This window comes from Somniosus microcephalus, chromosome 4 (assembly GCF_052327205.1).
Source record: "Somniosus microcephalus isolate GS21.2 chromosome 4, FLI_Smic_1.0, whole genome shotgun sequence".
Classification (NCBI taxonomy): domain Eukaryota; kingdom Metazoa; phylum Chordata; class Chondrichthyes; order Squaliformes; family Somniosidae; genus Somniosus; species Somniosus microcephalus.
This window is the reverse complement of record NC_140990.1, coordinates 181,328,124-181,472,302: the sequence shown is the minus strand read 5'-3', so window position 1 is coordinate 181,472,302 and position 144,179 is coordinate 181,328,124. Positions and strand designations below refer to the sequence as shown.

The 144,179-nt window shown below is 47.2% G+C and overlaps 2 protein-coding genes across 6 annotated transcripts; both read right to left on the bottom strand.

The window, feature by feature from the left end:
• Positions 1 to 28,873: 28,873 nt before the first annotated feature.
• Positions 28,874 to 33,293, bottom strand: gbx2 (gastrulation brain homeobox 2). The gene is made up of 2 exons (XM_085985566.1): positions 32,059 to 33,293; positions 28,874 to 31,320 (listed from the first exon to the last, which is right to left on the bottom strand). The coding sequence occupies exons 1-2, from the start codon at positions 32,579 to 32,581 to the stop codon at positions 30,794 to 30,796; spliced, it is 1,050 nt and encodes a 349-aa protein (XP_085841692.1). The 5' UTR covers positions 32,582 to 33,293; the 3' UTR covers positions 28,874 to 30,793.
• A 7,662-nt stretch (positions 33,294 to 40,955) lies between these two features.
• Positions 40,956 to 121,400, bottom strand: asb18 (ankyrin repeat and SOCS box containing 18). 5 transcript variants are annotated; one of them, XM_085985561.1, is made up of 5 exons: positions 121,055 to 121,396; positions 58,374 to 58,641; positions 49,520 to 50,024; positions 47,107 to 47,220; positions 40,956 to 44,606 (listed from the first exon to the last, which is right to left on the bottom strand). In XM_085985561.1, exons 1-5 carry the CDS (start codon positions 121,359 to 121,361, stop codon positions 44,421 to 44,423), a joined length of 1,380 nt encoding a protein of 459 aa, XP_085841687.1. In that variant the 5' UTR covers positions 121,362 to 121,396; the 3' UTR covers positions 40,956 to 44,420. The 5 variants fall into 5 exon arrangements, 4 of the variants coding, with proteins under 4 accessions (XP_085841687.1, XP_085841689.1, XP_085841690.1 ...); XM_085985563.1 differs by having other exon boundaries at positions 121,091 to 121,396; XM_085985564.1 differs by lacking the exon at positions 121,055 to 121,396 and adding an exon at positions 69,897 to 73,883.
• Between the last annotated feature and the right edge of the window lie 22,779 nt (positions 121,401 to 144,179).

Sequence of the window (144,179 nt, the reverse complement as noted above, 5' to 3'; positions counted from 1 at the left end):
TTTAGATTTATGATGCTTTGTATAAAGTTAAAGTTTTCCCTCCCTCCTCTGTATTATTTTTGATGTGTATTCATTTGTTTTGGGGATTTTCATATGTATTTAATTTTATTATCGAAGTTTAATTAGATGTGATGTCATTATTAGAAGGTAATGTGTATGCACTAGGTGATGTAGGGGTATAAGGACCCCCTCCACGCCTGGGAGTAAGTTGTTAGATTTTTAACTCCAAGGTATTGCCATCTATAGATGCTTAATGTACATTAGATTTTTCTGAAATGGGAAATGCATGTGTCATGGGGTCATAGATAGGTAAATACTGGGGATGGTTAGATTGTGGGAGGACAGAAAATTTTGCTCACCCAGAATTATGATACTCTAAGCAAGTTACAGTATCATCAGGGGGGAGTGTAGGATTCGCAAAATTGGATTTCATATTAATAAGGGTTAAATGGCAGAAGAGGCCGTGATTCTAAGACTGTTTTAAAAGAAGCCCAGAAAAAGGGGCATACAAAATGACCGCCATACCATGTGACCAACTTATTGGGACACTTTAAAATGGTTCCTGCGCAACCTCAGCCAGTTTTGTGGATTCAATCCACAGTAAGTTCTGGAAGCCGTTCCTGAGAGAACGAAACCAGACCCACAGGTATGCATATGGATTAGATGCAGATCCACTCAAGATCGGCCTGGAGACAGAGGCCATCAAGATGCTGCCCCAGACAAAAGGGGACAATTTCATATTCATGAGAACAGCACCCAGGACTAGATAACGAGATCAGCAGGACATTCAAAACAATGAAAGCCATTTCCAACCAGAGATGGGCCCGTTACCAGCCGCTTAAAATGATTTTAAATATAATAACTGCCCCGCTGTGCTCAAAGCCCGCCAAAGTTAAAACAAAGACTAACCTGATTTTGGGCGGGAAGTGAAGCCTCGGGAAGAAAGGTATAACTGAAGAGACCTTTCAGCAGTTGAAGCACGGAGCGCAGCACCCCGGACACGCAGCTTGAGGAGGAAGAAACAGCTTGGAAGAAGACGCTGGAGGAAGCTTGAATCAACAAGCTCGGACAGTCACAAAGAGAGCCGAGAAAATGGACAGTTTAAAATCGGACAGTCGTTGCAGCCCCAGCAGCCTGTCCAGCTTTTGAGCTGGGCAAAGAGGAGCTGGCTTGGGGAAAGATCAGCGGACTCTGCTCCACCGTTGGAGAAATCAGAAGGACAATTCTGACTGTATAAAGAGTAATTTCGGAACCAGCGTCCCGCCCCGGGGAAGACTATCGGGAGATCATCGACCATCCCCGGGCCGTAGCTGAAGGTAGAAGGGGCCACACCAGCCCAAAGCTCCTCTAACCAGGGTCGAGCCGACGATCCTCAACCCCGCCAACATCCAGGCCCGCCGGTGTCCAGCCGCCCCCGACCCCCACCTCAGGAGAGAGGTGTGGCGCAGTTCGCAGGGGCTCCATGATCCACATGGAGACGAGACGCCTGAAAGGACCAAACACAGACTCGTTTTCAAAACCTTGCACTTCCTAATGGGATTGGTGAGCATGTTTCTGGCCCTTCACAATCAGATCTAGATAGGTTTAATAAGGGGGTGTATTTAAGGGTACAATTAACATGAGTTGTTGTCCCTCGATGTTCCGTGTGTTTCCTTATTTCATGATGATCTTTGTAGAATATAAGATGCCTGTATTTGCCTTAGTTAGTATAATGTCGTTATGATTTGTTTGTGTTTGTTTTTCCCTCCCATGTACCGTACTCTTATCTGTGTTGCATTTGATTTGATATTTTTCCATTTGCAATAAAATTTCATTTTGTTTCATCAAACTTGGTCTACATGAGTTTTCTCTACATTGTAGTTCCTGCGCCTAAGTCCAGAGTACAGAGTCTAAGGGGCGAGTGGGTCGAACCACTCAAGGTTTACTGTGCAAGAGAGAGAGGCCTCTAGAGAGAGAAACCTCAAGGAAACCTCTCGAGGAAAACCCCTTACACGCTGACCCTTGCTCCTTGTTTCTTCTCTCTCTGGGACAATGGCGCATCTGCACCTATCTTACTCCCTTCTGGCATCTTTGTCTCCCCGCTCCCGTCCTGCTGCCCCTTTAAGGCTCCTGCCTCTTGCACCCTCTCCTTGTCTTGCCCCCCTCCTGCTCCCCGAGATGTCCGATTCCCTGTCTTTCTTTGGAGTACTTACACTTACTCCACACCCCACACCTGCCACCTCACCCACACGGACACCACATTCTTTAGGGAGAGCCGAGCCTTATTATGCTTCGACTCTGCCCTCAACCCGTGCTGCCTGCACCTGTCTTTGTCCTTTTCCACCATACTTGGTGTGTTTTCTACTATCTCCATCCTCTTCGCTGCTCCGCAATTCTCTGCCGCTTCCTGCGCTCTTTTCTCCTTCCATTCACCAGCTGTGTCCTCCGCCTGCTCCGCTCCTTCAGCCACTCCACTCACACCTCCTGCTCCTTCTCCTGCTCCCATCTCCTTGTCACTCACAGTGGGTGGGGCCTTTGTAACACACCCCAAAGTTCTCCGCCTTGCAGCTCCGAGTGATGTGTCCAGACTTGCTGCAGTTACAACTGTGCAAGTCTGGAGAGCTTCTTACAAGGTGGTCATGTTCAAGACAATAATAACAAACCTTCACCTGGTTATCATGCAGGAGCCGGAAGTACTGCACTCCTTCCATTGTCTCGAATTTCATGCTATACGGCAATGACTTCACCCCTTCTGGGAACCGCACCTTTACATAACAGGTTCCATCTGCTACACATGTTCCTGGATAGTATCTCCTCTTTATTGCCGAGCAAATTTTAATGTCCCATGACTCCAACTTTTTTATTAGCACATCGTCCTCAATATAAACTGGCAGGTTTAAGAATGAAACCACCACCTCTTCCGAATATAGCAGAGATACCTCCAAGAACTTACCTCCAACCTTCAAACTCAGTAAAAGTCTTTCCACCTCCTCTCGGCCACTGACCGTCACCTCGAACCCAACATTCGGCTTTGGTCAGCAGGCAGCGCTGCTTCCCTCCCCACAGTCCTCATGTATTGTCTGGATAATATATCAAGCTCGTATCTCCTTATCCTCACACTGAACCACCACCGTGTTTTCTTTTCCAAAGCTCCTGGGGTCCTGGCCCAAATTTTTGGACCTTTTTTTCTCCCTTCCCTCAACATTTTCTCCCCTGATTAAATTCATCCATTGTCCTCTGAGGGGCCCCTCAGCAGCCACCTGGCTGCTGTTTAAGGACCAAAAAGGCCCTAAAACCTGAAAAAATCCTCCAAAAACCCACCACCAACTTTTTACAAACTCACTCCAACTCCCTGCAGCAATCAAGCATCCAGCAGCACCTGCTCAGTCCTAGTCCCTCCCACCTAGAGAGTGCTACAGAGCCACGGCTGACACCTCAAAGACTCAGCCTTACCTGCAGCTGGCTCTAAGTAGCAGAGCTGGCAGTGGGCAGTGCCAGTAGCAGCCATTTTCACCTGTGCCTTTGATGGTGTCTGTTAAATCTGTGAGTTGTTCAAGTAATTAATACTCAGACTTAATCAGTAACAATAAAACAGGTCTTTACTGGTTGGAGGTAGGGACTATACGTAGGTCTTTACTTCATGCCCACAGGCGGGAACTGAGGGGAGATCAGTACCCACAGTACTATTTATACCCCTATGGCCAGGAGTGGTACTGCGTATCACTACGCCCAACAAGTAGTGCAGTCCTGTCCATAGGTTCAAAGTAGCACACATATTACATACACAACATTCCTCCCTTCCTAGCTTTACAGTCATCTCCCCATTTAACATAACGTAATAACATATATACATATATAACTTCAGGTTTACATAACAGAATAACATAGATACATAGATAACTTCATGTCAAAACAGATCACAGATTCAGTCTCTGCGGAAAACAGTTCACAGATTCAATCTCTGTGGTGGAGTCGGTTCACGTTGCTGGAGTGACTCATTCAATAGTCCTTCCATGGATTTAACAGTTTGAACTTCCGAACTGAATTGGCTCCGTTCGGAGGGACCACGTGTGTGATCTGGTAGAGGTAATAATGGTTCAGATGGGTCATCTTCTGTTTCGACTTTTCCTTTTCTGCTTCTTGGAGACTCTCTGGGCTCCACTGTCAGCTGCCAGCTGCATGCGCAGTTCCTCCTTCTCTCCCTCCTTTTTCCGTAGTAGAGCCACCTTCTCCCGATGTTCCGTAGACTTTCGGTGCTCCTCCATGATTTCTGTATGGTGGGAGTCGAAGTTACAAGTTGGGCAGGACAGGACATAGTAATATTCGGTGTCGTCCTGATCTAGGCCAGCGAGAGGGTCTTCTATTTCCTCCATACCCAGCTGGGCGTTAGCCAGCTTTTGTTCCAAGTCCAGACATCTTTCCTGAAGAGACCTCTTCATGCGTACCTCTTCATCCAGCTTTTTCTGGGCTTTCAGCAAGTCGTTTACTAATGACCTCATTTGAGATTTTACTACTTCAACTTCTTTTGGAGATTGATTGATCGGACTATTCAATCCCTCTACCGGAGCAGCTGTTTCAGCGGTCTGTTGTTCTACGTTGACGTGAGTCAGCGTACTTTTGGCATCCAAGGGCTGCTCTGTTGCAGTCATCTCAGTCTGTGTTGCCACCTCAGCTCTTCCAATAACCTTTGAGAGCTCCGAACCCCTTTCGTTTGAATATTGAAGCTCGTGTTCAAGTTTTTCCCATTTCAGAGTCCTGTCCTTCAGCATATGCAGGAGTTGGCTGACCGTTAACTCCTCTGACATCAGACGTTTTGTGTGCTCCTGCTCCATTTTCTCCATCAGCTGCTTCTGTTGTCTTTCCAGATTCTCCAACTCTATATCAAAGAACTCTTTCGTTGCATTCAACTCTTGCTCACAACGGCGAAGCATTTGTTCTAATTGCTGTTGTAGTTTGAAATGGAGTTGAGTTCGAGCCCGGTGTCCCTCAGAAATGGGCACATCAGTAGACTTGCCAGACTCAGAATCCACAGTTAAACTATGTTGTTGTTGCTCAGTGGAATTCTGTGCTGAAACTTTGTCTTTTGCACCTGAGTTGGGCTTACCATCATCCGTTCCAGAGTCTGGGCCGACTATCTTCACCGAGTTCTCACTCGTTATTGTTTGTAGGAAATGCCAGTCCATATTCATTTTCCTAATCCACTCCCGTCCTAGTAGTGGAGGACCTCCTTCAGATATCACATATAAGTCCATTATTTGACTGTCTTCGCCCTTGTGGACCACTGCAACCTCTATTTTCCCGATGGGGTACACTCTTTGCCCCGTGTATGTTTTCAATATAATCCCCGTATCCTGTAGGGGAATATGTTGGAATAACTTTCCGTAATCTTTCTTATTTATGACCGTCAATGCCGATCCAGTGTCCAATTCCAGTTTTACTTGGACTCCTTCTATCTGAAGAGTGACCCAAATTGTCTGGAGGTCTGCACCCTTACCAGCGTTGAGTACTCTTAAGCTAGCCAGTTCATTACAGCTTAAGCTAGCCAGTTCATTACTGCTAGCGTCTGAATCGGACTCCTGTTCGGTCACCTTGTGTACCTTTGCGTATTTTCCTTGCGGTGACTTCTTGTTGCTGGTCTTCTTCCCTGACCTGCATACTCTAGCTATATGTCCAAGCCTACCACAAGTTCTACATTCTTGGTTTTTAAACCAACACTGGTTCTGATCATGCGTTGTCTTTCCACAACGATAACATTTGCCAGAACTCACACCCAATTTGTGTGCACTGAGCTCCGGTGACCGTAGCTGCATTACTGCCGTGCCTCTCGCTGCGGCTTCGTATGCTGCTGCCATAGTGACCGCCTTCTCAAGCGTCAGCTCATTCTCCTCGAGCAGTCGCTTTTGTGTATCCTGTTTAAATAAACCACACACAAATTTGTCTCGAAGTGCCTCTGTCAGTCCCGTTCCAAACTGGCAATATTTCGCTAATTTACGCAATTCCAGCAAATAATCAGCATTGCTTTCATGCTGTAGCTGCCTTCTGTCATAAAATTTAAATCGTTCCGCTAGCATCAGCGGCGTGGGGTTTAGATGATCTTTCAGGACAGTAACAATCTCATCGAACGTCTTATCCGCCGGTTGATCTGGTGATAACAGGTGTTTCAATTGCCCATATGTCTTCGCACCCATTAAATTTAATAATGTTAGAGCTTTATCTTGGTCACGAATTTTATTGGCCTTACAATAATTTTTTACTCTTTCAACATATATGGCCCAATCTTCGAGGTCACTATCAAAGGTGCTAATATTCCCGTGTTTAGGCATTGTAGATTTGCAATTTCTCAGATTTTTTTTTTTTACTGCTATCCAAGATGGCGGCTTCCCGCTCTTGCCGTCGTCCTCCGCCCACAAAATGGCGGTTTTCCCGCGCTTGGCGGTCTTCACCCGTCCCCCAACGCCGTCTCCCTTCAGCCCCCGAGTGCGGCCCTTATCTTCGCCGCGATCGCCCGAGTGCGGCCCTTATCAGCGGATGCGATCGCTGGATCGCGAAGCGGCTCTCGGCTCTTATCAGGAGATGCGATCGCTCTGTTGAAACGCCTCCCGCTCGAAGCGGCTCTCGCGCCCTATTCCTCCAGCTCCCCCAGCCCCGTTCGTGCGGCCAACGCGGTCGACTGCCTGTCGCGTCGCTGCCCGGCTCAGACAACGGCTTACCCACCACCAAGCTGGAGAAGAAACTGACGGTCGCCGATGGAGGCTCCGAGGTCAGGATGTCTTCCAGTGGGGTGGAGAGGGTGGAAACCTCTCTGCAACGTCCTGGCTGTGGACGAAGCTGCCGTGGAGTGACTGCCGCAGGGTCCGAATCAGACTCGTCGCCAGTGTTAAATCTGTGAGTTGTTCAAGTAATTAATACTCAGACTTAATCAGTAACAATAAAACAGGTCTTTACTGGTTGGAGGTAGGGACTATACGTAGGTCTTTACTTCATGCCCACAGGTGGGAACTGAGGGGAGATCAGTACCCACAGTACTATTTATACCCCTATGGCCAGGAGTGGTACTGCGTATCACTACGCCCAACAAGTAGTGCAGTCCTGTCCATAGGTTCAAAGTAGCACACATATTACATACACAACAGTGTCTTGCCTCCATGAGCATGTTGGCCCTTTTGTCGGAGCTCTGTGCTTATCCTGGAATAGTCACTGATTTTTGATGATGGTGTGGGGAGCTACTTATTCCAGGGACACAAGTGTAAAAAGCACAAACTTAGCTATGAGTGGTCAACTGGGCTCACTTACTGAATTAAGTATAAGAGTAAAGACGTCTTACTGCAATTATATAGGGCCCTGGTGAGACCACACCTGGAGTATTATGTACAGTTTTGGTCTCCTTACATAAGGAAGGATATACTTGTCTTAGAGGGAGTGCAACGAAGGTTCACCAGACTGATTCCTGGGATGGGGGGATTGTCCTATGAGGAGAGATTGAGTAAACTAGGCCTTTCTAGGCCTTTTTTTTCTCGAGTTTAGAAGAATGAGGGGTGATCTCATTGAAACATACAAAATTCTTACAGGGCTTGACAGGGTAGATGCAGGGAGAATGTTTTTCTTTCCCTGGCTGGGGAGTCTAGAACCAGAGGCCACCGTCTCAGAATAAGGGGTCGGCCATTTAGGACTGAGATGAGGAGAAATTTCTTCTCTCAGAGGGTGGTGAATCTTTGGAATTCTCTACCCTAGAGGGCTGTGGAGGCTCAGTTATTGAGTATATTCAAGATGGAGATCAATAGATTTTTTGATATTAATGGAATCAAGGGCTATGGGGATAGTGCAGGAAAGTGGAGATGAGGTAGAAGATCTTATTGAATGGCGGAGCAGGCTCGGCGGGCTGAATGGCCTACTCCTGCTCCTATTTCTCATGTTCTTAATTGGTACCGACACAGATTGGGGAAATCCCACCTCAATACTGTGTGGGGAAACTTCCTGTGTGAGAATGAAACCAGAGCTTGCAGGGTTAAATTATGAGGACGGGTTGTATAAGCTTTGTTTGTGTTCACTTGAGTTGAGAGATAATCTAATCGAGGTGTTTAAAATGATTCGATTGGGTAGATGCTATTTCCTCTGGTGGCAGAATTGAAAACAAGGGGACATAATCTATAAAAGGCCCCAGAGACCAGGTAAGGCCTCACAGTGTCGGCGGGAATCTCGAGTGGCAGAGCGGGGCTATAAAAGGCCCCAGAGACCAGGTAAGGCCTCACAGTGTCGGCGGGAATCTCGAGTGGCAGAGCGGGGCTATAAAAGGCCCCACAGACCAGGTAAGGCCTCACAGTGTCGGCAGGAAACTCGAGTGGCAGAGCAGGGCTATAAAAGGCCCCAGAGACCAGGTAAGAATATAAGAACATAAGAAATAGGAGCAGGAGTAGGCCAATCAGCCCCTCGAGCCTGCTCCGCCATTCAATAAGATCATGGCTGATCTGATCCTAACCGCCAATCCACTATCACAGAACCATCTCCTGAATCTAACAGAATTAGACACAATAATAGGAGCAGGATCAGGCTACACGGCCCCTGGGCCCGCTCTGCTACCCACAAGGCCATGACCATTCCAAAACTAGACTCATGTCCAAATTCCTGCCCGCTCCCCGTAACCCTTAATTCCCTTTACTTCTAGGAAACTGTCTATTTCTGTTTTAAACTTATTGAATGATGTAGCTTCTACAGCTTTTTGGGGCAGCATATTCCATGGACCTACCACCCTCTGAGTGAAGTAGTTCCTCCTCATCTCAGTTTTGAAAGAGCAGCCCCTTATTCTAAGACTATGCCCCCTAGTTCTAGATTCACCCATCATCGGGAACATCTTCCCCGCATCCACCCGATCCAACCCCTTCACAATCTTATATGTTTCAATAAGATCGCCTCTCATTCTTCTGAACTCCAATGAGTAGAGTCCCAATCTACTCAACCTCTCCTCATATGTCCATCCCCTCATCCCCGGGATTAACCGAGTGAACCTTCTTTGTACTGACTCGAGAGCAAGTATGTCTTTTCTTAAGTATGGACACCAAAACTGTACGCAGTATTCCAGGTGCGGTCTCACCAATACCTTGTACAACTGAAGCAATACCTCCCTATTTTTATATTCTATCCCCCTAGCAATGAAAGCCAACATTCCATTGGCCTTCTTAATCACTTGCTGCACCTGCATACTAACCTTTTGAGTTTCGTGCACCAGGACCCCCAGATCCCTTTGTACTTCAGTACTTTCCAGCTTCTTGCCATTAAGATAATAACTTGCTCTACGATTTTTCCTGCCAAAGTGCATAACCTCACACTTTCCAGTATTGTATTCCATCTGCCAAATCTCTGCCCACTTACTTAGCCTGTCTATGTCCCCTTGCAGGTTTTTTATGTCCTCCTCACTCACTACTTTCCCTCCTATCTAAGTATCATCTGCAAACTTTGATATGTTACACTCGGTCCCCTCCTCCAAATCGTTAATATAGATTGTAAAGAGTTGGGGACCCAGCACTGACCCCTGCGGAACACCACTAGTTACTGATTGCCAGTCTGAGAATGAACCATTTATCCCGACTCTCTGCCTTCTGTTAGATAGCCAATCCTCTACCCATGCCAGAATATTACCCCCAATCCCGTGATTTTTTATCTTAAGCAATAATCTTTTGTGTGGCACCCTGTCAAATGCCTTTTGGAAGTCTAAATACAATACGTCCACTGGTTCCCCTTTATCCACCCTATATGTTACTTCCTCAAAGAACTCCAGCAAATTTGTCAAACATGACTTCCCCTTCATAAAACCATGCTGACTTTGTCCTATTAAATTATGATTATCCAAATGTCCTGTTACTGTCTCCTTAATAATGGACTCCAAAATTTTACCTACCACAGATGTTAGGCTAACCGATCTATCGTTTCCAGCCTTCTGTCTACTGCCCTTTTTAAATAAGGGTGTTACATTAGCAGTTTTCCAGTCTGCCGGGACCTTTGCCGAGTCCAGGGAGTTTTGGAAAATTATTACCAATGCATCCACAATCCCTACCGCCACTTTCCTCAAGACCCTAGGATGTAAGCCATCAGGTCCAGGTGATTTATCCACCTTGAGTCCCATTATTTTACCGAGTACCACTTCCTTAGTGATTTTGATCGTGTTTAGCTCCTCCCCCCCCTATAGCCCCCTGTTTGTCCAGTGTTGGGATATTCTTAGTGTCTTCTACTGTAAAGACTGATATAAAATATTCATTCAGTGTTTTTGCCATCTCCATATTTCCCACCATTAATTTCCCAGTCTCATCCTCTAAGGGACCAACATTTACTTTAGCCACCCTTTTTCTTTTTATATAACTATAAAAACTCTTACTATCTGTTTTTATATTTTTTGCTAATTTACTTTCATAATCTATTTCCCTTTCTTAATCAATCTTTTTGTTATTTTTTGCTGTCTTTTAAAGTTTTCCCAATCCTCTATCCTCCCACTAGATTTGGCTACCTTATATGCCCTTGTTTTTAGTCGAATGCTATCCTTAATTTCTTTACTTAGCCACGGATGGCTGTCTTTTCTTTTACACCCCTTTCTTCGCAGTGGAATATATATTTTTTGGAAGTTGTAAAATAACTCCTTAAATGTACACCACTGATCATGTATCGTCTTACCCTTTAATCTATTTTCCCAATCCACTCTACTCAATTCCGCTCTCATATCTTCATAGTCTCCTTTATTCAAGCTTAGCACGCTTGTTTGAGATCCAACCTTCTCACCCTCTAATTGAATATGGAATTCAACCATGTTATGGTCACTCATTCCAAGGGGATCCTTTACTAGGACATTTTTAATTAATCCTGTCTCGTTACACAGGACCAGATCTAAGGTTGCTTGCCCCCTGGTCGGTTCAGTTACAAACTGCTCAAGAAACCCATCCCTAATACACTCAATGAACTCATCCTCAAGGCAGCCCTGCCCAATTTGATTTGTCCAATTAATATGATAATTAAAATCCCCCATAATTATAGATGTTCCCTTATTACAAGCCTCAACTATTTCCTGATTGATACTCCGTCCAACAGAGTTGCCACTGTTCGGAGGCCTATAGACTACGCCCACTAGTGTTTTTTTCCCCTTATTATTCCTTACCTCCACCCAAACTGTTTCATTATCCTGATCTTTTGACCCAATATCTTTTCTCTGTATTACAGTGATTCCTTCCTTTATTAACATAGCCACCCCACTTCCCCTTCCTACCTGCCTGTCCTTCCTGATCATTAAATAACCTGGTATGTTTAATTCCCAGGCATTGTCACCCTGCAGCCATGTTTCTGTAATGGCCACCATTGATGCTCACAGTGATCACATTTGCAGTAAGTGTTGGCTGCTCGAGGAATTCCGGCTCCACGTTGAAGAGCTGGAGTCCGAGCTTCAAACACTGAGACACAACAGGGAGGGGGAGAGTTACCTGGACTCTGTGTATCAGGAGGTAGTCACACCAATTAGATTAATTAATTCAGATGTAGTCCGTGGCCAGGGTCAGAATGGTGTGACTAGAAGTGAAGCAGGTACAGGGATCCAGGAGGTAGTGTTGGAGGAGCAGCAGCCCTTGCTCTTGTCCAACAGGTTTGAGGCTCTTACTCCCTGTGAGGATGGGAACAGGGACTGCGGGGAGGATGAGCAACCTGGCCACAGTACCGTGGAGCGGGGGGCCATTCAAGTGCGGGGAGTTAAAAGAAATGTTGTAGTGGTAGGGGATAGTATCGTTAGGGGGATAGATAGAGTTCTTTGCAGCCGAGAGCGAGAGTCCCGATGGCTGTGTTGCCTGCCCGGTGCCAGGGTTAAGGACATCTCCTCTGGGCTGGAGAGAAACTTGGAGTGGGAGGGGGAGGATCCAGTTGTCGTGGTCCATGCTGGTACGAACGACATAGATAGGACAAGGAAGGAGGTTCTGCTGAGGGAGTTTGAGCAGCTAGGGGCCAAATTAAAAAGCAGAACCACAAGGGTAATAATCTCTGGATTACTACCTGAGCCACGTGCAAATTTGGCTAGGGTAAATAAAATTAGAGAGTTAAATGCGTGGCTCAAAGACTGGTGTGGGAGAAATGGGTTTTGCTTCCTGGGACACTGGCATCAGTACTGGGACAGGAGAGAGCTGTTCCGTTGGGACGGACTTCACTTGGCCAGTGCTGGGACTAGAATCCTGGCGAATCGAATAACTAGGGCTGTAGAGAGGGCTTTAAACTAATTAGTGGGGGGGAGGTTTTAAGAGAGCGAAAAATAAAAATGACAGTGGAGAAGGCAATAGAGCAAGGTAGCAGTGGGGGAATTAAAAACCAGAGCGTGTCAGGAAGGGACAGAATGTATAATGATAAAGGTAAAGTAGTAAAAGGGGTAAAAGCAAGAATAAATTGTCAGAAAACATATTTGAAAGTTCTTTATCTGAATGCACGCAGTATTCATAACAAAATAGACGAGTTGACGGTACAAATAACTACACATGGGTATGATCTGGTGGCCATTATGGAAACATGGCTGCAAGATAATCATGACTGGGAACTAAACATACAAGGGTATTTGACAATTAGGAAGGACAGACAGGAAGGAAAGGGAGGTGGGGTTGCTATGTTAATCAAGGATGGAATCACTGCAAAGGATCAGGATAGTGAAACAGTTTGGGTGGAGATGAGAAATAATAAGGGGAAAAAGTCACTAGTGGGCGTAGTCTATAGGCCTCCTAACAGTTGCAACTCTGTTGGTTGGAGTATAAATCAGGAAATAGTTGGGGCTTGTAATAAGGGAACAGCTATAATCATGGGGGATTTTAACTTTCATATTGACTGGACTAATCAAATTGGGCATGGCAGCATTGAGGAAGAGTTCATAGAGTGTATTAGGGACGGGTTCCTTGAGCAGTATGTAACTGAACCAACCAGGGGGCAGGCAATCTTAGATCTGGTCCTGTGTAATGAGACAGGATTAATAAAAAATGTCCTAGTAAAGGATCCCCTTGGAATGAGTGACCATAATATGGTTGAATTCCAAATTCAGTTTGAGGGTGAGAGAGTTGGATCTCAAACCAGCGTACTAAGCTTAAATAAAGGAGACTATGAAGGTATGAGAGTAGAATTGACTAAAGTGGACTGGGAAAACAGATTAAAGTGTAAGACGGTACAAGAGCAGTGGTCTACATTCAAGGAGATATTTCACATCTTTCAAGATAAATATATTCCACTGAGGAAAAAGGGGAATAAAAGAAAAGACAGCCATCCGTGGCTTAGTAAAGTAATAAAGGATAGTATTCGACTGAAAACAAGGGCATATAAATTAGCCAAATCTAGTGGGAGGATAGAAGATTGGGAAGCATTTAAAAGCCAGCAAACAATAACTAAAAGATTAATTAAGAAAGGGAAGATAGATTATGAAAGTAAACTAGCAAAAAATATAAAAACAGATAGCAAGAGTTTCTACAGCTATATAAAAAGAAAAAGGGTGGCTAAAGTGAACGTTGGTCCCTTAGAGGTTGGGACCGGGAAACTAGTGGTGGGGAACATGGAGATGGCAAAGATGCTGAACAAATATTTTGTATCAGTCTTTACAGTAGAGGACACTAAAAATATCCCAACACTGGACAAACAGGGGGCAATGGGGGGGGGGAGGAGCTAAACATGATTAAAATCACTAAGGAGATGGTACTCAGTAAAATAATGGGACTTAAGGCGGATAAATCCCCCGGACCTGATGGCCTACATCCTAGGGTCTTGAGAGAAGTGGCGGTAGGGATTATGGATGCATTGGTGATCATTTTCCAGAACTCCCTGGACTCAGGAAAGGTCCCGGCAGATTGGAAAACTGCTAATGTAACACCCTTATTTAAGAAGGGAAGTAGACAAAAAGCTGGAAACTATAGACCAGTTAGCCTAACATCTGTGGTTGGCAAAACGTTGGAGTCCATTATTAAGGAAACAGTAACAGAGCATTTGGATAAGCATAATTTAATATGACAGAGTCAGCATGGTTTTACGAAGGGGAAGTCATGTTTGACAAATTTGCTCGAATTCTTTGAGGATGTAACATACAGGGTGGATAAAGGGGAACCAGTGGATGTAGTGTATTTGGACTTCCAAAAGGCATTTGACAAGGTTCCACACAAAAGATTACTGATCAAGATAAAAAATCACGGGATTGGGGGTAATATACTGGCATGGGTGGAAGATTGGCTATCTAACAGAAAACAAAGAGTTGGGATAAATGGTTCATTCTCGGGCTGGCAATCAGTAACTAGTGGTGTTCCGCAGGGGTCAGTGCTGGGACCCCAACTCTTTACAATCTATATTAACGATTTGGAGGAAGGGACCAAGTGCAACATATCCAAGTTTGCCGACGATACAAAGATGGGAGGGAAAGCAGTGAGTGAGGAGGACATAAAAAACCTGCAAAAGGACATAGACAGGCTAAGTGAGTGGGCAGAGATTTGGCAGATGCAATATAATGTTGGAAAGTGTGAGGTTATGCACTTTGGCAGAAAAAATCAAAGAGCAAGTTATTATCTAAATGGAGAGAAACTGCAAAGTGCTACAGTACAAAGGGATCTGGGGATCCTGGTGCATGAAACACAAAAAGTTAGTATGCAGGTGCAGCAGGTGATCAGGAAGGCCAATGGAATCTTGGCTTTTATTGCAAGGGGGATGGAGTATAAAAACAGGGAAGTCTTGCTGCAGTTATACAGGGTATTGGTGAGGCCACACCTGGAATACTGCGTGCAGTTTTGGTTTCCATATTTAAGAAAAGATATACTTGCTCTCGAGGCGGTTCAGAGAAGGTTCACTCGGCTGATTCCAGAGATGAGGGGGTTGACGTATGAGGAAAGGTTGAGTAGGTTGAGACTCTACTCATTGGAGTTCAGAAGAATGAGAGGCGATCTTATCGAAACATATAAGATTGTGAGGGGGCTTGATAGGGTGGTTGCAGTGAGGATGTTTCCACTGATGGGTGAGATTAGAACTAGGGGGCATAATCTTAGAATAAGGGGCTGCCCTTTCAAAACTGAGATGAGGAGAAACTTCTTCACTCAGAGGGTAGTCAATCTATGGAATTTGCTACCCCAGAGAGTTGTGGAAGCGGCAACATTAAATAAATTCAAAATGGAGATAGACATTTTCCTAGCAGATAAGGGAATTAGGGGTAAATTTAAAATGGAGATAGACATTTTCCTAGCAGATAAGGGAATTAGGGGTTACGGGGCAAGGGCAGGGAAGTGGACGTGAGTCTAGATTCAGATCAGCCATGATCCTATTGAATGGCGGAGCAGGCCCGAGGGGCCGTATGGCCTACTCCTGCTCCTATTTCTTATGTTTTTATGTTCTTATGTTCTTATAATTAGAGCTAGGCCATTTAGGAGTGAAATCAGGAAGCACTTCTTCACACAAAGGGTCATGGAAATCTGGACTCTCTCCCCCAAAATGCACTGGATGTTGGGTCAATTGGAGCTTTCAAGACCGTTTTTCACCGATTTTTGCTGGGTAAGGGTATCGAGGGATATGGATCAAAGGCCAGTAGAGTGGAGGTACAGATCAACCATGATTTAATTGAATGGCAGCAGGCTCGAGGGGCTGAATGGCCTCCTCCTGGTCCTTTGTTCATTGATTTTACAGCACTGTGTCTGACTGCAGGACCATTACCCCAGAAAGGTTGTTAAATTCCAGAAAGTAGATCAGTGATTCTCAGACAAGGTGAATCAAACCTCAAACCCTCCTCAAACCACACGCACAATAAAATGTCGAGGGTTGCAATCGCTGCTCACAGCATTTGCTGGGTAAATTCTGCAGCGGAATTCCTTCATACACTTAAAAAAAAAAGTCGTGCAAAGGGCCCCTCACTAAAACCCATTGAAAGGTGCGCCTGCGTTGTGACAAAACAAAGTTTTTTTAAGTGAGTCTGCAAATCAGGCGTGGAACATCATGCAGATTGATTCCAGCTATTAATGGGGATCAGTTTAGTGTAATCCCGCTTTATCCATTGTAATTCAGGCAATGCCTCACATACCCGCAGCCACAAACTAGAGGGGAAGGGATTCTTAAACAAGTGGCGGCCACATCACAAAGGCGGCGCTGTCTGTGGGACAAAGGCAGCAGGACTGCATCAAGTGTCCTAAAGCCGATTAGAGTGATCCATGGCCAATGCACTCCCGGCAGGCGAAAAGAGCAAAGGCGAGAGAGATCAGCCCTGGCACCGCCCAGTGTCCCTGTGCGTGTTGTGTGTTTTGCATTCCTATAGAAACCGGCCTCTTTCAAAGTCTGCTTTATAGACCAGCTTCTCCACTCCACCCTGTGACCATGGACTAGAAGCTCACCGAGTCCAGCCTGTTTCTCCTCTGGTTGATAGAATTATTTCATATTTACAGCTCTCCTTGTTTTAAGCTGTTCTTGGGATGTGGGCTCGCTGGTGAGGCCGGTAGATAGGAGGCGGTGGTGGGACGGCTGCATGAAGCTTGTGGTGATGGTGTTGGGTGGGAATGCCAGGATTTTGACCCTTTCCCATCTAGTTTGGCACATCAGAATTAGGTTCACCGGCTACAGTACGGCCCTCTGCATTCTACTAGGCAACGTTTATTATAAATGTAAGTTGTTGTTGCCAACATTAGATCATTAGTTCGAAGTCATATCTTGCACCAGCCAGTGTATCACCAGAGCCCACACGTCTATTAGTAAATGGCAGTCTGTGGACAATACTGTGTCAGTGCACATCATTAACAGTCAGAGTACATTTGTAACAGTGTACACCAGTAACAGTGTAACAACAACTTGTATTTATATAGCGCCTTTAACATAGTAAAACTTCACAAGGCGCTTCACAGGTGTATTATAAGATGAAAAATTTGACACTGAGCCACATAAGGAGAAATTAGGGCAGATGACCAAAAGCTTGGTCAAAGAGGCAGGTCTTAAAGGAGGAAAGAGAGGTAGCAAGGTGAAGAGGTTTAGGCAGGGAATTCCAGAGCTTTAGGGCCTAGGCAACAGAAGGCACGGCCACCGATGGTTGTGCGATTATAATCAGGGATGTTCAAGAGGGCAGAATTAGAAGAGCACAGATATCTCGGGGGGTTGTAAGGCTGGAGGAGATTACAGAGATAGGGAGGGGCGAGGCCATGGAGGGATTTAAAAACAATGATGAGAATTTTGAAATCAAGGCCTTGCTTAACTGGAAGCCAATGTCAGTCTGTGAGCACAGGGATGATGGGTGAACGGGACTTGGTGCGAGTTAGGACACAGGCAGCCGAGTTTTGGATGACCTCAAGTTTACGTAGGGTAGAATGTGGGAGGCCAGCCAGGAGCGGTAGTTTGCAAGGATGGAGGGGTCAAGGTTTTTTTTTTGAGGTGATGACAGCAGATTTGAGGGAGAGGAGGACAGTACCTGAGGAGAGAGAACCGTTAACAATGTCAGCTAACATGGGAGTCAGAAAAGGAAGTTGAGTGGTCAGCAGTTTGGTGGGAATAGGGTTGAGGGAGCAAGAAGTGGGTCTCATGGACAAGATGAGCGTGAAAAGGTCATGAGGGGAAATTGGAGAGAAACTGGAGAAAGATATGAGTTCAGGGCCAGGGCAGGGGGGAACCTTAGAGGAAGTTTGGCCCGGTGGGCTAGGAGAAGGAAGGGAAGTGGCAGAGGCAGCTGAACGGATGGACTCAATCTTAGAAACAAAGAAGTCCATGAGCTCCTCACACTTGTTGTCGGAGGTGAGGGTGGAGGAGACAGGGGCGAGGGGTTTAAGAAGACAGTTAGCAGTGGCAAATAGAAGCCAGGGTTTATTTTTGCATTCCAGAATGATTCTGAAATAGTGAGCAATTCTGGCAGACGAGAATAGGACCCGATAGTGCTTTGTGTGGTCCAGCCAGATCTGGCGGTGAATGGCCGCCATATCTGTTCAAGTCTGTGGCCCTGCATCCAGGGTGAACGGCCAGGGTGATAGAGAGTAATTGTTTTAATAGGGACTAAGGCATCAAAGGTGGTGGTGAGGGTATGGTTGAGAAGATCGGTAGCTGCAGAAAAGTCATGGTGACTAGAGGGCCAAAGATTAGACAGTTGGGATTTCATTAGTGCAGTTGGGAGAGAGTTTTTTTCCAGGGATGGACACAGAAGGAAGTAGGGTTGGGTGGGGTGGGGGTGGTGGAAGGGGGGAAGTGGGTGGAGAGCAATATGAGGAAATGGTCAGAGATGGCCTTATCTGCGATTGACACAATGGGAGTAGTGAGGCCACGAGAGATGGCAAGGTCGAGGGGTGGCCGTGAATATGGATTGGGGAGTTTACATGGAGGGGAGGGAGATATTAAGGGAAGATAGGAAACTAGAGAACTCAGAGGAGAGAGAGCATGATGAATTGAGATGGAGGTTGAAATCACCGAGGACGAGAAGTCGCTCGGTGCAGAGGCTGAGGGAGGAAAGCAGTGGATAAGTCAGTGATAAAATTTTTATGGTACTTGGGTGGGTGGTAGAGAACTAGAATTTAAATGAGAGGTGAGAGGGGTGGTATAAAGTGAGACGCTCAGAGGAGAAGGTTCCGGAGGAGTAGGGGGACAGACCAAGGTGTGATTTGGTGATGAGAGCCACACCGCCACCATGGCGGTCTGTTACTGGGGCAAGTGGTGGAAGGTGTAGCCAGGCAGGGAGGCTTCATTTAAGGGTAAGATGTCATCACTCCTCAACCAAGTTTCCATCAGGGCCAGGATGTCGCTACAATCATCCACGATAAGCTCATGGATGGCAAGGGCCTTGTCGCAAGTGAACAGACATTCTGGAGGGAGATGCGGAGAGGGTCAGTGATGGCTGCCCCACTGCCAGCATGCACAGGGTCAGCACTGGGGGGGGATAAGAACATAAGAACATAAGAAATAGAAGCAGGAGTAGGCCAATCGGCCCCTCAAGCCTGCTCCGCCATTCAATAAGATCATGGCTGATCTGATCCTAACCGCCAATCTACTATCACAGAACCATCTCCTGAATCTAACAGAATTAGACACACGAAATAGGAGCAGGATCAGGCTACACGGCCCCTGGGCCCGCTCCGCTACCCACAGGGCCATGTCCGATCCGAACCTAGACTCATGTCCAAATTCCTGCCCGCTCCCCGGAACCCTTAATTCCCTTTACTTCTAGGAAACTGTCTACTTCTGTTTTAAATTTATGTAATAATGTAGCTTCTACAGCTTTTTGGGGTAGCATATTTCATGGACCTACCACCCTCTGAGTGAAGTAGTTCCTCCTCATCTCAGTTTTGAAAGAGCAGCCCCTTATTCTAAGACTATGCCCCCTAGTTCTAGTTTCACCCATCATCGGGAACATCCTCCCCGCATCCACCCAATCCAACCCCTTCACAATCTTATATGTTCCAATAAGATCGCCTCTCATTCTTCTGAACTCCAATGAGTAGAGTCCCAATCTACTCAACCTCTCCTCATATGTCCATCCCCTCATCCTCGGGATTAACCGAGTGAACCTTCTTTGTACTGACTCGAGAGCACGTATGGACACCAAAACTGTATGCAGTATTCCAGGTGCGGTCTCACCAATACCTTGTACAACTGAAGCAATACCTCCCTATTTTTATATTCTATCCCCCTAGCAATGAAAGCCAACATTCCATTGGCCTTCTTAATCACTTGCTGCACCTGCATACTAAACTTTTGAGTTTCGTGCACCAGGACCCCCAGATCCCTTTGTACTTCAGTACTTTCCAGCTTCTTGCCATTAAGATAATAACTTGCTCTACGATTTTTCCTGCCAAAGTGCATAACCTCACACTTTCCAGTATTGTATTCCATCTGCCAAATCTCTGCCCACTTACTTAGCCTGTCTATGTCCCCTTACAGGTTTTTTATGTCCTCCTCACTCACTACTTTCCCTCCCATCTTAGTATCATCTGCAAACTTTGATATGTTACACTCGGTCCCCTCCTCCAAATCGTTAATATAGATTGTAAAGAGTTGAGGACGCAGCACTGACCCCTGTGGAACACCACTAGTTACTGATTGCCAGTCTGAGAATGAGCCATTTATCCCAACTCTCTGTCTTCTGTTAGATAGCCAATCCTCTTTCCATGCCAGAATATTACCCCCAATCCCGTGATTTTTTATCTTAAGCAATAATCTTTTGTGTGGCACCTTGTCAAATGCCTTTTGGAAGTCTAAATACACTACGTCCACTGGTTCCCCTTTATCTACCCTATATGTTACTTCCTCAAAGAACTCCAGCAAATTTGTCAAACATGACTTCCCCTTCATAAAACCATGCTGACTTTGTCCTATTAAATAATGATTATCCAAATGTCCTGTTACTGTCTCCTTAATAATGGACTCCAAAATTTTACCTACCACAGATGTTAGGCTAACCGGTCTATAGTTTCCAGCCTTCTGTCTACTGCCCTTTTTAAATAAGGGTGTTACATTAGCAGTTTTCCAGTCTGCCGGGACTTTGCTGAGTCCAGGGAGTTTTGGAAAATTATTACTAATGCATCCACAATCCCTACCGTCACTTCCCTCAAGACCCTAGGATGTAAGCCATCAGGTCCAGGTGATTTATCCACCTTGAGTCCCATTATTTTACCGAGTACCACTTCCTTAGTGATTTTGATCGTGTTTAGCTCCTCCCCCCCTATAGCCCCCTGTTTGTCCAGTGTTGGGATATTCTTAGTGTCTTCTACTGTAAAGACTGATACAAAATATTCATTCAGTGTTTTTGCCATCTCCATATTTCCCACCATTAATTTCCCGGTCTCATCCTCTAAGGGACCAACATTTACTTTAGCCACCCTTTTTCTTTTTATATAACTATAAAAACTCTTACTATCTGTTTTTATATTTTTTGCTAATTTACTTTCATAATCTATCTTCCCTTTCTTAATCAATCTTTTTGTTATTTTTTGCTGTCTTTTAAAGTTTTCCCAATCCTCTATCCTCCCACTAGATTCGGCTACCTTATATGCCCTTGTTTTTAGTCAAATACTATCCTTAATTTCTTTACTTAGTCATGGATGGCTGTCTTTTCTTTTACACCCTTTTCTTCTCAGTGGAATATATATTTTTTGGAAGTTGTAAAATAACTCCTTAAATGTACACCACTGATCATGTATCGTCTTACCCTTTAATCTATTTTCCCAATCCACTCTACTCAATTCCACTCTCATACCTTCATAGTCTCCTTTATTCAAGCTTAGCATGCTTGTTTGAGATCCAACCTTCTCACCCTCTAATTGAATATGGAATTCAACCATGTTATGGTCACTCATTCCAAGGGGATCCTTTACTAGGACATTTTTAATTAATCCTGTCTCATTACACAGGACCAGATCAAAGGTTGCTTGCCCCCTGGTCGGTTCAGTTACATACTGCTCAAGAAACCCATCCCTAATACACTCAATGAACTCATCCTCAAGGCAGCTCTGCCCAATTTGATTTGTCCAATTAATATGATAGTTAAAATCCCCCATAATTATAGACGTTCCCATTTTACAAGCCTCAACTATTTCCTGATTGATACTCCATCCAACAGAGTTGCCACTGTTTGGAGGCCTATAGACTACGCCCACTAGTGTTTTTTCCCCTTATTATTCCTTACCTCCGCCCAAACTGTTTCATTATCCTGATCTTTTGACCCAATATCATTTCTCTGTATTACAGTGATTCCTTCCTTTATTAACATAGCCACCCCACCTCCCCTTCCTTCCTGCCTGTCCTTCCTGATCGTTAAATAACCTGGTATGTTTAATTCCCAGGCATTGTCACCCTGCAGCCATGTTTCTGTAATGGCCACAAGATCATACCCATATGTAGTTACGTGCGCCATTAACTCATCTATTTTGTTACGAATGCTACGTGCATTCAGATAGAGAACTTTCAAAGATGTTTTGTGACACTTAGTTCCTGCTTTTGCCCTTTTTATTACTTTACCTTTTACTCCATACCTTCTGCCCCTTCCTGACACACTCTGGTTTTTAATTTCCCCACTGCTACCTAAGTCTATGACCTTCTCTGTTGTCATTTTTATTATTTGCTCTCTAGGAACCTCCCCCCCCACTAGTTAGTTTAAAGCCCTCTCTACAGCCCTAGTTATATGATCCGCCAGGACTCTAGTCCCAGCACTGGCCAAGTGAAGCCCATCCCAATGGAACAGCTCCCTTCTGCCCCAGTACTGGTGCCAGTGTCCCAGGAAGCAAAACCCATTTCTCCCACACCAGTCTTTGAGCCACGCATTTAACTCTCTAATTTTATTTGTCCTAGCCAAATTCGCTCGTGGCTCAGGTAATAATTGAGATTATTACCCTTGAGGTTCTGTTTTTTAATTTGACCCCTAGCTGCTCATACTCCTTTAGCAGAACTGGCTTCCTAGTCCTATCTACGTCATTTGTACTAACATGGACCGCGACAACTGGATCCACCCCCTCCCACTGCAAGTTTCTTTCCAGCCCAGAGGAGATGTCCTTAACCCTGGCACCGGGTAGGCAACACAGCCTTCGGGACTCTCGCTCTCGGCTGCAGAGAACTCTATCTATCCCCCTAATAATACTATCCCCTACCACTACAACATTTCTATTTACTCCCCACTCTTGAATGGCCCCCTGTTCCACGGTGCTGTGGCCAGGTTGCTCATCCTCCCTGCAGTCCCTGCTCCTGTCCCCACAGGGATTAAGAACCTGGAACCTGTTGGACAAGAGCAAGGGCTGCGGCTCCTCCAACACTACCTCCTGAATCCCCGTACTTGCCTCAGTCGTAGTCACACCGTCCTGTCCCTGACCATGGGCTACATCTGAATTAATTAACTTCATAGATGTGACCACCTCCTGAAACAGAGTCCAGGTACTTCTCCCCCTCCCTGATGTGTCGCTGTGTCTGAAGCTCAGACTCCAGCTCATGAACACGGAGCTGGAGTTCCTGTAGCAGCAGACACTTGTCACAGACGTAATCACCGTGAGCCTCAATGGGGTCCACCGGCTCCCACATCTTGCAACAGTAACACATCACCTGCTCCATTCTATGTAATTAATTAAATTTTTTATTGTTAGTTATGGACACCCTCTGCCCGATTTTAGATGCTAGTATCCCCTTTAATTAATTGGATTTAAATTAAATCAATCCCTCTAATTACACCAGTTAAATGGTTTACCAACAGTCACTCTGCACCAGAAAGGCCTTATTAACTATAACCCACAGAGTTAAAGTTTGAAAAGAGCACCTAACACCCCACTTACCCTATCTCACACTTACCCAAACTCATAGCACTCTCTGCTGACTCACACTCAGTGCTTGTTCACACTAGCACTGGTCTTTTTATACTGTTTGTTTGTTTACAGCCAAATGAGTCACCCCTGCTGATTGGTTAGAAAACTGGTTTCCACTGCCTGCTGTGCCAATTTACTCCTACTGCAGTGTAACCTTGTTTTACTCTTCTTAAACCAACAGAATCCCAAATATTTAACTTTTCCCCTTTACTTAAACTGCTTAAGTAATCTTATCAAGAATGATTTAAAGAGAAATAACAATTAAAGAACTCTCACACTTACCCAAACTCACAGCACTCTCTGCTGACTCAAGTTGGATGGGGAGGAGATTGGCAAGATTTGCCCCCGGGGGAGCGTTGGGCATGAAGGTCGGTGAGAGAGTAGGCTGGGACAGTTGGGGTTGCTGCTCATAATTAACAGTCAGTGTACACCAATAAAAGTCAGTGTACATCATTAACAGTTAGTGTACATCATTAACAGTCAGTCTAACAGCCAGACCCAGGGATCATGTCTAAAGATAAGGGGTAAGCCATTTAGGACAGAGATGAGGAGGAATTTCTTCATCCAGAGAGTGGTGAACCTGTGGAATTCTCTACCACAAAAGGCAGTTGAGGCCAATTCATTAAATATATTCAAGAAGGAGTTAGATATATTTCCTAGGGATCAAGGGATATGGAGAGAAGGCAGGAACAGGGTACTGAATTTGGATGATCAGCCATGATCTTATTGAATGGTGGAGCAGGCTCGAGGGGCCAAATGGCCTACTCCTGCTCCTACCTTCTATGTTTCTATGTTTCTACATCTGTAACAGTCAATGTATATCAATAGCAGTCAGTGTACATCTGTAACAGTCAGTGTACATCTGTAACAGTCAGTGTACATCTGTAACAGTCAGTGTACATCTGTAACAGTCAGTGTACACCTGTAACAGTCAGTGTACATCTGTAACAGGCAGTGTACATCTGTAACAGGCAGTGTACATCTGTAACAGTCAGTGTACATCTGTAACAGTCAGTGTACATCTGTAACAGTCAGTGTACATCTGTAACAGTCAGTGTACACCTGTAACAGTCAGTGTACATCTGTAACAGGCAGTGTACATCTGTAACAGTCAGTGTACATCTGTAACAGGCAGTGTACATCTGTAACAGGCAGTGTACATCTGTAACAGCCAGTGGACATGTCTAACAGTCAGTGTACATCTGTAACAGTCAGTGTACATCTGTAACAGTCAGTGTACATCTGTAACAGGCAGTGTACATCTGTAACAGCCAGTGGACATGTCTAACAGTCAGTGTACATCTGTAACAGTCAATGCACACCTGTAATAGTCAGTGTACATCTGTAACAATCAGTGTATACCTGTAACAGTCAGTGTACATCATTAGCAGTCAGTGTACATCATTAAAAGTTAGTGTGCGCCTGTAACAGTCAGTGTACACCTATAACAGTCAGTGTACACCATTAACAGTCAGTGTACACCTGTAACAGTCAGTGTACACCTGTAACAGTCAGTGTACACCATTAACAGTCGGTGTACACCTGTAACAGTCAGTGTATGCCTCTAACAGTCAGTGTACATCTGTAACCATTAGTGCACATCATTAACAGTCAGTGTACATCTGTAACAGTCAGTGTATACCTGTAACAGTCAATGTACACCTGTAACAGTCAGAATACATCAGTAATTGTCAGTGTTCAGCATTAACAGTCAGTGTACATCTGTAACAGTCAGCATACACCTGTTACAGTCAGTGTACATCTGTATCAGTCAGTGTACACCTGTAACAGACAGTGCACATCATTTACAGTCAATGTACACCTGTTACGGTCAGTGTACATCTGTAACAGTCAGCATACATCTGTATCAGTCAGTGTACAACTGTATCAGTCAGTGTACATAATTAACAGTGAATGTACACCTGCAACAGTCAGTGTACACCTGTTACAGTCAGTGTACATCTGTAACAGTCAGCATACACCTGTAACAGTCAGTGTACAGCTGTAACAGTCAGTGTACACCGGTTAGTCAGTGTACATCTGTTACAGTCAGTGTACATCTGTAACAGTCAGTGTACACCTGTAACAGTCAGTGTACACCTGTAACAGTCAGTATACACCTGTAACAGTCAGTGTACACCTGTAACAGTGTACATCTGTAACAGTCAGTGTACATCTGTAACAGTCAGTGTACATCTGTAATCTATTACAATAACAGCCTGCATCTTTAACAGTTACTGCACATCAGTAATAGTCAGTGTACACAACAGTTACTGTACATCATAACCCTATCCATCCGTAACTATACATCAGCAATAATCAGTGTGCAGTAATAAGAGTCAAAGTACATCTGTAACACTTAGTGTGAATCAATATCAGTGTAATCTTTCACACTGCACATCAATAGTATTCAGTGTGACACTTAGTGTAAATCAGTAATAATTTGTGTATTTCGGTAGCAGTGTGCATCTGTGACTGTCAATTTCTATAGCTTTGCGCATCTGTATCGGTCAATACGTGTTACAGTTAAGGTACATCTGTTGCGATTAGTATCAGTAAGGCAGTGAACATCTGAAACAGGCAATGTCTATCTTTAACAATTAGTGAAGGCACAAGGCGTCTGTGAGCATTAGTGATGACTACTGAGCATCTGTAACAGTCACTGAGTGTCTGTAACAGAGCACATCTGAAACAATCAGTCTGCATCTGTAACGGGCAATGTGTGTTGTGTAATCTCCAGTCACAGTCACTGAGATTCCGCAATACCGGTACCCGTATCTGTAACAGGCAGTCTCCAATTAAACAGCCATTCACCATCTATAGTCAGTGTGCATTGGTAGAAGCCTGCATTGTCAATAGTTAATGTACTTGCAACAATTTGTATCTGGACGCTTGGTCTTCAACTTTTTATATATGCAATAATTTCAGATTATTACACCGTCCTTTGAATATAGCAGCCATCTAGTATTCATTTGAGCCATCATTCGTGTAGCTATTAAATGCTGGGCGGTAGTTCAGGCGCGATGCCCTTTGCATTAGATACCAAAGCATTAACTAGCAGTTAACTGAGGTGTTTACACTTTAGTTATATGAGGAATTGTAGTACTGTAACTCCACACTATGTGCCCGCCAGCCTAACGAATAAACCCTGCACAACTGCTCCGGTATCAAGGCTGTTTGGGAAATAGATGATTCTATTTATCTCACCTCTTCCTCTGGGTAACGTTATTAGCTCCGATATTGCAGAGATTTGACTGTGTTGAAATAAATACTTTCAGTATCGAGCCTGGGTGCAAAGCGTTTTGTTACCTCTGAATTGTTCATTACAAACCTTGCACATTACAGTTTAACAGACGCGAGTTGTCATTTACACACAGACTGTGCTTACTAACTGGCTGCTGCGACACAAATCTTTTAAGAAGTGGCGACTGTACGGTACGCTTCGGTGTGAGGGATCAGTGACTGGATTAGGAGAGAATTAGCCCTTGTTCATTTTGCTCCGAGGGCTATAAACAGTGTGCAGTTTTTTTGTACTTCAAGATTTTAAAGAGTTGTAAAGTTAGCTTGTCAAAGGATTACATTGTTCCGCACGGGTTCCAGATAAGTCTCCAGATGTAGATAGACAGGCTCCAGTTTTATGATCATTCGAGGGTAGTGCAGTCATTTCAGGACACGAATCAATGTGAGGTGGAGAACAGATCTCCATTATTATCTATCTAATAGGTTTTTATTAGGTTCTATCTCGCTTCATTTTAAGAGTGAATATCACCCGCACATATATTAAAACTCGCTTTGCAACACACCCAGCTGATGCCAAGTCAGAGTTAGACATCTTCTATTAACCCCTGACCACACTACGTGGGCACCTTCAAGGAACTATATTGTGTTTTTTTAATGAAAGAATATCAGACTGCGCATTATATCCTATTATTATTAAGACCATGTTGCACTTTGGAAAAGTTGTAGTAAGAAAAGGAATCGAGCGTTCTTCCTTGTGCACAATGTGTAATATTAACGTCGGGTACACTTCTATTTTCCTTCACAATGATTAATTTCTGTAACCAATTTCTCCGTGTCAGTTACGTGTATTTTACTGCGATCTCTTTTAACCAGCGGGTCTGTAATTGCGGTAACTATTGGCCGGTGTTTTGAAATGTGCATTACTGGGGGGCAGGAGGAGAGGGGAGAGAGACTCGTGTTATAGTTCATTGAAGAAAGAATATGGTATCTTTCCCTGAAGTTAGTTTCCGCTCCTTTTGACAATTTGGGAAATGGAGGGTCAGCTTTCCTATTGGGGGAGACTCAGAAAGGGCAGAGGCACTGCACAGTGCTGCCAATCATACACCGGCTGTTATTAAACCGGAGAACGGCGGCGCAAACAACCTGACATGTGCAGTAAAGTGAAGCACCTTCCAAATATTGTATAATATGCCTCTCAGGCATTCTTATGTAAATATGCTTTCCTTTGAACAGTTGGTTGTTTATTCCCAGCGTTGAGCTCCCCACTGTCATCAAGCATTCTTGGGCATTGTTATGCGGGGTTTAACTATACACTATTTCTGCTCTTAATATTCAGAGGAGGAATACATTTTTCCCTCTTAAGATTATGCGAATTGCTGAACTTTTACTGTCATTAAAATCCGCTGTCAGTATCCGTTACCGCACAAAAGGGGGTATTTTCAAATCTCGACCAATAAGGGAGTTTGAAAGCTCTGACCATTGCAACAACTGAACACGATTTCATAAAGTGGAGCTTTATATGATATGGACTGAGTTTATTCTGGCATTTCCCGGCCCTAAACAAACGGGCGCGGATGAATGTTGTTTAATCATATTCAATCTCTAATTATTGCCCCCCCCCCGTCCCACTTAACGAGGTAATTGTGATATTAATGGAGATTAATAAACCTTTTAAACTGGCCAATGGCTCTGTGATCGGATGCTAACCCCTCTCACAGAAAAAGAATATTCATTTATGAAATATTTTCAGGGAAGGAGAGGGGACTCTGTTAAAAGTGCGAACAGAATCGGTTTTGAATGTACTTGTCTATTAATCATATATTATATATTAATCCACACCCCCATCAAAATACTTCAGCCACCATGTGCATTCTCAAGTGTTACCATTTTTAATAGTATTTTGACTTTAACAAATACGAAAGCCCCTGATTTGTTCGATGTAAATGGGCAAGTTATACAAGGGGGAGGGGAAATATTCAGCTCCGAGCTCTATCCATTTCAGAAAGCATTCGCGGGCCAGTAACTATTAGGACGAGCTATTCTTTAGCCTCCCCATCAAAATTAATCATTGGGACTTAATTTTAAGCGCAGACAAGTTGCTGTTAATTTAGTGCAGCGTGTATGAGATGTAATGAAAAGCGAGGTGCTAGCCGTCTCTCCTGGGGCCCATTAATCACTGGGCTGCGACGTTCGAGCTTGATTACAATTTGCAAAAAAATTCATTAAAAGCCATGGCGATTGACAATTTTTATCTCTCCCTGCGATCTGACTCATTAGGCAGCCAAATTAAAGCGCTGATGATGGCGATGGTGACAGCCATCAAATGCCCAGTTGTTTATCTTGTTCTCGCTACATCCTGTCGTGTATCGTTTATTCGAGGTCAGGGTCAGCAACAATACAACACTGTCACCGTCGCTGCTAACATTTTGGAGGGGGGGGGGGTGTGGTGGAGGCGACTTTGGCTTTTTTTGTGGTGGGAGGGAAGTAGATGATATGTGGCCAGGGTAAATGATCTGCCATCAATCGTTTTGACCTTCTGTAACGTTTGATTTAGCCACAGGGGCATCAGGAACACAAGCGGATGCTTGGCAAGTGATCGCTGGGGTTTTGTGTGTGTGTCCTTTATAACAACCATCTTGCCGGATTTGTAAATAATATTTTTGGGGGGGAAATAAAACCCCCAACGTTAAAAATCAACCTCCAAAGAAATATTTAAAGCATTCCCACCCCGCTCTCCCAATACTTGGGCATCGCGTCCCCCCTCACTCACTGTCCCGTGTGAATGGAATTCTTTGTAAGGTGCAACCCTTAAACCACAAAATCTCCCTTCCCTTTTTATTTGCATGATGATGTGGCCTCGTATGCAGAATTAGCTCCGACGCAGCTCATTCTGATGTCTAACAATAATTCTTTCAACCAAATCGCCGGCAGGTTGAACTCTGACAATTCATCCAGACTATTTTGTCGGTTGTTGCATGTGGTGCGATAACATCTCAAGTAGTTGTACACCAATGGTTGCATTTTTTATATTGAAAGAAATATTACAACTGTTCCTTTATTCCTGGTGATTTAAAAAAATGTTATACAAAGTGTTCATCTGATTAATTGCTCCCCGGTTTTATTTTTGGTATTAAATCGATTCCCATGGCACACAGAATCGCCCCAATAATATATCCCTGAGCCTTTTATATATATTATATATATATAGCTCGTATCTTATTTAAGCTATTCCAGAAACCCGAAGATGTTATATTCGTGATGTGAGCTTACAGTGAATATGTAGGTAGCAAAAAAGCAGTGTTATTTTACAAACTTAAGCGGACAAAGATTCGATCTTAATGGACATGTCCACTGCAGCTAATTCAGAACCGTACCAGATCAATTTGATTACCTCCCTATTTACCATCCGTGATTGCTGTGAAACTTTCTCATGTTGAGAGATCACCCGTGTCATTTCTCGCCAGTCGGGGCTTTTTTTCCCCTTTCCCCCCTTTTAGCTGCAGCGGTTAAGATCAAATGAACATCCGATACCTGCGCCCAGGAAAATAAGCCAACTTTGTTTATGCCCACCTCCCCCTCCCACCCAAAAAATGTACCTTAAATGTTTAACCTTAAACCTTCAGGACAGTAACTTGGCAGGAACTGCAAACGCTGACTGCATTATTTCTGGGACTGCCGCTCGGTTTTATTCACAAGTCACTATTTTTCCTGTGGGTTTTTTTTGGAGAATTTTCATCATTTATAAGAAATGTGCTACATTTTTTTCGAAAAAGAAAATGTAAAATAAATTAACACCATTCGTTTTTATATAGCCATATTTCCCTTTTTTCTCGTTCAAAACAGGAACCGCAATTTGAAAAGCAAATTACGCCAAAAAAAATAATATATATTAAAAAGGATCTATCACAATGGCAATGTCTGCATGTACAATTTTTAAAAAAGATATTAAATAGCAATACTTTACGGAATTTACCTTTTGGAATATGATGAAACAATGCAAAGTGGTGAAAACACCAATCTAAGATGGGTTAAATGTGAAGGTTAGTATCGCGGTCCCCTTTCTCTCCAGGAATGTCGAAGTTCGTGCAATTCTCACTGTACAAGTTTTGGTCCACAAAACAGTCAAAATACTGTATATAGCTGATGCATTTTCTCAGTACTTATATACAAACAAAGTATAATTATTTATTTATAATAAATAGGGGTCTGTCCATTGGCAAGTCTTCGATTTTCACTCAAAAAGATTTTTTTGTCCTTTTTGTGTATGTGTGTTTTTTTTAATCTTGTAAAGTGTTTGAAAGTTTTTTTGTTGTTCGTTTTTAGGGTCTCGGTTGCTCCAATTGCTGATGCTGACTTCTGATCGCAAATCTACTGACGTGGACTGGGATGGGCACCACGATCTTGGGATTCCTGGACGGTTCTCCAGATTTGGAGTTTGCGTTGCCCGCTTTAACTCGTTTCCACTTGGCCCTCCGGTTCTGGAACCAGATTTTGACCTGCACTTCGCTGAGTTTGAGGGCGTGGGCGATCTGGGATCTCTCGGTCAGGGACAGGTACTTCTTGCAGTGAAATTCCTTCTCCAACTCCAGCAGTTGCTCGCTGGTGAAGGCGGTTCTCCTCCTGCGGTTCTTGCCGGTCGCTGTATTCGTTGGGTTGGTGTTGCTGTGGCTGTTTTCCTCCAGCCCTGGGCCGGATTCCTCTCCCTTGTGTACCGCCTGCGATGTGATGTTATCATCGGAACTGTAATCGAGATCACTGTCCATTGAAAAACTTTCGTCTTTGCTTTTGGGATCTTCGTCCACTTTTATATCTTCTTTCCCTTGGCCCCTGTTAGACGTGACAGCACCTGGAGGGAGAGAGAGAGGGGGAGAGGGAAAATACAACAGAATTTTCAATCCCAAACTATCAATAATACATGCGTCTAATTAGATTACAACTAATTATTTAAAAATTAATTTTTCTAAAGTTCAGAACATTCTGTTTTGTTATTCATCACTTTCACTTATCCGTTCGCCAAATTTGAATGAAGAGCTTTTTATGATCAATATTTAAATGTATTAGAATTAGTTATTAAAGACACGCTGATAAAATGGTTCAAAATAATAGCATGGATTTTCAGTGCAGGAGCAATGCAAATACACACACAACCCGGATTAGCAATTCATGTGTTAATAAACATGCTCTGATCAGTAATAGGGTTAGATGCCTGATCCGCAAAGGCTATTGTCCCTTATTTCCATTTAATTTCGCAAATACCTCTAAGACAGTTTGTATGCTCTCTTTCAAGAGTTGTATTGTAGCGGCTTCTAATTGTAGTTGAACTAACTCAGCGTGTTAGTGGCGCATAACAATGTGGAACTTTTTCAAAGATCGGTCTGTTTCATGGTGATATCCAAAACTTGAGCGAGCTGCCGGCTGGTTTTGTCATGCAACTGATTGAACTTAAAATAAGACATTTAGCAACCGGAATCCGCGATGTGCTGCCTTTGTCGTTATTATTATTAATAAATATCTACTGTTAACAAATCCGCGCAGTTAAACATGTCGATTGCGCCGTGAACGTTTTTAGGAATGATTCACTTACCGATAACTGCGTGGACCGCTTCAGACACCGGGAAAGAAAGAGCCGAGCTGTCTTTGCACAGAAACGCCTTGGCTTCCTCGCCTTCCTGTTGGATTCCGCCCTCAGCCTTGTCGAGAGTGACCAGGGCCTGCATGAATTTCCTGGCCGGCTCCTGGTGCTGGGAAGACGGGAAGCTCCGGCTGCCTTCCCCGGTGCCCGGCAGTGTGGCCATGAGAGTGGTGACCGCCATGCCCTGGCCCAGGCTGGTGCAGAAACCGTTGGACAGGGAGCCGGCCAAGTTGCTGACTTGGTGGTGGTGGTGGGGAGGTGGCACGGCGTGGAGGCTGTGCTGGAGAGATGGCTGGGGAAGGGCTGGCGGAGGTAGGACCACCGGTCTGTAGGGCATGAACATGGGGTAGCCGGTGTAGACGAAATGGCCAGTGCTGGGCTGAGGACTGGTGCCTATCAGGGAGTCTATGCTGAAGGCGGTGCTGGTTCCCAGTGGTCGCTGCATCACAGTCAATGGGCTGAAGTCGGCACACATACAAGCAAAGGATAGATAGACACAGTATGGGTGGATATAGAGAAGGAAAAGAGCTCAGCAAGTCCAAGGTGTAAGATTCAAGTCAGTTCCCCGATGGTGTGAGGCTCCGATTTCCCCTGGATATCATCGCTCTCCGGATCCGGGGGCTCCTTCAAGTGCCGAGTGTGAAATAGGCTCTAGTGGGGGTGTTTCCCAGCCAGGGGTCACATCCATCAGCTTCAAATTACGCTCCGCTTTTTCTCATTCACATTTTCCTGAAACTTGCAACCTACCCTCGGTCACGTGGCGCTGCCTTCTCCCCGTTCATTGGTCGGGTCGGAAGGGGGGGGGTCCTGAGATCTCACTCCTTGGCCCCTCCCACCACAACATCCTCCCCAAACCTTGTGCTCTTGGAATTATTGTGGGATTATTCCCCTAATCCCCTCTCTATTACACTTTCCACACTCTGTTATGTCCCTATATCGTTAACGGACGCCGTCTTTAGCCAGCGCATGTAAACATTCCTCTTCATTTTATTTGTATTGGAAACTTTATGTTATTGTCACAGTGGGTAAAGTGAGTCTTTTTTTAATATATACTATTAGAATCACACAGCACAGAAGGAGGCCATTCGGCCCATCGTGCCTGTGCCAGCTCTTTGAACGAGCTGTCCAATTTTTTAAAAATTCGTTTTATGGGGTGTGGGCATCGCTGGTAAAGCCAGCATTTATTGCCCATCCCTAGTTGCCCTTGAGAAGGTGGTGGTGAGCCACCTTCTTGAATCGCTGCAGTCTGTGTGGTGAAGGTACTTCCACAGTGCTGTTAGGGAGGGAGTTCCAGGATTTTGACCCAACGACGATGAAGGATCGGTGATATATTTCCAAGTCAGGATGGTGTGTGATTTGGAGGGGAACTTGGATGTGGTGGTGTTCCCATGTGCCTGCTGCCCTTGTCCATCTAGGTGGTAGAAGTCGCAGTGCATCTTGTAGATGGTACACACTGCAGCCACGGTACGCCGGTGGCGGAGGGGGTGAATGTTTAAGGTGGTGGATGAGGTGCCAATCAAGCTGGCTGCTTTGTCCTGGGTGGTGTCGAGCTTCTTGAGTATTGTTGGAGCTGCACTCATCCAGGTAAGTGGAGAGTATTCCATCACACTCCTTACTTGTGCCTTGTAGATGGTGGAAAGGCTTTGGGGAGTCAGGAGATGAGACACTTGCCACAGAATACCTAGCCTCTGACCTTCTCTTGTAGCCAGAGTATTTATGTGGCTGGTCCAGTTAAGTTTCTTTCCCCACAGCTCTGCGGATATTTCCTTTTCAAGTATATATTCAATTATATGTTGCTCGTGTCTCCCTTGTACTCTCTGAGTTATTATTATGGGATGTTGCACTGTTCCCAGCAGTTGAATATGGTGATTTAAAGGTGGTTTCACACTTCCATCTCAGGTGAACAGTATAATCTAATTTATCCTTAATGCTAAAATAAAAGGGACGGGAAGACTTAAACATTATTTTAGAGCAAACTTCTACACAGTCTGTAACAAATGCCTTGGTGGCATCGCGTCAAACTCTGTATCAAACTATATACAATTATTATTACTTGACAGTATTAAAGGCTGAAGGGCGGCGAAGAGCGTATCGGGACTTGTAGTTCGAGCGCACATGCGCACCGGCCTCGGGAGCCCCGGGGCAACTACAACTCCCGCCGTGCCCCGGGAGGGAGGCGCATGCGGCCCAAGTTCCATTGACTGCACATTGAAAGGGAAGATTGCTTCCAGTCACAGTCACTCAGACTGGCACCGAGAGAGCCCTTTCTCCAGACATGCAATTGCTCCAAAAACAACAAAAACCTGACATCTAAATACATTTTATTTATTCAATATTTATTTATGTATTAAATATGCACCACAGAAACAAACTGGAAGCACATAGATTGGTTTAAGAGCACACAAGACTTGCAGCTGAGCTTTGAGTTAAATGGACAATAACCGTAAATCGCTGGTAATGGGCAACATCGATCGAACAGTCCTTGGGAGCTAAATCTATTTGTTGAATAGTTTCTAATCCTTTGGACATGGCTGTATCACTCCATTACCTCCTGACCCAGGGCATGTGAAGGATGTGGGTGCCAATCCGTTGTATTTAGCTTGTCCTAGGTACATTTCAATAAATGAAAGGTCTCACATTCTGTCAGATCAGCAACAACCCAGAGGGATGGGCTTCATCGAGCCCCCGAAACTGTGCAGTGAGGAAACGAGTGAAGCGCCCAGATGATCAGCTCCTAAAATCGGGGCTGTACATTTATCGCGGGTTAGCTCCAATCCTGATGGTGTAGAGAGAGTGCCCTGCCTTATTATTGCGGTTATTTACAGCCTGGATGTCGTGTTCATTACAGTATTATCACCGCTCTGCTGGCAGGCGTTTGGGAAAAATGTGCTGGGATGATTTTATTTAGGGGAAAGGAAAGCAATTGCCATTCAGCCAGAGCTGGGAGAGAAGAATCGCCCCAGTGTCCGGGATATTAGGATTACAAAGAGCTTGTTGTGTAAAGTTTGGGCATCAGACCCACTAATTTGCGAGACGCGGACCACTGAAGGGCTGAGTTAAACTTTTATTCATTGCATTTTTAACTGAAAGATAGAATAGGCTCCATGTGGTTCTAAGTCAGCCCCTGGCTAGCTTTGAAATCAGTGCCCAGCTATTATGTAAACGAGTTATTCACTAACATGATGGCATTAAATCGATATGGGCTGCTCTTTTCTGTGCGAATCTCTCGTGAGGCTCCCAAAGCAAATTCAACACGATGTATTTCTCCGGGATTAAAAAGCCAAAAAAAACCCCACCCCCACAGAAATTGTAAAATGAACGCCGTGGGATCATTCAGATGGTTTACACGATTTAATCCCGAATGAATGATGTTAAAAAGAGAGAAAAACATGACTCCAAGAAAGTGAGAGGAAGAATTCGAGAAAAAGAGAGAGAGAAGGAAGGATGAGAGAGCTTCTGTCAGAAAAAAAGACTAAGAAGAGAATGAAGGAGAGTGTGTTAGAGAGAAAAATGGTTTTTTTCTTAAGTGAATAATGTAATAGGGACAGAGAAGGAAGGAATGAGTGAGAATAGAGAATACAAAGGACGGAGAGAAAGAAGAACGATTGAGAATAATTAATAAAAAGGGGTGGATGGGAGGAGAGTGAGAATAGAGAAAAAGAGGCAGCGACATGGGAGGAGAGTGTCTGAGAATAGAGAAAACAGGGAGAGAGAGAAAAGTGAGAAAGTAGAGATTTAAAAAGTAGACGCAGAGATGGAAGGAGTCTGTGGCAGAGAACGGAGGAAGCAGAGAATTTAAGAGAGAGGGAATGTGGGCTTGGATGAAAGAGAGAGGGTCAACTGCATCTCTCCCGCGCTCTGAGAATCTCCCGACTCTGCTGTATTTGAGTAAAAGTCATTCTAATGAGCTCCGATTTTATTATGACATTCCCAGAAATGCTGGACGTAATTAGGAAATTTCAAAAATTCCATCCGCTCCATCACTTAGTTACTGATTTCAATCCTGCACTTTAAGAAATCTCACAGTGCTGGGAGTCTTTTGAACTGTGATTAGAAGAATAAAGATTGGCGGCGATGTAATGGCCGAGCTGAAATGTTAGACTCAATCTCAAATCTAAAAAAAGTCACATTGAAGGAAAATAATATTAGCAAATAGCAAATGGCGTTTGCAACTAGTAGATTTTCTCAAAAATATTGTGCATTTATACCCAGGAAAGGGCGATCGTTTAATAACGAAACGCACTTTAAAAATAAACACAATACTAAACTTCCTTGAATCTGGTGTATTGGGATTGCCCCCTCGGTGCCCCGGCGGTGCCAGGTTTCTGGTGATCTAGCGGGTGTGATCCTGGTGCAGGTTCCTAATGACAGGGGTGGAGTCTCTCGGTAATTCAGATCACGGAGTGATCAGTCAGAATGGGAGAACGAGCCTGTCAATGTGTGGGATTCAAGGGGTTGACAGTATTCTTATGGCGTCTCATTATTTTGTCACAGACCATTCTTACAAGTGCTATTTTGGAAGGAAAAAAAACGCCAACTCAGTTTTATCCCCCTCCCCCCCCCCCGTTCCAGGACACCGGGAATTGTTTCATCCACAATCTCAGCGCTTTTATTAGTTCTGCACCTAGGCTCTGAATGCTGGATGACTTTGTGGTTTGAGTCTTATTTTGCTGGTGCCCACTTCCGACAGGGTTATAGCGCGTAGGGTGAAGTTCGAGAATTAAAGTTTGTTCATTTTTTATGATTCTTTGTTCTGAACGATCCCTTCTGAGCGGTTTCATACAATTCTGAATGAATGTGTGTAACAGTCCACTTTCATTAAACACGATCGGCCCCTGCACTAAAACCCGTCCACGTGTCTTCATAAACGCATGAAAACCCCAATTCATAGAATCACACAGCACACGAGGAAGCCATTCGGCCCATCCTGCCTGTGCCGGCTCTTTGAAAGAGCTCTCCAATTAGTTCCACTCCCCCTGCTCTTTCCCCAGTGTCCTGCAATTTTTTTTTCCTTTTCAAATATTTATTCAATTCCCCTTTAAAATTTACTATTGAATCTGCTTCCAACACCCTTTCAGGCAATGCATTCCAGATCACAACTCGCTGCGTCAAAAAAAATCATCTCCCTTCTGGTTCTTTTGCCAATTATCTTAAATGAGTGAATGAATGACACCGACCCCCCCCCCCCCCCCCCACACCACACACACACACAGCGTATTGTGTTTTTTTAGCTGAAATAGTTGTCACACAGCAAACTGGAAATGAACTAACCGATTGTCAGTGAAACTCGTTGGTGAATGCCGGTGAAAAGATGGAATGGTGGAGAATTACGGATTAGTGGTTAGATGTCGTTTGACAGATCCCTTAATAATCGGTGCAAAAGTACAATTGCAGTTTGGCATGTGGAGAGCTGGTAACATTTCATTTCGGGGGGGGGTGGGTGGTGTACTCTTAGGTGCGAGACTAATTTTAAAATATCAAACCAAGAGGAGTCCTAGAGGGAGATGAGTGAGCCTCCGGGAGATCGCCGGTCTCCACCCCTAAAGCCAGGTTGAATCCAGCACCTCTCCTCTCTGGAAGGGTGAGGGATGCAATATTGGATCTTTCTCCGCCATCTGTTAAGGAAATCCCAAACCTCCAAAGGTCATAGCTGTAAAAGTCGTAATTTGTGGTTGTTGAGATTAGAGCTTTCAGTTGCGTTTTATGAAGTAAATGTATTAAAGGACAACTCCGGTAGGTGTCTTGGAAGTCCAGTCCAAACTGACCCATACGGTTGTTTCAGGTCAATTACCAAATCGGCAATCGAACTAATTAGTGATCTCTGCCGATTGGGAGGAGGGAGCGTCATTAAATCGATTATTGCAAATCAAACAGACTCTGATTTAACTGAGAAATTGGTACAATTACATAACTAGCAAACCATTAAATAAGGCGGATAGAGCGAGCGTGTGTGTGAGAGAGAGAGAATGTTTTCGTTGCTTTTACTCTCTAACTACTTCGAAGGGTCGTCCATCTTCGGGTGAAAAAGCATGTCGAAACTGAGACAGAGGCAACTACTGTAAAAGTTGTGGATTATCAGGGGATGGGACAGATCTGCTGATCTCCTAATCGGCCGGCAGCTCGCCGTTTCATGTGTCCCTTGAAGCCTTTAATCTGGGTTTTGAAATTGTGGGTTACCTTTATCTAAAATTTCTATAGTTCATTGTTTTGAAAGATCAGAGATATGCTAATACTACAAACAGCTGTAAAAGAGACAATTGCCAGGTTAAAGGGTGAGGATCCGGAGATGGCGGCGGGTCAGAGATCCACCCCAAAAAAAGCATTTATGATGCAATTAAGAAAATGATTTGTTGCACTGGCTGAAACACACTCTATTTATCTCTTTTAAATAGCGCTTCAATAAAACTGACGTCTGGTTTCAGGGCAATCGGTGTTGAGCCGCAGGTCTGATCTTTCACTGAGGTACATTAGACACGTACAGAATCCAAGGGCGCCTATCCGCTTAAAAACCTTTAACAGCGTTTGTGGGATCAAATTGAATGTAAAACGATTCTCGTTTAAGGATATCGAGTAGCGTTTAATTGTTTCAAAATGCAGGGGCCCTTTAACAAAACACAAAGATGTTATTTTCTATCTGTTGCTTTTTAAATCACAACTCCGATCGAGCGATTGTGCTATTCCGGGTGGGTTTCAGTGAGTGCTGCGCCTGTTTGTACCTGGGGACAGGTGTTATGAACAGGTGTGATGTCTGCACACACCAAGTTTGCAGATGTTGTGATATTTCTCCTCAAACAGTGAGCAATATTTCCATGTTGATATATTCTATGGCTACACCCATCCATTTCCAATCCTTTAGAAACACAATAACTAACATAGTTGCTCACACTAGAACTACAAAAACAAGTTTGCCAGTTTTAAAAACAATCCTGGGTAATACTTGTAAAAATCCCAGAGGACAGTGAGACCATTGAAGTGCAGGAAAGTTGCCAGGGACAGCGCCGCTACTGTGAATTCAGCACATTTAAACAGTCAGCCTGGATCAAACAGATTCCATCCCGGGCCCCTTGTAATCAGAGAATCGCACAATCATTACATTCTAAAACGGTCCCGCGAAAACATCTCCTGCATTTAGGTCTAAAGAGGGAAATGAAACGGGGAATAAAATCCACGCCAATCGACCCCAGCATCTCATAAAAGAAAACTCGTTTTGGAACAGCAGCACTTCCACCAATTGTCGACTCTACCCCAGAATAGAGAAACTTCTCACCGCTCGCTGCTATTTGGCGATTGTTATTCGATTTTAATATTGTACATTATTCAACATGCAAATGTATTTCACTTCTTATGTAGATGTTTGCGATTCAGCCTTTAATATGAATGGGTGGGTAAATATGGGCAGTGTTATCATAAAACACACCAATGGATATTGCCGAATGAGCAGTTATCAGTCGCCTCAAACTCTCACTAAAAGTGATGTTAGTAATAAACTCCAGATTGTTCCGACACCGGATCTCCCAGTCGCCATCTAACGGGTCTTGATCATTCTGAGAGATCGAGTTCCGTGTTCACATCGCTATATACATATTAACCTTTTCGGTGCCGGACATGTCTTGCAAGGCGGGTTAACCCTCCCCTATCCCCCCCAGTTACCCTCTTGCCTACCTGTTACTTCTAGGGAGAGACTGAGGCTCAGGGTTACACAGAGCGGTGCATTTATTTACACCGCTGCCTGAATGAGCATCTAGGGACATTAAAACCTCAACCCAGAACCTTCAAAGTGTTAATGGCCACACTTAGCCCCCAGCCTCGGCCCAAGAGTCCGATTTATAATCAGCCCGTGTTTCCCAACAGGTACGGCTGCTCCTGATTAATCGTGTGGTCAGTCGTGATGCCCCCTTCCCTTCAAATTCAAATAATTTATAATCGACAATCTATTATTTTTTTTAATGTCTTCCATCAGCAGAAAATGTGTTCTTCTTTTCTGACATTTCTTGCTGCTTTCGGGCAGAGTGTCACCAGGATTATAATAATCTTGCCCGATGATATAGTTCCTGTGGCACTGCGAGCGTAAAGAACTGGAGAATATTGCAACAATTGGACGCCTGCATTGGGTACAGAAATAAGCCTCGTTATTAAAGCTCGGAAATAGGGGAACAGGATTGTCTTCAGGTGGGACAGGCTTGCAAGTACCGAAAATACAATGGTCATCCGCCAGAACGGGTAGAGGAAAGGTCGAAGACTGTAGCGGAGTGATAGTCTTTTGTGACACAGGGACAGGGGATAGTTTAACAAGGATCTCTCCTTGTGGTATCCGGACTGATCGGGGCAGCGAGTAAACGGCACCGATTGTGAGGAAATCTGGTTAATACTCTCATTTAAAGAAGGTTTTGGGCCGGAGATAGAACAGGTTCCTGGCCTTTTTTTTAACCTTTTAAATGATTTATTGTTTAATGAACAGTCTCCCCTTGTACTGTATGTGCAGGGTAGGTCCTTGTTTCCTTGTTACCTCACGTACTGTTCTTTATTATCAGAAAACTCTCATTCATTCTTAGAACCAGCCCCCCAAAAAAGACCATTTGGCCCCGTTGGATACGGGGTTGATAAGACACGTGGAGTGTTTCAAGATCGTTCCACGCCGCGACCGCCACACTCGAGATGCTCTATTTTTGTCACATGCGGAATTAATTCAAGTTTTAAGCAGAATAAAGTGCAAACTCCCAAGTTGGGCATTACCTTTTTAAAAGCTGTGGTACAATCAGGCTGAGACATTTTAAATGCAGTGTTATTCAATTACATTTGACGGATTGAAACACATAGACTCGATATATTACCATGAAATGAGTCATGGGTCATTTAAAAAGTGAATTTAATCGCACAGTCATTAGACAAATAGTATACCAGACACTTTTGAAATTGTAAATCATTACCCCAAACGCATCAATATAGGAACTGGAGTCTTAATGATTTATGATAACATTATAAAATGTTCAAGGAGAATATGCTTTTTTTCTCATCAAAAATTCTCTCTCAAAATATTTGCAATTTGCTGCATTCTGTGCAATACGACGAATTTATATTAATGCTAATGCATTTTAAATTGACAAAGTGTTTTACCTCTTGCTTGGTGTGTTAAATATTATTAGAAAGACGAGATGGTGAGGGTAAAATAGAATTATTTTTTGATATAAAACTGCCCATCGTTTCGTATCATTATCCAGCAAATCCCCTTATCAATTAAACACATTGCCTTGTTAATGTTTCATTTTTCTAAATTCTAATTTGCCAGGCTCATTTCAGGAAGCAACACACAAGTTCTTTGCCAAAAGAGTCTGTTCGAAATCAGTTGGGAAAACATTAAGGGCAAAACAACGCAAGGCGTGGAAAAGCAAATGCGAAGAGAGGCAAGGCGGCGATCTCCCTGAGCTTTGCACTGATCTCACAAGGCTCTGTGAATGACACTTAACTTAAACACGGGAGCCGATGGAACTGTACGAGGGGCAATCCGATACTTCTCGCAGATTTTAAAACAGAATAAATTGTTTTTCTCAGACCATTCCCGGGCTGAGGGATGTTTGCTTCCCTCGTGGCCTTGTCTCCTGTAAATCATGTACCAGGATTAGGGAGCCAGGTTCGTTACACGTGTACATTAAAACAAAGGTTGAGAAAATATACAGGCTGGGGCTTGAAGCAAAAGCTTCGAATTCTAACCGTTAGCTTTTCTCTCTGACACATTTGTACAGAAATCGTGACACCTGCCCATTAAATGTTTGAATTCCACAGAGGTGACCTCACATTGGGAAGCTGCGGCTGTGAGAGAGGGGGGGGGGGGGGGCAAGAAGTTTCACAGTCACATCACTCTTTAATCCGGTCAATATCTACAGCTAACTCCACCATTTTCGTTTCCATCCATTACTTAACAGTGATGTAAACACATGTCTGTATAGTGCAGACATGCATTGTATATTATTATATATATATATATAAGGGATGTGCAGTAATATTTTGCCTTGTCAATTGGTTCTTCAAAGATCCAGTGAAATTTGTGTTTAAGTGTGTGTTTATAAGATGAAGGACTTTAAAAAGTCAATGTATATAGATCTAAATAAATAATCTGATAACTAGAGGAGCCCGGACAGGTCACTGCAATATGGCAAGAATGGAGATACTCTCCACTTCCTGCAGTAACATAGAAAATCTTTTTTTTAAATAAGGTTGTGAAAAATTATGTAATTGTATTAAAGATGTGGTGGCTTATCCACATTCACCGTCCTTCGGGAGACTTTTCCAAGGGTCATCTGGCATCGACTGTAACGCCTGTGGCTCTACCGCCCCCTGCAGGGCGGACAGTGCAGGGCACGGACACCACCGAACGAATAGGAAAGCAGGGCCCGGAGAGGTTGTTGCAATATTACAAGATTATAATCGGGAAGGTAGTAATACCTTTGGTTAGGGAGAACAATGAAATAATCAGCAGAGATAACAAAATACACAAGGAGACAAAATATGATTTTCTTTATGTTTTCTAAGAAAAAACGTGGGTTAAAAATCTTATGGTGTTTTTAATCACACAATATGAAGTTCTACATTTCTTTAGAACTATACATTGACTTTTAAGAGTCATTCATCTTATAAAAGACACTTGGAAATTAATTTCAATACTGATTTTTTGACAGCTCCTACACATACATTACATACATGCACAGACATTACATACTCTATATACACGCAGTCAGTACATACACTACATACAATACATATACTCCCACACATGGCACTACATTATTGTGTGATTTGACATGGCGCATTCATGCTTGTTAAAGTGCCACAAAGGCTGAGTTTAAAATATTTCCCTCTTTCCACTGAGTGACCACATCAAACCCTCCCATGCCAGGTACAGCGGGAGAGTCGAACACAGAGCATGCTTCCCCTACATCAGCTTGATAAACATCTTAACCTCAGCTGCAGAAAAAAGTTCGCTGTGATTTCCGCATGACTGAATTGCTCACCTATTTGACAGCTATCGGTGAGTTACTATATTAATGCTTATGGTACTGTATCTGAGGATGGGGTTACCAGAAGGAGCTGTGTCAGCTGTGGCTCACTGATAGCAATCTTGCCTCTGAGTCAGAAGGTCATGGGTTGAAGCCCCACTCCAGAGACTTGCACACATAATCTAGGCTTATATCCCAGTGCTGAGGGAGCGCTGCACTGTCGGAGGTGCCGTCTTTCGGATGAGACGTTAAACCGAGACCCCGTCTGTCCTCTCAGGTGGATATAAGGAATCCTATGGCACTTCTTCAAAGACGAGCAGGAGAGTTCTCCCTGGTGTCCTGGTCAATGTTGATCCCTCAACCAACACCACTAAAACAGTCTATCTAGTCATTATCTCATTGCTGTTTGCGGGACCTTACTGTGTGCAGATTGGCTGCCGTGTTTCCTACATTACAACAGTGATTACATTTCAAAAGTTCCTCATTGGCTGTAAATGCTTTGGGACGTCCTGAGGACGTGAAAGGTGCTATATAAATGCAAGACTTTCTTTAAACCTCTCCTGAGGACAGGAACTGAGTTAATGTGAAACGTCCATATTTAATCTGCCCAGACTCAGAGTGAGCAACATCCACTTGAGCTGGATGCGGGAGAACTTCTAGCAGGAATGGAATTAATCCCCAGCAAGAGTTTGCACCTTCAGGAGAGATGGGGGTTGCAGGGGGGTGGGTGAGGGGGGGGGGGGCTACACTGGTGGTGCAAATAAAGTTTGTCACAATTGCAGAAACTTTTGGATGGACCCACTGATAATGACAGCACCATTAGAAATAATTCTGGCCAATGTACCCTACCCATGGAACCTCCTTCCATTGAATTAAAGATCTCTCCAAGCCTTCATTATTCTGACTGCTGTACTGGAAGTAGTCACTTCTTCTGCAGCTAGGAACAGGAGGAGGCCATTCAGCCCCTTGAGTCTGTTCCACCTTTCAATTAGATCATGGCTGATCTGTATCTTAACTCCATTTACCCACCTTGATTCCATAGCTCTAATTGTATGGTTATGCCTCTTGTTCTGGACTCACCCACAGAGGAAATAGTTCTTCCCTATCAACATATCAACTCCTTTAATCATCTTAAACACCTAAATCAGATCACCCCTTAATCTTCTATACTCAAGGAAATACAAGCCTAGTCTGTGCAAACTGTCCTCATAATGTAATCCTTTTAGCCCAGTTCCAATATTGGAGAGTCCAGATGGTCCTTTAAGCTCCTTGTAGTGGTAAGTTTTGTAGTGAAAGAGAAGACAGGAGAACGAGAGCAAAGGATTAATATACCAGGTCCTCCGGCTCCAGGAGTAGGTATCCACGCAAGCATTTTGGGATTGGCAGCCTGGGGATGAGGGCGTAGCATTGGTCACCAATCAGCTTCCTGGCAGCGAAACGACACTGGTGTTGCAAGGAGCGGGGACTGGAGGCCAAAGCAAAGAGGGACTCGTAGAATGTCTGGTGTAGCTAGGGGCAGAGAAAAGAAACAACAAGAGAGTTAATGTTCACTCTGAATTCGTTAAAGAATGGAGATCATCACTCACAGTATCAAGTGTTCTGCTTATCTGCACTTCAAATGGGATTGTAACACATTAGAATTAAATAGACATACAAGCCCGTAGAGCTTTCATCGAAGGGCAGCTGTCACTGCAACGGGGCCACTTTGGGCTGTTTCATTTCCTGGACCCTACTCCATTCCACCATGTTTGGTATTCAGGATATACCTGGCACCAATAATACATTTCATACAGGTAAAATCACATTGTGCATGGGGTGGGGGGAAGGTAGTGCAGCTGGTTAGCACATTGTCCTTTGACCCCCAGGACTTAAGTTGGCTTCCAGTCTAGACCGATGGATAAAAATCGCCCCTCTCTGTTGACTCTAAGGATCCCATGTGAAATGAATATGGGCAGTATTAACACAGTTGCTGTAATATAATAGTGTGGACCCCAAAAAACCCAGTGCTCAGATAGAGCAATCTGCAATTTTGTCTTTTTGCATTCATCCAGTTCAAGGAGACCTTTTGGAGATAAAGGCCTAGAAATTCATTATAGCCACTTTTGGGGCGGTAAAGTCGGGAGGCCGCTAAAGTTTGCGCCCGGCGCAAATTCGAGGCCACTTCCCCGATATTCATTAGCTTCGCCCTAAGAGTTTGCTCGAGCGCTAAAACTGGCGATGCACGGCTCTCTTTAGGTGCTAAGCCGGCGGCCCGGGCGCTAACACCGGAAGGTGGGCGCAGGGCAGGTGCGGCGAGCTGCTGATTGACGGCAGACACTCTGGCTCCGGTGAGCTCTTAAAGGGGGAGGGTGGATTTGGTTCTTTGAAAGGCCGAGACTGCTGTATTTGTGTTGTTGGGGAGGGCTTCTCTCCATCAGTTTGTTATGTGGTACCGGCACACCACCACCACCACCACCACCACCACCACCTCCTCCTCCTCCTCCTCCTCCTCCTCCTCCTCCTCCTCCTCCTCCTCCTCCTCCTCCTCCTCCTCTCCCTCCTCCTCCTCCTCCTCTCCCTCCTCCTCTCCCTCCTCCATCATCATCATCTTTGTCTCTCACAAAGTGTTGCAAAACGGCTGCCTTTTCTACTGCAGGAGTGCCCTTTAATTTGCGCTCCCCGCGGCCTGCCTCGGCTGTGTACCGTTCCACTTCACAGTCGTTAGGGCCGCCCGGCGCACAATGGGGCGGCGCGAGTGAAGTTCCGGTTCCGGGCGCACAAAGGGCGTTGCACGACGAAATGACGTCATGATCTGCGCGCGCAGCAGGGCGCGCGCTAAGACTTTGCGCCGGCGCTAAATGTCTACTGAAGTTGGGGCGAGGCGCAGATCGCGCTGCGCCCGGGCGCTAAGCGCCTAGCGCTCGAGATCTACTCCTCCTAAGGCGCTAATGGCTGGCGCGCCCAACTGAATTTCTAGGCCAAAGACTCCTGAAAGGGGTTTGACAGGGGAAAGGAAAAAAATCATATTGGTGCAACTGCAAAATAATAAAGGCTATGATTCTTCATAAAGGGCGTTCTGGATATTGCTTGGGGAAGCAATGAGCAGAGGTAGGGAAGGAGAATGGAGAGGGAAAGTGACCCTGAATTCTCTGCTGTTGTTTACAGCAACATGGGAACAGGTTGACTCTTGTCCTCTCTGTATGGGGTACAGTGGGCTGAAAGGGTGAAGGGGGCAAGCATTAATTAATTAATTAATTAATTCAGTGTTAGTAGGAGCTAGAGCAATAAGAGAAGTTATACTAGAAGACTGGAGGGTTGCCAATGCAACACTTCTGTTCAAAAAGGGAGAAAGGGACAGACCAGGCTACTATAGACCAGTCAGCCTAACATCGCTGGTGGGTAAACTTCTAAAGGCTGTAATATGGAATAAAATTAATACTCAGCTAGAAAGACATGGGTTAATTAAGGACCACTTTTTCTAGAAAAGGGAAGACTGGGAGTTGACCTGATCGAGATCTTTAAAATTATGAATGGGTTTGATGCGGTAGATGTGGAGAAGCTGTTTCCACTTGTGGGGGAGTCTGAAACTAGGGGTCATAAGTACAAGAGAGTCACTAATAAATCCAACAGGGAATTCAGGAGAAACTTCTTTACCCAGAGAGTGGTTTGGATGTGGAACTCGCTGTCACAGGGAGCAGTTGAGGCGAACAGCAGAGATACATTTAAGGGGAAGCTAGATACGTACATGGGGGAGGAAGCAATAGAAGGATATGCCGATAGGGTGAGGTATATAAGGTGGGTGGAGGCTTGTGTGGAGCATGAACACTGGCATAGGTGAGGCCGAATGGCCTGTTTCTGTGCTGTAAATTCTATGTAATTCTTTGTAAGTAACTAGCATAGATTTGTAAAAGGCAAGTGGGTAGCTCTTTCAGAGAGCTGGCACAGGCACAATAGACTGAATGGTCTTCTGTATTGTAAAATTCTATGATTTTCACCAGGAGCAGGTAGGGAGCTCTTCATTAGCTGATACCTGAAACACCTCCTCTGGGACCGCCTCCATCCATTCCTCTGTGACTTGGATTTGTTGATATGAATTAAACAAGACTTCAATGGTCTTGGGAGAACCAGCACAACTTCTCAACACCTAGAAAGGAAACAATGTCCTGAAAGTGATTTGTGAAACTTTAAACCCACAGATTCATCTATTTGTTGTCTCAATTCAGACATTGTTATTCACACCTTTCTGACCTGTGGAATTTAGGGGACTGTGCTATATTAAGGAGCTCTTTTTTCCTCCCCTCCTCTCCGAAAGATGCTTCATCAGACTGGGCTCCATGGCAATGGCCACACTTCATTCCTTGCCCAGGCAGTTATTCTTCATGTGTGAAGCGAGGCAGTGAGTATTGGCCGACTATTTTACTATGGAAAATAACATGACTGAGTCTGACCAGTGGTGCCCTGGCTCAGTGAGTAGCACTCTCGCTTCTGAGTCAAAAGGTTGATGGTTCAAATTCCATTCTAAGAGACGGGCACATAACAAGTGAGAGTTTAACCACCCCCCTATGACATTCAATGGCATTACATTGCCGAATCCCCGACCATCAATAACTTGGGGGTCACCATTGACCAGAAACTTAACTGGACCAGCCACATAAATACTGTGGCAACAAGAGCAGGTCAGAGGCTAGGTATTCTGCAGCGAGTGTCTCACATCCTGACTCTCCAAAGCCTTTCCACCATCTACAAGGCACAAATAAGGAGTGTGATGGAATACTCTCCACTTGCCTGGATGAGTGCAGCTCCAACAACACTCAAGAAGCTCGACACCATCCAGGACAAAGCAACCTGCTTGATTGGCACCCCATAAACCACCTTAAACATTCACTCCCTCCACCACCGGCGTACCGTGGCTGCAGTGTGTACCATCTACAAGATGCACTGCAGCAACTCACCAAGGCTTCTTCGGCAGGGGAGTTCTCCCTGGTGTTCTGGCCAATATTTATCCCTCAACCAACATCACCAAAACAGATTGTCTGGTCATTATCACATTGGTGTTTGTGGGACCTTGCTGTGTGCAAATTGACTGCCACATTTCCTACATTTCAACAGTGACTACACTTCAAAAGTATTTCATTGTCTGTAAAGTGCTTGGGGCCATCCTGAGGTCCGAGAAGGTGCTATAGAATTGCAAGCCTTTCTTTCTTTTATTATCCACAGATGGTCCAATTAGGATTCTAATCATTTTTTAATGTGTAGTCACGGAATTAGTAATGGCTTATCACTTGGGGGTGGGCGTGTGGGGGGAGGGGGTTGTTGCTGAGTTGGCTGATCTTAGTCGAAGCACCAGTTGGGGTTCTACAGTAGCCTCAATGTCCCATGCTAGGGAGAAGAAAAGGAGGCCAGGATTACTGCTCCTGATCGCTACCCATATTCTAGTCTAGAGCTAGTACAAGGTTCTGGTCTTCCTTGGTGAGCTATTGCACCAATCCTCAACTGGTTACTTTAGTTCGGACAAGGTGTCCGGACAAATTCTGCACTGTGGGGTTTCTGTGATTCTGTGAAGGTCTCTTAAGAGAGGCTTTCAGATGAGTACTGTCATCCTCCCATGATCAGTTGAGGCTTACTATCTCGGAGGCTCACATATGAATAATGGCCACTGGTGCGATGTGTGGTGGGCTGCTGGCGACCTCAGCATGAATCAGTGCATTTGGGAGTAATGGAAAGAAGATTGTGAAGCAGAACAAAACCTGAACACCACAGGCACTTAAATGCAGACCTTGCCAAGTAGATTGGCGATAACTGGGCCGGGGTACCTGGCTGGTTTGTGCAAAGTAAAATTTGAAACACAGACAAAAGTCGAAAAGCGAAAAATGTTTTGATTAATCTACAAAGCAAGATAGTAGAGACAAATGTACTGCTGCCCGTATCTAACTTGCACCAAGTCCCGTTCACATATCCCCCCTGTGCTCCTTTATTGGCTCCTGGTCTGGTAGTGCCTCAATTTTAAAATTCTCATCCTGGTTTCCAAATCCCTCTGTGGTCTCGCCCCTCCCTATCTCTGTAACCTTCTCCAGCTCCACAACCCTCCTATTCTGGCCTCTTGCGTATCCCCAATTTTAATCACTCCACCATTGGCGGCCGTGCCTTCAGGTGCCGAGGACCTAAGCTCGGGAATTCCCTCCCTAAACCTCTCCACCGCTTTACCTCTCTTTTTGTTTTATAATGCTCCTGTGAAGCACCTTGGGAAGTTTTACTCGGTTAAAGGCACTATATAAATGTAAGTTATTGTGGTGAAGATGCCATGATGGGACAGTTAATGAGAGAGGCATTTGATGGACCAAATGGTCTTTCCTCATCCTAATTTAAATTGCCATATCATAGCCACCCATCTCTGAGTAGGCCCCATTGCATCTGCTTCTGTTGTACATGGCAAAAACCATTACCTTGAGAAAGGCCTCTGGCCACACCCTGCGGGACCCGTGGTTGAGTAAGGTTTGCACGGTGCATTGAGGGTTATGCTCTTCCTTAAAAGGCGCAGTCTGTATCACATTGGCCAGGGGAGAGGACCCGTTGTAGTCAATGGCATTGACGTCCGCTCTGTGCTTTAGAAGCAGCTGGACCAGCTGGAGGCTGGCGTTCCTGGAAGCCTTGTGTAGTGGACTCCGTTCCTCGTTGTCTACAGTGTTCACGTTGGCGCCATGTGTAATCAGAACCTTGCACACTTGGGTATAGTCCTCCTGGCTCTCCAGTCTCCATGCACTGGCACAGGCGCTGCTCAGCGGTGACACCCAGTGGACATTCATGATGTCCACAGTGGCCCCGTATCTTAGATAGAGGTGGACATGATTGTGAAGGCCCCGTTTGGCCACCACATGCAAGGGGCTCTCCTGATCCTCTTCGGTCAACTGGTTGACATCTGCACGATACTTCAGCAGCAGTTTAGCACACCTAGATGGCGGGAAGGAAACCGGGAATGGATTACCCTCCTGCTTAATTATGAAACTCTGCAATTCCCTACCTAAACTTCTCTGCCTCTTTCTCCTTCTTTAAGGTGCTCATTAAAACCTACCTCTTTGACCAATCTTTTGGTCACCTGTCCTAATATCTCCTTATGCGGCTCGGTGTCAAATTTTGTCTGCTAACACTCCTGTGAAGCGCCGCGGGATGTTTCACTACATTAAAGGCGCTGTATAACTGCAAGTGGTTACTGTTTATGTTGTACCTAGATTGCGCACGTATTAACTACAAGCTTGGCATGTGCTCCCATTGCTCTGCTTATTCAGGCAGGTCCAATTTCGAAATTTGAACCTCTGGATGATTAACGGAGGTTTAAGGACTCTGCTTTCACCTCTGGGACTTGTGGTTCAAATCCAGCCTGGATTGGAGCGATGAAAATCTCCTCTGTCTGTTGTGTTGGTGTTAATGTCCGATGTGAAATGAGTTTGTGCAATCTTGGCCAGTGGGTATCAGGTGATGACACAAAGCTTCCCCTAGAGGGAGCCTTTCTCTGCTTCTAAGGTGAGAGGCTGGGTTAGCTTCCTCCCTGCTTAGGCTTGCTAACTCTGATTGGATGTATTCCGGGAGGTTTCATCACATGACCTCCTGCCTCCAACAGCCCGCCCCCATGCTCCCACCATCAGCCACCCGATACGTCCATCATCATGGTGCATCGCCTTCCCACGACAAATGGAACGCGAGCAGACACGTATACCCAATTGGATGATTCTTGACTGTCAGTCATAAGAACATAAGAAATAGGAGCAGGAGTAGGCCAATCGGCCCCTCGAGCCTGCTCCACCATTCAATAAGATCATGGCTGATCTGATCCTAACCGCCAATCTACTATCACAGAACTATCTCCTGAATCTAACAGAATTAGACACATGAAATAGGAGCAGGATCAGGCTACATGGCCCCTGGGCCCGCTCTGCTACCCACAGGGCCATGACCGGTCCGAACCTAGACTCATGTCCAAATTCCTGCCCGCTCCCCGTAACCCTTAATTCCCTTTACTTCTAGGAAACTGCCTATTTCTGTTTTAAATTTATGTAATGATGTAGCTTCTGCAGCTTTTTGGGGCAGCATATTCCATGGACCTACCACCCTCTGAGTGAAGTAGTTCCTCCTCATCTCAGTTTTGAAAGAGCAGCCCCTTATTCTAAGACTATGCCCCCTAGTTCTAGTTTCACCAATCATCAGGAACATCCTCCCCGCATCCACCCGATCCAACCCCTTCACAATCTTATATGTTTCAATAAGATCGCCTCTCATTCTTCTGAACTCCAATGAGTAGAGTCCCAATCTACTCAACCTCTCCTCATATGTCCATCCCCTCATCCCCGGGATTAACCGAGTGAACCTTCTTTGCACTGACTCGAGAGCAAGTATGTCTTTTCTTAAGTATGGACACCAAAACTGTATGCAGTATTCCAGGTGCGGTCTCACCAATACCATGTACAACTGAAGCAATACCTCCCTATTTTTATATTCTATCCCCCTAGCAATGAAAGCCAACATTCCATTGGCCTTCTTAATAACTTGCTGCATCTGCATACTAACCTTTTGAGTTTCGTGCACCAGGACCCCCAGATCCTTTTGTACTTCAGTACTTTCCAGTTTCTTGCCATTAAGATAATAATTTGCTCTACGATTTTTCCTGCCAAAGTGCATAACCTCACACTTTCCAGTATTGTATTCCATCTGCCAAATCTCTGCCCATTTACTTAGCCTGTCTATGTCCCCTTGCAGGTTTTTTATGTCCTCCTCACTCACTACTTTCCCTCCCATCTTAGTATCATCTGCAAACTTTGATATGTTACACTCGGTCCCCTCCTCCAAATCGTTAATATAGATTGTAAAGAGTTGGGGACCCAGCACTGACCCCTGCGTAACACCACTAGTTACTGATTGCCAGTCTGAGAATGAACCATTTATCCCAACTCTCTGCCTTCTGTTAGATAGCCAATCCTCTATCCATGCCAGAATATTACCCCCAATCCCGTGATTTTTTATCTTAAGCAATAATCTTTTGTGTGGCACCTTGTCAAATGCCTTTTGGAAGTCTAAATATACTACGTCCATTGGTTCCCCTTTATCCACCCTATATGTTACTTCCTCAAAGAACTCCAGCAAATTTGTCAAACATGACTTCCCCTTCATAAAACCATGCTGACTTTGTCCTATTAAATTATGATTATCCAAATGTCCTGTTACTGTCTCCTTAATAATGGACTCCAAAATTTTACCTACCACAGATGTTAGTCTAACCGGTCTATAGTTTCCAGCCTTCTGTCTACTGCCCTTTTTAAATAAGGGTGTTACATTAGCAGTTTTCCAGTCTGCTGGGGCCTTTGCTGAGTCCAGGGAGTTTTGGAAAATTATTACCAATGCATCCACAATCCCTACCGCCACTTCCCTCAAGACGCTAGCATGTAAGCCATCAGGTCCAGGTGATTTATCCGCCTTGAGTCCCATTATTTTACCGAGTACCACTTCCTTAGTGATTTTGATCGTGTTTAGCTCCTCCCGCCCATAGCCCCCTGTTTGTCCAGTGTTGGGATATTCTTAGTGTCCTCTACTATAAAGACTGATACAAAATACTCATTCAGTGTTTTTGCCATCTCCATATTTCCCACCATTAATTTCGCGGTCTCATCCTCTAAGGGACCAACATTTACTTTAGCCACCCTTTTTCTTTTTATATAACTATAAAAACTCTTACTATCTGTTTTTATATTTTTTGCTAATTTACTTTCATAATCTATCTTCCCTTTCTTAATCAATCCTTTTGTTATTTTTTGCTGTCTTTTAAAGTTTTCCCAATCCTCTATCCTCCCACTAGATTTGGCTACCTTATATGCCCTTGTTTTTAGTCGAATACTATCCTTAATTTCTTTACTTAGCCACGGATGGCTGTCTTTTCTTTTACACCCTTTTCTTTTCAGTGGAATATATTTTTTTGGAAGTTGTAAAATAACTCCTTAAATGTACACCACTGATCATGTATCGTGTTACCCTTTAATCTATTTTCCCAATCCACTCTACTCAATTCCGCTCTCATACCTTCATAGTCTCCTTTATTCAAGCTTAGCACGCTTGTTTGAGATCCAACCTTCTCACCCTCTAATTGAATATGGAATTCAACCATGTTATAGTCACTCATTCCAAGGGGATCCTTTACTAGGACATTTTTAATTAATCCTGGCTCGTTACACAGGACCAGATCTAAGGTTGCTTGTCCCCTGGTCGGTTCAGTTACATCCCTAATACACTCAATGAACTCATCCTCAAGGCAGCCCTGCCCAGTTTGATTTGTCCAATTAATATGATAGTTAAAATCCCCCATAATTATAGATGTTCCCTTATTACAAGCCTCAACTATTTCCTGATTGATACTCCGTCCAACCGAGTTGCAACTGTTCGGAGGCCTATAGACTACGCCCACTAGTGTTTTTTTTCCCCTTATTATTCCTTACCTCCACCCAAACTGTTTCATTATCCTGATCTTTTGACCCAATATCATTTCTCTGTATTACAGTGATTCCTTCCTTTATTAACATAGCCACCCCACCGCCCCTTCCTTCCTGCCTGTCCTTCCTGATCGTTAAATAACCTGGTATGTTTAATTCCCAGGCATTGTCACCTTGCAGCCATGTTTCTGTAATGGCCACAAGATCATACCCATACGTAGTTATTTGTGCCATTAACTCGTCTATTTTGTTACGAATGCTACGTGCATTCAGATAGAGAACTTTCAAATATGTTTTGTGACACTTAGTTCCTGCTTTTGCCCTTTTTATTACTTTACCTTTTACTCCATACCTTCTGCCCCTTCCTGACACACTCTGCTTTTTAATTTACCCACTGCTACCTAAGTCTATGACCTTCTCTGTTGTTATTTTTATTATTTGCTCTCTAGGAACCTCCCCCCCACTAGTTAGTTTAAAGCCCTCTCTACAGCCCTAGTTATATGATCCGCCAGGACTCTAGACCCAGCGCTGGCCAAGTGAAGCCCGTCCCAACGGAACAGCTCCCTCCTGCCCCAGTATTGGTGCCAGTGTCCCAGGAAGCAAAACACATTTCTCCCACACCAGTCTTTGAGCCTGTCAAACTGTCATTTTTTCCCCACCATCTCCAATATTTATAAAACTCAATATTTTTATACCGGAGGGGGTCAGAGATCAGGGACAGAGATCAGGGCATTGGGGAGAGATTAGAGGGGGGGGGGTCGGAGACCGGGAGGTGAGGGTTGGGGAAAGATTGGAGCAGGGTTGGACATCTGGGACAGAAATGGGGCTCGGGGAGAGATGGGAGAAGTGGCAAAATGTATAAATGCAGAGATTAGACAAGCGTGTAGCAAAGGCAGAGTATAGACTCTGGAACAGTTCCCATGAATTGGAGGGTAGCTAACGTAACCCCACTATTTAAAAAAGGTGGTAGAGAGAAAATGGGGAATTATGGACCGATAAGCCTGACATCGGTAGTGGGGAAAATGCTAGAGTCCATTATAAAAGATGTAATAGCAGAGCACTTGGAAAACAGTGACAACATCGGACAAAGTCAACATGGATTTACAAAAGGTAAATCATGCTTGACTAATCTACTGGAATTTTTTGAAGATGTAAAAAAAACAGGGTACTGAATTTGGATGATCAGCCATGATCTCATTAAATGGTGGAGCAGGCTCGAGGGGCTGAATGGCCTACTCCTGCTCCTATCTTCTATGTTTCTATGTTTCTATGTTTTAATGAGGGATTTTAACTTTCATATAGATTGGGAAAAGCAGACTAGCTCATGTCAGAAAGGTAGTGAATTTCTTGAGTGTGTCCGGGATAGTTTTCTGCAACAATATGACCTGGAACCAACAAGGGGGCAGGCCATATCAGATTTAATAATGAGTAATGAGCCAGATTTAGTTAACATCCTAATGGTGTGTCAACATTTGTCTAACAGCGATCATAACATAATCGAGTTCAACGTAATGTTTGAAAGTAAGAAACACAAAACAGCTACTAAGATTCTAGATTTAGGTAAGGCCGACTTCAATGGGATGAGTCAGAGACTGTCCACAGTAATCTGGGCAAATCTGTCAATGGGTAAAACGACAGAAGATCAATGGAAGGTGTTCAAAAAAGAACTCAAGGGGATACAGAACCAGTTTATACCCCAAGGGGCAAAAGCTCCATTTGCCAAAAAAAAACAGATGTTGATGACAAAATAGGTAAGGGACAACACAAAACTAAAAGAAAAAGCATACAAAAATGCAAAAAATAGCATATATCCTGGCAACTGGTAGAGATACAAAGAACAACAAAAGGTGACAAAACAGATAGTAAGAGCTACAAAAAGGGAGTATGAAAAGAAACTTGCAAGGGATATCAAAATTAAGGCAATTTTTTTTTACAATTATATTAGGAAAAAGAGAGTAGTCAGGAGAAATGTTGGCCCCTTGTAAACTGATTACGGTCATATTGTAAATATAAATAAGGAAATGGTGGATATGTTGAATAATTACATTGTGTCAGTATTTACAGTCGAGGAAGAGGATACCATCCCAAGGAAACTAATACTGAATCAGGGACAGTGACTCACCAAAATTAACATAAGTGAAATAACAGTAATGAAGAAAATAATGGCACTAAAGAGTGACAAATCCCCAGGACCAGATGGTTTCCATCCCAGGGTTTTAAAGGAAGTAGGTGAGCACATTGCAACTGCCCTAACTATAATCTTCCAAAGTTCTTTTGATTCAGGAACCATTCCATTAGATTGGAAAATTGCATATCACTGCACAATTTAAGAAAGGTGAGAGGGAAACCAAGGAATTATAGACCACTTAGCCTAACATCTGTTGTCAGGAAATTACTCAAGTCTATAATTAAGAATAGAGTGACGGAACATATTGGAAAATTTTCAGCTGATCAGAGAGAGCCAGCATGGATTTGTGAAAGGGAGGGCATGCCTGATGAACCTGATTAAATTTTTTGAAGAGGAGACTAAAGAAGTGGACAGGGGAATGTCTATGGATGTTATTTATATGGACTTCTAGAAGGCATTTGATAAAATTCCTCATAAGAGACTGTTAGCTAAAGTTAAAGCTCATGGAATTGAAGGCAAATTATTGACCTGGTTAGGAAATTGGCAGGAGACAGAGAGTAGGGATAATGAGCAGGTACTCTAATTGGCAGGATGTGACTAGTGGTGTCCCACAGGGATCTGTGTTGGGGCCTCAACTATTCACAGTATTTATTAATGACTTAGATGATGGGATAGAGAGCAATGTAGGCAGTGTAGATGTAAACATAAAATTACAAAGAGAAATTAATCGATGAAGTGAATGGGCAAAACTGTGGCAAATGGATTTCAATGTAGGCAAAAGTGAGGTCATCCACTTTGGACCTAAAACGGATAGAACAGGGTACTTTCTAAATGGTAAAAAGCTAGAAACAGTGGCGGTCCAAAGAGACTTAGGGGTACATATACATAGATCATTAAAATGTAATGGACAGATACAGAAAATAATCAAAAAGGCTAATGGAATGCTGGCCATTATATCTAGAGGACTAGAGTACAAGGGGGTTGAAGTTATGCTGCAGCTATACAAAACCCTGGTTAGACCACACCTGGAGTACTTTGTTCAGTTCTGGGCACCACACCTTAGGAAGGATATATTGGCCTTGGAGGGTGTGCAGCATAAATTTACCAGAATGATACCCGGACTTCAAGTGTTAAGTTATGAGGAGAGATTACACAAACTAGGGTTGTATTCCTTGGAGTTTAGAAGGTTAAGGGGTGATCTGATCGAAGTTTTTAAGATATTAAGGGGAACTGATAGGGTAGAGAGAGAGAGAGAAACTATTTCCGCTTGTTGGGGAGTCTAGGATGAAGGGATATAGCCTAAAAATTAGAGCCAGGCCTTTCAGGAGTGAAATTAGGAAACACTTCTACACACAAAGGGTGGTAGAAGTTTGGGACTCTCTTCCGCAAACGGCAGTTGATGCTGGGTCAATTATTAATTTTAAATCTGAGATTGATAGATTTTTGTTAACCAAAGATATTAAGGGATATGGGCCAAAGGCGGGTATATGGAGTTAGATCACAGATCAGCCATGATCTCATTGAATGGCAGAGCAGGCTCAAGGGCTAAATGGCCTACTCCTGTTCCTATGTTCCGATGATCCTTAAAAGGTTTCAATGGCCAACCCGCCTCCTGAGAGCAGGTTTCATCACCCTCCTCATGTCCCATCTCCGTTAAAACCGAAGTGGGCAGGTTTGAGGAGGGTTGGGTTCCTGTTTCAGATTTTTAACATTTTAACTTTCCACCTGACCCAAGCCCACCCGTTTTTAGGGTTGTAATTACCCACTAGGATTCTATATCAGTGCCCCCTACTGCAGCAGGGAAATATTGCCATTTCACAAAGCAGGGAGAATGGGATTGCCAGTTCATGCTGAATTACAGAGATTCTTTGTGCTGTGGACATATTTTTACTAGGAACTGGGTTGGGACTGACCCAGACAGGCCCTTATACCCAGGTCCCACAGGTGAAAGAACAGTGCACTAACTCACTTCACCATCCAATCCCCAGTGAATTTGTGTCTCAATATTGAATTTTTCAATAATTATTCTTCCATTTTGCTATAAGTTTTGTTGAAGTACATCCTTCTCAGACATACAATGTACACAGTTCCCTACATTACAGCAGTGACTACACTTCAAAAAGTACTTCATTGGCTGTAAAGTGCTTTGGGACGTCCGGTGGTCGTGAAAGGTGCTATATAAATGCAAGTCTTTCTTTCTAGTTGTAATTATGGAAGTGATTAAGATTATCTCCAGAGACTTGAGCATAAAATCTAGGCTGACACTCCCAGTGCAGTGCTGAGGGAGTGCTGCAGTGTCGGAAGTGCCGTCTTCCAGATGAGACGTTAAACCGAGGCCTCCTCAGGCCTCTCATGTAAAAGATCCCATGGCACTTTTTTGAAGAAGAGCAGGGCAGTTCTCCCTGGTGTCCTGGCCAATATTTATCCTTTAACCAACATCACTTAAAAAAAAAACCAAATTATCTGGTCATTATCTCCTTGATGTTTGTGGGATCTTGCTGTGCGCAGATTGGTTGCCGCGTTTCCTACATTACAACAGTGGCTACACTTCAAAATTACTTCATTGGCTGTAAAGTGCTTTGGGACATCCTCAGATTGCGAAAGGCGCTGTATAAATGCAAGTCTTTCTTTCTTTTAACACATTATCTGTCACCATATTGCAATACGGCAATGCTCCGAGCTCTGACCAATGCCACTCACCGAAAGGACTGCGCGGTAATGCAGAGGTGCAGGGGGGTCAGTCCCTCCTCTGTCCGCAGCCTGGGGTTTGCCCCATGTTTGAGCAGCAGTTCCGTGCAGTCCACGTGCGCGTTCTCGCAGGCCAGGTGTAGCGCGCTCTTGGTTCCTGGAATAAGATTGGCCTTAGCTCTGCGTTGGAGCAGGTACTGCAGGCAATCGGTGTAACCGTGACTCGCAGCAATGCACAGAGGGCTGGTCAGCTCTCGCTTGTACTCCAGAGACCAGAGACCTGCAGCGTAACGAGAAACGGAGAATGTCAATGCCCATATGAATGAAGGGCTATCAACTCTACATCACCCTGGTGTGATATCTCTGCCTTCACTTAGTGTGATTCATCATGCCAAGATAGGGTCTCACCAGTTCCATCACTCCTGGTGTATTTTTCTATTCCCCTCTCATGCTGTGGTTCCACAGCTGTTGAGCACCCTCTAGTGACTCACCCAAGTGTCTCCATATATGAGTTTAGACAATGAGTGTCAGCTGGTTGAATGATTTGTGAGGGCCATTGTGGTCAACCCAGATCATGTCTCAATTTTAAAATTCTCATCCTTGTGTTCAAATCCCTCCGAGGCCTCGCCCCTCCCTATCTCTGTAACCTCCTCCAGCCCTACAACCCTCCCAGATCTCTGCGCTCCTCCAAACTAGAATGAAACTTATTCTAGTGCCACCAGTTCTGTCCTAGCTAACTCAACACAGACTGGGGATCGGTCCTGGGAGTGTGCAATTGTACTGGTCATCAGTCACACACCCCAATCTGCCATCCATCCCCTCGAGCCATTCAATTAGATCGTGGCTGATCTGCGTCTTAACGCCATCTACCCGCCTTGGTCCTGGAAATCTTAATACCCTGACCCAACAAAAATCTATCAATCTCAGTTTTGACATTTACAATTGAACCCCAGCCTCAACAGCTTTTTGGGGGTAGAGAGACTCAGCTTTTCCACTACCCTTGGTGTATAAACCAACAGTTACTGGTTTCACTACTGCAAGCTTTAAGCTACCTCGATATTCCATCATAAAGTTTATGCATTAACAGCCTGCAGTTCCTATCTACCACCACACTTGACTCAGTGAGTTTTGTGAATGGGAGGATCTGCCGTTTTGCTCATAAAAAATGAGGTAGTGAGCAGTACTGGTAATTAAACACACCAGGATTAGTGTAAGCGTCTGCCTCAAATAATCCTCCAGCTCGTTATCATGAACACTTTTTAATTATTATGATATACAGCCCTAGGGCACTTGCCAATTTTAAGTAAATTAATTATGGTATAATTTAACACTACAATAGGCTCTTTGCTGTACGGGAAAGTGTGTTGTGTGAGATGTGGTAGACAGTTGTATTTTTACAATGGGAGATGGAAACAATTCATATTATCAGCATTTACCTGGTATATCAAAGAGAGACAATGATACGGCCAATGCAATGCTTTTCTTGTTTTGGCAATTTCTCCTCTTCTAAACCCCTTTCCTTCTCTAGCCCTACAACCCACCGAGATCTCTGCGTTGCTCCAATTCTGGCCTCTTGTGCATCCCCTTCTTTCCTTGCCCCACCATTGGGGGCAGTTCCTTAAGCTGTCTAGGCCCTAAGCTCTGGAATTCCCTCCCTAAACCTCTCTGCCTCTCTACCTCTCTCTCCTCCTTTAAGAACCTCCTTAAGACCTACCTCTTTGATCAAGCTTTTGGTCACCTGTCCTAATATCCCTTTTCATGGCTCAGTGTCAAATTTTGTTTGATAATTACTCCTGTGAAGCACCTTGGGACATTTTACCATGTTACACTATATAAATACATGTTGTTGTTCTTGTCGTAAATGCAAGATACCCAGCAAACGTGAAGAGATTCTGAGATACGTAAATTGGGAGTCGGTTGAAACTGAGATTTTGCTTTGGGATTTTGTTTGATTGATGAAAGTAGAACTTCCGTTTGACAAAGTTGATGTATGAATTCTTAGCAAGCTTGGACTGCACTTGTGTGTGCGCTGTTTTTACATGGACTTTTAATCTCTGGATTATTACCTGAGCCACGAGCGAATTTGGCTAGGACAAATAAAATTAGAGAGTTAAATGCGTGGCTCAAAGACTGGTGTGGGAGAAATGGGTTTTGCTTCCTGGGACACTGGCACCAGTACTGGGGCAGGAGGGAGCTGTTCCATTGGGACGGGCTTCACTTGACCAGTGCTGGGACTAGAGTCCTGGCGGATCATATAACTAGGGCTGTAGAGAGGGCTTTAAACTAACTAGTGGGGGGGAGGTTCCTAGAGAGCAAATAATAAAAATGACAACAGAGAAGGTCATAGACTTAGGTAGCAGTGGGGAAATTAAAAACCAGAGCGTGTCAGGAAGGGGCAGAAGGTATGGAGTAAAAGGTAAAGTAATAAAAAGGGCAAAAGCAGGAACTAAGTGTCACAAAACATCTTTGAAAGTTCTCTATCTGAATGCACGTAGCATTCGTAACAAAATAGACAAGTTAATGACACAAATAACTACATATGGGTATGATCTTGTGGCCACTACAGAAACATGGCTGCAGGGTGACAATGCCTGGGAATTAAACATACCAGGTTATTTAACGATCAGGAAGGACAGGCAGGAAGGAAGGGGAGGTGGGGTGGCTATGTTAATAAAGGAAGGAATCACTGTAATACAGAGAAATGATATTGGGTCAAAAGATCAGGATAATGAAACAGTTTGGGTGGAGGTAAGGAATAATAAGGGGAAAAAAACACTAGTGGACGTAATCTATAGGCCTCCGAACAGTGGCAACTCTGTTGGACGGAGTATCAATCAGGAAATAGTTGAGGCTTGTAATAAGGGAACATCTATAATTATGGGGGATTTTAACTATCATATTAATTGGACAAATCAAATTGGGCAGGGCTGCCTTGAGGATGAGTTCATTGAGTGTATTAGGGATGGGTTTCTTGAGCAGTATGTAACTGAACCGACCAGGGGACAAGCAACCTTAGATCTGGTCCTGTGTAACGAGCCAGGATTAATTAAAAATGTCCTAGTAAAGGATCCCCTTGGAATGAGTGACCATAACATGGTTGAATTCCATATTCAATTAGAGGGTGAGAAGGTTGGATCTCAAACAAGCGTGCTAAGCTTGAATAAAGGAGACTATGAAGGTATGAGAGCGGAATTGAGTAGAGTGGATTGGGAAAATAGATTAAAGGGTAAGACGATACATGATCAGTGGTGTACATTTAAGGAGTTATTTTACAAATTCCAAAAAAAAAATATTCCACTGAGAAGAAAAGGGTGTAAAAGAAAAGACAGCCATCCGTGGCTAAGTAAAGAAATTAAGAATAGTATTCGACTAAAAACAAGGGCATATAAGGTAGTCAAATCTAGTGGGAGGATAGAGGATTGGGAAAACTTTAAAAGACAGCAAAAAATAACAAAAAGATTGATTAAGAAAGGGAAGATAGATTATGAAAGTAAATTAGCAAAAAATATAAAAACAGATAGTAAGAGTTTTTATAGTTATATAAAAAGAAAAAGGGTGGCTAAAGTAAATGTTGGTCCCTTAGAGGATGAGACCGGGAAATTAATGGTGGGAAATATGGAGATGGCAAAAACACTGAATGAATATTTTATATCAGTCTTTACAGTAGAAGACACTAAGAATATCCCAACACTGGACAAACGGGGGGGCTAAAGGGGGGGAGGAGCTAAACACGATCAAAATCACTAAGGAAGTGGTACTCGGTAAAATAATGGGACTCAAGGCGAATAAATCACCTGGACCTGATGGCTTACATTCTAGGGTCTTGAGGGAAGTGACGGTAGGGATTGTGGATGCATTGGTAATAATTTTCCAAAACTCCCTGGACTCGGCAAAGGTCCCGGCAGACTGGAAAACTGCTAATGTAACACCCTTATTTAAAAAGGGCAGTAGACAGAAGGCTGGAAACTATAGACCGGTTAGCCTAACATCTGTGGTAGGTAAAATTTTGGAGTCCATTATTAAGGAGACAGTAACAGGACATTTGGATAATCATAATTTAATAGGACAAAGTCAGCATGGTTTTATGAAGGGGAAGTCATGTTTGACAAATTTGCTGGAGTTCTTTGAGGAAGTAACATACAGGGTGGATAAAGGGGAACCAGTGGACGTAGTGTATTTAGACTTCCAAAAGGCATTTGACAAGGTGCCACACAAAAGATTATTGCTTAAGATAAAAAATCACAGGATTGGGGGTAATATTCTGGCATGGATAGAGGGTTGGCTATCTAACAGAAGGCAGAGAGTTGGGATAAATGGTTCATTCTCAGACTGGCAATCAGTAACTAGTGGTGTTCCGCAGGGGTCAGTGCTGGGTCCCCAACTCTTTACAATCTATATTAACGATTTGGAGGAGGGGACCGAGTGTAACATATCAAAGTTTGCAGATGATACTAAGATGGGAGGGAAAGTAGTGAGTGAGGAGGACATAAAAAACCTGCAAGGGGACATAGACAGGCTAAGTAAGTGGGCAGAGATTTGGCAGATGGAATACAATACTGGAAAGTGTGAGGTTATGCACTTTGGCAGGAAAAATCGTAGAGCAAATTATTATCTTAATGGCAAGAAACTGGAAAGTACTGAAGTACAAAAGGATCTGGGGGTCCTGGTGCACGAAACTCAAAAGGTTAGTATGCAGGTGCAGCAAGTGATTAAGAAGGCCAATGGAATGTTGGCTTTCATTGCTAGGGGGATAGAATATAAAAATAGGGAGGTATTGCTTCAGTTGTACAAGGTATTGGTGAGACCGCACCTGGAATACTGCGTACAGTTTTGGTGTCCATACTTAAGAAAGGACATACTTGCTCTCGAGTCAGTACAAAGAAGGTTCACTCGGTTAATCCCGGGGATGAGGGGATGGACATATGAGGAGAGGTTGAGTAGATTGGGACTCTACTCATTGGAGTTCAGAAGAATGAGAGGCGATCTTATTGAAACATATAAGATTGTGAAGGGGTTGGATCGGGTGGATGCGGGGAGGATGTTCCTGATGATGGGTGAAACTAGAACTAGGGGGCATAGTCTTAGAATAAGGGGCTGCTCTTTCAAAACTGAGATGAGGAGGAACTACTTCACTCAGAGGGTGGTAGGTCCATGGAATATGCTGCCCCAAAAAGCTGTAGAAGCTACATCATTACATAAATTTAAAACAGAAATAGACAGTTTCCTAGAAGTAAAAGGAATTAAGGGTTATGGGGAGCGGGCAGGAATTTGGACATGAGTCTAGGTTCGGATCGGTCATGGCCCTGTGGGTAGCGGAGCGGGCCCAGGGGCCGTGTAGCCTGATCCTGCTCCTATTTCGTGTGTCTAATTCTGTTAGATTCAGGAGATGGTTCTGTGATAGTGGATTGGCGGTTAGGATCAGATCAGCCATGATCTTATTGAATGGCGGAGCAGGCTCGAGGGGCCGATCGGCCTACTCCTGCTCCTATTTCTTATGTTTTTATGTTCTTATGTTTAAAACAAAAAGATTAATGCCTGTGTAAAAATAGGAATGTAGCTGGAGTGGATCAGAAGTTCTAGCCCATTGTGCTTTCCACCGTGACTTCAGCGTGATTCCCCTCGGAATAGGATCTTGTCTGGATCAGGAGTAGGCCGTGGGCTTCAGCCTACCTCAGTTGCTGATCTTAGCCAGGGTTAAGGTGGGGCTGAGTGGAAGTGACCATGGAAACTTGACTTTCAAAAGCCAGTAAAGTGTAGGAGGGAAGGAAAGAAAGAACTTGCATTTCTATAGCGCCTTTCACGACCTCAGGACGTCCCAACGCGCTTTACAGCCAATTAAGTACTTTTGAAGTGTAGTCACTGTTGTGATGTAGGAAACGCGACAGTCAATTTACATCAATTAATATTCCTGATAAAATGGGATAATCACAAAATGGCAATGAATTAGGGACTAAGCCCAGTGATGTATATAATAGTATTGTAACACAGCCCTGGACATAATTGATAATAATTGTAAGTTTGTCAGACTAAGGATCTGATTTTGAGTGCCACTCCTTTGTGTCCCATTTGCAGCTGATCTGCATTTTAGTTCTTCCTAATCCCTGTGCATTGGCTGTGCTTTTACTGTTAACTCCATTGCACTCCTGCTGAATCAACATGCTGCGTGCTCCCTCTACAGTATTCGGATGGAACTTCAAAAGTATTAAGTCAGTGTCTGGAATCAGCATTGGCACTTTGCCGGTCCCCTCGCAGGTATCTTGAACCCCTGGGATACTCAGCCAGGAGACTGACGTTCTGTTCAGTGTTTTAGTTGTATGGTTACCATACATCAGTACAAAGAGAAAACCTGCAAACACGGGAAACCTGAAATAAAAACAGAAAATACCTGAAAATACAGCAGGCCTGAAAAGAGAACAAATGGGTTCGCATTTGGACAAAAGGGTCTGTATCTGGCTTTAATCTGTCTTTTCAGATGCTGAGTGGCCTACTGAGCGCAGTATATAAACATTTTGATTTCTGCATACAAATCATCTGCTGGTTCGAGTGATGTGTTGTTCTGAATATAAATACAAGTTGTTGTTGTTGAATGCAAACTCTGTTTAAAAGCCCTTTTGTTGTGTTACGGGGGGGTGCATTGCAGTTTTAAACACTTCAAATCATCATTGTTAAAAAATCAATGATACGGGTGGGGTGGGGAAATGGTCGAATGGATGAAAAGGTGTATTGGCTTTTTAACTCGCCGGAGGGTGTTTTAGCTTTGCCTCAGAACACACAAAACCCCAATGATATGCACATACCTCCTTAATTATTAAGATCCTGTTTCAGGGGTTAAAATGGAATTTATTAGGAAGGGGAATTGGCCTCTTTTGAACCTATACTTTAATGAAGGTGGCGCTTACCCAGACTCCTTAGCAAAAGTGATTTTTTTTTTATTTGCTCAGTTGTCGAGTAGTTTCACTCTTGTTGGACAGTGCAGACTAGCTCTGCTTTTATTTATCTAGTCAATGACTGGAATATAATGGAACCTGTCGTGAGGTGTGTTTTTTTTAAAATATGACAGTGTAAGCAGGGATAAATGTCCTGGCCAATATTTATCACTCAACCAACATCTCTAAAATAAGATTATCTGATCATTATCTCATTGTTGGCGCTTGCTGTGTGCAAAATTGCCTGCCGCGCTTCCTATACTACAACAGTGACTACAATTCAACAGTACTTCATTGGCTGCAACATGCTTTGGAATGTCCTGAAGTTGTGAAAGGCGCTATAGAAATGCAAGTCTTTCAAGTCTTTTTAGAATCATAGAATGGTTACAGAACGGAAGAAGGCCATTCGGCCTGTCGAGCCCGTGCTGGCTCTCTGCAGGAGCACTTCAGCTAGTCCCATTCCCCCACCCTTTCCCCGTAGCCCTGCAATTTTTTTTCCTTCAGGTACTTATCCAATTCCCTTTTGAAAGCCGTGATTGATCTACCTCCACCGCCCTTTCAGGCATTGCATTCTAGATCCTAACCACTCGCTGAGTAAAAAAGTTTTTCCTCATGTTGCCTTTGGTTCTTCTGCCAATCACCTTAAATCTGTGTCCTTTGGTTCTCGACCCTTCCGCCAATGGTCTTTGGACTATAGTGAGTACAGAAAAAAAGGATTTTTTTTTCTCCTTGGCCTGCCAAACAGTTCGATAGTAGTTCATTGCTGGATAGATATAACAGTATAGTCAGTGATCCCGTGCTCCCAGTAGGAGCAGAGCTCGGATGGAGTTGGGTCAGGCGTTGGGCTACCACACTGAAATGCTGATTCTCCTATGAATGCACTGCCCTCTGGGAGTCCAGGCTTGTTGAAGGTATCCTATAGGCTTTGGGAAGAGTGAGATTGCTGTTGACAAGTTAGCCCTTACTTTCTTGATGATCCTCACTCTTCTGCTGTTCATTTTGCAGCCATCTTCAACACCTTTGCAGAGTGTAGGATCAGATATAATTACCAAGGCAGGGAATTAACGCTTGTAACTGAAGAGAGAATGGCGACACCATAATTAAACTTTCTCGAAGGTTATTTACTTGGGGGGAATATTTTCATTATTTTCTCCAATTGATCCTAACTTTGATTTTAATGGCTCCCAATCAAAATGGAAGTGCTCTTGATTTAATAGTATCTGATTTTGTGTGATGCAAATGCAATAATGGAAGCTTTAGAAAAATTGCCAGCCACAGTGCATCTCCAAGGCCATTTCATACTTTGCAAGCATCTAATGAGCCACTAAACTAGAAGAAAAGATGGGAATGTGTTTGATCCAGTTATGTAATGAGCATACTGTACCATATTCACATTGATGGAATCATAGCCCTTCCTATTGAGTGGTGCCATAGGATTATTGGTAGGTACATGAATAGCAGTCAATAATTCCCATACCTTTAGAGGGTTACCAATGTCATAAATCTCTAGCTGTCTCTGCTCCTGCTGGTTACTGCTGAAGTATATGTACCTGTGTACATGGTAAAATAGGGCTTCAGTTATGTCCTTGATGCATCAGTGAATGACATAGTGACTGACTATGGTTATTCCCACCTTGCACCCTCCGTAAACTTGAGCTCATCCAAATCTCTGCTGCCCCTAACTCTAACCAGGTCCGGTTCACCCATCACCCCTGTGCTCGCTGACCTACATGGGCCCCGGTCCAGCAACCCCTCGATTTTAAAAGTCTCATTCTTGCTTTCAAAGCCTTCCATAGCCTCGTTCATTCCTATCTCTGTAACCTCCTCCAGCCCTACAACCAATGTTCCCTCTAAGCTGCGCGTGTGCGTGGCCGTGCAGTGATCTGCAAGGTACTGCGCAGGTTGCTCACAAGCTTCTTTATTTGAAATACCGCGCATGCGCAGAAATTTAAAGGGACCGCGCATTGAAAAAAATAGGCCGCACACAAAAAAGACAATTTAAAGGGAACATTGCTCATCACCCCTCTGAGATATCTGCGCTCCTCCAAATCTGGCCTCTTGCGTATTCCTGATTTTCTTTGTGCCACCATTGGCGGCCGAGCCTTCAGCTGCCCTAGGCCCTAAGCTCTGGAATACACCCTAAAACTCTCCACATCTCTACCGCTCTCTCCTCCTTTAAGGCACTCATTAAAACCTACCTCACCTGTCCTAATATCTCTATATGTGGCTTGCTGTCGAATTTTGTTGATAATAGCTCCTGTGAAGTACCTTGGGATGTTTTACTACGTTAAAGGCTTAAAGGTGCTATATAAATACAAGTTGTTGTTTGGGGTCATTACAAATTTGGGACTAACCGACCAGTGTAAAAGAAAATAAAGGTATATTTATGTATAAGTTTGCACTGTTAACGCTTAATGAAGAAAAAGTAGTACTGGAGTTACTTCATGTGACAGGATATTTTCACCATGGTTCCCCATTTCTTTATTTATTCAACATCCCGTAACATTGATCCCTGATTTTGTGTTTTCTAAGGATAAGTGTCCCTCCTGTCTTTATCCAAGAAGAGAAAGGTAGATCGGCAGTGCCACGCGTTGCAGGAGAATTGGAGAATTTCGTATTTCTTTGCAGACATGAATGGAAATCCTTGATTTGTAAGCACCAGGTAACTGTGGTGAAAGAATACATTACATAGGATTTACTGCACTGAAACAGGCCAGTTGGCCCAACTAGTCTATTCCGGGGTTTATGCTCCACTTGAGCATCCTCCCACCCCTCTTCATGTAACCCTACCAGTGTAACCTTCTATTTCTGTTTCCCTTATGTACTGATCTAGCTTCCCCTTAAGTGCATCTATGTTATTCACCTCAGTCACTCATTGTGGTAGTGAGTTCTGCATTCTAACTACTCTCTGGGTAAAGAAGTTTCTTCTGAATTTCTTATTGGCTTTATTAGTGACTATCTTATATTTATGACCCCTAGTTTGGAACTCCCACACAAGGGGAAACATCGTCTCTATGTTTGAAGACACAATCAAGCAAACCATGATGAGAAATACAATGGCCCAGAAATTCAGGTCGGGGGCTTCCCGCGGGTGCAAGCCCCCGACCTGCACTTACCTAGCGCGCCGGCTGTTGAGCTGTGGGCCCGTGTGGGATTCCGATCCTGGGCCTCCTCCAACTGCCGACGCGCAGTGCTTGCGTATCCCAGGGGCGCAGTTAGTTCGATGCGTCCCCTGGGATCACGTGGGCCATGGAGAGCCAATGGTAGCAGGGAATGCTTCATTCATAAGTTTGACAGGAAGAGCTGTCATACCTATAAATACTATAAGCCCCAAAACATCACTAAAACCTCAAATAATTTTTTTTTTAAATCACATTTTTAAAATAAACTATAAATTACATGAAATAACTATTTTAAACAATAATTTAAATTTTTGAAAAAAGTAACTACATTTTCTAACGGGGCTAAAAATAAACTTACCTTTCTTTAATGTATTTAAAAATAATAAACCTGTGGAAAAAATGTTTTAATTTTAATTAATTCACCACTTACCTTGTTAAAAGCAAGCCTTGCGCCTACTTTTTAAAAGTGTAACTGCTGGAGACTTACCCTCCCGGAAAAAGCTGGAAAAAAAACGTAAGTTCAATGCGCATGCGCTGCCTCTCCGGCGCACGTGTTTGACTTTTGAACCCCTTCTTTCAGGGGAACGAAAGTGCCGGTTTCCCGCGCATGCGCAGTGCATGTATGAAACCGGCACTTTCGTTGGGCCTACGCATGAGTACCCCGTGCGTACTCACGCGTTGGGACCCGAATTTCTGGGCCATTTAAGTGCATGGGAAAGGTCCGGTTCTGATATTCTGTTGCCAACCACCAGGGGGAGCTCAAGCATGACCCCGCTTTCCCCCATCCTCCAGCCAGTTGACTTAAGGACCTCCCCCTCTCCTGTGCCCCTCCCTCTGCCAGGTGCTCCCCACGTTCAAACATTTAGACTTTTCAAAGAGATATATTTTAACAACAACAACAGCCAGGCTAATCACTGCACTTTGCAGTGGGGAAACTGAGTCAGGAAGGTCCCGTGTTTGATCTCTGCCCTGGGTACTGAGTTAGTTAACCATAGCTGGGGTGACACTACTGATGTGAAAATTGGCCTTAGCACCCATTGACTGGGGAGAGAAACGTTAGGCAGAGACCATGCTTGCGATCAGGTTGCCGCAATCTATGCTTGTGAAAGTGCACAAGTAGGCTTCAGGCGGGCACAGGGCTGTGCTCAAGAGTCAATGGTGCCTATGGTTGGATAGCTGTCCAGGCTCGCATTTGGACCAGGTAGTGGAGGGCTATCTGAACCCATGGAACCGTAGACCAATGTGAACCAATGCCTTCAGGCAAGCTGGGGACAACATCGCAAGAGACAACGTGATAGATTTTAGACTTTCCATCTGGGCGTGAAACTGGCGTTACTGATTGCCTATTTGATTTTCCAGGCTCAGATTCTACAATGGGAGGTCAATCCACAACACCAATGTTACGCCCGGGCAGCAAACCTACACCCTGTGTTGTTTATTTAACGTCAAGCGCTACCAAACCAAGAGGCCTAACACGCAGCGAGTACCTGAGAGGCCCAGTGCCACTGGTTTCGCCTGCCACTCCATTTCGTTATGGTGAATTTCAAATTGCAGGTTGACATCTTCGTGGTACTCGCTGACCATGACTTTGAGCAGCGCCAGGTCTCCATTCACCAGCGCATGGTGGAAGGTCTCTGGACCTCGGCACTTCACAGCAGAAGAGGGCATGGTGGACTGCTTCTGTTCGAAGTCCAGGAATATCTGCGATCGCTGCGCAGTGTCTCTGTCCATTGCCTGGAGTGCTCCGTGTCTGGTGTTTATTTTAGCACTGGCTGCCTTGCCACTATTATATACACAAGGACAAAGGCTATTGTTGTGCTATAAATATCCCCGTGTTGAGCAGTTACTGAGCTCACCTTCCATTGTGCCTCTATAAGTACTTTATAATTATGCAATGATCTCTTTATTGGCAGAGTTGGAGGTGGTGCATGACTTGTTTCATTCACTGATATATAACAGTCAAGTGGATTTTATTGAAAGCTACTAGAATGTTCTGTCTGCTACGTGCTCATATGTTGGTAGCTCCTCTGTTCAAATACTTTGACGGGGTAATTGGGTGATGTGTGTTTTGTCTGTTGTTTTTTTTAATTCGTTTTTTATGGGATGTGGGCGTCACTGGCAAGGCCAGCATTTATTGCCCATTCCTAATTGCCATTGAGTAGGTGGTGGTGAGCCACCTTCTTGAACCACTGCAGTCCATGTGGTGAAGGTACTCCCACAGTGCTGTTAGGGAGGGAGTTCCAGGATTTTGACCCAGCGACGATGAAGGATCAGTGATATACTTCTAAGTCAGGATGGTGTGTGACTTGGAGGTGGGGGTGTTCTCATGTGCCTGCTGCCCTTGTCCTTTTAGGTAGAAGAGGTCGCGGGTTTGGGAGGTGCTGCCGAAGAAGCCTTGGTGAGTTGCTGCAGTGCATCTTGTAGATGGTACACATTGCAGCCACGGTGCACCAGTGGTGGAGGGAGTGAATGTTTAAGGTGGTGGATGGGGTGCCAATCAAACGGGCTGCTTTGTCCTGGATGGTGTCGAGCTTCTTGAGTGTTGCTGGAGCTGCACTCATCCAGGCAAGTGGACAGTATTCCATCACACTCTTTACTTGTGCCTTCTAGATGGTGGAGTCAGGTGGTGAGACACTCGCCGCAGAATACCTAGCCTCTGACCTACTCTTGTTGCCACAGTATTTACGTGGCTGATCCAGTTAAGTTTCTGGTCAATGGTGACCCCCAGGATATTGATTTTGGGGGATTCGGCGATGGTAATGGCATTGAATGTCAAGGGGCGGTGATTAGACTCTCGCTTGTTGGAGAGAGTCATTGTCTGGCATTTCTGTGGCGCGAATGTTACCTGCCACTTATCAGCCCAAACCTGAATGTCGTCCAGGTCTTGTTGCATGCGGGCATGGACTGCTTCATTATCTGAGGAGTTGTGAATGGCACTAAACACTGTGCAGTCATCAGAGAACATCCCCATTTCTGACCTTATAATAATAATAATCAACTTTATTGTCATTGTTAGTGCACAAATGCAGTTGTGTTGGAGGGAAGGTCATTGATGAAGCAGCAGAAGATGGTTGGGCTTAGGACACTGCCCTGAGGAACTCCTGGGGCTGTGATGATTGACTTTCAACCACCACAACCATCTTCCTTTGTGCTAGGTATGACTCCAGCCAGTGGAAAGTTTTTCCTCCGATTCCCAGTGACTTCAGTTTTACTAGGGCTCCTTGATGCCACTCTCGGTTAAATGCTGCCTAGATGTCAAGGGCAGTCACTCTCACCTCACCTCTGGAATTCAGCTCTTTTGTCCATGTTTGGACCAAGGTTGTAATGAGGTCGGCAGCCAAGTGGTCTTGGCGGAACCCAAACTGGGCATCAGTGAGCAGGTGCTGCTTGACAGCACTGTTGATGACACCTTCCATCACTTTGCTGATGTTTGAGAGTAGACTGATGGGGCGGTAATTGGTCAGAGTGGATTTGTCCTGCTTTTTGTGGACAGGATATATCTGGGCAGTTTTCCACATTGTCGGATAGATGCCAATGTTGTAGCTGTACTGGAAGAGCTTGACAAGAGGCGCGGCTATTTCTGGAGCATAGGCCTTCATCACGATAGCCGGGATGTTGTCAGGGCCCATAGCTTTTGCTGTATCCAGTGTGCTCAGCTGTTTCTTGACTTCACGTGGAGTGAATCGAATTGGCTGAAGACTGTCTTCTGTGATGGTGGGGGCCTCAGGAGGAGGCCGATATGGATCATCCACTCAGCACTTGTAGCTGAAGATGGCTGCAAACGCTTCAGCCTTGTCTATTGCACTCACATCTACCATCTTTGTGGATGGGGATATTCATGGAGCCTCCTCCTCCCGTTAGCTGTTTAATGGTCCACCACCATTCACGACTGGATGTGGCAGGACTGCAGAGCTTTGATCTGATCCGTTGATTGTGGGGTCGCTTAGCCCTGCTTTTAGCATGCATGTAGTCCTGTGTTGCGGCTTCCCCAGGTTGGCACCTCATTTTTAAGTACACCTGGTGCTGCTCCTGGCATGCTCTTCTACACAACTCATTGAACCTGGGTTGGTCCCCTGGCTTGATGGTAATGGTAGAGTGAGAGATATGCCGGGCCATGAGTTTACAGATTGTGGTGGAATACAAGCCCACAGTGCCTCATGGATGCCCAGTTTTGAGCTGCTAGATCTGTTCTGAATCTATCCCATTTAGCACAGTGGTAGTGCCACACAACACGATGGAGGGTGTCCTCAGTGTGAAGACAGGACTTCTTCTCCACAATGATTGTGCGGTGGTCACTGCTACCAATACTGTCATGGACAGATGCATCTGCGACAGGTAGATTGGTGAGAACGAGGTCAGGAAGGTTTTTTCCCCTCGTGTTGGTTCTCTCACCACCTGCCGCAGGCCCAGACTGGCAGCTATGTCCTTCAGGACTCGGCCAGCTTGGTCAGTGGTGGTGCTACCGAGCCACTGATGTCCTCCATCCAGAGTACATTCTGTGCCCTGGTTACTCTCAGTGCTGCTTCCAAGTGGTGTTCAACATGGAGGAGTACTGATTCATCAGCTGAGGGAGGGCGGTAGGTGGTAATCAGCAGGAGGTTTCCTTGCCCATGCTTGACCTGAAGCCATGAGACTTCATGGGGTCCAGAGTCAATGTTGAGAACTCCCAGGGCCATTCCTTCTCGACTGTATACCACTGTGCCACCACCCCTGGTGTATCACCATCCTCTGGGTATGTCCTGTCCCACCAGCCAGATGGAGGATTTTGGGATATTGACTGAAAGGTATGATTTTGTGAGTATGATTATTTCAGGCTGTTGCTTGATTAGTCTGTGGGACAACTCTCCCAATTTTGGCACAAGACCCCAGATGTTGGTGAGGAGGACTTGTGCAGGGTTGACGGGTTGGTTGTGCCGTTGCCGTGGTCAAGGTCGGTGCCAGGTGGTCCGTCCTGTTTTATTCTTAGTATTGTGTTTCATAACGGTTTGTTATTTGCTAGGCCATTTCAGAGGGCAGTTAAGAGTGAACCACATTGCTGTGGGCCTGGAGTCACATATAGGCCAGATGGATTTTTAGGACAATCCGATTGTTTCATGGTTACAATTACTGATACTAGCATTTTTCCCCCAGATTTATTTAATTAACTGAATTGAAATTCTTCAGCTGCCGTGGTGGGATGGGAACTTAGATCTCTGGATTATTAGTCTAGGCTTCTGGATTACCAGCCCAGTAACATTACCATTATGCTACCATTCCCGTTGTGGAGAGATTGATCTTAAATCTGCCCAGTTATCTTCAGAACCCTGATCGCTGGCCTGAGACTTTCTGATGGTTAAAGCTCATGTGTGGATGTTGGCTGAGGACATGATCAGGCTGGTTTAGAATGTACCCCCGCCCAGTGAATCTTAGGCTGGCAGTCCCTCAGAACCGAGGATGACTTGCTTTCACATTAAAAATTATTTCTCAGGTGACTGATGAGTCCAATGCGGGACCTACAGTCTCTGTCACAGGTGGGGCAGACGGTGGTTGAAGGGGCGGGTGGGTGGGGTGTTTGGGTTGACGTGCGCTCCTTGCGCTGCTTGCGCTTGGCTTCCGCTTGCTCCCGGCGAAGAGACTCGAGGTGTTCGGCGCCTTCCCGGATGCTTCTTCTCCACTTTGTGCGGTCTTGGGCCAGGGATTCCCAGGTGTCAGTGGGGATGTTACACTTTTTCAAGGAGGCTTTGAGGGTGTCCTTGAAGTGTTTCCTCTGCCCACCTGGGGCTCTCCTGCCATGCCGGAGCTGCGAGTAGAGCGCTTGTTTTGGGAGTCTTGTATCGGGCATGTGGACGATGTGACCTGTCCATCGGAGCTGATCGAGCGTGGTCAAAACTTTGATGCTGGGGATGTTGGCCTGAGCAAGAACACTGACATTGGTGCGCCTATCCTGCCAATGGATTTGGTTGTACCTCTCCAGTGATTTGAGATGCCCAGTGAATACTCACTCACTGTCACGGCTTCTGTGTAAAGAACAGCACCTTGGGATGCAGTACTGGGATACAGTCCCAGGATGCAATTCCGGGATAGAGTACTTGCTACAGTACAACAACAACAGCAATTTGCATTGATATAGTGCCTTTAACGTCGTAAAATGTCCGAATGCGCTTTACAGGAGTGTTATCAAACAAAATTTGACGCTGAGCCACATAAGGAGAAATTAGGACAGGTGACCAAAAGCTTGGTCAAAGAGGTAGGTTTTAAGGAGCATCTTAAAGGAGGAAATAAAGGTAGAGAGGCGGAGAGGTTTCAGGAGGAAATTCCAGAGCTTAGAGCCTCGGCAACTGAAGGGACGGAGCAATGGTGGATGCAGAAGAGGCCAGAATTGGAGGAGCTCAGCGATCTCGGAGGGTTGTGGGGCTGGAGGAGGTTACAGAGATGGGGAGAGGTGGGGTGGGTGGGGGGTGGTGGGGGGGGGGGGGCGGTCGGCAATGCCATGGAGGGATTTGAAAGCAAGGATGAGAATTTTAAAATTGAGGCGTTGGTCAACCAGAAGCCAGTGTAAGTCAGGGGTGATGGGTGAACGTGACTTGGTGTGAGTTAGGACACGGGCAGCAGAGTTTTGGATGAGTTAAAGCTTCTGGAGGTTGGAAGTTGGAATGCTGGCTAGGAGTGTGTTGGAGTAGTAAAGTGTAGAGTTAATAAAGTCATGGATGAGGGTCTCAACAGCAGTTGAGCTGAGGCAGGGGAGGAGTCGGGCGATGTTACTGAGGTGGAAGTAGGCGACCTTGGCGATGGAGAGTATATGTGGTCATAAGTTCATCTTAGTGCCAAGTACAACACCGAGGTGGCAAATGATCCGGTTCAGCCTCAGACAGTTGCCAGGGAGAGGGATGGAGTCGGTGGCTAGGGAATGGAGTTTGTGGCGAGGACCGAAGACAATGGCTTCGGTTTTCCCAATATTTAGTTGGAGAAAATTTCCACTCATCCAGTACTGGATGTCAGATAAACAGTGTGACAATTTAGAGACCGTGGAGGGGTCGAAAGAGATGGTGCTGAGGTAGAGCTGGGTGTCGTCAGCGTACATGTGGAACCTGATGTGTTTTCGGATGATGTCGCCGAGAGGCAGCATGTAGATGAGTAATAGGAAGGGGCCAAGGATAGATCCTTGGCGGACTCCAGAGGTAACGATGCGGGAGCAGGAAGAGAAGCCATTGCAGGTGATTCTCTGGCTATGACTGGATAGATAAGAATGAAACCAGGCAATTGCAGTCTCGCCCAGCTAGACAACAGAGGAGAGGCATTGGAGGAGGATAGTGTGGTCAACCGTGTCAAAGGCTGCAGTCAGGTAGAGAAGGATGAGGAGGGATAGTTTACCACGGTCACAGTCACATAGTATGTCATTTGTGATTTTGGCAAGGACTGTTTCAGTACTGTGGCAGGGGCAGAAACCCGATTTTTTTTTTTTGTTCATGTGATGTGGGCGTCGCTGGCAAGGCCAGCATTATTTCCCATCCCTAATTGCCCTTGAGAAGGTGGTGATGATCCACCTTCTTGAACCGCTGTAGTGAGGGTACTCCCACAGTGCTGTTAGGGAAGGAGTTCCAGGATTTTGACCCAATGACAATGAAGGAACAGCAATATACTTCCAAGCCAGGATGGTGTGTGACTTGGAGGGGAACTTGGAGGTGGTGGTGTTCCCATGCACCTGCTGCCCTTGTCCTTTTAGGTGGTAGAGGCCGCGAGTTTGGGAGGTGCTTTCAAAAACGCCTTGGATAGTTGCTGCAGTGCATCAATAGATGGTACACACTGCAAACACAGTGTGCATTTGACACGGTCAACCACACCATTCTCCTCCAACGCCTCTCCTCCGTCGTCTAGCTGGGCGTAACTGCACTCGCCTGGTTCCATTCTTATCGATCCAGTCATAAGAAGGAGGGAGTGAATGTTTAAGGTGGTGTTTAAGGGGTACCAATCAAGCAGGCTGCTTTGTCCTGGATGGTGTCAAGCTTCTTGAGTGTTGTTGGAGCTGCACTCATCCAGGCAAGTGGAGAGTATTCCATCACACTCCTGACTTGTGCCTTGTAGATGGTGGAAAGGCTTTGGGGAGTCACGAGGTGAGTCACTCACTGCAGAATACCCGGCTTCTGACCTGCTCTTGTAGCCACAGTATTTATGTGGCTGGTCCATTTAGGTTTCTGGTCAATGGTGACCCCCAGGATGTTTATGGTGGGAGATTCGGCAATGTTAATGCCATTGAATGCCAGGGGGAGGTGGTTAGACTATCTCTTGTTACAGTTGGTCATTGCCTGGCACTTGTGTGGCGTGAATGTTACTTGCCACTTATCAGCCCAAGCCTGAATGCTGTCCAGGTCTTGATGCATGCGGGCACGGACTGCTTCATTACCTGAAGTGTTTCAAATGGAACCGAACACTGCAATCATCAGCGAACATCCCCACTTCTGACCTTATGATGGAGGGAAGGCCATTGAATAAACAGCTGAAGATGGTTGGGCCTAGGACACTTCCCTGAGAAACTCCTGCAGCGATGTCCTGGGGATGAGATGATTAGCCTCCAACAACCACAACCATCTTCCGTTGTGCTAGGTATGACTCCAGCCAGTGGAGAGTTTTTCCACTTTGCTGGTGATTGAGAGTAGACTGATGGGGCGGTAATTGGCTGGATTGGATTTGTCCTGCTTTTTGTGGACAGGACATACCTGGGCAATTTTCAACTTTGTCAGGTTGATGCCAGTGTTGTAGCTATACTGGAACAGCTTGGCAAGAGGCGCGGCTAGTTCTGGAGCACAAGTCTTCAGCACTACAGCCGGGATGTTGTCAGGGCCCACAGCCTTTGCTGTATCCAGTGCACGCAGCCATTCCTTGACTTTACGTGGAATGAATCAAACTGGCTGAAGACTGGCTTCAGTGATGGTGGGCACCTCAGGAGGAGGCCAAGATGGATTATCCACCCGGCACCTCTGGCTGAAGATGGTTGAAAATGCTTCAGCCTTGTCTTTTGCACTCGCGTGCTGGGCTCTGCCATCATTGAGGATGGGGATGTTCATGGAGCCTCCTCCTCCCGTTAGTTCTTTAATTGTCCACCACCATTCACGAGTGGATGTGACAGGACTGCAGAGATTTGATCTGATCCGTTGGTTGTGCTGTGGTTTAGTCCTGTCTGTAGCATACTTTTCCACTGTTTAGCATGCATGTAGTCCTGTGTTGCAGCTTCCCCAGGTTGGTACCTCATTTTTAGGTACACCTGGTGTTGCTCCTGGCATGCTATTCTACACTCTTTATTGAACCAGGGTTGATCCCCTGACTTGATGGTAATGGTAGAGTGAGGGATATACCGAGCCATGAGGTTACAGATTGTGGTGGAATAAAATTCTGCTGCTGCTGATGGCCCACAGCGCCTCATGGATGCCAAGTTTTGAGCTGTTAGATCTGTCCTGAATCTATCCCATTTAGCACAGTGGTAGTGCCACACAACACGATGGAAGGTGTCCTCAGTGTGAAGACGGGACTTTGTCTCCACAATGACTGTGCAGTGGTCACTGCTACCAATACTGTCATTGTCAGATGCATCTGCGACAGGTAGATTGGAGAGGTCGAGGTCAAGTCGTTTTTTTCCCCTCGTGTTGATTCTCTCACCACCTTCTCCAGGCCATGTCCTGCAGCTATGTCCTTCAGGACTTGGCCAGCTCGGTCAGTAGTGGTGCTGCCAAGCCACTCATGGTGATGGACATTGAAGTCTGTGCCGTTGATGCCCTCTGTACTTCTTCCAAGTGGTGTTCAACATGGAGGAGTACTGATTCATCAGATGAGAAAGGGGGATAGGTGGTGATCAGCAGAAGGTTTCCTTGTCCATGTTTGACCTGAAACCATTAGACTTCATGGGGCCCATGGTCAATTTTGAGGACTCCCAGGGTCACTCGTTCCCGACTGTATACCACTGTGCCGCCACCTCTGGTGGGTCTGTCCTGCCGGTGGGACAGGACATGCCCTGGGATGGTGATGAAGGAGGCTGCGACGTTGACTGAAAGGTATGATACTGTGAGTATGGTTATGTCAGGCTGTTGCTTGACTAGTCTGTGGGACAGCTCTCCCAAATTTGGCACAAATGTACCTTTGTCGTGCCCGAATCCAATGCCTAGCTTAGTGCCACATGGTCCTCCTAGTTTTATTCTTATTATACTGTGTCGTAGCAGTTTGGTACAACTGAATGGCTTGCTAGGGCATTTCAGAGGGCAGTTAAGAGTCAACCACATTGTGGTGGGTCTGGAGTCACCTATCGGCCAGACCGACTAAGGACGACAGATTTCCTTCCCTAAAGGAAATTAGTGAAGCAGATGGGTTTTCTGGCAGTTACATGGTCACCATTACTGAGTAGCGTTTCATTCCAGTTTTATTTAATTAACTGAATCCCATGGATGGGTTTTGAACTCACGTCAACCAGATCTTTAGTCCAGGCCTTCTGAATTACTAGTCCAGTAACATAACCACTATGCTGGCATTCCTACATTGTCCATTGTCTGGAGCGCTCCGTGTCTGGAGCGCTCCGTGTCTGGAGCGCTCCGTGTCTGGAGCGCTCCGTGTCTGGAGCGCCCTGTGTCTGGAGCACTGGCTGCCTTGCCACTATAATAGACACAAGGACAAAGGCTATTGTTGTGCTATAAATACCCCCGCGTTGTGCAGTTACTAAGCTCACCATCCATTGTGCCTCTATAAATAATTTATGGGTAGGCAACAATCTCATTATTGGCAGAGTTGGAGGTGGTGCATGACTTGTTTCATTCACTGATATATAACAGTCAAGTGGATTTTATTGAAAGCTACTAGAATGTTCTGTCTGCTACGTGCTCATATGTTGGCAGCTCCTCTGTTCAAATACTTTGACGGGGTAATTGGGTGGTGTGTGTTTTGTCTGCTGTGGAGGGATTGATCTTAAATCTGACCAGCGATACTTATCTTCAGACCCCTGATTGCTGGCCTGTGAATTTCTGATGGTTAAAGCTCATGTGTGGATGTTGGCTGAGGACATGATCAGGCTGATGTAGAATGTCCCCCCGCCCAGTGAATACTCACTCACTGTCCCGGCTACTGTGTAAAGACCTGCCAGTATATGAACACATAGCAGAGAGAATATTCTAGTAGCTTTCAGTAAAATCTACTTGGGTTACAGTATCGGATACAGGACCGGGATACAGGACCGGGATACAGTACCAGGACACAGTACCGGGATACAGCACCTGGATACAATACCGGGACACAGTGCCAGGATCTTCTCAATGCCTTGCCAGCGACGCCCACATCCCAAGAATGAATTAAATAAAATACTCACCACCATCTTCTCAAGGGCAATTAGGGATGGGCACCAAATGCAGGCCTAGCCAGCGATGCCCACATCCCATCAATGAATAAAATAAAATAAAACATAACCTGGATACAGTAACTGGGATATAATACAGGGATACAGTACCAGGATACAGCACCTGGATACAGTACCGGGATACAGTACCAGGATACATACTCAGGATACAGTACCTGGATACAGTAACTGGGATACAGTAACTGGGATACAATACCGAGGTACAATACCGGGATACAGTAACTGGCATACAGTAACTGGTTCACTAATGTCCTTTAGGGAAGGAAATCTGCCATCCTTACCTGGTCTGGCCTATATGTGACTCCAGACCCATAGCAATGTAGTTGACTCTTAACTGGCCTCTGAAATGGCCTAGCAAGCCACTCAGTTGTAACAAACTGCTATGAAAAACAATGATAAGAATACAACCGGACAGATCACCCGGCATCGACCTCGGCACCAGCTTTGGACACGACAAAGGCACACCCAGCCCAGTCGACCGTGCAAAATGCTCCTCACTAACATCTGGGGAATTGTGCCAAAATTGGGAGAGCTGTCCCACAGACTAGTCAAGCAACAGCCTGACAGTCATACTCACAGAATCATACCTTTCAGTCAAGGTTGCAGCCTCCTCCATCACCATCCTGGGTATGGCCTGTCCCACCGGCAGGATAGACCAACGAGAGGTGGTGGCACAGTGGTATACAGTCGGGAGGGAATGGCCCTGGGAGTCCTCAACATTGACTCTGGACTCCATGAAGCCTCATGGCTTCAGGTCAAGCATGGGCAAGGAAACCTCCTGATGATTACCACTTACCGCCTTCCCTCAGCTGATGAATCAGTACTCCTCCATGTTGGACACCACTTGGAAGAAGAACTGAGCATAGCAAGGGCACAGGTGTACTCTGGGTGGGGGACTTCAATATCCATCACCAAGAGTGGCTCAGTAGCACCATTAATGACTGAGCTGGCCGAGTCCTGAAGGACATAGCTGCCAGTCTGGGCCTGCGGCAGTTGGTGAAAGAACCAATATGAGGGAAAAAACCTACTTGACCTCATCCTCACCAGTCTACCTGTCACAGGTGCATCTGTCCATGACAGTATTGGTAGCAGTGACCACCTCACAGTCCTTGTGGAGATGAAGTCCCGTCTTCACACTGAGCGCTGCCTCCATTGTGTTGTGTGCCACTACCACCGTGCTAAATGGGATAGATTGAGAACAGATCTAGCAGCTCAAAGCTGGGCCTCCATGAGGTGCTGTAGGCCATCAGCAGCAGCAGAATTGTATTCCACCACAATCTGTAACCTCATGCTCTGGCATATCCCTCACTCTACCATTACCATCAAGCCAGGGGAACCAACCCTGGTTCAATGAGGAGTGTAGAAGAGCATGCCAGGAGCAGCACCAGGTGTACCTAAAAATGAGGTACTTCATCAATGAACTTCCCTCCATCATAAGGTCAGAGTGGGGATGTGTGCTGATGATTTCACAGTGTTCAGTTCCTTTCGCAACTCCTCAGATAATGAAGCAGCCCATGCCCACGTGCAGCAAGACCTGGACGACTTTTAGGCTTGGGTTGATAAGTGGCAAGTAACATTCGCATCACATAATTGCCAGGCAATGACTGTCTCCAGCAAGAGAGAGTCCAACCAGCGCCCCTTGACATTCAACAGCATTATCATCACCATCAACATCATCATTGACCCGTAACTTAACTGGACCTGCCACATAAGTACTGTGGCTACAAGAGCAGGTCAGAGACTGGGTATTCTGCGGCAAATGTCTCACCTCCTGGCTCCCCAAAGCCTTTCCACCATTTACAAGGCACAAGTCAGGAGTGTGATGGAATACTCTCCACTTGCCTGGATGAGTGCAGCTCAAGAAGCTCGACACCATCCAGGACAAAGCAGCCCGCTTGATTAGCACCCCATCCATCACCTTAAACATTCACTCCCTCCACCACCGGCGTACCGTGGCTGCAGTGTGTACCATGCACTGCAACAACTCGCCAAGGCTTCTTCGACAGCACCTCCCAAACCCATGGCCTCTTCCACCTAGAAGGACAAGGGCAGCAGTTGCATGGAACACCACCACCTCTAAGTTCCACTCCAAGTCACACACCATCCTGACTTGGAAATATATCACCATTCGTTCATCATTGCTGGGTCAAAATCCTGGAGCTCCCTCCCTAACAGTGGTTGGAGAACCTTCACCACACAGACTGCAGCAGTTCAAGATGGCGACTCACCACCACCTTCTTAAGGGCAATTAGGGATGGGCAATAAATGCTGGCCTTGCCAGCGACGCCCACATCCCCTGAACGAATAAAAAAAATAGACTGGGATACAGTCTATACCAGGATATAGTCGGGATTCCATAATCAGCACCTGTGAAGAGACGCTCGGTCACTCGACCAGGAAACACCAAGACTGGTTCGACGAGAATGACCAGGAGATCCAGGAGCTAATAAGCCGCAAGTGCAAGGCATTCCTGATCTGGAAACAGTAACAGAACTCGAGAGCAAGAAAGCAGCTCTACAGAAGCCTGAAGGCCGAGGTCCAACAAAAAACTCGTGAACTAAAGAACAGATGGTGGATGGAGAAAGTGCAGGAGATCCAGCAGCTAGCCGACAAACATGACTTGCGTGGATTCTTTAGTGCAGTCAAGATCATCCACGGCCCAAGCACCCAAGGCCCTACCCCACTGTGGGCCAAGAACGGAGAGGTACTCATCAAGGACAGAGAGGCAGCCAGTGCCCTCTGGAAGGAGCACTTCGAAGATCTCCTTAACCGTGACTCTGTCTTCGACGCAAGTCTCCTCAACTCCATCCCACAGCATGCTACCCGCCACCATCTTAGCACAACCCCAGCCCGGTATGAGGTTGAAAAGGCCACCCGACAACTGAAGAACAAGGCCTCAGCAGCAGATGGAATCCCCGCCGAGGCACTGAAGCATGGCAGAGAAGCACTACTGCCGCAAATTCATGAACTCATTTCTCTTATCTGGAAGGAGGGGAGCATGCCAGGGGATCTCAGAGATGCCGTAATTGTGACCATCTTCAAGAAAGGTGACAAGTCCGATTGTGGTAATTACAGAGGAGTTTCCCTGCTGTCTGCCACAGGGAAAGTCATCGCAAGAGTCCTCCTCAATCGCCTTTACCCAGTGGCCGAAGAGCTCCTCCCAGAGTCGCAATGCGGATTCTGCCCACTAAGGGGCACAATGGACATGATCTTCACCGCACGTCAATTACAAGAGAAATGCAGGGAACAGCACCAACCGCTGTACATGGCCTTCTTTGATCTCACAAAGGCCTTCGACACTGTCAACCGTGAGGGATTATGGAGTGTCCTCCTCAAATTTGGCTGCCCTCAAAAGTTTGTCACCATCCTCCGCCTGCTTCATGATGACATGCAAGCCATGATCCTGAACAACGGTTCCACCACAGACAAAATTCACGCATGAACCGGGGTCAAACAAGGCTGTGTCATCGCACCAATGCTCTTCTCGATCTTCCTTGCTGCAATGCTCCATCTCACCCTCAGTAAGCTCCCCACTGGAGTGGAGCTACTTTACAGAACAAACGGGAAACTGTTCAACCTCCGTCGCCTCCAGTCCAGATCCAAGGTCGTCCCATCCTCTGTCGTCAAATTACAGTATGTAGACGATTCTTGCGTCTGCGCTCACTCAGAGGTCAAACTCCAAACCATCGTCAACACCTTCACTGAAGTGTACGAGAGCATGGGCCTTACACTAAACATCCATAAGACAAAGGTCCTCTATGAACCTGCCCCCGCCACACAGTACAGCACTCCGATTATCAAAATCCATGACAAGGCCTTGGACAACGTGGACCACTTTCCATACCTCGGGAGCCTACTGTCAACAAGGGCAGACGTCAACGACGAAGTCCAACATCGCCTTCAGTGTGCCGGTGCAGCCTTCGGTCGCCTGAGGAAGAGAGTGTTTGAAGACCAGGACCTCAAACCTGGCACTAAGCTCATGGTCTACAGAGCAGCAGTGATACCTGCCCTGCTGTATGCCTCAGAGACATGGACCATGTACAGCAGGCACCTCAAATCACTGAAGAGGTACCACCAACGCTGCCTCCGCAAGATGCTGCAAATCCATTGGCATGATAGGCGCACCAATGTTAGTGTTCTTGCTCAGGCCAACATCGAAGCTTTGATCATGCTCAATCAGCTCCGATGGATGGGTCACATTGTCCGCATGCCCGATACGAGACTCCCAAAACAAGCGCTCTACTCGGAACTCCGGCACGGCAAGAGAGCCCCAGGTGGGCAGAGGAAATGCTTCAAGGATACCCTCAAAGCTTCCTTGAAAAAGTGTAACATCCCCACCGACACCTGGGAATCCCTGGCCCAAGACCACACAAAGTGGAGGAGAAGCATCCGGGAAGGCACCGAACACCTCAAGTCTCTTCGCCAGGAGCAAGTGGAAGCCAAACGCAGGCAGCGCAAGGAGCGCACGTCAACACAAGCACCCCACCCACCCGCCCCTTCAACCACCATCTGCCCCACCTGTGACAGAGACTGTAGGTCCTGCATTGGACTCTTCAGTCACCTGCAAACTCATTTTTAATGTGGAAGCAAGTCATCCTCAGTTCAGAGGGACTGCCTAAGAAGAAGACAGTACTGGGATATAGTACTGGGTTACAGTACTGGGATACAGTATTGGGATACAGTACTGGGATACAGTACCAGGATACAATACCAGGATACAGTGAAAGGATACAGTACCAGAATACATTAACTGGGATACATTAACTGGGATACAGCACTGGGATACAGTACCGGGATACAGTACCGGGATACCGTACCGTGATACAGTCCTGGGATACAGCACCAGGATACAACATTTCCGGATACAGTACCGGAATCCAGTAGCGGGATACAACACCAGGATACAAAACTGGCATACAGTAACTGGGATAGAGTAACTGGGATACAATGCTGGGATACAATATTGGGATACAGTACCGGGATACAATACCGGATACAATACTGGGATAGAGTAACTGGGATAGAGTAACTTGGATATAATACTGGGATACAGTACCGGGATACAAAATAGGATACAATACAAGGATACAATACCGGGATACAGTACCAGAATCCAGTAGCGGTATACAGCACTGGGATACAAAACCGGCATACAGTAACTGGGATAGAGTAACTGGGATACAATACCAGGATACAATATCGGGATACAGTACCAGGATACAATACCGGGATACAATTCTGGGATACAGCATTGGGATACAATACCGGGATAGAATATCGGGATACATTACCGGGATACAATACTGGATACTGTACCAAATACAGTAACTGGGATACAATACCGGGATACAATACCATGATACAGTTCTGGGATACAGTACGAGGATACAGTACTGGGATACAATACTGGGATAAAATTCCGGGATACAGTACCAGGATGCAGTATCAGGATTCAGTACTGGGATACAGTACCGGGATACAGTAACTAGGATACAATACAGGGATACAGTACCAGGATGCAATTCCAGGATACAGTACCGGGTTACTGTACTGGGATACAGTACCATGATACAATACCGGGATACAGTACCATGATACAATACCGGGATACAGTCCCGAGATACAGTACCGGGATACGTAATGGGATACAGCACTGTGATACAATACCGGGATAAAATCCCGGGATACAGCACGGGAATACAAAATTTCCAGATACAGTACCGGGATCCAGTAGTGGGATACAGCACCATGATACAAAACCAGCATACAGTAACTGGGATACAATACTGGGATACAGTACCAGGATATAATACTGGATACAGTACTGGGATAGAGTAACAGGGATACAGTAACAGGGATACAATACCGGGATACAATACTGGGATACAATACTGGGATACAATACCAGGATACAGTACCGGGATACAATACCGGAATACAATACTGGGATGCAAAACTGGGATACAATTCCGGATACAGTACCGGGATACAGTACCAGGATACAGTACTAGGATACAGTACTGGGATACAATACTGGGATACAATACAGGGATACAGTACCGGGATACAGTCCCAAGATACAGTACCGGGATACTGTACTGGGATACAGTACCATGATACAATACCAGGATACATCCTGGGATACAGCACCGGGATACAACATTTCCAGATACAGTACTGGGATCCAGCAGCAGGAAACAGCACCATGATACAAAACCGGCATACAGTAACTGGGATATAATAACTGGGATACAATACTGGGATACAGTACCAGGATACAATACCAGATACAGTACTGGGATAGAGTAACAGGGATACAGTAACAGGGATACAGTAACTGGGATACAATACCGGGATACAGTAACTGGGATACAATACCGGGATACAATACCAGGATACAGTACCGGGATACAATACTGGAATACAATACTGGGATACAGTACTGGATGCAAAACCGGGATACAATTCCGGGATATAGTACCGGGATACAGTACTGGGATACAGTACTAGAATACAGTACTGGAATACAATCCCGGGATACAGTATTGGGATACAATACCAGGATACAATATCGGGATACAATACCGGATACAGTACCGGAATACAGTAACTGGGATACAATACCGTGATAGAATACCGTGATACAGTTCTGGGATACAATACCGGGATACAGTACCAGGATACAGTACGAGGATACAGTACTGGGATACAGTACCAGGATACAGTACTGGGATACAACACTGGGATACAATACAGGGATACAGTGCCGGGATACAATTCCAGGATACAATTCCAGGATACAGTACCAGGATACAGTACTGGGATACAATACTGGGATACAATACAGGGATACAGTACCGGGATACAGTCCCAAGATACAGTTCCGGGATATTGTACTGGGATACAGTACCATGATACAATACCAGGATACATCCTGGGATACAGCACCGGGATACAACATTTCCAGATACAGTACCAGGATCCAGCAGCGGGAAACAGCACCATGATACAAAACCGGCATACAGTAACTGGGATACAGTAACTGGGATACAATACTGGGATACAATTCTGGGATACAATACTGAATACAGTACTGGGATAGAGTAACTGGGATACAATACCGGGATACAGTACTGGGATAAAATACCAGGATACAATATCAGGATACAATACCGGATACAGTACTGGGATACAGTAACTGGGATACAGTAACTGGGATACACTATCGGGATACAATACTGACATACAATACTGGGATACAGTACCAGGACATGATAACTGGGATACACTAACTGGGACACAGTAACTGGGATATAGTACCAGGATACAATACCTGATACAGTACCGGGATACAATACCGGGATACAATACCGGGATACAGTACCGGGACAGCAGCAGCAGCAGCGGCGGCAGTGCGGACCTGGGAGGAGTGGCGAGGCGGCGAGGGTGGTATAAAGTGAGCCCGAGGTGCAGGTAGGCCCCACAGCAGCAGCAGCAGCAGTGGCAGTGCAGACCTGGGAGGAGCGGCAAGGCGGCGGTGGCGGTATAAAGTGAGCCCGAGGTGCAGGTAGGCCCCACAGCAGCAGCAGTAGCAGTGGCAGTGCAGACCTGGGAGGAGCGGCAAGGCGGCGGTGGCGGTATAAAGTGAGCCCGAGGTGCAGGTAGGCCCCACAGCAGTAGCGGTGGCAGTGCGGACCTGGGAGGAGCAACGAGGTGGCGGCAGCGGTACCAACTCAGCACTGGCAGAATTTTCATAGAGTGACGTCAGAAGTCAAAAGTGACATTGGCACAAGGGGAGGGAGCTGATTGGTGAGTATCTGGTAAGTGTTTTTACTTGGCTTTCTTAAAGTTTTTAAGTTTATTCCAGCTAGGTTAGTAAATTAGAGGTTAATTATAGGTATGGCAGGGCAGCTCACACCCTGTGCCATGTGGGAAGTCCTGGACACCTCCCGTGGTCTGGACGACCACATGTGCGGGAAGTGTCGCCAGCCACAGCAGCTCGAGCTCCGGGATTGGAACTATGATATTATAGCTATTACAGAGACGTGGCTGAAAGAGGGGCAGGTATGGCAGCTCAACATTCCTGGTTACAGGATTTTCAGATGGGATAGAGAGGGAGATAAGAAAGGAGGGGGGTCGCGGTATAGATTAAAGAAACTATTACAGCTGTGAGGAGGGATGATATGTTGGAGGGATCATCAAACGAGGCCATATAGGTCGAATTGAAAAACAAAAAAAGGGGCGATCACACGGCTGGGAGTGTACTACAGACCCCCCAAACAGTGACAGGGAGATTGAAGAACAAATATGTAGACAAATTTCTGAGAAGTGCAAAAACTATAGGGCAGTAATAGTAAGGGATTTCAACTACCCCAATATTAACTGGGATAAAATTAGTGTGAAGGGTGTAGAGGGTGCAAAATTCCTAAAATGCATCCAGGAGAACTTTTTTAGCCAGTTTGTAGCAAGCCCAACAAGGGAGGGGACGGTTCTGGACTTAGTTTTAGGGAATGAAGCTGGGCAGGTAGAAGGCATATCGGTGGGGGAGCATTTTGGTGCTAGTGACCACAATTCTGTTAGATTTAAGGTAGTTATGGAAAAGGACAAGGATAGGCCAGGAATAAAAATTCTAAATTGGGGAAAAGCAAATTTTGCTAAGCTCAGAGGGGATTTAGCCATAGTGGACTGGAAACAGCTACTTGAAGGTAAATCAGTGTCAGAACAATGGGAAACATTCAAGGAGGAGATCCGGAGGGTTCAGACCAAATATGTGCCTTTAAAGAAAAAAGGTAAGACTAACAAATCTAGAGCCCCTGGATGTCTAGAGACATACAGGGTAGGATAAAGAAAAAAAGGGAGGTGTATGACAGATACCGAGGGCTAAATACTCCAGAATCTTTAGAGGAGTACAGAAAGTGCAGGGGTGCAATTAAAAATGATATTAGGAAAGCAAAGAGAGAGCATGAAAAATTCTTGGCAAGTAAAATCGAGGAAAACCCAAAGATGTTTTATAAATATACTAGCTGGAGTGCCCGGTGGTGCTGGTGCAAAGCCCGCCCCTGTGCCTTGTTGATTGACATTGCAGGGAGGGAGAGAGAGAGAGGGGTAAGGAGAGAGAGAGAGAGAGGGAAGGAGAGAGAGACAGAGGGAGAGAGGGAAGGAGAGAGAGAGAGACAGAGAGGGAAGGAGAGAGAGAGAGAGACTGGGGGGAGAAGAGAGAGAGAGAGACTGGGGGGGGAGAGGGGCCCGGGGATGGAGAGAGAGACTGGGGGGAGAAGAGAGAGACGGGGGGGGAGAAGAGAGAGACGGGGGGGAGAGAGGGACTGGGGGGAAGAGAGAGAGAGACTGGGGGGGAGAGAGAGACTGGGTGGAGAAGAGAGAGACGGGGGGAGAGAGAGAGAGACTGCCGGGATTAGCCTGGAGAGAGAGGGGGGGAAGGAGCGTCTGAGGCCAGGCCAGACTCACCTCTGCTGAGCTGCCGCTCCGGCCCGAGCCCTGGACCCGACTCACCTCGGTACCAGAACGGAGTCAGTCCGACACCGGGAGGCCGGGTGGCCATCGCTCCGAAGCGAGCCCGGGGTTCCTCATGGTTAACGCGGCGGGCCTTTGGACCCGGTTGGCCGGGACTCCTGTTTCGCTGCGGACTCCTGTGTCCGATTTCGGTCGGGGACGGCTCGTGTGAAAGCCCCGGTTTTGCCGGTCCCGCACTCACGGCAAGAGAGAGAGGGAAGGAGAGAGAGAGAGCGAGAGGGGGGGAAGGAGAGAGAGAGAGAGAGAGAAATTTTTTTAGCTTCAGGCCCGGCCGGTCTGTAATGGCCGCCACTCACCTCACTAACAGCAGTTTGAAGGATTAGGCCCCACCCACAAACGCCATGAAACGCCCCCCGTGATGCAGCGTGCAGATTGGTCAACCATCACGTCACCCAACGCTAATGAGCGGTAGGATTGGTCAACTGCTAATGAGCGGATTTTTTTCCGTTTTTTTCCGTTTTTTGTCTACTGACCGAACAATTTTTGTCTGACCAAAAAGTAAATTTGCCTAGGATACTCTGCTAATCATAACCTTTGTTTTGATATAACATATGTGTAGGTACGCTCTATAATATTTGAGTGATGCCTGGACACCACGATCCTTTTATATATATAGAAGATTAAGAGTAAGAGGATACCTAAAGAAAGGGTAGGGATGATTAGAGATCATAGGGTAATCTGTGTGTGGAGGTGGGAGACGTCGGTAGGGTTCTTAATGAATACTTTGCATCTGTTTTCACAAAGGAGAGGGGCGAAGCAAACATTGCTATCAGGGGAGGGAGTGCGAAATATTAGATGAAATAAACATAGTGAGAGAGGAAGTATTAAGGGGTTTAGCAGCTTTAAAAGTGGATAAATCTCCAGGCCCGGATGAAATGTATCCCAGCCTTTTAATCGAAGCAAAAGAGGAAATAGCAGAGGCCCTGACCATCATTTTTCAATCCTCTCTGGCTTCAGGTGTGGTGCCGGAGGACTGGAGGACTGCTAATGTGGTACCCTTGTTTAAAAAGGGAGAAAAGGATAGACCGAGTAATTACAGGCCAGTCAGCCTAACCTCGGTGGTGGGAAAATTATTGGAAAGAATTCTGAAGGACAGGATAAATCTTCATTTAGAAAGACATGGATTAATCAAGGATAGTCAGCACGGATTTGTTAAGGGAAGGTCGTGTCTGACAAACTTGATTGAATTTTTTGAGGAGGTAACAAGGAGGGTAGATGAGGGTAGTGCATTTGATGTAGTGTATATGGACTTTAGCAAGGCTTTTGATAAGGTTCCACATGGCAGACTGGTCACGAAGTTAAAAGCCCATTGGATCCAGGGCAAAGTGTCAAGTTGGATTCAAAACTGGCTCGGAGACAGGAAGCAGAGGGTAATGGTTGATGGGTGTTTTTGTGACTGGAAGGCTGTTTCCAGTGGGCTCAGTGTGATGAAATATTCCATTCATCACTGCCTGTGACTGTGGTCGGTTTCAGTGTCATTTCCCTTCCCCCAGTCCTCATTGTATTGTTTATTGGAATGTGCTGGAATGTGCTGTGTGTGTAGGGCTCCGCCCATACCTGGCCCCTTTTGTAAGCTAGCTCAGTCTGGCCTCAGTCTCCAGAAGGAAGATACCTCTCTCTCTTACGTGTTACTTTCTAAGTTAATAAAAGCCTTGTTTTGTTTCGCTAACATCGAGTCTCGGAATTATTGAGGCACATCAATTTTATTAACTTATTTTTCAACACTATGGATCAACTCCTGAAACCCGAACGTTTGGATTTGGATCAACATGCTCTGGACGCATCAGCACGCTTCGGACACTGGTTTGAGTGTATGGAAGTCTTCCTGGACAATTCCGCAGCCGTCAAAGACGCTACGGACGCTGCGAGGATGAGACTCGGAATTCTGCGGAATTGGGTAAGCCACCGGGTTTACCCCCTCATCCAAGACGCCGATACGTACCTGGCCGCCTGCGACATCTTAAAGGCGCATTACCAGCAGCCTACGAATGAGGTGTATGCTAGGCATCTGCTCGCTACTCGCGCACAGCGACCTGGGGAATCGGTGGAGAAGTTCCTAAGCACCCTGAAAATGCTTGGCAAAGACTGCAAGTGCCGAGATGTAAAAGCCGCAGTGTACACTGACGAGCTTGTTCGCGATGCCTTTATCACAGGCCTCAGCTCCACTTACATCCGGCAAAGACTGCTGGAAAAAACAGGGTTGGACCTGAAACAGGCTACGGACACCGCGCGATCCCTGGATGTGGCCCAGAGAAACTCGGACGCCTACTCTTCAGCCCGTGCCGTCCACGCCGCCACGTGTGCACCGAGGGCGCCGCCATCTTGGAAGGCATCTTCCCCGCCCGGCAGCCTGACACCGGCGGGGCCCCGCTCTCCCCCCAGAAGCCCTACGACAGCCGCGACGCGTCAGGGACCCAACTGCTACTTCTGCGGGCAGCCAAAACACACCAGAAACCTGTGCCCGGCGAAAGGCACCACCTGCTTTAAGTGCGGTAAGAAGGGGCACTTCGGGAAGGTGTGCAGAGGGAACCCCGCCGGAAAACCAACCGCCGGAAAACCCGCCACCGCCGCGTGTGCGCCGTGGGAGCGGCCATCTTGGACGCCATCTTGCCCGACCTCGGGTCCGCCATCTTATGAGCAGACAGCGTGGACGCCATCTTGTATCGATCAGGGCCCTACAGTGGCATCGGTCACAGTGGACCAGACCAGGCCGCACCCACTATCCATATCAATGGTGGACATCGAGGTAAACGGGTGCCGGGTTAAATGTTTAATTGACAGTGGAAGCACAGAGAGTTTTATCCACCCTGAACTGGCACAGCAACTCTCCCTAAAGGTGGTCCCTGCTCAGGGTACCATCTCTATGGCTGATAAAACCCAGACATCGACCATTCTGGGTTACTGCACGGTACAATTGGGCGTTAACGGAACTGTATACGATAATTTTAAAGTATTAATCATGAAGAACCTATGTGCGAGCGTGATCTTGGGCCTGGATTTCCAGTGCAACCACCAAAGCATCACGCTCAAGTACGGTGGGTCCCAGCCGCCCCTCACAGTGTGCGGTCTGGCTACCCTGAAGGTAAAGCCGCCTTCGCTATTCGCGAACCTTACCCCTAACTGCCGGCCAATAGCGACCAAAAGCAGGAGGTACAGCTGGGAGGACAGGCGGTTTATCACGACCGAGGTAGACAGGCTCCTGAAAGAGCGTATTATTGAACGCAGCAACAGCCCGTGGCGCGCCCAAGTGGTAGTGGGTAAGGGGTAGCGAGAAGAAACGGATGGTGATCGACTATAGTCAAACGATCAACGGGTACACCCAACTAGACGCCTACCCGCTACCCCGCATATCAGAAATGGTGAACCAAATCGCCCAATACCGGGTGTTCTCCACCATCGACCTCAAGTCAGCGTACCACCAGCTCCCTATCAGACCAGAGGACCGCCCGTACACCGCCTTCGAGGCGAACGGACGCCTCTACCAATTCCTCAGAGTCCCCTTTGGGGTGACGAATGGGGTCTCGGTTTTTCAGAGGGAGATGGACCGCATGGTCGATGACCACCACTTGCAGGCAACCTTCCCCTACCTCGACAACGTCACCATCTGCAGCCACAATCAGCAGGATCACGACTCGAACCTCGAGAGGTTCCTGGAAACCGCACAAAAACTCAACCTCACCTACAACGAGGACAAGTGCGTTTTCAACACCAAGCGCCTCTGCATACTAGGCAGCGTGGTGGAGAATGGGGAAATCGGACCAGACCCCGACCGATTGCGCCCCCTACGGGAGCTGCCCCTGCCCAACACTCCCAAAGCCCTGAAAAGGTGCCTGGGGTTATTTTCTTATTATTCCCAATGGGTCCCCAACTACTCCGACAAAGCCCACCCCCTCTTGAAAGCATCCTCTTTTCCGCTCTCTGCTGAGGCCCACGCCGCCTTCAAAAGCATTAAGCAGGATATTGAGCGGGCCACGCTACAGGCAGTGGACGAGAACACTCCATTTCAAGTGGAAAGTGATGCGTCTGACTTCGCCTTGGCGGCCACCCTCAACCAGGCGGGGCGGCCCGTAGCTTTCTTCTCGAGGACCCTCCAAGGGCCCGAGATCAGACACTCCTCCGTGGAAAAGGAGGCCCAAGCCATCGTGGAGGCAGTGCGCCACTGGCGCCCCTACCTAGCCGGCAAACGCTTCACCCTACTTACCGACCAGCGGTCGGTAGCGTTTATGTTCAATAATAAACAGAGGGGGAAGATTAAAAATGATAAGATTCTTAGGTGGTGGATCGAGCTCTCCACCTTCGAGTACGACATCATTTACCGGCCAGGGGCCCTTAACGAATCCCCTGACGCCCTCTCACGAGGGATGTGTGCCAGCGCCACCGGGGATCGGCTACAGACCCTCCACAACGACCTCTGCCACCCAGGGGTCACGCGGCTGTTCCACTTCATAAAGTCCCGTAACTTACCCTACTCGATTGAGGAAGTTCGGTCTCTGACCAGGAACTGCCGCACTTGCGCTGAGTGCAAGCCTCGGTTCTACCGCCCAGATAGAGCCCACTTAATCAAAGCTACACGGCCCTTTGAGCGGCTCAGCTTAGATTTCACGGGCCCCCTCCCGTCCGTCGACCGCAATGTTTACTTCCTGAACATTGTGGACGAATACTCCCGGTTCCCATTCGCCTTCCCCTGCCCAGACATGACCAGCGCCACGGTCATTAAATGCCTCAACAGCCTGTTCTGCCTGTTCGGTATGCCGAGCTACATCCATACGGATAGGGGGGCGTCCTTCATGAGTGAAGAGCTACGCCAGTACATGCTGTCCAAGGGGATCGCCACGAGCCGTACCACCAGCTACAACCCCCGGGGTAACGGCCAAGTGGAGCGAGAGAACGGGACAGTATGGAAAGCAGTCACTCTAGCTCTAAAGACCAAGGGCCTCCCTATCTCCCGCTGGCAGGAAGTCCTCTCGGATGTGCTCCATTCGATACGGTCGCTATTGTGTACGGCCACTAATGCCACGCCTCATGAACGAATGTTTGTCTTTCCCCGGAAATCCACCTCAGGCGTATCCATGCCGTCATGGCTCTCCACCCCAGGTCCGGTACTCGTGCGAAGGCATGTGAGGGGCCACAAGACGGACCCTCTCGTGGAGCCAGTACACCTACTCCACGCCAACCCCCAATACGCATATGTCCGGCACGCCGACGGAAGGGAGGACACCGTGTCCATAAAAGACGTCGCCCCAGCCGGCATCGACAACAACCACGGCAATAGCAGCAACAACGATCACAGCAACTCTTACCCACCCACTACTCTTTCATCACCCCCGGAAGAATATCGACCAACGGCACCCCCACCAACTACCCCTTCAACAACCCTGGCGGCACCCCCGGCAGAGACCCAGGAGACTACCGGGGACACCCAGCCGACACCCGCGGCACCACAACAGCCACGTCGGTCGCAGAGGACTATCAAACCCCCGAACAGACTAAATCTATAGAAGGGGTGAATGTGATGAAATATTCCATTCATCACTGCCTGTGACTGTGGTCGGTTTCAGTGTCATTTCCCTTCCCCCAGTCCTCATTGTATTGTTTATTGGAATGTGCTGTGTGTGTAGGGCTCCGCCCATACCTGGCCCCTTTTGTAAGCTAGCTCAGTCTGGCCTCAGTCTCCAGAAGGAAGATACCTCTCTCTCTTACGTGTTACTTTCTAAGTTGATAAAAGCCTTGTTTTGTTTCGCTAACATCGAGTCTCGGAATTACTGAGGCACATCACTCAGTACTAGGTCACTTGCTTTTTGTGGTATATATTAACGATCTTGACTTGAATATAGAGGGTATGATTAAGAAGTTTGCAGATGATACTAAAATCGGCTGTGTGGTTGATATTGAAGAAGGAAGCTGTAGACTGCAGGAAGATATCAATAAATTGGTCAGGTGGGCAAAACAGTGGCAAATGGAATTCAATCCGGAGAAGTGTGAGGTAATGCATTTGGGGAGGGCTAGCAAGGAAAGGGAATACACATTAAATAGTAGAACACTGAGTAGTGTAAAGGAACAAAGGGACCTTGGAGTGCATGTCCACAGATCCCTGAAGGTAGCAGGCCAAGTAGATATGGTGGTTAAGAAGGCATACGGAATGCTTGCCGTTATTAGCTGTGGCATAGAATATAAGAGCAGGGGGGTTATGCTTCAACTGTATAAAACACTAGTTAGGCCTCAGCTAGAGTATTGGGTGCAGTTCTGGTCACCACATTACAGGAAAGATGTGATTGCACTAGAGAGGGTACAGAGGAGATTTACAAGGATGTTGCCGGGAGTAGAGAATCTTAGCTATGAGGAAACACTGGATAGGCTGGGTCTGTTTTCATTGGAACAGAGGAGGCTGAGGGGAGACCTTATTGAGGTGTATAAAGTTATGAGGGGCATAGATAAATTGGATAGAAAGGACCTATTTCCCTTAGCAGAAGGGTCAAAACCGGGGGGCACAGATTTAAAGTAATTGGGGAAGGTTTAGAGGGGATTTGAGGGGAAGTTTCTTCACCCAGAGGGTTGTGGGCGTCTGGAACTCACTGCCTGAAAGGGTGGTAGAGGCAGGAACTCTAACCACATTTAAAAAGTACTTGGACGTGCACTTGGGATGCTCTAACCTTCAGGGCTATGGACCAAGAGCTGGGAAGTGGGATTAGGTTGGATAGCTCTTTGTTGGCCAGCGATGGGCCAAAATGGCCTCCTTCCGTGCTGTAACTTTCTATGATGCTATGATTCTATGATACAATACCGGGATACAATAGAGGGATACAATACCGGGATACAATATCGGGATAAAGTACTGGGATACACTATCGGGATACAATACAGGGACACAAAACCAGGACACAGTACCGGGATACAGTAACTGGGATACAATACTGTGATACAATATCGGGATACAATACTGGAATACAGTACTGGGATACAATACCGGGATACAATACTGGGATACAATACCATGATACAATATTGGGATACAATACCGGGATACAGTACTGGGATAAAATACTGGGATACAATATCGGGATACAGTACCAGGGTACAATACCAGATACAGTACCAGGGTACAGTAACTGGGATACAGTACTGGGATATAATACTGGGATACACTATCAGGATACAGTACTGGGATATAATACCGGATACAATACCGGCATAGAGTAACTGGGATACAGTACTGGGATACAATACCGGGATACAGTAACTGGGATACAATACTGTGATACAATATCGGGATACAATACTGGAATACAGTACTGGGATACAATACCGGGATACAATACTGGGATACAATACCATGATACAATATTGGGATACAATACCGGGATACAGTACTGGGATAAAATACTGGGATACAATATCGGGATACAGTACCAGGGTACAATACCAGATACAGTACCAGGGTACAGTAACTGGGATACAGTACTGGGATATAATACCGGGATACACTATCAGGATACAGTACTGGGATATAATACCGGATACAATACCGGCATAGAGTAACTGGGATACAGTACTGGGATACAATACCGGGATACAATATCGGGATACAATACCGGGATACAATATTGGGATACAATACCGGGATACAATATTGGGATACAGTACCGGGATACAATACTGGGATACAGTACCGGGATACAGTATTGGGATACAATACCGGATACAGTACCGGGATACAGTAACTGGGATACAATACAGGGATACAGTACTGGGATACAATACCGGGATACAATTCCGGGATACAGTACTGGGATACAATACCGGGATACAATTCTGGGATACAATACTGGGTTACAGTACCGGGATACAATACTGGGATACAGTAACTGGGACACAGTACCGGATACAATACTGGGATACAATACTGGGACATGGTACTGGAATACAGTACTGGGATACAATACTGGGATACAGTACTGGGATACCTTAACTGAGATAAAGTATTGGGATACCGTAACTGGGATACAGTACTGGGATACAATACTGGGATTCAGTTCCGGGATATAGTAACTGGGATACAGTATCAGGATATAATGCCGGCGTACAGTACCAGGATAAAATACTGGGATACAGTACTGGGATACAGCAACTGGGATACAATACCGGGATACTGTACTGGGATACAGTACCAGGATGCAGTACCGGGATATAGTACTGGGATATAATACCGGGATATAGTACTGGGATACAGTACTGGGATACAGTACTAAATAAATCTGGATTAAAAATGCTTGAAGGATTCGAAAATTTCATACATCTCCCCCTCCCCACCCCCCCGAAGATTTATTTGTTTTTTTTAAAAAAGAAACCCTGGTCAGACTGAGTTTTAAAATCCAGGGCACAACAAAATGGCTGCGGTCAGACCTCGTGACCGAAAGCCTGTCAGTTTCAATTCGGACCCTGGCAAGCTAACAGCTTGTGCATTTCAATGTCTGCAGCAAGGAGATCACGAAACCAGACAAGACTTTTGCATATGCGTTGGGGACAAACCCAATTACAATCAGACCTACGCATAAAGGCCATCAAGGTGTTTGCTCAAACAATCAAAATAATCAGCGGGGCCATCGAGACGGGGCTGGCCCCCATCAAAGAACCTGTTGGACGAAGGAGAGCAGTTGCAGAACCGGCAGGAACCGATTACCGGCCATCCAAGTCGATGGGCCAAGATCGATACCTTTTGTTTAATTCCAGCCCGCTCAAATCAGACAAAAGAATGAGCTGATTGAGTGTAGAGATAAGGGCTACCGAGGTATAATTAGCCATTCGAGAAGCCATTCACTCTCTCTCGCCTTGCCTCCTGCGCCCTGCCTCGCCATCAACCAAGGAAGAAGACCATCGAAGGAGAGCCCGTCCAGAGAGGTAGGATACCCTGTCAGAGACCTTTTAATTACTGGGGTATCTCTACCTGGACGGTGAAGTCTGTGCAACAGCGGGACCACGTGACATCGGCAGGCAACAGGGCAAAGGAGCAAGGCTTTTCTTTCAACATCTCAGACCGGTAAGCATTATACTTCTGACCCATCGCAAGATAATCTAGCTAGGTGTAGAGGGTGGGAGTTAAGGGGATTGCTGAATTGTCATTTTAGCCATTTTCCCTCGATGTGCCGTTTCTCCTCCCCTGTTAAGTGTAAGTGTACTGCATTCATATCATCCTATTGTACAGTATTGTTATCTTATTTTCTCTGTTAATAAATTTTGGTTTTCTTTGTACCAAACCACTGGTCTGCTCGTTTGTCTATATCGCTATCTGCCAATAAGTCCGGGGATCAGAACTAAGGGGTGAGCGATCCGAACCGCTCAGAGATAAGGCAGCCGGAGACATAACCGACTGGCCAAAGCAAGTAGCAAAACCCCCTACAGCTAGTGTCAGTAATGGTGACCACGGGATCCTCGTGGATCTCTGCAATCATTGCCTCTGGGGAGCTGACACGGGTAAGGAGGGCGGTGTGGTAGTCATCCCAGGAAAGGAAGGGAAGGGGACCCTGTGTACTGTGAAGGCGAAAGAGGGTTACAACCTCAGGCTCATGGTCGATGGTGTCCCGAGGGAATTCCAGGCATTCGTGCAAGCCCACCTGGCCGCGTTTGCCATGCACAAGCACGACTGCGGGAGGGTCACCGGGTTTGAGGTCAGAGTAGACGGGGACCCCATGGCCCGGCCCCAGAAGCAGTATAGATTCCCCCGAGAAGCAGAGGCCAACATGGAAGCAGCCATGTCCTCTTTAGTACAGCAGGGAGTGTTGAGGCCCATACCCACCCATGTTAATTCTCCGCTTTGGCCGGTTAAGAAACCGGACAATTCATGGAGAGCCACGGTGGACTATCGGGTGCTCAACAGCAATATCCCCGCATGTGCCCCCACAGTGGCAGCAGTTGCCAACCTCATCGGAAGTATTCCAGCATCTGCGACCACGTTCATGGTGCTGGATATTTCAAATGGGTTTTGGTCCATCCCTTTAAGGCGGGAGGACCAGTACAAATTTGCCTTTACTTTTAAAGGGCAACAGTACACTTGGAACTGCTTGCCACAAGGCTTTCATAACAGCCCCAACATCTTCCACCAGTGTATGGCGGATAGTTTTAAAGAATTTAGTCGCCCACCCAGTTAGTGCAGTATGTGGATGACCTGCTTTTGTTTACCGACTCAGTCGAGGAGCACGGCCCGCTACTGGCCAAACTGCTGGAGCTGCTACAGTGTAAGGGGTTCAAAGTCAACCCGAAAAAGGCGCAGATCAGCCAGCGGGAAGTTAAATTCCTGGGCCTGACTGTCCGCGCCGGAGAGAGAGCCATAGACAAGGCGAGGAGGGAAGTGGTCCAAGAGCTACCGGTCCCCAACACAGTGAGAGGTGTGAGGTCATTCCTAGGGTTAACGGGGTACTGCTGAGACTTCATTGAAGACTATGCAGCCACAGCAGCCCCTCTGCTCCGACTCCTACACAAGGGAGTGGAGTGGTGTTGGGATGAGGGGTGCCAGGCAGCATTTGTCCAGCTCAAGGGGGACCTGCAGACCGCACCAGCCCTGGGAGCCATCGATGGGGGGAAGGAGTTCTTCTTGGAGGTAGCGGCCAGCGGGGATAGTCTCAGTGCGGTGCTGCTCCAGGAGCGGCACGACAGGCTAAGACCCGTGGTCTACTCCTCCAGAGTACTCACTGATGTGGAGAGGAACTACTCAATTTGCGAACGGCTCCTTTTGGCCACGTATTGGGCTGTGAAAAGATCCTCGATCTTCACAGGCACCTCTCCCATCACCCTCCTCACACATCACACACCCACCCAGATGCTTCTGGATGGGAGGATTAAAGATGGGACAGTCAGCAGTGCCCGCATTGCACGCTGGACCCTACTCCTCTCGCAGATGGATCTGAAGGTGAGGGGCCTTTGCGAGCCAAAGCTCGCGGCCAATATGGTATATCCTGGAACAGCCATAGAAGGGGTATGGGAGGTGAACATAGGTTTACGGGCCGGGATGCATCCTACAGGCCGCGAGATCTATGTAGATTGTTCCAGCATGGCATCTGCTGGCGAACGACTCATGGGGTGTGGAGTTTATGACCCAACAGCAAACATTGCCCTGGCGATCAAGCTCCCCAGTACCATGAGCGCCCAGCAGGCGGAGCTGTCCGCGGTGGTGTACGTCATGACCCACCCCGAAATCTTCCCTACCCCGTACACGATTTGCTCGGACAGCATGTTCACTTGCAATTCATGCACGGAATACCTGGCCATTTGGTCTCGCAGTGGGTATACCTCCGCCGGCGGGAGACCCTTAGTAGTAAAACCCCTGCTGGAGAAAATCCTGGCAGCCGTGGGGGAGGAAGGCAAGATCTTCATCCACAAAGTGAAGGCCCACTCCTCCACAGAACCCCGCGGCCAGGGTAACCAGCAAGCTGACACACTGGCCAAGGAGGGTGCCCGCACCGGCACTTTCTGGGACCCCTATGGGTCCAGGCCCGTGGCGGCAGTTAGAGGCAGGGATGGGACCCAGAGGAGCTTAGGAGTAGCATTAGCCCCGGATCTTAAAACGGTCCAAGCCCAGGACCCTGTCCTGAAAACCGCCATCAGCGCAGTGAGCGAGGGTAGGAGCATAGAAGGCCCTTACGGCGCAGCAGCCCTCTCCATAAAGAAGAACAGTGGGTAGTACCCCAGCAGCACCGGAGGGAGTTCCTTCAACTGGCCCATGAGGGTCCGGGAGCGGGACACCCCGGGCCTGAGACCACCTGGCAACGGGTGGAACAGGCGGGATGGTGGCCGGGACTCCGGGAAGACGTCCGCGAGTTCTGTGCTAGCTGTCTTGTGTGCGCTGCAAACAACCCCGACCCCCACAGAAGGAAGGTGCCCATGGGACACGTTAGGAGGGTTGAGGGACCATGGCAGTCGATCCAGATTGACTACATCGGGCCCCTGCCCACCACCCAGGGAGGCTACAAATACTGCCTCGTCCTGGTGGACATGTTTTCCAAGTGGGTAGAAGCCTTCCCCTGTAGAACAGCCACAGCACTGAGCACTGCAAGGATCTTGGTACGGGAGGTGTTCTCGCGGTGGGGACTACCCCAGTTTGTGGAGTCCGACCAGGGAAGCCACTTCACCGGCCAAGTCATGCAGAACACCCTTATGCTGCTCGGCATCAAGGGGAAGTGGCACGTAGCTCACAATCCACAGTCCTCAGGGACTGTGGAGCGCATGAACTGCACCCTAAAAGAAAAGCTGAGGAAAGAGACAGTGGACTTGCCCCAAAAATGGGTGGAGGTCCTGCCTCTAGTCCTCATGGGGATCCGGGCCAGCCAGTCCAAAAGGACAGGGCATTCCCCGTACGAGTTAATGACTGGCAGGGTTATGCGGACCCCCACCCATGTCCTAGCCCCAGTTCTTACCGAAGGGCAGCTTCAGGAGGTAAATCGGAATAAATTCACCCGAACACTCCTCGAGCGCCTGAAGCAGATTTACGAGCAGGCAGCAGGTAGCATGGGAAAGCAGCACCGGAATAACCGGTTGCTGCTCGAGCCTAACAAAAGTCACCAATGGGAGATAGGGGACCAGGTAATGGTTAGGAACTACGCCCGAGTGGGGAGTTTAGAGCCATTGTACATGGGACCCTATAGCATAGTAGATAAAGCCAGCCCCATGGTGTATGCAGTGAAATTGCCCCGGCGCACAAAATGGTTCCATATCAACCAGTGTAAGCTGTTTAAGCCGGAGGTGAAGAAGCAGGCAGCTGGGATCCAACTCGAGGTTAGAAATCCTCAGCCCGCAGCGGGTGCGCACACACAGGCTGCGCACGCAGGCGCAGTCGCGTGCGTCAAGGGAGGAGTCCCCCAGCACCTTGTTCAGACCACTCCCCCACTCCATTGGGATTCCGAGGAGGAGGAGCCCGAGCCAGATGGCCCCGCCCCCGACCCAGGTTTTGAACCTGGAGGTGGAGACCCTCAGCCACCGGCAGCCGGTGGCGGGAGATTACCGGTCCCCATTTCAGGTTTGGGAGGGGAGGGACCCCAGGGAGAAGATCCCCAGCCAGCGAGGAATGCGGTCCGAGCAAAAGGTCCGCTCACCAGGGTAGCCCCACCAGTAGCACTTCCTAGGAGGTCCCCTCGGACACCCCAGCCTAGGAAGGCATGGTCGCCGGCTCCCCAGTTTGAAAGGGCAACCTCCCGAGTTAAAGAGAAGTCGGAAGACAAAGGTCCCCAGCTAGCAGCTACAGGCTGCAAGGGACCGGACGTGCAGTTCAGTGCAGCCATGCCGCAGGGAGCAGCCTGCAACAGACCAGGCAGGAATTAGGCTGGCCGCTCGGAGACGGGCGGCAGATGTATATAGTTTTAGTAGTTTAAGTTTATAGTGTTAAGTTAGGCTATTTTAATTTAATTCTGTAGTGTATGTACTTTGCAGAAGGAACTATATTCTGCAGCCCCTGTATACTGCAGTACCAGTAGTGACCACCCCTGTATATAAGCCTGTGCAGTAACTTTGCATAGTAGTTCCAGTTTTGTCTTCACTCAGTAAACACCTGTTGTAAACAACTCCTGCAGTCCGTGTCTCAATTACACATGGACATAATACTGGCGACGAGCAGATCCGAACTTACCTACAGTTCTGCACCAGCTCATGGGGATCCATCCCTGAAGCGAAGTTGTTAGAGGTCGAGGCCAGAAGGAAGAAAGAAAAAAAAAACAAACAGAAGAAACGGGCATCGACCGTGGGCAACCGCCTCTGATTCATCGGAGTTGAAGATTTGCAGGAGAGGCTGTCGAGTGCGGGGCTTGGTTATCCTGTCTATGGTGTTCCAGCTAATCGGGCTGGTGGCAGGTAGTACACTGATTCTTCCTGGGCTGCGGCGGGCTAGAGCTCGATCGGGTGGCTTTTCAACGGGGCCGAGCAGCGTTGTCGGGAAGAGGAGAGAGAGAAAGAGAGGGTGGAGCACACAGGGCGCGGCCGGTGCTACGAAGCCGGGCAGCGTACAGACCCGAGAAGAGGGAGGAAAGTGTCCCGTAGGGTTTGCTCTGACGACGGGAAAATAAAAGAAATTAGAAGCGCAGAAAGCCGCGAGGAGCTGCAGTTTGCCACGGGGACTGCGGAGAGCGGCGTTAGCAGCAGCGCAGGGGGGAAGTACGCGAAGACCATAGGGCGTCGCCATCAAGGCATAAAAATGCCAGCAACAGCGCTAGCAGCAGCGGAGAAGACAGAAAGCGCGGGAGGCGCCATCTTAATCCAGCGGGGAAGAAGGCAAAGCGCGGGAGGTGCCATTTTGTTCAATCGGGGAAGAAGGCAAAGCACGGGAGGCACCATCTTAGATTTCCAAGATGCCGAAGACTGGCAATATCACTGCCTTCGATAATGCAATAGAAGACTGGACCACGTATGTGGAAAGAGTCGAAGTATATTGCAAGGCAAACGAAGTAGCCGATGAGAAAAAGGCATCGGTACTACTAAACTTAATGGGCGCAAGAACGTACAGCCTATTGCGGAACCTGATCACTCCAGCCAAACCGATGGCGAAGAGTTTTAACGAAATTGTTGATATCCTACAGGAACACCTAAATCCTACACCACTGCTGATAGCAGAAAGATTTAAATTCCACAAGCGAAATCAGCATAAAGATGAGAGCAATGCTGATTACGTTACAGAACTACGCAAGCTATCAAAGCACTGCCAGTTCGGAGCAGGACTGGCAGATACCCTACGGGACAAATTTGTCTGTGGACTCCTGAGTGAAGGAACCCAGAAGAGGTTACTCTCAGAGAAAGAGCTGACGCTAGATAAGGCTTTCAGCGTGGCAGTATCGTACGAAGCAGCAGCAAGGGGAGCTGTGGAAATACAGCAAAAGCCACAGGAATACGGCACCCATGAAATGACACGGGGATTTGAAAAATGTTATCGCTGCGGCAGAACAACCCATGACTAGAAGGACTGCTGGTCCAAGGACAAAATATGCAGGCAATGCGGAAAGATGGGACACATTGCACGAGCTTGCAGGTTTGGGAAGAAGACTAACGACAACAAAAAGGCTACTAAGGAACAGTACAGGAAAGTACAAAAGATGACGGACAGTAGTTCCGAAGACCAGAAGAGCGATAGTGAATCCAGGAACAAGAGACTAAGCTGTCTCAAACTTCACAACGTAATCGCAAAAGAGGATCACCGAACCATTTGGGTCACCCTCACGATAGCAGGGTCCCAAGTCAAAATGGAATTGGATACAGGATCAGCCCTGACCGTCATGAATCGACGAGACTATGAGTGGCTATTCTCACACATACCCTTGAAAGAGACATCCATTGTCTTGAAGACGTATACGGGGCAGAAAGTATACCCCAGAGGGAAAATAAGGGTGCCTGTCAAATACAACGGCAAGGAAATACAGAAATTGTATCTGTACATACTGCAAGATGGTGGACCACCGTTATTAGGACGTGAATGGATCAGAAAGATAAGTTTAGACTGGCACTCCATTCAGGCACTGACTGTGGCTGGTAAAAAGGATGATGACGTCACACCTGGGCGATTGTCAAAAATCTTAGCTAACGCTAAAGAGGTATTTCAACAAGAACTGGGAACTCTTAAAGGCGTAACCGCCTTGATAAAAATAGAAGAGAATGCAATTCCCAAGTTTTTCAAAGCAAGACCGGTACCGTATGCAATTCGCCCAGCCGTCGAGGCAGAGCTGGAGAATCTGGAGAATGCAGGTGTGTTATCTAAGGTAGACTGGAGCGAGTGGGCGACACCCATCGTTCCTGTCATGAAAAAAACGTTAAACAATAAGTCTGAGGAGCCAAGGAAGGTTCGCATCTGTGGGGACTTCAAGGTGACGGTGAACCCAGTCCTTCACACAGTACAGTATCCTCTCCCGAGGATAGAAGATATTTTCGCCTCACTATCTGGAGGGAAGCGTTTTACAAAAATTGACCTAGCACAAGCATATTTGCAGATGAAGGTTGAAGAATCCTCTAGGAAGTATCTCACGATAAACACTCACAAAGGTCTTTACCAGTATAATCGACTGGTATTCGGAGTAGCATCAGCTCCGGCGATATGGCAAAGAGCGATGGAACAAGTCCTGCAAGGGATTCCGGGGACTCAGTGTTACTTGGATGACATCCTAGTGACAGGTGAAGATGACAGTGAACACCTTGCCAACTTAGAGCAGGTGCTCACTAGACTAAGAGAACACGGGCTACGAGCCAATTGCCCCAAGTGCGAGTTTTTTAAGAAACAGATATCATATTGTGGCCACATGATTGATGAAGAGGGGTTACATAAGTCCCCTGACAAAATTGAAGCGGTAGTTAAGGCTCCAGCGCCTGAAAATGTGTCGCAACTGAGGTCATTCCTCGGATTGGTGAATTACTACCATAAGTTTTTGCCGAATTTGTCCACAATTCTGCACCCACTGAACGCCCTACTACAAACTGGAGTAGCATGGAAATGGAGCGATGAATGTAAGTGGGCCTTTCAGAAGAGTAAAGACCTAATCACTGCAAGTGAAGTATTGGCTCACTACAACCCATCACTACCGATAAGACTGGCGTGTGATGCGTCTCCCTACGGCATTGGAGCGGTACTGTCACATAAATTCCTTGATGGTTCAGAGAGGCCGATAGCTTTTGCGTCACGCTCGTTAACTTCAGCCGAGCGTAACTACGCCCAGATTGACAGAGAGGCCCTCCGCCTGGTGTGGGGGGTGAAGAAGTTCAATCGCTACCTGCACGGTCAGAAATTTGCTCTACTAACTGATCATCAACCTCTTGTCTCCATTTTCAACCCTCAGAAGGGCGTCCCGATAATGACAGCACAATGGCTACAGAGGTGGTCCCTTTCCCTAGGGGCACACCAATATGACATCGAGTACAAAGGAACTAAACAGCATGGGAATGCTGATGGATTGTCGCGCCTACCGTTGCTGACGGTGGAAGAAGCACCTGCAGTGGATCCTGTGGAGATATTCCACTCGACCATAGTCGAATGTCTACCTGTGATGAATGCAAACATAGAAAAGGAAACACGAAATGACCCGACACTCTCCAGGGTCTATGATTTAACGGTGAAGGGATGGCCAGCACATGGCGAACCACTGTTGCCAGCATTCTCGCCGAGAAGAGAACAGCTGTCAGTGTGCCGAGGAACCTTGATGTGTGGATCCAGAGTAGTAATTCCACCCAAATTGAAGGATAGAGTGCTCAATGAGCTCCATGAGGGTCATCTGGGAGGGGTAAAAATGAAGAACTTAGCCAGAGCGTTTGTGTGGTGGCCGGGAATCGATAGAGAAATCGAAGAGATGACCAAGAGCTGTACAGGATGCCAGAAGGTCCAAAATGCCCCACCACAAGCCCCTCTACATCCATGGGAGTGGCCCTCATCTCCATGGCAAAGGGTGCACATTGATTTTGCTGGTCCATTTATGGACTCGATGTTTTTAATTGTGGTGGATGCACATTCAAAGTGGCCAGAGGTAATAAAAATGTCCTCAACCACCACAGAAAAAACGATCACAGTCTTATGAACCATATTCGCCAGAAATGGGCTGCCTGAACAGATTTGCTCCGACAATGGACCACAGTTTGTGTCTGAAGAGTTCCGGAGGTTCTTAAAGAACAATGGTGTTAAGCATTACACATCCGCCCCATATCATCCAGCCACCAATGGATTGGCTGAGAGGTTCGTTCAAACATTCAAGAAGGCTATCAAGGCAATGTGTAATGAAGACATACCCCTAAAACACAAGGTGGATACTTCTTGTTTGCCTACCGGAATGCGGCACATGCGGTTACCAACCAAACTCCAGCCATGATGTTCTTCAATCGAAGACTACGATACCGCTTGGATTTGGTTAAGCCAAACATCAGAAGAGATGTGGAGAACAGGCAGTTTCAGAATATGAATGAAAGGCCGACCAGGAGTTTTAAGATAGGTCAACCAGTTTTGGCCCGGGACTACCGCACAGAGAAATGGCAGCCAGGAACGATCTGCACACGGCAAGGACCTCTAATGTATACCGTGGACGTTGGAGAGAGCATTGTAAGACGTCATGCTGACCAGATTCTAGAGTCACTGGAAAACATCAATTCCACACCACGATCCGATACACCTGGTGATGAAACCGAAGTACCAATTGCATCTACCTCAGAATCGGTGATATTGGAAGCAGACGAACCAAACAACGACGTTGATCCCGAATCAACTTTGCCAGAAGAACCTGATACCCCAAAGGGGCGTTATCCAGACAGAATCAGGAAGCCTCCTCAAAGACTGAACTTATAATTGCTTAATTTCAGCTAACGTATATAGCAACTGTAATTGTAAATATGTTATTTAATTATTAATCGAATGTTATGTACTGTTTAGCTAAAAGGGGAGGAATTGTAGTGTATGTACTTTGCAGAAGGAACTATATTCTGCAGCCCCTGTATACTGCAGTACCAGTAGTGACCACCCCTGTATATAAGCCTGTGTAGTAACTTTGCATAGTAGTTCCAGTTTTGTCTTCACTCAGTAAACACCTGTTGTAACCAACTCCTGCAGTCCGTGTCTCAATTACACACGGACATAATAAATTCTAAGTAAGGAACAGTTAGTTTTGATTTAGGTATGAAGCCGTCTCAGAGTATTGTCCATGTGAGTCGAGGTCACGGGACCCGACCATACGTCACCTGAGCCAGCGAGTCTCCAGGGAACCTGACTAGATGCCTTTATGTCTATTGCAGGAAATTTCGGAATGTACGGAGGCATAATCCTGCTCGCTCTGCTCAGGCTGATCATCAGTAGGAGAGGGGACGTCGAGGACCACCACATCTTCGGGTGCTCGGGGAACAGGGCGCCGGTGGTGGTCGACGGTAGCGGCGTACGGGAGGCAGAGGAGACAACCGTTTACTTCCACGAGGGGACGTGGCCGGGGTGGCTGGGATCCAATTCGTCCCAGTACTCCAGCCAGACCGGGTTCACCTACGGGGAGGCCTCCCTCCTGTGCCCCAGGATATGGATCATCACTCCCAGGATTAGCGTCACCATGGGCAAAAGGATATGTTTAACATGCAAGGGGCACGTTCCCCTGGATAGGTGGTGGTGGCTCAGGAAACTAAGTGAAGGCATGGGGAACCCCAGAGTTGAGTGGGAATGGTTGGGGAAGAACACTCATTGGACTATCACAGGGACCCACGGGGGGTTAAGTGTGTGCTGGGATAAATGGTGGGAACCGGATCAGGGGATCTATGTCTGTATGTGGGGTTCAGAGAAGGCCTGCCCCACAGGCATTTCCATCATTTTCCGCAGCCAGTGGCAAGATAATGGGAGGGGGATGGACTGGGAGTCTCGCCTGGACGCATGCGCGATCCCATACTCCCCAATCTCAGTTAATGCCACTGAACTAGTGACTTGCCCCCGACAGCCCCTGCCCACGACCGCGACGTCACGGACGATAGTAGAGGGATGCCCCGCCACCACCAAGGGACCAGGGAATGGCTTGGTGCTAGTACCTACAGACCAGGTGCTGTATCAAGGGGTGCACTAAGCGGTAGCCTCCGTGATTTTAAACCTCACTGAGGTACACCTACCCGCGTGGTGCCCCACAGAGACCGCGCAGTTGTATCAAGCCCTCTTAAAAGATATGTTCCGTAAATTCTATGAGTTTGATTCTTCAGATGTTGACAGAACCAGACTATACACCCACGTGCTTTTGGACGGGATTGGGAGACAAAGAAGGGGTGCTTTTAACGATGTTTTAACTGGTCTTAACACGGGGTCTTCTGTCATCAGCAGCTTAGATGACATCGAGCTGCAGACCCAGATTAATGGTTTAAAAACGCAATTAAAGAAAATATTAATCGATGAGAATGAGGTGGTGGGTTCCCAGTTGCATGAGGACCAGGCCATGACACTCCACTTAAAGGAGATCGTAGCGGAGCTGGAGGAACATGCCAAAATGGTTAATGCTCTCATTAGGGAGGACAGAAACGCTTCTGACCAAGCTGCACAGAATGAAGTGTGCGTGCTGTATGGGGCATGGTTGCTGGGCGAGGGCCGCAGCAATCTGGAGGATTTAAAGCAAGGTTTAGTCCCCTCCTGGATCAGCAACAAACACCTTGCAGCCCTCCACCCTTTTGAGAATGCATTAAGCCCGTGCCAGCTCCGGCTAGCTTCGGAGGCCTACCCAGTCCCAGTGGACTGTGGGCGGTCCAACCACACCATCATGGGGATAGTTGTAAGAATGCCGGTCATGGGCGGGACGGCCCGACCCGCGCCGGTGTACAGGGTGGAGAACATTGGAGTCATTCAGCGGGGTGCACACATTCGTTTTACAGCGGTCCCGCCCTACGTCATAAAGTGGGAGCATGCTATGACGGGCACTGACCTCTCGGGGTGCCGTAGCCGGGGAGCACACATAATCCTGTGTCCCCAGCACTTGAATGCCTATTCCAAACCATAGTGCGGGTTCAGAGCTGCTGGCGCGAAACCTATAAATTGCACCATGGAGGCAATGACACAGGGCCATGTTCCCCCCCAGGTAGCATATATAGGAGGTGGGACATATTGTTTCACCACAGGAGTGCCTCACTACCAGCACGGACAGCATAGCTGGTGTGCGGTGAGTGACAGCAGTTTCTGTTTCAAACCCGAGGCAGAAGTTCAAGTGGCACAACTACGAATTGTCCCCATTCCTGAACCCGCCACTGTTCACCTCACTGTGAAAGAGAATTTCACCCACCTGCAGAAATATGTTGCGCATTTCGGTTATCAGATTCCCCCTCTCCCAGAACACCTCACCAAATTGCTAAAAGCCGTTTTAGTGTCACAAAAACACTTCTACACCCTGGAACAGAAGACTGTCCAGATAGGGGCCGACATTTTAGATATTACGACCCCACCCTGGTGGGACGTTTTTGAAAATATAGAAGTCCCACCCTGGATCCATATGGCATCCCACACCCTGGTGGTGTGTCAGTTAGGAATAGTTCTCTACCTGGTGTACATCCAGTGCAGGAGAAAGGGTCCCAAATTAGAGTTTAAAACTGAAAAGGTGTGGAAGGAACATTATGCCTGGGTGGAAGAAGAGACACCCGTTTGAGTTTTGCATCGCATCTCACTTAAACGTGATGGTCATTGTTTGTTATTTTTAATAAAGATTGTTTCTTCGTTTCATTGTGTTATTTTAATAAAGATTGTGACTGTTTGATACTACAGAATAAAAATGTTGTAATGTACCAAGTGGTGCAGGGGTGTTGGACCCCCTTCATGCTTGGATTGTTTGTAACGAATCGTATTTGCCATCTGTAGATGCCTGTCGTACACTGCGTTTTCTCTAAGTACGGGAAATGTGGGCTGAGGGATTATGGATAGGTAAATACAGGAGAAGGTTATTTATGGGGGGTCAGAAACTTTGCTCACCTTGGTTGGACACTTCAAGCAAGTTTCAGTATCCTAGGGGGGACTGAAGGATTTGAAAATTTCATACAGCTCCCCCCCCCCCCCCCCCACCACCCCGAAGATTTTTTTTTTTAAAGAAACCCTGGTCAGACTGAGTTTTAAAATCCAGGGCACAACAAAATGGCTGCGGTCAGACCTCGTGACCGAAAGCCTGTCAGTTTCAATTCAGACCCTGGCAAGCTAACAGCTTGTGCATTTCAATGCCTGCAGCAAGGAGATCACGAAACAAGACAAGACTTTTGCATATGCATTGGGGACAAACCCAATTACAATCAGACCTACGCATAAAGGCCATCAAGGTGTTTGCTCAAACAATCAAAATAATCAGCGGGGCCATCGAGACGGGGCTGGCCCCCATCAAAGAACCTGTTGGACAAAGGAGAGCAGTTGCAGAACCGGCAGGAACCGATTACCGGCCATCCAAGTCGATGGGCCAAGATCAATACCTTTTGTTTAATTCCAGCCCGCTCAAATCAGACAAAAGAATGAGCTGATTGAGTGTAGAGATAAGGGCTACCGAGGTATAATTAGCCATTCGAGAAGCCATTCACTCTCTCTCGCCTTGCCTCCTGCACCCTGCCTCGCCATCAACCAAGGAAGAAGACCATCGAAGGAGAGCCCGTCCAGAGAGGTAGGATACCCTGTCAGAGACCTTTTAATTACTGGGGTATCTCTACCTGGACGGTGAAGTCTGTGCAACAGCGGGACCACGTGACATCGGCAGGCAACAGGGCAAAGGGGCAAGGCTTTTCTTTCAACATCTCAGACCGGTAAGCATTATACTTCTGACCCATCGCAAGATAATCTAGCTAGGTGTAGAGGGTGGGAGTTAAGGGGATTGCTGAATTGTCATTTTAGCCATTTTCCCTCGATGTGCCGTTTCTCCTCCCCTGTTAAGTATAAGTGTACTGCATTGATATCATCCTTTTGTACAGTATTGTTATCTTATTTTCTCTGTTAATAAATTTTGGTTTTCACAGAATCACAGAATCACAGAAACCCCACAGTGCAGATAGAGGCCATTTTGGCGCATCGAGCCTGCACCGACACATATCCCACCCGATCCCCGTAACCCCTACATCAACACATATCCCACCCTATCCCCGTAACCCCACGTATTTAATCCCCCTAACACTAAGGGTCAATTTATCATAGCCAATCAACCTAACCCGCACATCTTTGTACCAAACCACTGGTCTGCTCGTTTGTCTATATCGCTATCTGCCAATAAGTCCGGGGATCAGAACTAAGGGGTGAGCGATCCGAACCGCTCAGAGATAAGGCAGCCGGAGACATAACCGACTGGCCAAAGCAAGTAGCAAACCCCCCTACAGCTAGTGTCAGTAATGGTGACCATGAAACTATCGGATTGTCGTAAAAATGACATCTGGTTCACTAATGTCCTTGATGGAAGAAAATCTGCCATCCTTACCCAGTCTGGCCTATATTTGACTCCAGACCCACAGTGATGTGGTTGACTCTGAACTGGTCTCTGAAATGGCCTAGCAAGCCACTTGTACCAAAACCGCTCCGAAAAGCAATAATAAGAATACAACTGGATGGATCACCCGTCATCGACTTCGGCACCAGCTTTGGACACGACAAAGGCACACCCAGCCCAGTCAACTGTGCAAAATGCTCCTCACTAACATCTGGGGACTTGTGCCAAAATTGGGAGAGCTGTCCCACTGACTAGTCAAGCAACAGCCTGACATAGTCATACTCTCAGAACTATACCTTTCAGTCAAGGTTGCAGTCTCCTCCATCACCATCCTGGGTATGTCCTGTGCCACCGGCAGGATAGACCCACCAGGGGTGGTGGCACAGTGGTATACAGTCGGGAGGGAGTGGCCCTGGGAGTCCTCAACATTGACTCCGGACCCTATGAAGTCTCATGGCTGCAGGTCAAGCATGGGGCAAGGAAACCTCCTCCTGATTACCACCTACCGCATTCCCTCAGCTAATGAATCAGTACTCCTCCATGTTGAACACCGCTTGGAAGAAGCACTGAGAGTAGCAAGGGCACAGAATGTACTCTGGGTGGGGGACTTCAATGACCATCACCAAGAGTGGCTCAGTAGCACCACTATTAACTGAGCTTGCCAAGTCCTAAAGGACACAATTGCCAGACTGGGCCTGCGGCAGGTGGTAAGTGAACCAACACGAGAGAAAAACCTACTTGACCTCATCCTCACCAATCTACCTGTCGCAGATGCATCTGTCCATGGACACAGTACCGGGATATAGTACTGGAATACAGTATCGGGACACAGTACCGGGATACAGTATCAGGACACAGTACTGGGATATAGTAATAAATACAGTACCGGGCTACAGTACTGGGATACAGTACCGGGATATAGTACCGTGATACAGTACCGTGATTCATTGCCGGGATACAGTATCGGAATACAGTTACGGGATACAGTACCGGGATACAGTACCGGAATACAGTACCGGGATTCATTAGTGAGATACTGTACCAGAATACAGTTACGGATACATTAAGGGGATACAGTAACGGGATACAGTTACGGGATACAGTAAGGGGATACAGTAAGGGATACAGTAATGGGATACAGTGCCGGTATACAGTAACTGAATACAGTATTGGGATACAGTATCGGGGCACAGTACTGGGATATAGTACTGGGATACAGTACCGGGATACAGTACCGTGATACAGTACCGTGATTCATTGCCGGGATACAGTATCGGAATACAGTTACGGGATACAGTACCGGGATACAGTACCGGAATACAGTACCGGGATTCATTAGCGCGATACTGTACCGGAATACAGTTACGGGATACAGTAAGGGGCTACAGTAACGGGATACAGTTACGGGATGCAGTGCCGGTATACAGTAACTGAATACAGTACTGGGATACAGAACTGTGATTCAGTATCAGGATACAGTTCCGGAAGACTGACAGCAGCTGAAATTTACCAGCGGTGAAATTGCTGACTGCAAACCAAAAGACTTGAAACCAGCCCACTCCAAGGGCTGAATCTGGCCAGACCCACCTCGGGACCAGGAACGTGCCTCTTTCAGCGAAATCTTTCGACATCCGACGCCTAATTATTTTCTCTTTGTGGAGCTCTGCTGATTTGTGACTCACTGGAGATGAGTTTTGATCTTTTGTGAGCAGTGAGAAGAAAGTGTTGCTTAATAACAAAGACCGGAGAAACTTCAAAATGGGCTATTGGTGTCTTTTTATGAACACGCAATTACAATAGGGATTGTGCTATTAAAACCTACTGAAAAACCCTGTTGTTAATCAGTCCATTGTTAAACTAGGAGTGAGGAGCATTCCTGACTGAGATCCCTATGCACCACAAGCAGTGTTTTTTTTTACTGTCAGCAGGGCTCGCTCTATAAATAAATTCAAAAAAGCCATCAGAAGCACAACAACATACAAAGTGATGAAACAGGTTCAACCCCGATATCTCCTCCAAGTCCATGAGCATCGCAAGCTCCTTTGGCAGGGATATTTCACAGCGCATGGTGGGTGAGGCTTCCCGTCTGGCCTGTTACAACAAGCACCACACCATCATCACCCCGGAGGTCCAGGCACAGGAGCTGCCCGGGAGCTGGTCAAGCACGGTGTGTCGGCAGGGACCAAGCACTCCAGCATCCAAGTAAAACTCCGAAATGTACTGAAGAAACACTGAATGGTGCAGCCCCTGTATTTCCAGGGCTGGGGCTGTGTACAGATGCTTCCATCTCTTTGTGACCTTATTGGGTACAATCAAACTTGGAACCAGGCAGTGGGTCACAAGCTCTTACTTTGAGCTGTGCTGTCATTTGGCTCATTCAACTGTTTGTGCATTTTTTCCATGCAAGCCCATTCCCAGGTTCCTTCAATCCGCCTGTCAACAGGGATCTGATATATTTGCAGCCCCGTGATATCAGTGTTGTAAGAGGCTGAAAATAGAATAATATTTATGTGTGTTTTCTATATGCTTGTGTCTGCACTCCAGGCACTTTGTGACCTAGGACTGAAAAGAAGTAGGACAAGCAGAGCAACCGGTACCAATTCTTGTAGGAATCCTCAACGAGGGTCCTTAATGAACTGGTGGCAAATTCTGTTAACTGTTTCTCGCTCCACAGATGCTGCGTATTTCCAGCATTTTATGTTTTTATTTCAGATTTCCAGCATCCGCAGGATTTTGCTTTCGTAATGGTGGCAAATTACTCTGTGCTATTTTTTAAAAATAGATCATTCTCGGGATATGGGCATTGCTGGCAAGGCTGCCATTTATTGACTATCCCTAGTTGCCCTTGAGAAGATGGTTAGACCTTCTTCTTTAACCCTGTCGTGCAGCTGCTCCCACAGTGCTGAGGAGGCATAATAGTGACATAGGGGAGAAATTCATTATAGCCCAGGAGTGGGCGCTAACTTTGGAAAAGTTTGAGATTTAGCAGCAGGTGCTAATGAATCTCTCTACACACAAAATTCAGTGTCATCGCTCAAAGAAAGGATGGGAGTGCTAAATCAAGCGCTAATGACCGAGCTCAGTGGCGTTAGACTCAAATTTCAGGTGCAGACTAATCGCTAGTCATCATTGCCACAGGCTCTTTCCAGTTCTTAAAGGGGAGGTTCAATCATGCTGCAGAACCTCATTCTCAGCATTGCTGGTTCTGCAGCTGTCTCAGCAAGCAGCAGAAGGCCAAGGAGAAGGAACCAGACCACTGAAGGAGATGTCATTATGGCAGATCAACGGCCCAGGAAGAGAGCTCACAGATTCTGCGACCAAGCATTGGAGGCGTTGGTCTTCGCTGTAGAGAGACGGAGGGCAGTGCTCTACCCGGCAAGTGGCAGGAGGCCCTCGCCGCAAGTCTTCCGTGCCATGTAGGGGGAGGAAGCCCAGCATGTCTCGGGCAGCACTGTGGTCCCCAGGACCTACACACAGTGCAGGAAGAAATTTTAATGACTTCACTCGGGTGGTAAGGGTGAGTCAATGCTTCAACAGATGCTACATACCACCATCTGAACCTCAGTCTGCACACACTGTCCAAAGCACCACACCCCCAGCACTTACACACCAACAATTTTCACCGACCAACACTCACATCCACATCTCACACCTTGCACACAATGACAGCTGTTGTGTCTGTGTATAATAAGACACAGACTGCAGGAGAATGGTACAACAGGTGTTTACTCAACGTGTCTCACACTGGAACTGATCTGTACAGATTACTACTCAGTGCTATATACAGGTGTGGTCACTGCTGGTACTGCAGTATACATGAGCTGTAAAAGATAGTTCCCCCCTTAAAGGTATATACATTACAACAGCTATTCAACTATGGCAGACACATCACCGAAACACATTGCTCTACACTCACTCACACATTTTCCTTTCTCTTGCAGGTCAAGGTCGCTCACAACAGGAGGGAGCAGGAGCGCACAGGCGGGGGACAACCTGACACCCAACCACTTTCTGAGCTGGAGGAAAGAGTGCTGCAAATTATTGGGCACCAGGTGGTGGGCGCTGTGGCCACTGGCCCCCTTGGGGACGTTGACCCCCTTGGGGACAGCAACGGTATGTTCATCCCTACTCCTTCTTCTCACATCCCACTTTCCCCTCACCCCACAAGCCTTTCCCACTTTCCAGCTAATCATGCTGTATGCATGCCTTTCTCCCTTCCTGCCCTCCTCCCCTCACTTTAACCCGACTCTTGTGCCTTTATGCTTTCAGATAATGAGCAAGCACCTGAGCAGCCTGTCACTGAGGGCACCATAGGGAGTGAGACAGAAGAAGAGGAGGAGGATGAACACACCACATCACTGCATGTCTCACCCGCAGGCACCAGCTCAGATACTGGCACTACGCATTCTTTAGAGGCTAGTATAGTAGCGTGATCTGCACAGGGCGATGCACCGGGGACGAGTGGGCTGCAGCAAGGCCAGGGGGAAAGGGTAGCTCGGGGGCCAGCTCCCTGGAGGGAGTGCTCACGCTCGAGTTCTGCTGCACAGGACTCAGATGAGGACCTCGATGGGGAGGCCTTTAGAAGAAGGGTGATGGGCATGCACACGGAGATGATAGGTGCAACGGTAAGGGTGCCTGAGAGCCAGTTGGCAATGGTAAGCAGCATGGAGGAGTCCGCCTCCAACATTGCACAGATCTCTGCGCACACCATGGAGCCCATAATTTGCAGTCTGCAAAGGATGGTGGACTCCCAGAGAGACCGTGGCGACACAGACCTGATGCCACGTGTGATGGGCGATGTTGCAGCACAGGCAGAAGCCACGCAGCATCTTAGTGCTGTAATGCAGTCTATGCTTGGTGTCATCGATTCTCAGACTGCTCTCATGCAGTCTCAATGGTATTGCAGCAGGCCAGTAATCTGTGCTCCAGTAGATTGGTAGTGATGCTGAGGTGCTGCCCCAGGGGAGTGGGAGTGGGTCAGTGGAGCAGGAAACTCCTGTCCTCTCTCAGGATGACAGCATTCCTGCTCCCACCACTGGCACTCCGCCATTGCCCTTGTCGCTGCCTGCCATCCAGACAGCCCAAGCTGCTGCCGCCCATGCTGAGGTGGTGCAGTCTACAGCTGGGCCTTCCAGGCCCAGAGCTGGTCGAGGACAAGGCTATCTGAAGTCTCCCGCATGGACATTCAGCAGCCTTCCACCTGCCGTGCTGCAGCCACTGGCCCAACACTTCGTAGGAGCACTAGAGTAGGCAAAAGCACAGTAACGAGAGGCACTAATGGATTGCACAAGGGTGAATAGTTAATATTGTTGTTGTAAATATGTGTTCACTGATTATTGATAAATTTATTAATTGGCTTTGGATGATTTTGTGGTGTCTCTCATTTCAGCTTTGCGCTGTGATATGGCCTGTGACAGGGATGGAAGGATGGGGATGTGATGAGCAACAGGGATCTGGGGTTTAATTTATTGGAACCGCAGTCTGATGAGGTGATCACGGACTGCCCTTCCAGAAGGCCGGTTGAGTTGCTGCGTCCTCCCTCACTCCTGTTCCTCCTCCTCCTCATCTTCCTCTTCCTCCTTGTTCTTGTCCTCCTCCTCCTCGTCCTTGTCCTCCTCCTCCTCTCCCTCTTTCTCCTCCTGAGGTGGTCACACAATCCCTGGTGGCAAGGGCTGGGCCCTCATGATAGCCAAGTTATGGAGCATGCAGCAGACCACCACGAAATGGGACACCCGCTCAGCCGAGTACTGGTGGGCTCCTCCCGAGCGGTCAAGGCAGTGGAACCATTGCTTGACACCCCGATGGTCTACTCGATGATGTTCCTGGTGGCAGCATGGCTCTCATTATGAGTGCTGGGCAGGAGTGTTGGGGTTGCGGAGGGGAGCCATGAGCCAGTTGGAGAGCAGATAGCTCTTGTCTCCGACCAGCCGGCCGTGAGCTTGACATGGTGGTTGGAAGAGTGTTGGCACACTGGTCTATTGCAGGATGAAGGCATCGTGGCTACTGCCAGGATAGCGGGCATTGACATTGAGGATTAAGTGAGTGGTAGCCTTTGTGGTTATGGAAGACCTCAGGATTGTTATGCGGAGCCCACAAAGCCAGGCGGGTGCAGTCAATGGCGCCGTACACCATGGAGAAGCCCGCTATCCTGGCAAAGCCACATGCACGTTTGTCCTGCTTCTCTCTGAAGATGGGGAAGGAAATGTAGTCCCTTCTCCTACTGTAGAGAGCCTCTGTGACCTCCCGGATGCGGCGATGGACGGCAAACTGCGAGATGTTCGCTATATCTGCTGTTGCAGACTGGAAGGAACCGCTGGCGAAGAAATTGAGGGCGACGGTAACCTTGGCTGCCACTGAGAGAGCCGGGGTCGACCTGATCTGAGGCTGGAGGTCTGGTTGCAGGAGGTGGCAGAGTTCGGTGACCACATCCTTGCTGAAGCGGAGCCTTCTGATACACTGCTCCTCGCTTAATTGGAGGTAGGAGAAGTGCTCTCGGAATACCCTCAGAGGGTAAAACCTCCTGTTGAGAGCCCTGATGGCCCTCCTCCTCCCCCTGGCCACATCGTGCAATCTTTCTCTCTGCCTCTGCTCCCTCCGCAGTAGATCCTGGAGGGTGAGGTCAACTGTCAGTACAGCCCCCATTAATGTAACGATGTGTAGCACTTTGAAATTTTGTCAGAATAAATGTAACAAATTTTTAGTAGCCACAACACTCCTGATACTAAAGAACCTTTAAATGACTGAGTTAAACTGTTGCAAAGTCGCAAACTGACAAGGAATCAGTGAAACAGCACTAACCTGACAGCTGCGATGAATCCCTTTAAAGAGCGCCCCTGGAACCCGCCATCCCCCTGCTTCACGCCTCCTCTTCCTGTCATTGTCGGGGCGAGACGCTAAGGCAGGGGGTGATAATCAATTTGGCAGATCGGGTGCCCAGTGAGTGTTGCACACTCACTGATGTCACGATCTGCCTGGTGCTAATGCCCCAGGCGCTAACTGTTACCGGTGGTACTAAGAGGTGACTGGATTTGGCGTGTGGCGTTGGATTCGCCTTGCCCCGGCGCTACTACATTAGCGCCCCGTTAGCACCCCCCGTAAGGCGCTAACGGGAGGCGCTAACCAACTGAATTTCTACCCCATTGCGTCTACAGTATAGAAACTGACCATTCGACCCAACTGCCCAATGCCGGCGTTTATGCTCCACACCAGCCTCCTCCCACCCCTCTTCATCTCACCCTATCAGAATAGTCTATTCCTTTCTCCTTCATGTGTTCATCTAGCTTTCCCTTAATTGCATCTTTGTTATTCGCCTCAGCTATTCCTTGTGGTAGTGTGTGCCACATTCTCACAATTCTTTGGGTTCTCCTGAATTCCTTATTGGATTTATTAGTGACTATCTTATATTTATGTTAGTTATGCTAGTTTTAGATTCCCCACATCTTACATAATGGAAACATAATGGAGGCATAAACTTATAACAAGGAACTCCCTCTGAGCGGGCTAGGTGTTCCGTAGGATGATGCCACTGGCAAATTTGAGGCTCAGATCTCCTTGAAAGGTTTTTGCTTCTGTGGACTAGTCAATTGCTATGGCAACAGTGGAACTCCTCACCTGCCTTTAGTCTTCCCACAGCACAAACTTGCAAATCACCTTACATTTTTCTTGATCTGCAACAACGACTTACGTAATAAATCGCCCCAAGGCGTTTCACAAGAGCATAGTCAGACAAAATTTGACAGTGAGCCACATAAGGAGATATTGGGACAGATGACCAAAAGCTTGGGCAAAGAGGTATGTTTTAAGAAGCATCTTAAAGGAGGAGAGGTAGAGAGGCGGAGGGGTTTAGGGAGGGAATTCCAGGGCTTAGGGCCTAGGCAACAGATGGCACGGCTGCCGATGGTGAGTACAAGGTGGGAGGCCAGCCTAGAGAGCATCAAGTCTGGAGGTAACAAGAGCATGGATGAAGCTTTCAGCAGCTTTATCCTCTTTCCTACAATTTTTCAGCGGTTGGTGACCTGTATTAGAAGCCTTGGCCCCTTGTTTAGGGTCTCTCAATAATTTGAGGGGTTATTCATTGGTGCTTTATTTATTGTGTCCCAGGGGGTGGGGCAGGGAAGGTTGACTGAGCAGCAACCCGGTGACTTCAAAGCAAATTACAGAACAATTGCGCCATTAGCCCAACTGCTCTGACATCTGACCCAAATTCATCAGAGACATGAACGTACAAGTTGTAAATCTTGACAATACCATAACAGTGGATAAAGTTAAGGATGGTTTAGAAGAATGTAGAGCATAAAGTTTTAGGAACTTCTAGGTGTCAGTCATGGCTCACTGGTAACACTCTCGCCTCAGAGTCTGAAAGTTGTTGGTTCCAAATCCCCTCTCAAGACTTGAGCACAAAACGTAGGCTGATGCTCCCAGTGCAGTGCTGAGGGAATGGGAATGCTGCACTGTTGGAAGTGCCGTCTTTTGGAATGTTAAACCGAGCCCCCGTCTGCCCTCTCAGATGGACATAAAAGATCCCATGGTGCTATTTTGAAGAAGAACAGGGGAGTTCTCCCCAGTGCCCTGGCCAATATTTATCCCTGGACCAACATCGCTAAAAATAGATTATCTGGTCATTATCACATTGCTGTTTGTGGGACCTTACTTTGTGCAGATTGGCTGCCGTGTTTCCTGCATTACAACAGTGACTACACTTCAAAGAGTACTTCATTGACTGTAAAGCGCTTTGGAATGCCCGGAGGTTGTGGAACGTGCTATAGAAATGCAAGTTCTTTCTTTCAATTAAACAAACAAGCAACATATATGTAGGGAAACCGAGGAAGTTGTCCAAATATCGCCATTAAAAATAGTAAAATCTAACTTTCTTTAGGCATGAACAAACTGTGGCAGGTCTGACCGAGCAGGACAAGCGGGTCCAGTTGTGCAGATGGATCTTTCATCCAGTCATCATTGGAGAGCTCGATGATGGCATCCACGCAATGAACTTGATGCTGGAGGAGGAGGCTCACCCATTCCTGGTCCTGCTGTTCCAGGGCACACTTCAGATCCCGGACAAACCTCGAACCAACAGGGTGATCGGGAACGGAGTCATGTACTGGTTTAATCCGACGCATTTCTTCTCTCTTGCTCTCCTCAGACATTGAAGGGATCAGGATATGGGGCAGCATGCAGCGAGCTGCTCAGATTAGCTCCTGAGTACTGTAGCCGCTCAAGACTAGGAATGTACAGCTCCGGTTACAGAAGCACACAACACATGGAAGCAGGAATGGCAAGCTGTGCAAATTTTCAGTTTCCCACAGGCAAAGGTCTTGCTGTTTGAAATTGAGTCCCCGAGCTTGTGGTTATTCCTACTCTGACTCTGGGGTTTCTTTGAGGTTGTTCTGTATAGGAGGGCTGATTAATACAATTTTGTTACAAGGCAGGAACCAACTGACTAGATTATATTTTTATCCCAGCAAATTAAAGTCATCCAAAACTCCACTGCCCGTTTCCTAACTTGCACCAAGTCCCGTTCACCCATCACCAATGTTCCCTCTAATCCTTTTTGGCGCCATGTGGGCCCTTTAAGGGGCTGTGTGGGCTATTCAAAATACCGCGCATGTGCGGTTTTTGTATTGAAAAGCTGGCAAGCTGGCTGTGCGGGATCCCTGGAGTGCTGTGCAACTGCGTAGCTAACAGGGAACATTGCCTATCACCCCTGTGCTCGCTCACCTACATTGGCTCCCGGTCCAGCAAGACCTTGATTTAAAAATGTTCATCCTTGTGTTCAAATCCCTATTGGCCTCACCCCTCCCTATCTCTGTAACCTCCTTCAGCCCTACAACCCTCCAAGAACTCTGCACTGCTCCAATTCTGGCCTCTTCCACATTCCCGATTCCCTTCTACCCACCATTGGTAGCCGTACCTTCTGTTGCCGAGACCCTAAGCTCTGTAATTCCCTCCCTAAACATCTCCGCCTCTCAACCTCTCTCACCTCCTTTAAGATGCTCCTTAAAAACGACCTTTTTGGCCAAGCTTTTGGTCACCTGCCCTAATATCTCCTTATGTGGTTCGGTGTCAAATTCTGTTTGCTAACGCTCCTGTGAAGCACCTTGGGACGTTTTACTACGTTAAAAGTGTGATATAAATACAAGTTGTTGTTCTTGTTGTAGTCTCCATGAATTAAAGGTCAATCTCCAGGAGACTGCTGCGAGAAACCCAGGGAGAAAAATCATAGGGGTATTATTGTGGAACACTTTCAGTTATTAGCAATAAAAATATTGGAGATAAGAAAACAAGGCTGTTTGGGTGGGGTGGGTGGAGGTTGAAGGTCATGTGATGGAACCGCCAGGAAATCATCCAACCAGCGTTGGCAACCTGAGGACCAGTAAAAATATAGGGGGAGAAACTCGGTGTGGCCCCGTTTGGGGCGTTAAAACTTTAAGGGAGAAAAGTTTGGTTGGTTTGCACTTCCCATTAGTAACCTAAGAGGGCAAAGCAGCTAGCGCCCGGGCGCGATGTTTGCGCCGCTCCCGAAATTGACATTTGCTACTGGGGACATCGCCAATATCTCCCAGTTCGCGGTCCATTGCTGTATCCGCCAGGTCACAAATGCCCTCTATAAAAGGAGATGCCAGTACATCTTTTTCCCGATGACCCAGGCCAAACAGCATGAACGCACATTGGGCTTTGCGAGGATAGCGGGTTTCCCCATGGTGCAGGGGGCATTGCGGGCACCACATGGGAATGCAGCGATTTCCGAAACTGCAAGGGGTTCCACTCCTTAAACGTCCAGTTGGTCTGTGACCACAGACAGCTGATACTCGCTGTCAATGCCTGCTATCCTGGCAGCAGCCATGATGCTTTCACCCTGCGCCAGACTGGTGTGCCAGAACTTTTCCAGGCACCGCATCTGCCAAGTGGTTGACTCCTCGGGGACAGGGGTTATCCACTCTGCACCTGGCTGATGACACCGCTCCGTAACCCCAACACCCCTGCTGAGCTGCGGTACAATGAGAGCCATCTCGCCACCAGGAACACCATTGAGCAGACGATCGGCATGCTCAAGCAACGGTTCTGCTGTCTGGACCACTCAGGAGGAGCCCTGCAATACTCGTCTGAGCGATTCTCCCTTTTCATAGTTGTGTGCTGCATTCTTCATAACTTGACAATCCTCAGGACCCAGCCAATGCCACCAGGCCTTGGAGCACTACCAGAGGAGGAGGAAGAGGAGGAGGATAATCAGCAGCAGCACCAAGGTGGGAGGGAGGCCCTGTAAGGTTTGCAAGAATTTTGGAAAATTTCTACAGCCCCGAAGATTATTTTTTTGATTAAAGAAAACCTGGGTGGAATATACCTAAAAAACCCAGGGTATCAAAATGGCTGTCAGGCCTCATGGCAGAAGACAAAGACAGCCTCTCCCATCGCAGGCTGACAAAAGGATTTGAAAACATCAGCCTGTGTGAATGCATGAAGTACTTGAAACTGTCAATCAACTGCGGTTTAGGAAGTTTCAACCGCAGGACAAAAGGATGTTTGTTTACAGAACTCTCTACAATGTTGACTCAAAGGCTTAAGTACTTAACTCTGTCAATCAACTGCGGTTGGGTGGTGACCGCAGGACAATGCTTTGTTTACAAACCACTTGAGTGATGTTGACTCAACACTTAAGGATGCCTGAGACATTTTGTATTAAGCACAAACCAGTTAAAATGAATGGGTAATACATTCAAAACCCATTACAGTCAATGGGGACAGATTGATCCCTTTTGTATAGCCCAGATACATCCAGATTTGGGCGCGAAGACAACGGCTCCCAATGGGGTATAAAGATAGCCTCTCGGGAAGCCATTTTCTCTCTCTCTGCCGCCTTGCCTCCGTGCCCTGCCTACAGAGGAACAGCTCAACAGCCCGCCCAGAGAAGTGGAATACCAGCAGTTACTTTGAATTACTGGGGTATCTCTACTTTGGGGCGGTGAAGAATCCAAGACAGACCGCAAGGGCACGGAGCAGGCGTTTACTGGTGAGCATGAAACTTTCTGGCCCTTTACAAGGCAACCTAGATAGCTATTAGGGCTGGGAATTAAAGGGGGATTTTGTTAAATTGTAATTTTAGTCAATTTTCCCTCGATGTGTCCATTTCTCCTCCCCTATTAAGTAAAAGTGCTGTATTAAGTAAAAGTGTGCTGTACTAAGCAAAGGTGTGCTGTATTAAGTAAAGTGTGTTGTATTCATTATTTTCAATTTATTTCTTTTTATTTCAATAAATACTGGTCTTCTTTGCACCCAGCCACGAGTCTCGTTTTGTCTACATCACTACTGATATAAGTCCGGTGGTCAGAACCAGAAAAGGGGAGTGATTCGAAACCACACGGGGCTCTGGAGCAGCTCAGATACTTCTGACGGGCCAGCGACAATAACCCCAGTATCCCCCCTCCATTTCTACAGCCCACAATGTTGAAACTGCAAGGGCCGTCCATCAATGACTGATAACAAGCCGCTTCACAGAAATCCCACAGTGCAGATAGAGGCCATTTCAGCCCATCGAGCCTGCACCGACACATATCCCACCCGATCCCCGTAACCCCTACATCAACACATATCCCACCCTATCCCCGCATATTTTAATCCCCCTAAAACTAATGGTCAATTTATCATGGCCAATCAACCTAACCCACACATCTTTGGACTGTGGGAGGAAACCAGAGCACCCGGAGGAAACCCACGCAAACATGGGGAGATTGTGCAAACTCCACACAGACAGTCACCCGAGGCCGGATTCGAACACGGGTCACTGGTGCTGTGAGGCAACAGTGCTAACCACTATGCCACCGTGCTAGGCCCTACTGAGGAAATGGCTTCTGGCATGGAGAACAACATGAATGAAAGCAACCCGCAACCCCAAAGCCGGCCAAGGCAGCAATGAATCCAAGGGCCAAACCTGTACATTTTGAATACGAAAACTTTTTTATTTTACAAACTCTGTGTGTGTCATTTCTTCATGACAAACTAATAGAGACAAACACAAAAAATCATTAATTGATATAACTGGTTCTCACAACCTGGAGATAATGTCCAAAACACTAAACAAAGGTTTGAACACGAACCTCGGCCTTTAGTAAAAAAATTCCCAACATTTCGTCACACCTCCTACTTTTTGCCCTTTGAGGGTGATCTCCTTCCCTTGCACACTTCCCCCCTTCCCACCCTACTGCTCCTCCGTAATGGGGCCCCAGTAACTGCAGCAAGGCTGGTGGAAGGCTGCTGAATGTCAGAACCTAAGACTACAGATGCCCTTGAAGGACGCCCTCGACCAGCTCTGGGCCTGGAGGGCCCGGCTGCAGACTGCACCAACTCTGCATGGGCGGCAGCAGTCTGGGCTACGGGCGGCGGTATGTGCAATGGGGAAGTGGCAGCGGTGGCAGCAGGAATGCTGTCATCTTGAGAGAGGACAGCAACTCCCTGCTCGACCAACACACTGGCACTCCCACGGGGCAGCACCTCAACATCCGGAGGAATCTGCTGGAGCACAGATTGCTGGCCTGCTGCGGCGCGGTGAGAGCCCCGGGGCAATGTGTCCGAACCAGCGACAATGGCAGCAGTCAGTGCTTGCGTGGCCTCAATCTGAGTCTGCATGAGAGCAGTCTGAGATTGGATCACAGCAGCCAGTGACTGAATTGCAACACTAAGCATTTGCATGGCATCCCTCTGTGCTGCAGCGTAGTGCTCCACACTCCTTGCCAGTGCATCAATGCTTTTGGGCACCCTTCCCACTGCACCCATGAGCTGAGTGTGCATGTCCACCACCCGGGTGTTCATTTCAGCGATGAGCCGCTCCTCCTCTGCGTCAAGTGCAGCAGGACTCGCTAGCCTACTCTCCCTCCGGGGAGAAGGCCCCCGAGCTTCCCTACCCCCATGGCTTTGCTGCAGCCTGCTGGGTCCCGGAGCTTCACCCTCATCAGACCCTTTCCCCCTGCTCCCCTCCAGGGAAGACGTGGTCCCAGTGTGGGCATGGGCTTCCTCAGGAGAGGGTGGCGCTGAGGCTCCGGTTTCCTCTTCCTCCTCACTTGCGGCTTCGCTCCCACTGGCAGCTTGAGGGCCCGTCTTCTCAGCTGGTGAATCACCATCTGAAAGCAGGGAGGCACAAGAGTGGCTTTAGCGTGAGGACAGGGGGCAGTAAGGGAGGAAGGAGTGGAGCGATTTAGTAATTTGGATTTAAAGTGTCAAAGACTGATGTTCTGAGGGACAAGTGGAAGGAGAGAGGAGAGAAAGTTGATGACCTTATCATTGCTGTCCCGAACAGGGTCGACCTCTCCAGGGGTGACGGGACCGATCACCTGGCTTGCCACAATCCTGTGGACGTGCGCCTCAAGATTGCTGAGGGGTTGCAGCTGAGGCGGCCCTCCACCCGTCCGTTGCTGCTGTCTCCTGTTATGAGATAGCTTGGCCTGCAAGAAAAAGGTCAGCGTCTGAGTAAATATACAGCCATGGTCTTGCCTGATGTGCCTCCCATAATTGAATAGCCCTTAATGTGTGGAATGCGCGTGTGTGTTTCATGAGAGGGCCATAGGTGTTGGATGAGTGTTGGGCATTGTGGTTTTAAGACCCTCTGGCCATAGAGTGAGGTTGAAATGGAGGGATGGAGAGGTATTGAAAAAAAGCCACTCACCTTGACGACCCGAGTGAGTTTGTTGAACTTTTTGCGACATTGAGTATGGGTCCTGAGCACCAAGCTCCTGGAGGAGACGTGATGAGCCACCTCCCTCCACACTCTTCTGTAGTCGAGCGGCAAAGACCTCCTGCCACTTTCAGGGTAGAGTATAGATCTTCTGCGCTCCACCGCGCCAACCAGAGCCTCCAAGGCCCACTCGCTGAAGCATTGAGCTCCTTCTCTCACCCTCTCCATAGTCCTTGGCTGGAAGATTTAGGCACTGGTCTGTCCAGGCCGAGATTCAAGGCTCCAATGAGCAGGATGTGGCTGGAGAGCAAGATCGACCCTCCCCTATAAGAACTGGCCGGCGCCAGTCTGTCTGTGTTCCATCGCTAACTGACATCACCTGAGCTTCGCCCGCGCTCTGAGTCAGCGCTTCGCTCCTCGGCTTTTGCGCCTTAAGGCAGGTGTGCAGCGCTTGATTTAGCACTCCAATCACCTCCAGGGCCGATAAAAGCCAAGTTTGCATTTGGAGGCGATAATTAGCGGCAGGCACTAAACTTTGCGCCCGACCGATAATTGCGCCCCAAATGGGGCGATACCGAATTTCTTCCCCTAAGTGTTGAAGAATTAGAGGCAGGCATTGATCATTGTCGACTCCCGCGAAATTCATTATTAGCGCTCCAAGAGGGAAGTGGAGCGCTGAATCAAGCGCTTCTCTGCTAGTTTAGGGCGCTAACCTCTGAGAGTGGGGCGCTACCAGCAGAGCGATAAAGAAGGTCGTGCGCAGTCCAAACGCCACTCTTTAATCACACAGGCTGCTTCCACCTCTTAAAGGGAGGGGCCAATCACGCTGTATAACCTCAGTCATCAGTGGTGTTTTTCAACGCGACCTGGGCGACTGCCATTGCAGCCCCCATCACTTTCAGAAAGTGCAGCATTTGGAGATGTTTGAGGAAAAGGTGTAAAAAAGTTTGTGCAGGCAGCAGACTGGTGCAAGTAATAAATGGTGCGATCACTGAAAGCGCCTTTTTCGCGACGTTCAAGCCACACGGAAGCATTCCCTTTAATTACTCTTCCTGCAGCACAATTCCGAGTGCACAATGCCTCCTCTTCCTGGCGTTGTCGGCGCAAGGCGCTAGAGCAGGGGGTGAAAGGCAATTTTACATCGGGGCCGTTAACGGGGCGTTGCACGCGCATTGACGTCACCATGTGAGAGGCACTAGAGGCCTTGGCGCTAACGGTTAGCACCAGCGCTAATTCGCCACTGAAGGTCGCGTGTGGCATTGGATTCGCCGCAGCTGGGCGCTAACCCCTTAGCGCCCCATTAGCACTCCCGCCAGGCGCTAACGGGAGGGACTAACCTACTGAATTTCGTGGCCATATTTTTCTTGCACGATAACAATCCAAGCACAGTTCGAAAGCTGAAACTGAAATTCAGCACTCAGAAGGTCAATACCTTCCGTGTTCAAAAAATATTTCTGTGCGGAAAAAGAAACTAGTCCCAACTGCATCCACGCGCACAAGGAGAACAAACAGCGTTTGTACAGAAGAGTTTCCTGGTTTGCGATGCAAAAGACAGGCACGAAACCTCCTGCTGGTCCCTTCTGATTTTCTCCTGCGACATTCCTACTGAGTAAATTCAAAATTTAAATGTTCTCTCCACTCTTTATTACTCTGCCAACAAATACACTCGATAAAATACATTTCCTCCCTCAGGACGGCTATCAGGTGACTCCTTCAGTCAGACACTACCTCAAGATCTTCTCTGTAGTTTCTCCAACTGGAGAGAGCCAGTGTCTCTGTGGATCCCAGCCTCTGCCTCCACAAGGTACTGGGGGCTAGATTTTCAGTATAGACAGTTTTGGGGCGCTAACCTTAGCGCCCGCCCAAAGTTAGCGCCCGCCCCAAAGTAGCGCCCCGTTGCCGGAAATTCAGTGGCTTCGCCCTAAGAGATTGGTGGAGCGCTAAAAGAGGCGTTCCACTCCTATCTTTAGGCGCTAAGCCGGCGGTCCAGAGGGATAGCGCCCAGGCGGGGCGCAGCGCGGGTGCGGTCATTTTTGGACTGACAGCAGACCCCGTGGCGCCGACCAGCTCTTAAAGGGGGAAGGGACGAATTGGTCTGCTGCCACGCCCTGCACACTGCAGCCTTGCAAAGAGGCCTCAACACTGCTGCTCAGCCCCAGGGAGTCATGGCAACGCCAGAGAAGGCCCGTCAGCGTGCCCTGCGCTTCTCAGAGGGTGATCTGGACATAATGGTCACCGCTCTGGAGGTGAGGCGCAAGATCTTGTTCCCAGAGAGTGGGAGGAATCCAACCCACCACGACTACACCAAAGCCTGGAAGCAGATCGCCCAGAGGGTGACGTTCACCGGCGATGCCCCCAGGACCCACAAACAATGTCGTAAAAAATACAACGATCTGACCAGGATTGTGAAGGTGAGTAGCCTTTCCAGTCTCCTCCTCATTCTTGCATGTACACCTGACATGATGGGCAAAGGGAGCTGAAAGTCCTATTGGCCAGCCCTCAGCCAGCAGCATTGGGACAGTCATGAGCATCACATGGCCATTCGGCACTCTACACTTTGTCCAAGCTATTCCACCATGGGAGGCAGTGCACACTACATCAGGGCTTCACTCTGTCCAAGCTATTCCACCATGGGAGGCAGTGCACACTACATCAGGGCTTCACTGCGCACTTACAGCCCGTCCTTTCTCTTGCAGGCTAAAGTAGCGTTTAATCGGCAGGCGCGTGCCAGGGGTGGCCGCGCCAAGCTGCAGAAGCTCACTCGGCTGGAGGAGCGCGTGTGTGTGCTCATGGGAGCCCGTGTGATTGTCCCCACAGCGTGCGGAGTATCCGACCCTCCACTGCCCGGCAATGGTAAGGACCTCGCCTTTTGGCCCTCTCGCGTCGCACTGGCCCATCCGAGCTACCTCCTTTGCCACTGTCCCACCAATGCGCTGAATGCCACCAGTCCTAACTCCCTCGCTGACGCCGTCTCCTCACTCTGAAGCTACTCTTGTGCATTCCTGCTTTCAGCTGGTGACGACCAGGACCCTGAAGCTGCCAGTGACAGCACCTCCGACCAGGAGGAGGAGGAGGAGCAAGCCGGACCTTCGGGGGAACAGTCACGTCCCGCAGGAGAGGAGGAAATGCTTGACACCTCCTCACTGGACGAGTGCCTGGAGGAACTGTCGCAGGGCAATGCAGCTTCTGGGACCAGTGGCGTCCAGCCACCCAGGAGCCATGCGCGTGGCCCGCGGCCTTCCCCCCAAAGGGGGGAAGGATCAGAGGGGAGTGCTGCTGATCGGCACACTCGCCGCCACCAACGCGGCAAGGGTCCCCTAGTTCGGCCCCCTCCTCCCCAGCGGGAGAGTCGCGACTCCAGTCCGGACACCTTCACCTCGGAGGAGGTGCGGAAGCTGGATAAGATGGCCGAGGATTCGGACCGGCGCCACACGGAGCTCATGAGCGTGGTGGGGCGCATGCCTGAGGCCATCGAGTCGCTGGCGACCAGTGTGCGCAAGTTCGGGGCAGCAACTGCCGCGAGTGGCCGCATGCTGACTGATGCCGTCAAGACCCTGGCGGCTGTGATGCGCGCGCACACCAGGACCACAGGGGCACTCACTGCTGCCACACGCGCTGTCTCAGGCAGGCATCGCCAGGGCAGCCGCCGCGCTGGACCATCCCAGCAAGCCGCCCCTCGGCTGATTGTTGCGGATCCTGCAGTGCGGGCCCGGCCGAGTGCCACCGCGCCACAGCACCAGCCAGCGCATCCCAGACGCCAGCTGGCCCACATTGCGCCATCCGTCGCCGCCATTCCCCCAATGGGGCGTCAAGGGCAAGCGGCTGCAGCTGATGGTGGCCAGGCTCAGGTGCGCCACTCAGCAGACAGCCCCTCGAGGCCCAAACGCCGTGTAGGCCGCCCCCCAGCGGCATCTGGCGGAAGGGCATCTGAGCCTCAGGCACCTTCCCCCAGCCTCGCAGCAGCCACTGGGCAGAGCTTGCGAAGGAGCAGCAGGCCGGGCAGGGGAGGCAAAAGGCTGGGCAAGGTCTCGCCCTCGCGGGCCACTCAGTAGAGGGTGTGGGCAGCTTTCCTTTTATATGGCGGTGGCCATCTTTATTTTGCCCATGGTTGTGTTGTTGGAGGGCTTATTTTTTGCGTTAGGCCGACGTTGAGGCCCGGTTTGAAGAAAGGTGGAGTGACTCCTCCCCAGTTTGTGGGAGTGAGTCGTTTGTTGGGCTTTTTGTGGGGCCCGTTTATTGTTTTTGGGGATTCATGTGGGAAGGGCTTTTCATTTTTGTGTAATAAAAAATTATCTTTATTCATGCAGTCTCCATGGTTGTTCTTCTCAGTGTTTGTTGGCTTCGCCGGCTGAGGGCTTGCGGAGCGGCTGCATTCATCTTCCCTCATGGCCCCTGGCCATTCCCTGACAGGGGGCTTAGAAGTACCGTGTAATAAGGTGGCGTCGTGCGGCCCTTGGCCCTGGTCGCTCCCTCCTGGGAACGTACTCCTGCTCCTCCTCCTCCTCCTCCTCATGCTCCTCCTGCTCCTCCTCCTGAGGTGCTGGTCCAACGTCAGGTGGCAGTGCCTGAGTCCTGCGGATAGCCAGGTTGTGTAGCATGCAGCAAACCACCACAAATTGGGAGACCCGGTCCGGCGAATACTGGAGAGCTCCTCCGGAGCGATCAAGGCAGCGGAACCGCTGCTTGAGGACCCCAATAGTTAGCTCGATGATGTTGCGGGTGGTTTGATGGCTCTCGTTGTAGGCCTCTTCAGCAGCGATCCTGGGCGCGCGGAGCGGGGTCATGAGCCAGGTGCACAAAGGATAGCCTTTGTCCCCGAGTAGCCATCCTCTTGGGGGAGGCTGTGCCTGGAACATGTCATGCACAGTACTCTGCCGCAGGATAAAGGCATCGTGGCTGCTGCCTGGGAAGCTGGCATTGACTGCCATGATGCGCTGCTTGTGGTCACAGACCAGCTGCACATTCAGAGAATGGTAGCCCTTCCTGTTGCGATACTGCTCGCCATGCTCCAGAGGGGCCCGCAAAGCCACATGCGTACAGTCAATGGCGCCCTGCACCAAGGGGAATTCCCCGAGTCTGGAAAATCCCAATGCGCGCTGATGCTGGCTCTCCAGGGCCATGGGGAAGGAGATGAAATGGCTTCTCCTTCTGAACAGTGCTTCGGTCACCTGGCGGATGCAGCGATGCGCGCCGTACTGGGAGATGTTTGCTATGTCCCCAGCAGCGTATTGGAAGGAGCCGGTGGCATAGAAGTTCAATGCCACCGTCACCTTCACTTCCACTGACAGAGATGTCCTGCACCTGAGCTTTGGCCGCAGATCTCGGCGAAGCAGGTGGCAGATCTCTGCAATCACCTCCTTTCGGAATCGGAGCCTTTTAACACATCGCGCGGCACTCATGTTTAGGTAGGAGCGCTGCTGGCGGTATAGCCTGACTGGGTAAGGCCTACGTGGCCGACGCCTGTAGCCCCCTCTGCCTCTAGCCAGGGCTGCCCCTCTCACAATGCGTCTGCGAGCCCTACGGACATGGAGCTGCAGCTCCGCGTTGGCACCCCATGCAACCCCCATCAAATCCTGGCAAACACTCTAATTTCCAAAAGGCCACTTGCAGCGCTCTGGCCTGAGTCCAAAAATACCTGGCTCTTGCTGCTTGAAACCAGTTAGCTATCCTCCTTGTTGTGTCTCCAGAAATGCATTGCACAAGAGTGTTTTCTGAAAAAAGGCTGGCCTTTATACTGGAGAGTACGTCCCTTTTAATTTGCGCCCCCCGGGGCCCGCGTTGGTTGTGTTGCGTTCCTTTTTCCAAACGCTCCGGCCGCCAGCCGCACAATGGGGCGGTCCGACTGAAGTTTGGAATCGGGGCGCACAAAGGGCGTTGCACGAGGATGTGACGTCATTTTCTGCGCGCGCATCCGGGCGGGCGCTAAACTTTGCGCCGGCGCTAACGGGCAACTTAATTTGGGGCGGGGCGCAAACTGCGCTGCGCCCGGGCGCTACACGCATAGCGCCCGAAAATCACTTCTCTTAAGGCGCTAACTGCTGGCGCAAGCAACTGAAAATCTAGCCCTGGGAGTTTTCAGCAACATTTCCTCATCCTTTCCTATTAGAAGAATCTTATTAATACGGTTGACCTTACACCCTCCGTAAACTTGAGCTCATCCAAAACTCGGCTGCTCGTGTCCTAACTCACACCCATCACCCGTTCACCCATCACCCCAGCGCTCGCTGACCTACATTGGCTCCTGTTCCGGAAATACCTCGATTTTAAAATTCTGATCCTTGTTTTCAAATCACTCTATGGCCTCGCCCCTCCCTATCTCTGTAAGCTCCTCCAGCCCCACAACCCTCCGAGATCACTGCGCGCCTCCAATTCTGGCCTCTTGCGCATCCCCGATTTTAATTACTCCACCATTGGCAGACGTGCTTTCAGTTGCTGAGGCCCTAAGCTCTGGAATTCCCTCCCTAAACCTCTCTGGCTCTCTAGCTCTTTCTCCTGCTTGAAGGTGCTCCTTAAAACCTACCTCTTTGACCAAACCTTTGGTCCACCATAATGAAGGAAAACTGAAGCCTCTGTGGATCGACCTAATGCTACAGTCAGACTTCAAGGTTGCAGCTCCCAAAGGTGGTCTTGCGTCTGAAAAGACAGACAACAGCCTGTACTTCATTGACACAGGATACGAAAAGAAAGATCTGCTCCATAATAATAGAAGATTGAAGCCTTTGCGGATCGACCTAATTCTACATTCTACTTTGTGGAATTTTGTCTGAGCACGCTCCTGTGCGGCGTTTCACGGCTTTAATGCGCTATATAAATGTAAGTTGTTGTCGCTGACTTTGCTGCTCTGATAAGTTTAGCCTCTGTGCCCAATCCCGGAAGCCAGGTTTACAGATAGGTGAAGTGACTGCTTCTTTCCTTTTAAAGAGAGGAGAATGTTAGAAGGATCTCACTCTGAGCCAGGACTGCTATTTATTCGAAATCATACTGCTTTGGGAAAAAGGCACAGATCTCTCTTGAGCTGACTCTATTGGAAATCCTGTCCAGCAAGCCTGGCCTCAGCCTGTGCAGAATAATGGTTCCCTTGTCAGGAACCATTGCCCGTCGATCTCACATAACATGAACTATCTCAGTGCACAAAGGAAAGGCAGGGTTATTTGGACAGTTTTGAATATTGGATATGTTACACTAAGCATGCACGATGAGGAGCTCAGGGGGACAATTTATATCCAGGGTTTTGGAACGGCCTGATAAACAACAGAGTATGAAACTAGATAAGTAATTAAAAAATGTGTGTGTTATAAATATTTACATCTTAAACTGTAAAAATATGCAGGTCAGAAAACATTTTCCGCTTTCCCCTCACGTAAGTTCTGCTCTCGGAGTATTGCCTCATCTCTGTGAAATTTAAAAAAATATAATTGAGATGATATCATGACCAGGATATATTAAATACTCATGTAAAGCAGTGTTGCTTTCACTGTGGCTATATTTACACTGACAGTTTGGCAGGAATCTGAAACTTCATATTCCAATTGTGATATATATTTCTGCCAGCTGTCAGCTGTTCATTGGCTAGTCTAGTTGCCAATGTTTGCTGGCACAGATCACATGACCTGTACTGCTTAGCTACTATGCTGAAATCACTTCAGAAAATACGGGTCGATGTAATCATGTGGATCCGGATTAAGGTGCCCGGCAGCAGGGAAGTCAAGTGAAATCACCGCGATTACTCGATATGGGCACGAGTGAAATCACCATCATTACTTGATATGGGCATGAGTGAAATCACTGTGATTACTCGATAGGGGCACGAGTGAAATCACTGCGATTACTCGATAGGGGCACAAGTGAAATCACCGTGATTACTCGATATGGGCATGAGTGAAATCACCGTGATTACTCGATAGGGGCATGAGTGAAATCACCGTGCAAGAGTACCATCCTTTTTATTGTGATTTCACATGACAGTAACTGATTGATGGAACTTCTGGTTTGTTTCAGTTTTCCAATATTCTAATAGTGTTTGCATGAATTTTGAGAAAATTATTCAGGATTTGTAGAAATGTCTTTGAAATTGTTTAATACTCCTGGAATTCTGGAATTGTTAAGAAAAAATTCTGTTTGCTGTGAATCATATCTGGTGAAATTTAAAAATATATTCCCTGTTATGTTCATAAATAACTAGACATTATCATTATGAACAGCTTGCTTCTAGCTAGTCACTTTATTCATGCCATGTGGACTTGTACAGCATCCATCTTGACTACTGCCTTCTGGGTAGCCTAGTGCATCATGGGTAGTCCCCTCTTATATACATACAGCTCCTACATACAGCAACATACAGCTCCACCTAGTGTACCATTCTAGAATGACATGTTACTGATCATTACACACCTAGTGTACCATTCTAGAATGACATGTTACTGATCATTACATCCCCCTTTCTTTGAGGTTAAACAAAATCAATATCAATCAACTTTCAAGAAAAATGATAAAGATGATATCAGTAACACTTTTGTTAGTGCTCTATAAACATTAACATTTTCACAACAGTCAACACATTTTCAAAGCTTTACTTTATACTCAAAGATTAAGTCTATCAGGCTTTTTTACTTCACGTGTGGATCTTCTCAGCACAGGTAAGTCTGATGTGTTTTCATGAGAGCCTGTATGTGTGTTTGTGTTAGATTGTTCTGGTGGTGAGTGACAAGATTCAGTTGCGGCATTGTCATCGATTTGCTCTTGGATAGTTTCTTGTGTTTTTAGGAGGGAGCGGCGGTTCCTCCTGAGAATCTGTCCTTCCTCAGTTCTAACAGTGTGGAGCCCCAGATGATGATGTCATCAACATAGACCCGAACTCCTTCCAGACCTTCAATTATGTGTTCCATCGCTCTATGAAAGATTTCAGATGCAGATATTATCCTGAAAGGCATTCTGAGGAAACAATACCTGCCAAATCGTGTGTTGAAGGTACAGTATTTGGTGCTCTCTTCATCCAGTTTTAGTTGCCAAAATCCTTGTGAGGCATCGAGCTTTGTGAAGTATCTGGCACCTGACATTTCACTGGTGATTTCTTCTTGCTTGGGAATCTGGTAGTGTTCACGTTTTATGTTTGCATTTAAGTCCGTTGGATCCATGCATATTCTTAGATCATTGTTCTTTTTCTTTACACATACCATGGAGTTAACCCAGTCTGTTGGCTCTTCGACTTTCCTGATGACTCCTAGTGTGGTCATTCTGTCCAGTTCATTCTTGAGCCTGTCACACAGGGGTGCTGGAACTCTCCGTGGAGCATGTACCACTGGCTGAGCATCCTCCTTTAGCTGGATCTTGTAAGTGAATGGTAGAACTCCAAATCCTTTGAACACATCCTGGAAATTACTCACTACAGAATCCACTGAGTCATCTGGTCTGCTTATGGCACAGTTTATACAGTAGACTCTCTTGACCAGTTCTAAGTCCTCACAAGCTTTGTCACCGAGTAGTGAATCAAGTCCTTCAGCCACAACAGAAAACATGAGATGATGCACTTTGTCTTTGACTGTCACTTTAAGTCTGCATACACCTAAGCTATCTATTTTCTGTCCATTATAGTCCTTCAGTAGTACTGACTTTTTCTGTATTTTGGGCTTTTCTTTCATGTTTTTAATGTCACCCATACTGATTAAGTTTGCTTTTGCCCCAGTGTCTAGTTTCAATGTAACTAATGCTCCATTTACCTGCAGTGGCATTATCCATTTGTCCTCTTTTACTGCATTAACTTTATGTTCAGCATTGTCCATTCCTGAGGGCTGCACATTTTCTGTATCGTTTTTGATATTGTCACATGACACCATTCATACAAAAAATGTCTCACTTAAATCAGTGTCCTCAATTATATTGACTTGTTGCCCTTTCTTTGTTTTTACTTTTGAAAAGCATTGTTTGGCAAAGTGATTCTTTCCATGACATTTTGTGCACATTTTCCCAAACGCTGGGCATTGTTTTAACTGGTGTTTGTAACCACAGTGTTTACAATTAAATTCCTTCCTCCGATTGCTTTTCATTTCTGTTCTGCCCACGTTTCTTCCCTTTGTAGGACACAACACCGACAGCAGCACTATCACTTACTACAATCACATTATTATTAATTTCACTGAAAGTCTTCGCGTGCTTTTGAGCTAGCTCACTGGCTTGGCATATTTTCACATCATTTTCCAATGTTAGTTTGGTTTCTCTCAACAGACGTTCCCTGACCTTTTTATCATGAATACCAAACACAATCTGGCCACGAATCATGGATGATTTCAGATCAGAGAAATTACATGTTTGTGCTTTCAGTTTCAGATCGGTCACAAAGCTATCAAAAGTCTCATTTTGCTGCTGTGTCTGTGAACGGAACACGTACCTCTCATAGGTTTCGTTCTTTTTGGGAGAACAATGTGTATCAAATTTCTTTAGCATATCTTCCAATTTTTCTCTGTTCTCCTCTTGATCAAATACAAATGTATTAAATACCTCTTGTTGCATTTGCAAAGATAATCCAGAGGCCATAAGCAGAGTTCAGTTCATGTTGCTTTTTAATGGTTGCTCCACACACACACTCCCAGGCAAAAGCAATCGAATACCTATACACAATACAATGATAACAGCACTATCAAACTCCATGTGCTCAGGCCAAGGCAATTGAGTACCTATCACCAATGTCAGACATAACATTTCCTCCCCCCCTCACAGAATTTCAAACATGAAATGTAGTGACAAAGTCCTGTAGGTGGCCAGGGCGAGAACGTGTATGAACAGGCCGAGGTGTGGACTGGTGAAGAGCAGGCCAAAGTGGGGACTGGTGAGGAGCAGGCTGAGGCACAATATCTGCTTGAGGGTTGGCTGGCTGAGCCACATGTGCATCCCGCCACTCTGGGGGTAAGGCTTGGGGATTAGGTCCATATAATCCCGCATCAGGGGGTGCTGGCACCTTCCGAAGATGGCTGGCATGCCACCGAGAGCCGTCAGTGAGGCAGAAAGTGGCTGGTCCAAGTTGGCGGCTGATTTGGAGAGGGGAGGACCAGAATGATGCTATCTTATTGTTGCGGTGAGGCCTGCGGACTCTAACCCAATCGGAGACTGAGATGTTGGGCGCCTTGGCCCTCTTCGACTGGTCGAAGCGGAGTTTCATCTTCTGCTGTCTAGCGACTGTGGCTTGAGCCGGTGGAGCAGGGCTCTGAGCTAGCGAGGGGCGGATCCTGCCAAGGGGCAGCATGAGCTCACAGCCTAGCATGAGGGATGCGGGTGAGACCCCTGTAGTGGAATGCTGGGAGGCTCTGTAGTGCAGCAGTGTGTGGAGGAGGGCCTTGTCAAACGCACACCCCTGGGATAGGTGTGCTCTGAGGCCATTTTTCAGTGTCTGGTTAAAACGCTCCACCCCCCCCCATTTGACTCGGGGTGTGTGACGGATGCCCTTGCTCTCAAGGTAAGAGGAGAGTTCCGAAGAGACCATTTGGGGGCCATTGTCTGTGGTGATGGCCTTTGGATGCCCCCAGCGGGAGAAGAGGGACTCAAGGATATCAATGATGACCCGAGAGGTGACGGAGCCCACGGCAGTGACCGCTGGCCATTTTGAGTGCAGGTCATAGGTCACCACTAGGAACCGTTGATGGTAGGGGACACCATGGATCTCCCCACAGACGTCCAGCTGCAGGTGCTCCCAGGGCTGAGAGGGCCAGGCAAGGGGTTGCAGGGGTGGAGGAGCTTGGTGGCCAGTCTTGCCACTTACAAGGCAGGCTGCACAGTCCTTGACCAGGGCCTCGATTTCCCTGTCGATACCCGGCCACCACACTAGGTCTCGGCATCGTTGTTTGAGCTTCACTATGCCCAAGTGGCCCTCATGTGCCATGGATAAAACACGCACACGAAGGGCACTTGGGACCACAGTGCAGAGCCCACGTGCAACACAGGAGTCATTCCAGCAGGAGAGCTCCTCTTTAACTCTGGAGTAGGCAGACAGTTCCTCAGGCACCTTGCGAGGCCAGCCATCTCTGATGAAGGTGCACAGCTGGGAGAGGGCCGGATCCTGTTCAGAGGCCACTTTGAGCTCCTGGAGAGAGACTGTGGTTTGGAGAGGCATGTGCAGCATCTGGACGATATCCTGTTCCACATGGTCAGACCCGACGAGTGGGGCTGGGCAGAGACAGTGCGGGAGAGCAGATCTGCAACAACATTGTCACGTCCTGGTATGAACTGGAGACTGAAATTGCATTGGCGGAGGCGGTCAGACCAGCGGTGTAGGCGCAGTGGTCTGTGGCCCATGCCGGATGTCGACAGCAGGGCAGTGAGAGCCTGGTGATCGGTTCGCAGGGTGAAGGCACGGCCATACGTGTACAGGTGCCACCGCTCACATGCCCAGGCGCACGCCAGTGCCTCACGCTCGCCTACTGAGTACTTCTGTTCGGTGGGGCTAAGGGCTCGGGAGGCAAAGGCGATTGGTTTCTCCACTCCATTCTGTATCTGCGATAACACCGCCCCCACAGCTGCAGCGGACGCGTCGCAAGTGACGAGGGTGGGGCTGGCAACGTCAAAGTGAGCCAACACTGGAGGCGACGTATATATCAGAAACGCTGCCTACGGAGGGCACGGTCCATCATCAAAGACCCTACCCACCCCAGCCACAGTCTGTTCGCCCTCCTACCATCTGGAAGACGCTACAGATGCATTCGCACCCGTACGACCAGATTTAGGAACAGCTTCTTTCCCAGGGCTGTCATCCTACTGAACTCCACAAATAAACACTAAAGCCTGCACATCTGCCGATGCACTTTATTATGGTCATATTTATGCTAATATATATGTACAAATGTATGTTGAAATGTTTAAGTGTCCAATCCAAATTGTACACTCTCGGGAGCCGCAAGCCTACATTTCGTTGTACTGCACTTGTGCACTAACAATGACAATAAAAGTTGATTTGATTTGATTTGATTTGATTTAGGAGGTGAACAGCTTCCGTACAGGCTTGTGACCACACCCAGGGCTCATCCTTTCGCAGGAGCTGGTGCAGTGGGGCTGTGGTGGCTGAGTTCTGGGGCAAAAACTTCAGGTAGTACCCAGTCATGCCAAGGAAGGAGGCAACCTGTGCTGCAGAGCTGGGTTCTGGGATGCTGTGAATGGCATCCACGTTTGACTGGAGTGGGGATATACCGTCAGCCGACAACCGAAACCCCACAAATTCGATCTCTGAAACAGCAAAGACACACTTTTCGCCATTCAGTGTGAGCTTGTGTTTTGCTAGAGCCGTGAAAACTCTGTGAAGGCGTTCGTCGTGAGTGGAGGTCGAGGACCCATGCACAACTATGTCATCCAGGTAGATGGCCACCCCAGGAATGCCTGCTAGCACAGAGGACATCACCTTTTGGAAGCAGCTGGGTGCAGAGCTAAGTCCAAATGGCATCCTGGTGTACTGAAAGATGCCAGCATGTGTCACAAAAGCAGTGAGGTCCCTGCTGCTGGGGTGGAGGGGAACCTGTAGATAGCCCTGTCGAAGGTCCAGTTTTGAGAACAGGATGGAACCATAGAACTGCGCTGTGAGTTCCTCTGACGTGGGCAGTGGATATTTGTCAGGGATTACGGCCTTATTCACTGCTCAAAGATCGACACAGACGCGTAGGCCACCTGACTTTTTCATTGCGACCACCCATGGGGAGGTATCAACTGGTTTGATGATGCCAGCTTCCAGTAGCTGCTTTAGTTCAGCTGTGACCCTGTCACGGAGAGCAAGCGGGATGCGGCGCAGTGGCTGAATGACGGGGGTAATGGTGGAGTCAACCATGGGCTGGTGGGTGAAGGCAGTCAGGCAGCCCAGACACTCGAAGAGTGCTGGCCATGTTTGGCGACACGGTGAGGTGACGTGCAGGATCACCAAGAATGTCCAAGAGATAAAAACCCAGGTCAGTGAAAAGATTCAGTCCCATCAGGTTAGCTCCTTGGCGTGCCACATGAAAGCAAAAATCTGGCAAAACTTTTGTTCCATAGCGTACAGTGAGGTTGACTGAGCCCACTAGTCCAATTTTTGAATTACCATACCCGCAAAGGGCAGTGGAAGCCGCAGAGAGTGGCAGGGAGCTGAAAAAGCATTTGAATGTGTCCACATTCAGCAGTTAGACGCTGGCACCGGTATCCAACAACAGCGGAATGCAAACATCATTCAGGTTAATTGTGCATGACCTGAAAGCCACTACTGGCCCAGAGCTCACGTTGTGAATTATAGTGCTTGAGGACTGAGAGTGTTCATTTGTAGCAACCGGGGCAGAGCGGCAGACATTGGCAAAGTGATTTTGTTTTCCACAATTGCAACAGGCTTGGCCGCGCGCGGGGCAATTCTGCGCTCTGGTAGCATGTGAACGAGATCCGCAGTTTCCACATTGTTGCCGCGGTAGTGCGCGTTGCTGCCGTCGTGCGAGCATTACCGTGTCAGAGCTAACGGGGCCGAGGGCACTGTCACTGGGTGTGTGTGGTAGTTTCGCTGCACATTCGGCTGCAGACTCCACTTGAAAGGCAATGTTGACTGCCTGTGACAACGACAGATCGTCGGACTCGAGTAACAGTCTTTCACGCACTCTCACGTTGTTGGTGTGCTCTATTAGTTGATCACACACCATCTCATCTTGTAGTGCACTGAACTTGCACGAGCTAGCTAACCCCCTCAAATTAGCCACGTATTGATGCACAGACTCGCCGGGGAGTTGGTGACGCTGTCTAAAAATGAATCACCGCAGGAGGGCACTTTGTGGGGCAGAGAAGTGTGTGCTTAACAGAGCCACAGCCTCATCATATGTTTGAATTGAGTCTGCTGTGCATAATGTCTCAAGAACACGCTGGCCCTCCGCTCCCAAGCAATGGGATAACAGTGCCTTTTTCCGTGATGTACTCACATTTTCTAGTCCAAGAGCAATGAGATAGGTTTCAAAGGACTGTAACCAGCGAACCCATGGGATCAGCGGCTCACCGGGCAGTGCAAGGAAGGGAGGAGGTGGTGGAAGAGAGATTTCAGCCATCCTCGTCACCAAATGTTGCGTTTGCAAAGATAATCCAGAGGCCGTAAGCAGAGTTCAGTTCATGTTGCTTTTTAATGGCTGCTCCACACACACACTCCCAGGCAAAAGTAATCGAATACCTATACACAATACAATGATAACAGCACTATCAAACTCCATGTGCTCAGGCCAAGGCAATCGGGTACCTATCATCAATGTCAGGCATAACACCTCTATCGCCTGCGGGCCTGCAACCGTGAGCAGCAACGCTATTTTCCTTGCATCTGGCATCGTACCGAACCCGATGGCAGCAATGTAGAGTTCAAATTGTTGTTTGAAAGTCCGCCAATTGCAGTCGACATTCCCTGTGAGTTTCAAACCCTCCGGTGGCTTCAAATTCTCCATGTCACGTTTCACAATATTCAGCAGATTTTACCACTTCTGGTACCATGTTATGTTCATAAATAACTAGACATTATCATTTTGAACAGCTAGCTTCTAGCTAGTCACTTTATTCATGCCATGTGGACTTGTACAGCATCCATCTTGACTACTGCCTTCTGGGTAGCCTAGTGCATCATGGGTAGTCCCACTCTTATATACACACAGCTCCTACATACAGCAACATACAGCTCCACCTAGTGTACCATTCTAGAATGACATGTTACTGATCATTACATTCCCCTCAGAACTTTTAGTGCAACCTTTGCATAAATGGCAAGGCAGCATTTCTTGAGAAAGAAATTAATACAAGGGGTGCGCAATGATAACAACAACAACTTGTATTTATGTAGCGCCTTTGACATAGTAAAACGTCCCAAGACGCTTCACAGGAGCGTTATCAGACAAAATTTGACACCGAACCACATAAGGAGATATTAGGGCAGGTGACCAAAAGCTTGGTCGAAGAGGTAGGTTTTAAGGAGAGTCTTAAAGGAGGAGAGAGAGGTAGAGAGGTTTATGGAGGGAATTCCAGGGCTTAGGAACTCGGCAGCTGAAGGCACGGCCGCCAATGGTGGAGTGAATGACATCGGGGATGCTCAAGAGGGCAGAATTGGAGGAGCATAGATAGCTTGGAGGGTTGTGGGGCTGGGGGAGATTACAGAGATAGGGAGGGGCGAGGCCATGGAGGGATTTGAAAACAAGGATGAGGATTCTTAAAATCGAGGCGTTGCTTACCCAGGAGCCAATGTATGTCAGCAAGAATCATAGAATCATAGAAATTTATAGCACGGAAGGAGGCCATTTTGGCCCATCATGTCCGCGCCGGCCGACGAAGAGCTATCCAGCCTAATCCCACTTTCCAGCTCTTGGTCCATAGTCCTGTAGGTTACGGCACTTCAAGTGCACATCCAAGCACTTTTTAAATGTGGTGAGGGTTTCTGCCTCTACCGCCCTTTTAGGCAGTGAGTTCCAGACCCCCACCACCCTCTGGGTGAAGAAATTTCCCCTCAAATCCCCTCTAAACCTCCTAGCAATTACTTTAAATCTAAAGAATAGGGTGATGGGTGAACGGGACTTGGTGCGAATTAGGACACGGCAGTTTTGGATGACCTCAAGTTTACGTAGGGTAGAATATGGGAGGCCAGCCAGGAGTGCATTGGAATAGTCAAGTCTAGAGGTAACAAAGGCATGGATGAGGGTTTCAGCAGCAGATGAGCTGAGGCAAGGGCGGAGACGGGCGATATTACAGAGGTGGAAATAGGTGGTCTTAGTTATGCCGCGGATATGTGGTCGGAAGCTCATTTCAAGCTCAAATATGGCACCAAGGTTGCGAACAGTGTTGTTCAGCCTCAGACAGATGCTAGAGAGAGGGATGGAGTCAGTGTCTAGGGAAAAGAGTTTGTAGCAGGGACCGAAAACAATGGCTTCGGTCTTAGTTGGAGGGAATTTCTGCTCATCCAGCACTGGAAGTTGGGCAAGCTGCCTGACAATTTAGAGACCATGGAGGGGTCGAGTGGTGCGGTGGTGAGGTAGAGCTGGGTGTCGTCAGCGTACATGTGGAAACTGACACTGTGTTCGGATGATGTCGCCGAGAGGCAGCATGTAGATGAGAAATAAGAGGAGGTCAAAGATAGATCCTTGGGGGACACCAGAGGTAACGATGCAGGAGCGGGAAGAAAAGACATTGCAGGTGATTCTCTTGCTATGATTAGATAGATAAGAATGGAACCTGGTGAGTGCAGTCCCATCCAGCTGGATGATGGTGGAGAGTCATTGGAGGAGGATGGAGTGGTCAACCGTGTCAAAGGCTGCAGACAGGTCAAAAAGGATGAGGACGGATAGTTTACCGTTGTCACAGTCACATAGGATGTTATTTATGACTG

What these genes read in the sequence shown, in the direction of transcription:
- gbx2 (XM_085985566.1), bottom strand. Translation starts at nt 32,581, where the DNA reads ATGTGTGCCGACTTCAGCCCATTGACTGTGATGCAGCGACCACTGGGA. An exon ending in AGCGGTCCACGCAGTTATCG is followed by an intron (nt 31,321 to 32,058) that starts GTAAGTGAATCA and finishes CTCTCCCTCCAG; the next exon opens with GTGCTGTCACGTCTAACAGG.
- asb18 (XM_085985561.1), bottom strand. Translation starts at nt 121,361, where the DNA reads ATGCTGCCCCATATCCTGATCCCTTCAATGTCTGAGGAGAGCAAGAGA. An exon ending in TTTGTTCATGCCTAAAGAAA is followed by an intron (nt 58,642 to 121,054) that starts GTTAGATTTTAC and finishes GTTACGCTGCAG; the next exon opens with GTCTCTGGTCTCTGGAGTAC. An exon ending in GGCCAGAGGCCTTTCTCAAG is followed by an intron (nt 47,221 to 49,519) that starts GTAATGGTTTTT and finishes TTTCCTTTCTAG; the next exon opens with GTGTTGAGAAGTTGTGCTGG.